At 35.5% G+C, this 105,300-nt stretch overlaps 6 protein-coding genes, 3 long non-coding RNA genes and 4 pseudogenes across 10 annotated transcripts; 7 read left to right on the top strand and 6 right to left on the bottom strand.

Annotated features, from left to right (window-relative positions):
* Window positions 1–2,420: 2,420 nt before the first annotated feature.
* On the bottom strand, window positions 2,421–5,506 carry LOC125191849 (uncharacterized). The gene is made up of 6 exons (XM_048089270.2): window positions 5,346–5,506; window positions 4,323–4,428; window positions 3,810–3,986; window positions 3,551–3,649; window positions 3,216–3,461; window positions 2,421–2,935 (listed from the first exon to the last, which is right to left on the bottom strand). The coding sequence occupies exons 2-6, from the start codon at window positions 4,386–4,388 to the stop codon at window positions 2,645–2,647; spliced, it is 879 nt and encodes a 292-aa protein (XP_047945227.1). The 5' UTR covers window positions 4,389–4,428; window positions 5,346–5,506; the 3' UTR covers window positions 2,421–2,644.
* A 6,177-nt stretch (window positions 5,507–11,683) lies between these two features.
* Window positions 11,684–15,897, bottom strand: LOC125193849 (uncharacterized). Of its 2 annotated transcripts, none has more exons than XR_007171645.2 (4): window positions 15,626–15,897; window positions 13,847–15,495; window positions 12,874–13,760; window positions 11,684–12,164 (listed from the first exon to the last, which is right to left on the bottom strand). It is a non-coding gene; the product is annotated as an uncharacterized LOC125193849 (long non-coding RNA). The 2 variants fall into 2 exon arrangements; XR_016128862.1 differs by lacking the exon at window positions 11,684–12,164 and having other exon boundaries at window positions 13,587–13,760; window positions 13,847–14,157; window positions 14,839–15,495; window positions 15,626–15,896.
* A 3,007-nt stretch (window positions 15,898–18,904) lies between these two features.
* Window positions 18,905–19,786, top strand: LOC125194815 (uncharacterized). The gene is made up of 2 exons (XM_048093034.2): window positions 18,905–19,165; window positions 19,220–19,786. Exons 1-2 carry the CDS (start codon window positions 18,905–18,907, stop codon window positions 19,784–19,786), a joined length of 828 nt encoding a protein of 275 aa, XP_047948991.2.
* A 14,361-nt stretch (window positions 19,787–34,147) lies between these two features.
* Window positions 34,148–35,426, top strand: LOC148927439 (protein FAR1-RELATED SEQUENCE 5-like; annotated as a pseudogene).
* A 2,714-nt stretch (window positions 35,427–38,140) lies between these two features.
* LOC125192931 (pentatricopeptide repeat-containing protein At1g79540-like) lies at window positions 38,141–40,731 on the top strand (annotated as a pseudogene).
* Window positions 40,732–44,957: 4,226 nt separating this feature from the next.
* Window positions 44,958–47,123, bottom strand: LOC148927440 (uncharacterized). Its single transcript, XR_016128631.1, has 2 exons — window positions 47,010–47,123; window positions 44,958–45,159 (listed from the first exon to the last, which is right to left on the bottom strand). It is a non-coding gene; the product is annotated as an uncharacterized LOC148927440 (long non-coding RNA).
* On the top strand, window positions 46,134–47,025 carry LOC125193570 (uncharacterized). Its single transcript, XR_007171596.2, has 2 exons — window positions 46,134–46,602; window positions 46,679–47,025. It is a non-coding gene; the product is annotated as an uncharacterized LOC125193570 (long non-coding RNA).
* A 4,742-nt stretch (window positions 47,124–51,865) lies between the features above and the next one.
* LOC125194817 (protein FAR1-RELATED SEQUENCE 5-like) lies at window positions 51,866–54,472 on the bottom strand. Its single transcript, XM_089056592.1, has 6 exons — window positions 54,324–54,472; window positions 53,582–54,014; window positions 53,093–53,470; window positions 52,875–53,008; window positions 52,621–52,711; window positions 51,866–51,955 (listed from the first exon to the last, which is right to left on the bottom strand). Exons 1-6 carry the CDS (start codon window positions 54,470–54,472, stop codon window positions 51,866–51,868), a joined length of 1,275 nt encoding a protein of 424 aa, XP_088912718.1.
* Window positions 54,473–60,724: 6,252 nt separating this feature from the next.
* On the top strand, window positions 60,725–61,577 carry LOC125192321 (protein P21 pseudogene; annotated as a pseudogene).
* A 3,928-nt stretch (window positions 61,578–65,505) lies between these two features.
* Window positions 65,506–68,423, top strand: LOC125193772 (putative late blight resistance protein homolog R1A-10). The gene has a single exon (XM_089070263.1). It carries the CDS (start codon window positions 65,611–65,613, stop codon window positions 68,176–68,178), a length of 2,568 nt encoding a protein of 855 aa, XP_088926389.1. The 5' UTR covers window positions 65,506–65,610; the 3' UTR covers window positions 68,179–68,423.
* Window positions 68,424–73,173: 4,750 nt separating this feature from the next.
* RRA3 (Nucleotide-diphospho-sugar transferase family protein) lies at window positions 73,174–75,240 on the top strand. The gene is made up of 2 exons (XM_048094596.2): window positions 73,174–73,537; window positions 73,878–75,240. The coding sequence occupies exons 1-2, from the start codon at window positions 73,361–73,363 to the stop codon at window positions 74,988–74,990; spliced, it is 1,290 nt and encodes a 429-aa protein (XP_047950553.1). The 5' UTR covers window positions 73,174–73,360; the 3' UTR covers window positions 74,991–75,240.
* Window positions 75,241–75,341: 101 nt separating this feature from the next.
* On the bottom strand, window positions 75,342–75,920 carry LOC148927441 (uncharacterized; annotated as a pseudogene).
* A 12,552-nt stretch (window positions 75,921–88,472) lies between these two features.
* LOC148927442 (protein FAR1-RELATED SEQUENCE 5-like) lies at window positions 88,473–91,936 on the bottom strand. The gene is made up of 4 exons (XM_089056593.1): window positions 91,762–91,936; window positions 90,110–90,842; window positions 89,219–89,651; window positions 88,473–89,129 (listed from the first exon to the last, which is right to left on the bottom strand). Exons 1-4 carry the CDS (start codon window positions 91,934–91,936, stop codon window positions 88,473–88,475), a joined length of 1,998 nt encoding a protein of 665 aa, XP_088912719.1.
* Window positions 91,937–105,300: the final 13,364 nt, after the last annotated feature.

The raw sequence follows: 105,300 nt of genomic DNA on the forward strand, positions 1-105,300 counted from the left end.
GCGACGGGCGAGTGGGAAGGGCACCGGTGGAGACACCCTAATAATTCAAAATACTGAACTTGCACGTCAATAACCTTAAAGCAAAAAATAAATAAATCATTTTTGTGGCAGCTCTGCTAACTGTAAGGTAAAAATGACCTGCAGTCTAAATGTTTAGCAGTTCTTGTTTCCTAAACCTTTTCTCTTCAACAAACATTCTATGCATGTCATACTCTTACAAGACATTATTCCACTAATTTTTATTCATTTGCAACATACCATGAAGAAAAGGAATGGCAGTCAATAGAGAGGGAGATATTGAATGCGAAGGAACATTTTGATTATGTTATCATAAAATATGTAATTCATTTTCTAAAAAAGAAAACTTCGTATGAAGAGTTTAAAATTACAATAATATAAATTATTGTTTTCTGAACAAAAATATAGAAGAAAATATAATTTATTCCTAAAAAATTATATAAATATATAATTCATTCCTAGAAAAAAAATTAAAGTAAATATGAGTCGTATAGTAACTACTTATGAAGAGTTTTCAAAAAATATAATATAGAAAATATTAAGAAAATATAATTAATTTTTTATTTTATGTTCATTTTTGTTAATAGTAATTTTTTTCATTAGAGTAATTAACTTAATAATGATGTCAGTTCTGCTTTGTTTGTAATTTTACCAATTTGTCAAAAATATGACTGTTTTTTATCAATTCATATTGTTTGAGACCAAACATAATTTGTAGAATCAAAATGTTCTTTTGGGCAACCGTTTAGACACAAAAATGAATTTTCTGTCTAATACTATTATACACTCATAAATGCGTACAAGAGCCCGTTCGTATATACTATTAGATGAATTCTCACCTAACTAATTAGCTATTTTTAATTTAAGATACATATTTCATCTACATTTTATTAACTAAATCTCTAAACTCTTTGGAAAAGAAAAAGGTTATTTATAAGTATTTCAAATATCTATAGTATGTACAATATAAACTGTTGCAAGTACCAAATCAGATGTAGTAATTATTTTTAGTTTAATATTGGAGTACTACTATTATTAAAATAAAAAAAATGAGTAAAAGCCAAATATGGTCCCTAACATATGGTTGTTTTATCAATTTGGTCCTTAACATTATCTTTTTTATTATTTTGTCCCTCACAAATAAACTCGGACCCGAATCGGTCCTCACTTAACAGAATCGTCAAAAAATAGACGATGACCGCAATTTGACTATATTAAATTACTAATGGTAATTAATTATACCTAATTATAATTCTTTTCATATTAGCAAAATTGGAAAAAAGATAGTATTAGTTGCAAAATGAAATGAATAATTTGTAATTTAATAGGAATTAAGAATTATAATTAGGTATAATTAATTATCATTAGTAATTTAATATAGTCAAATTGCAATCACAGTCTATTTTTTGACGGTTCTGTTAAGTGGGGACTGATTCAGGTCCGAGTTTATTTGTGAGGGACCAAATAATCAAAATGATAATATTAAGGACCAAATTGATATAACGGTCATATGTTATGGACTATTTTTGGCCTTTACTCTAAAAACATATGTCTACAATTCTCAATTCTTTTGTTCACTTTTGAAAGTACGTATCTAGTATCGTTAAAAGTTTAGACAAATTATGGGGCAATGAGGATCACCAATCAGAGGGGTGGATTTTTTTTTTTTTTTTTATTCTGCAAAGAATATAGTGCAATCAAAAATTTATCTAAATATATTTTAATAAACAAATAAAGCGAGGCCACTTGATGTCGGCAAGTTCGTGATCTCATGTCATTTTCAGTTTTGCCTTCGATTTTTCTATCTTTCTTTGTCTAACGAAAAAATCATGCAAGGGCCAAGGGGTACATTGAATCAACTAGGCTTCTGGCTTTGTAGGGTGTAACAGGATAGGTTAGAAGCAGCCCTTCACAAGATCGAAATCAACATTTCATATTAATGATGGCTGATCCGGGTGGGGTCGGGAGGGTTGTCAATTAACTCACAGCTGGTTCTTCGTGAGGATCGAAAAACTCCACTAAGTTTAATTTTTGGAGTTATCATTGACACTACGATATAGCAACTCCGTCCCAACGTCGGAATTCACTTTTGTTCTTCAAGCACCATTCATTTACCAGCAACAACTTCCGCTCCACCTTTGTCTTGCAACAGCGCCATTAACTCCATTACTGAATCTATCATTGCACATGAACACTCCTACCTAACTATATAAACCAATTTTCTCGTTGACATCACTAAAATCTTACATTTCGTCTCAATTATCAATATCATGAAAACGAAAAGCATGGTAGGAAAGGATGACCTATATTGAAATTGATGATGACACAGGCCAAAACCTTTGTGTCATGCTGTGGAACTTTACCCAATAATATGCTCTAATGTATATCATAACAAGATAAAATTCAGAAACAAGATCAGTGAAACCTCTCTAATAGACTGTATTCTCAGGGAAATGCCTGAATGGATTAGATTGTATAGTACACAAAATGAAACCCTGAGATAGTATTAAACTTAGCATCCATATTTTGCAAGTACCGAATTGTGCATTTCTTTTAGAGCTTATATACTAGATTTAGCATTATTCTAATAATCATAATTTAGTTTGTCATCGCCATTAGATACGACTTAGCTCGCTGGTGGAGCAAGGGACTCTGGCTCTGGAGCCACCTCTGCTCCCATCAAACCATTAGGCTGGTGCTTCTCCAAACCCCACAGCTTGGCAGATTTCATGTCGTCCTCTTCCATTTGCCTTGAAAACTCCTCGTGGTCGTACTGCAGCGTTGCATTGCCTCCAAACTCAGTCGGGAGATTCTCCACATCAAAATACGATCTCATAATTTCTACACTGTCCTTGTTCTTTGGGTACACAAATCTCACCTTCTGGAACGTTTTTGGATCCAAGAAGTATTTAACAATCTGCAATAACACATCACTTCCTTAAACAATTGACAAACCATAAGTTATGATGCAAAACGCCAAAATGCAAAATAGCACCATAGATAATGTTGATAAAGTCAAGCATTCAGTAAGAATGCATATAGCAGCCAACTCAAAAAGATGCAGCGAATCACAAGCAATCGAGAAATGGAATCATTTGGATAGAATTCATTTTTTTTGTGGTTGGAAAATGCAAACACCATACATACACAATCTATAAACATTAAAAAATGTAGTATCAAAGAGTAATAAAACAAACCTTCCAAAATGCTTCAAAAATGCGAGGGGGGCTGTACAGAAACGCCACGCCTAATCTCTCTGGGTAATGATTTTGTAGTATGTTGATGGTATCTCTTGCAGACTTAACAGGGACGTTGTTGCTTATAGACCAACCTGTGAAGTCAATCAACCACGCCATCTGCTCCTGACCTTCTGGAAGATTTGCTATGGCATTCTCAATGAGATAAACCAGATGTTTCATCTGATTATCCAGTGATGTCGTATTCTGAAATGCAAAACAGCACAACATCAAATGACTCCTATTCAAAGGCAAAAAATGTGATGTTAAATTAGCCTATAGAATCTCTCGGATACCTGTAATCCCGGTCTCAGTATAAGAACAGTCCTACCCTGTCGATCATGAAAGTTTGCTCTGAATACTTTCCCAGTCTCACCTTCAATTGCAACTTCACTCTAGATATGAATAATGATCAATGTATATGCTCAGATTGATGTGTGTTGATAAACAAAATGGTTATAAAAGTAAACTGACTGGGGATGATGATAAGAAACATAGCATGTAATTCTAGTAACAAAAAGTAGTTGCTACACAAGAATTACTTGTCTCTCTTACCCAACGGATTTCTTCCGGTTTAAAACTTGATCTCCATCTCAGTGACTCTTCCAACATCTTCTTTGATTTTTCTACATTCCAGCTCCGAGCTTCCAGATATCTCTTCAAACATGCATCAGAGCAATACTGCTGACTGCGACCCGTCAATGGTCCCAAAGAAGACTTAAGCTCTTGGAACTTCAGATAAATGAAAATTCAATCAGATCATCTTCAAAGATTTCATTAGTGCATATGCAGGAGAGCATTATATTGTTTATACATATATTTTTCTTGCTTAATCACACGTACTTATGAAGATTATGGTGTTTAATGTCGATGTACTGCATATTCACTACTACCATGTTCTCAAATTACAAATAACAAATAAATGAAAAACTGAAAAGACTTAAAGCTAGCAGGAGACTTCAAACTGCAACAATAACCAGAGAAAAATCAGTAGCTACCTTACCTTACTTCAACAGAAACATTATATTCACAAGCATTATTTGAAAAGATCAATTCTATCATTATTACCTTGCGCTCGTGCTGCTGCTCAACACTCTCACTATCATGGGAGGAATTTCTCTTGCGGAAAAACATGATATGTCTAGAGCTACTCTTATGTAGCAAAGGAGCTTATCTGTAACAGGAAAAAAATCATTAAGCTATTTCTGTTATGACTCACAGACTCCAAAGAACTGGAAAGCAGGGGTATACAGAGAGAAACATGCAACAGCAGTTCAAGATCAACAAACAACTAGAAAATTTATGTCATATAAAACCAAGTCAAGGGTGCCCTTCTCTTTATATCCAAAGATGTAACTCTATGCTTAACACATTTGACAAGCAGAAGAATCCATTGATGTTCTAACAAGCACATACAATTGGTTTCTTACTGGTAATTTCAGGATAAGCAACTCCCCTTTACCCAATTTCATGTAGTTCATCTTGATAACATTCACTACTATTTACATAAATCAAAATCAGCTACAAAAAAAAAAGGTGCTTTATTTTCAATAAGTGAAACCTTAATCTTACAGCCATTTATGTATACACATTAAACAGAAACAAGCATAGAATCATATAAACTTCACCAAAACAAATCTCTTCTTATTTGATTTTTTCAAATGGGGCTTTCTTCTTAATGTAATATTAAAATGCCCAAAAAAAACGATGGATTATTTTTATGCAGTTCCACCATTTACACGGCTCAATCTACAATTGAAAGAATTTCAATACGAATTACAAACATTGATTAAAAAACAGCGCTTTCCTGATCAAAACCCCCCAGAGATCAGAAACTCGACTTTTCTCAAAAGCAAATTAACAAAAGGAATCGATTAGTACATCTCTAGTCAAATTCCAGCGCAGCGGCAATCAGCCACAAAACGAGAAACGATTTAGATTCATTCAAGATCCAAAAACTCCCAATAGATCCAAGGAAAAAAAAATAAAAACAAAAATATTAAAATAAAAGCACAGGAGCGAGGGACTAAACACATGACTGGAAACAGAAACACCGAAAAAGCATGGATCAAAAATTGGTTTGTCACTCACCCAGCAATGGAGATTGTAGAGAGAGAAAGGGAGAGAGATTTCCTCTTTATCAACCTCAGGATTTTCTCATGCAAAAGCTCCTCCCACTAGTTGTCCTCTCTCACTCCCTCACACACAAACACACGCACTTTGTGTGAAAAGAGCTCACAAATCACTATAATGCGTGAAAACTTTATTATATATTCACACACGTGTGTGTGCATTAATATTCTTCGACTGTGTGTTATGTGTGAAATAATTAACTCAATCAGATATACTAAATGAGCAATGCCTTAAAAAATCTACTACAACTAATATTTATTTATTTTTTTGAGAGAGAAAGAAAAGAAAATGGGGACTGAACTATTGATTTTATTTTTCAAAAAGGTAAATGCGAATATATTTTCTGATCAAGAAATATAATACTCCCTCGTCCCATAAAAGATATCACACTTGTGGGACGGCACGAGATTTTAGGAGGTTTTGTTTTGTGTGTTAAATGAAGTGATAAAATATACTCCCTCCGTCCCCCATTAGGAGTAGTACTTTGACCGGACAAGGATTTTAAGAAATGTAAAGAAAAGTTGGTTGAAAAAGTTAGTGGAATGTGGGACCCATTTTTTTATATTGGTTTTATAATAAAATGTGAGTAAAATGAATTAGTGGAATATGGGACCTACTTACCATTTATAGTAAAAATGAAGTGCGACTCTTAATTGGGGACGGACCAAAATGATAATTAGTAACTCTTATTCGGGGACGGAGGGAGTAATTTTTATATTCGTGTGAGAGAGAATTTTTTTCAAAAGGGAAAATGTGACATCTTTTATGAGACAAATTAAAAAAAGTATGACATCTTTTGTGGGACAGATAGGAGTACAAATTACTCCAAAAAATAGAATAACTTGAGATTAGATGCTAAATAGTGTAAGTTAGTATGACCTGTCAATGATTTGGTGGTGATTTTAAAAAAATTTTGATAATTCGATCTTGTTTGAATTATCATATTTCATTTTTTTTAGAAAGAGATTGTGTTAGTAATGGAGTTGGCAAATCAAATCAATGTTATTTTTAAATCTGAACAAAGTTAGGTGTTGTACAAGTACTGAGCGTGCAAAATTGCAAGCAAATTATTTTTTAAGTTTTTAAAAAATCCCATAATTGTAAAAAAAAATAGCCATGTCAAAAATTTATGTTCACAAAAAGCCTTTGTCCTTTTTTTAGTACTTTAATTTTCTTTCTAGCACTAAGTGATTGTGATATTTACTGAAAAAGGAAATACATTTGAAGTGGCCTCCTGGTTTGGTTAAATTTTCACTAAAAAACTTTATGAATCTGCTTTACTTACTTTTGTATTCATAAGAAATAAATCTTTATTGTACTATTGTTTATTACTAGTATTAAAGAGTTAAATGAAATTATATGATGGAAAATTTGTATCCCACAGGACTTAATTGTGCAGAAAGCATCTTTCTAGAAGCAGAAAAGTCCAACAATGCAACTCGATTTTCTTCCCCAACTTTTGCGACCACTACTATGATATTTTAATTGCATTCTGTTGGCTTCTTCTTTCCCTTCTATCGTCAATTCAAATTAAAATATTTGTGGAGATTAATAATAATAAATATATTAGATAAACTATGAAAACAAATCTCTGAACCTTGTGTTTGCATATGTTTTTATACTTTATAAAAATAAATATCAATTTCGTAATTAAGTCTCTAAACAAGACATTGCCTCATTACGGAATTTGTTGTCCTCTTTTTTCTAAATTAAGGACATTTTAGTTTTCTAGCTTAATTTTACTCTCGATTATACTTATAATTTGCACATACTCTTACTAATTTACAAACATATTATAAAATGATACCACTACTTTATGGAGTAGTATTTTATTAATGCTTTTACATTTATAGGGGTCATATTTTTCTCTGTCTTAAATGACATTTAGAGTATTGAATTGAATGTGATTTGCTGAAAAGGTTTCTTAGACTATTACAGAGCGAAAAATAGTTTGTTTTTAATAGTAGTAGATTTTATTGATGGATATTTCTTCTCTAACTAATACTAGTACAATGTTGGAAGACTAAAATCAGAATATGTAGATTGTGGTGCGGGGCGGGTGAGTTGTAAAAATAATTGATGGAAGAAAACAAACATAAGATTACCGAATTTCTATCTATTATTGGATGCAAGTGTTTGGAAATAGACTCGGTATTAGGTCAATATTTTTAGGACCCAATTCCACGTTCCACAAAACTAATTAACCATTTATTTTATTACATTATAAATTTAAAATCATTATATGTCGACTATTAGTCTATTACCAAGTAACTTCCTCCAAGTCAACTAGTCTCATTGAAAATTTGAAATGATTCTAAAGTGGGTGGATCCTCAATTACTCATGAATGAATCAGACTTGACCATGTGTTTTGTGACGAAAATTTTGTGGGTCTCATTTTCAACTAGTTATTTTCTTTTTCTTTTTCTTTTAAATAGTCTTTTTAATTTTAGTTGTTATCTTGTGAAATCATTTGCCATGGCTTTGTTGATTTATTTCTATCCAATATATTCTTTTCACTTTCTCTTTGCCTCAATTTTCTTATGCAAATGGAGTACTTAGGTCATTCATACCAGGATCCTTAAATCGTGTATTCCTTCACTATTTAAAGCATTATACTTCCTTCGTGCCATAAAATTAAGGATATTTTCAATTTTGGGATATCCTATAAAATATTCTCTTCTATTTTTGGTAGCTTCCTTCTCTCTAATGAGATGGACTTTATTCTCTACTAACAATGCTATAATTATTTTTTTTTATTTGTCTTTCTCTCTTACTTTACCAATTGTATATTAATTCTTGTGCCGTCTCAAATATCCATATATTATTATGGGTAAGAGGGAGTAGTTTTTTTATCTATCATATTTCCTTGTATTAAGAAACAATGCACACCACTTATCATTATTTTCCTTAACTAGTCATGAATTCCACATTATTTCTTTTTATATACTCTAATTTATTTATCACAATTTTATTAAAACACAAAGTTCATTAAAATTCTAAAATTATATTTTATTCAATGTAAAAAAAATACATAATTGAAATCCTAAATTATATTTTATTGGAAACAAGTGCATAATCTGGTTGTAAGCACTCATTGCAACCGAACTTTATCCAATGTGTTCTACCAGACCTTACTGAAGTACGTCGTGGGTGGTGAAATCGTGAAACGACTCTCGATGTCATAGGCATTCGCGAAATGGTGGCGGCGCACCTTGGTGCATGGGATTGGTTGCAAGGGCGGACCATGACAAGTTGAGGGTTTCTTCGTCAAACCAATTAATCGTGTTTGGTCTTTCGCCTTCAATAATCATGTTGTGCATTATTATACACGCACACATGATGTCGGGAAACACTTTTCAGAAACACATTCACCCCCACCTTTGACGATGGTGAAACGTGCTTGTAGAACTCTGAAAGCTCTTTTGACATCTTTGTGAGAAAAGAATTTGTTTCAGATCGATTAGGAAAGAAAATGACTTCACAAAAGCCGGCCACCTTGGATAAATATCATCAACAAGATAGTAACCCATGTGACAGCGCCGATTGTTGGCCGCGAATTGTCTCACTGGAAGTTCTGCCATTTAAAATGTCGTTGAAGATGTTTAAGTGCTTGAGCAGGTTTATATCATTGTTTGATCCAATGACACAATGCACGCCAGATCCAAAAACGATAGTAGACGACCACTTCTAACTTTATGGAACATTCCATTAATTCCATAGTAGTGAAGACATTTCTTTTCGGCACGAAGATTAAGAAAAAGGTGAGTAATGTATCAAAGTAGTACTCCGTCAGTCCCATTGAAGATGACTCACATTCCTTTTTGGTTTGTCCCAACTAATATGACCCATTACTAAAATTTTAAACACTCTCTTACTTTACTATATTCACTTAACACACAAAATAAAAATGCATAAAATCTCATGTCGCCCAAAGAAGGTGTCATATTCCTTGGGATGGAGGGAGTAATAAAGTAGGGGAGAGAAAATTGTATACATAATAAAGTAAGAGAGAGAGAAAAGTAAGAGTGAGACAATGTGTTACTTTTTACTAAAAAAGAAAATGACTATATTACTATGACGCTCAAAATAGAAAGTGACCCACTACTATAGAACGGAGGGAGTACTTGTTTACATAGGGTGATAGGGAAATGAACAACTCGGGCGGGAATTGAAAAGACAAATATTCATAATAAATTTGTATACCACACAAAGAATTTAGCAATACTTAAAAACATTTCTATACGTAAATAGAATTTTGGTCTAAACAAGAATGCATTTAAATCGAGAAATGCAACCCAAAAGCATGACCCTTAGATTGGGCGATTTGATGGTCAATAATTAACAAGAAATACGGAAGGTCATTATTAAACAATATTAGGTCATTTTATAATATCTTGGTTTTATGTCATTGTTAGATCATTTAATTAAAATGACCTAAAAATAAAATAACAGTGACCTAAAAATGGTTTTTTTAGTATGTTTTATTCTGCAATTTTATATTTAGATCTAGTTTTGCACGGATCAAAACCCTACATGTATAATGATAGGTCTCACTATCCATTAACAATATTTTAACTACAATTCGCTTCATCTCTCTTACTTTACCATATCATTCTCATACTCTCTCTTTACTATTTTTGTCTTAATTCATGTGACATCCTCATTGCCTATATTTTTATGCGATGGAGGGAGTATTAAAATTTATAAAATAATTTTTTTATTTAAAATAAAAATTGATCAAACTAAAAGGAATTAATTTTAAATGAAAATTACTTTATTATTATCTAATTAACCTAATTAACTTAATTAATTATTATATAAACTAAAATATAAAACTTCCTTTTACTTTAATGAAAATAACATTTACGGGACTTTAATAAAAATAAAAATAACAAGTATGGGGCCATACTTCTTTTCGACCTATCCCCAAAAATCAACCAATATTCCATGTTATTTTGGATGAAGTCCCGTAAATGCTAATTTTATTATATATTTTAATTTAGAATAATAATTATTTTTTTATTAGATTAATTAAATTAAAATTAGGTTAATTTTTTTAATTTAAGTAAATTTCTTTTTAATTTAATCCATTATTATTTTAATTAAAAAAATATTTCATAAATTTTAACATTAAATTAATTAATTTAATTAGATCATTAGATTATAATTAAGTACTCCCTCCATCCCATCAAAAGAGAGCACTTTTTTTTATACAAGATTTAGGGAAATGGTATTTTTAGAGATAAAGTGAAGAGAGGAAAATATGAAAGAGGAAAAAAAAAGTAAAGGAGTGAAGAGAATAAAGTAGGTGGAAAAATTAAATAAGAAAGAGAACTTTTTGCTTAAAATGAAAATGGTTCACCTAAAATGGGACATCCCAAAATAAAATGACTCATTTATGGTAGGACGGAGGAAATAATTAATTTGATCAAACATGTTTGACCATAAGTTATAACAGAAAAAGTAAAGTTTGAACCAAAACATACTCCCTCCGTCCCCCATTAAGAGTCACATTTTTCCATTTCGGTCCGTCCCCAATTAAGAGTCACATTTCATTTTTACCATAAATGGTAAGTAGGTCCCGCATTCCACTAACTCACTTCACACACATTTTATTATAAAACCAATATAAAAAGGTGGGTCCCACATTCCACTAAATTTTTAACCAAGTTTTCTTTACATTTCTTAAAACCCGTGCCCGGCCAAACTGTGACTCCTAATCGGGGACGGAGGGAGTATTATTTAGGACCAAAAGATCACAAACTTAATATATAGAATAATTAAAAAAAAAAGTGATGAAGAAAAAAAATAATAAAATTATTAAGAGTTAAGGCCAAAACTGGTCCTGAACATATCTCCATTTTACGATTTTGGTCCTAAACATTATCTTTTGAAGTTTTTGGTCCTATACATTTCAAATCGGATCACAATTGGTCCTCCGTTAATAATTCCGTTAATTTTATAACGGTCAACAGGTTTAACCCAATGTTGACCAACTTAAGCTCTTAACTATGATTTTTAACTCACTAATTATATCCTTAATTATTTAAATAAATTATTATTTAATAAATAAATTAAATAATATTAAAAAAATGAGAAATTCAAAAAACAACACAGAACTATTTTTTCACCGTCCCACACTAATTTCCGTATTCTCCACAAATCAACATAGGATGAGCTGAAAATTTTGCTAAAAAATGCAGAGTTCATCACCATCAAGCTGTACCGTTACACATGAAGAGTTGAAGACCATAGACCAAAAATTAGGATTCAATGCAATTCCGCCCACAAAAAATCAAAGAAGTAGTACTGGAGTATTATACACACTTAATAACATAATCTAACAAACAACAAAACCTCGATTCCAAACGAGTAAATCGATAACGAATACTTAAACACAGTACTAAAAAAATGTATTTTTGTTGCTCTCTTCACTCATCCACCGCCGCAACGTCGGCCTCCGCCTTAATCTCCTCAAGCTTCTGCAGCACTTCCACCGCCTCCAGCCTTGCCGCAGGCGATGGGTCAACACAATGAAGCGCCAACTTGAGCGTATTCAGCAGCTCATCGCCAACACTCGAAGAAGAAGCATCCCTCATCAGCTCCTACTTCACAATCGACGCCACCCACTGCGGCAGATCCAGCCCGTCTTTTGCCTCGCTCGGAGACTTCCCCGTCAGGAGCTCCAGCACGATCACCCCGAGGCCCAGATTTTACCCTTTTCCGCAAGCGGCGGCGGCGGCGCATCCTAATCAGCCGGCGGCGATGCAGATTTACTTGTAAATATGAAAGGGGGAAAAAGTAAATTAGGTCTTGTTCTTGTTTTTTATTGTTGTTTTGTGTTTTGTGTTTGGAATTAGGGGTTTTGTTTTGATTGTTTGATGGTGATGAACTCTACATCTTTGAGCAAATTTTTCAGCTCATCCTATGTTGATTTGTGGAGAACACGGAAATTAGTCTGAGAAAGTGAAAAAATAGTTATGTGATTGATGTTGTTTTTTTGAATTTCTCATTTTTTTTATATTATTTAATTTATATATTAAATGATGAGTAATTTATTAAAATAATTAAGAATATAATTAGTGAGTTAAAAATCATAATTAAGAGCTTAAGTTGGTCAACATTGGGTTAAACTTGTTGACCGTTATAAAATTAACGGAATTGTTAACGAAGGATCAATTGTGATCCGATTTGAAATGTACAGGACCAAAAAATTCAAAAGATACTGTTTAGGACCAAAATCGTAAAATGAATTTATGTTCAGGACCAGTTTTGGCCTTTACTCAATTATTATTAATGGAGGATGGATCAAACCTTATTAGAGAAAAAAGACTTTCTAAAATTAAAATTTGCATATTCTTGTGGAACAAACTAAAAAAGAAAAAAATGCATATTCTTATAGGACGAGAAAATAGTTAGTGAGTAAAAAGAAAAAAAATGCATATTCTTTTAGTATGGAGAGAGTAGTATATCTTTTCAATTTACCTTGAGTGAGACATAACCAATTGGGGGATCCAGGCGGACTTGAACCGCCGACCTCTCAATGCATAGAAGCAATTGAGCGCTCTACCATTCGAGCTTATGGATCCATTATACCACATTTTTTTAAAAATTACCTATTTAAAATTTATTTCTAAATGTATCATTTTTCGATCTCCAATGACTTCCAATATTCTCCAACTAGGTAATGCACAAGGGTGGTAATTTAATTCCTCACCGTAGGTTAATAAATATCAGCCTTAGTTGGGCATAGGCGTAACTATCTTTCATCAAGATTTACCCCAATGATTTGCACCTCAAAATATCAACCTTATCCAACAAAAGGCACTGGCGTAATGATCTTTCGTAAAGATTTACCCCAAAGATTTAAACCTCAAAAGTAGTTAATATGATGGCGAAAATAAATCAACTGACCAAATCGTATACCCTACAAAATACAAACCGAAAATATTCACACTCTAATTTAAATCAAATTAAAATTTATCACATAAACGTCACTAACTTGTCATGATCACCTCCACCATAATTAAAAATTTTAGGCTTTCATAGAGAATAAAAATTTCGAGATCCTTTCCATAATATTTTGTATCGCTGCCATGTTATTCCCAGCTAGTTTCCACAAGTTTTTAAAAAATCCACACCCATTACTAATTTACTACTAATGGGAAATGGCAAAAGTTACAATTTTCACCAAGATATACTATCAAACTTTGAGCTACTATATATCATCATAATAAATAAAGTAAAAACAATAAAAAGCATAATGCACAAGCAATCACACCACATGGGATACAAACACCACAGAAGCAATCATATAGGAAAAGCAACAAAAACTAAAAGAACACCGCCGGCCTCAAGTAGAATCCAACCACCTGAAAATAAGAGTATTCCCGAGATTACCATAAATTTTATCGAACTTGCAACATAAAGAGAACAACTCAAGTTCCTTGCAGCTTACTTGACAATTATATTCGACTACACTTGGAGAGACAGCAGCTTACTTGACAATTATATTCGACTACACTTGGAGAGACAGCCGAAGCATATGCACATTGATAGATAAGCACCAACAATCATGCGAACAATCACCAAAAGCTCCAGAGCAATAGCTGGAGCAGCAGCAGAAACCACAGAAGTACAGCAACACAGCAGCAGCAGCGAATCCGACACACATACCAAGTATCCAATCAACAGATACAGCCACAATAATAATAGCAACTCCTCATGAAAACTGGACTGGCTCAATTAGAAACCACCATACACCAAGGACTGCTCCAAATTCAGTAAGCAACAAACCATACACTGAATAGCTGATCTATTACAACCAAGCTACAGCTTACACTACACTACAGTCCCTTCAACCATTCAGATGCAGATGAATTTAAACCGTAATACATTAATAACCTTATATAATAAGCTAGAGCCCTCAACAGAAAAGCATGTTCGCATGTTCTTTGCAAGTAAAAATAAAGAACAAGTGCAAAAGTACTATACACATTGTACAATGAGATTTTGATAGCTTGTGAACTGGTTAAAAAGTAATGATGTACAGGAGTGGAGAGTTGTTATCGATTAAAATTGTGTGTATATTATATCGATTAACCATGTTATGATTCAATTCATATGAGAGGGGAAGATGCACGTTAGACAAGGAAAGTTGGGAATTAAAAATGGGGATTGAAAAGAAATCGCCAAAGCAGGAATAGGTTATGGCATCAGATTATACCCAACAGAGTGAATCAAAGGGATTTTAAAATCCATCTAGCTCTAATTTTATAGGTTTTTTTCCAGAACTTTATTTGTAGCTATTAAAAGATAGTAAGAAATAACAGACCTAAAAAAAACCCAATTTTAGCAACAACACAAGATAATTTGAGCCAGTAAGCGTGAAAACTAAGTTAAGTATTAGGAATGTGTAAAAGTAGATGCTGAGAAAGTGCAAATTGGTACCTCTGTAGTAGTGGATGCTGATAAGCATATTGCAGCCTCAAATTGATTGATCCCAATATTTTGCTTTTCCAAGTAATGGAGATTGTTTGGTCTTGAATCAATGCGTTATATTTTGCATTACACGGTTCACATCCCAATTCAAGACCAAATTGCTGGATTTTGAAATTAGCAAGCGTGCATAATAAAGATTGAAGACGCAAAATAAATATGAGTAGATGGAGAGAGACGAGGACACCACACAGGGGGGAGAGCCGGGCAAATCCCCGTACCATCTCCCCTCGAAACCAAAAAATAGAAATTTTCATTATCGGGCGACCTGCCATGCGAGCGCACCCATCATGGCAAAGGTCATGCAGACAACCACACCTCACCTCACTTTTCACATAGCTCACTCATTTTTCAATTTTTTACAGTCTGATACCTCAACAATTCGTCGAGTCTACACAGACAGAATAACACATGAAACAACACAGCATAAAACAATTAACTTCCCTTAAATCACTCGGCCGGTCCACCTGAGCCTCGGATTGATAGACAAAACCACGACGAAGCCATGACCGAGAGCGCCCTCCATCAAACAATCGTTTCTTCTCAAGATGTCTCCGTGTTTCCAGATCCAGACACCGATGTTTCCAATCCAATCCCGCAAAACCGGATCTGCAATAAGCCCATAATAAGCAATAAAACACAATAAATCAATAGCAATTCGAGCGTTAAAAATTCAAATCTACAGTAATAAGAAAAGCCACCCAAACAAATCGAATAAGAACACAGATCTACGAGATACCTTTGACGATCCGTCCAACACATCTGCAGATCTAGCCAAATCTCGGCGTTTCACAGCCCCAGACAGCATAAGAACCAGGGGACCAATCTATCAAGCGAAGAAAAATCAACAACATCACGAAACTCGGAAATTTCATAACCAAATCGTAGATCGCCTCGCGATCTGAATGAATCTGACGGAAAAAATAAGAAGACACCAATCCGGCGTGAAGAAAGAGTTCAGGAGCTAGCTGACCGAGGCGGCTAGGAAATGAATGTAAGCAACATGAAATGAAATGACAAAGGAAAAGGTGTATTTATTGTAGGGATTAATGATCCAACGGCTGAAAATGAGTGGGTGGGATATATTCTCCAACGGGGTCGTAATGTTGACTGGCGAATTGTAATAGGTACAGTTGGTGGAATAATCGGACGGCTGTGATGGCTTGTTGAAAAGTAAAAGGTTCTAGATGCCTATAAGGTTGTCTCCGGCGGCGCCCCTCCCATTCGCTCCTCCCACGCGCCCTTCCCATGCAACGTCAGCACTAGCCCCTCCCATTTCACTGCCACATCACTAGCCCTTCCCACTCGCCCCTCCCACTCGCCCTTCCCACAATTAAATTAATTCACAATTAAAATTTAAATTTACGAAAATAAAATGTAAATTCACGGAAATAAAATTCGACACAAATACGAACGGGAAATACGAAAATTACATTAAATTACATAATTTAAAAAAATTACATAATTTAAAAAAAAAACATAGTAAATAAAATTACATAATCCCCTCGGCTTTCACTCCTCCTCCTCGTCCTCGTCCCCGTCGCCCGTGCCGCTGCCACCTCCGACGTCCCCGCCCCCGATCTCGACGCCATCATCATCAATGGGCGGCATCCCTAAATCGCGCCGACATCGGTCGACCATCTCCTTGCACAGCCTTCTCAAGACTAGATCGTGCGTGTTATACCACTTCAAAGTGATCTACATCAGGGTCTTCGTTTGCTGCGCGCGGGCGAGGCTGTCGTCATCTTCTCCGGCGGGGACCTCCGATTCGACCTCGTAGGACCCGCTGCCGCTGCCGCTTCCCCTCGCCATCCGCTGCGCAGCCTGATGCCCCATCGGGCGACGACGACGGCGAGTGTCTGTTCGTGGTAGCGGGGCCACTTCATCGGCTTCGCACCGGAAGAGTTGATCTTCGTCCGCTTCCAGCCTGATTCGACGCCAACCGCAAACTTTTGCGAGTCCTTGATCGCGAGAAATGCCTCCCACTGGTCAAACTCTTTGATCCCCAAGTCTTTGCTGGGGTACTGGGCTAAGGATTGTCTCCGCACATCATCCTCAGACATGCCGCTGCTTACCATGCGCATGTTGTTTTGGTAGATTGAGGCAAAACGACTGAGCTTAGGCCTCAACCGGAGCCACTGTTTCCGGCATATCTCGGGGATGCGAGGCTTCGCCCCAGACGGTTTGTTGGCGCAGTAGGCGGCACTGATGCGATGCCACATTCGGTCAACATACTGGCTCGCTCCGGTGTAGGGATCCTCTACAACACCGACCCATGCCTTCGCAAGCGCGGCATTTTCCCACACGGTCCAGATCGTCCTCCGCTCAGTCTCATCCACACCCTCCTCCCCTCCCATCCCCGTGTGTGAGGAAGAGCTCGGGACTTTGCCCTTGCCCCTACCCGCGCTCCTGGCCGTGGCCTTGCTTTTTCTCCGGCCCCTTACAGGCCCCGCCTCCTCCTGGGGAGTCTCACGGATCGGCGATAGTCCCAGATCCTCAAAAGAGAAAGTCTCGATGCCGGCGTACTGAGTCTCCGGAACAGAAGAAGGGGAGTCATCGGCCAACAAATCTATATATGGCCGATAGATAGATTCCCCAGGCGTCCTCGGGCTCCTGTGCTGCATCGACCCACTCACCGACATATTTGGCGGCGTACCGCTCATCCCCACTGCCCCGGGCACCATCCCTCCCACCCCCGCCATATTTGGCGGCATACCGCCCATCCCCGCTGCCCCTGGCATAGTCACACCCATCCCCGCCATATTTGGCGGCATACCGCCCATCCCCGCAGTCCCACCCATCCCCGACATATTTGCCGGCATACCCGCTGCCCCCGGCATCATCTGACCCATTTGACTCATCCAAGTGTACATATTGTAGAACATTTGGGGAGTCATCGTCGGCATACCGCCCATCCCCGCCATCTGGGGATTCATCCCCGTTTGGGGATTCATCCCCGCAACATTTCCCTCCGCGCCGATGGGAATCGAAGGTGTGTTCCCTCCGCTCGTGGTGGGGGAGTTTCTGTTGTACTCCATTGTAGTAGAAATGAAATGTGTAGAGAGAGAGAAACTTGTTAACACAAGTGGGGTGAATGAAATGAATTTGGGGGAGCCCTATTTATAGAGTTTATTATTTATTAATTAAAAAAAAAAAAAAAAACAAAACAAAAATGTCGGACGTCCGAGTTGGGACGGGCGACCTTCGCCACAGTGGCGCCCGTCCCACTCGCCCGTCGACGGGAGGGGCGAGCTCATCGCAGGGGCAGTCGGGACGGGCGTGGGCGCCCTTCCCGCACACTATGGCGCCCGTCGGGTCGCCCGTCCCCGACGGGCGAACGGGAAGGGCGCCGTAGGAGACAACCTAAGGTTTGTTTTTGATTGATGGATTTCAAATATCAGTTGCCCACGTTGAGAATATCAGCGTTTGTTATTCGGTCCTCAAGTGTCCACGGTGGGAGGGCCGCGGCCCTTGGCCACCGATATAATTTATTTATTTTTTTCAAAATTTTTTATATATTCATCCTTTTTTCTCCATATTTTTACCCCAAACCAAACTCCACTCTTTCCAATTGATTTCAATTTAGTTTCAAAACATGGATTCCGACGATGAAAATTTTCAACGAGCGATCGATGAGTAGTTCGAAGAACTCGTTGCAGCGGTGCAAGCTGAAGCCGAAGAGGAGGAGGCGGCTTTGGCGGCGGCGGTGGCCATCCCTCGGCCGAGATTCCGTCGCCAGTATATCAACCGTGACCATGCCGGAGCCGACCAGCGGTTGATGGAAGACTACTTCGGCGATAACCCCCGTTATCCGCAGGAGATTTTTCGTCGGCGATTCAGAATGTCGCGACGACTCTTCATCCACATTGCGGATTGTTTGTCTTAGCGATACAGGTGCTTCACCTTGCGGAGTAATGCCACCGGTCGACCCGGATTGTCGACATATCAGAAGCGCATGATGGCAATTAGGCAGCTTGCCTATGCCGGGCCTGCTGACATGTTCGACGAATATCTACAGATGGCCGAAACGACTGCCCTTAAGACGCTGAGACAGTTTTGCAAGGGTATCAAAGAAATCTTCAAAGGGGAGTACCTACGGAAACCAACGGCCGATGAATGCCAGAGACTGTTAAATATGCACGGGACTGTGCATCATTTTCCGGGCATGATGGGCAACATCGATTGCATGCACTGGGAGTGGAGGAACTGCCCGGTGGCTTGGAAGGGGCAATTCACTTCTGGTTTCAAAGGGCAACATCCCACGATGATCCTTAAAGCCGTTGCTGACTACCGCTTGCGAATCTGACATGCGTATTTTGGTGTCGCTGGGTAGAACAACGACATCAACGTTCTACAATCATCGCATCTCTTCAATGATGAGTCCCGGGGTGAGGGTCCGCAAATTAGCTTCGTGGCCAATGGCACGCAGTACAACAGGACATACTATTTGGCCGATGGAATATACCCTCGCTGGCCCGTGTTTGTCAAGACGATCCGACAACCAGTTAGGCCGAAGCAGACCTATTTTGCAAAAAAACAAGAGGGTGTTAGGAAGGATTTTGAGCGGGCTTTTGGAGTCCTCCAATCGCGATGGGCCATTATACGGTGTCCGGCTCGACTATGGCATGAAAATGATGTCACGGACATCATGACTGCGTGTATCATATTGCACAATATGACAATAGAGGATGAAGGCTTTGCTGCAGAGCGCTGGGCACCGGAAGATGGTGCTAGCACAAGTCACGGTATTGCAACCCCTCCTCTGCAGATGGGTGTACCACGCAGTAATGAATACTTGATTCAGCGCTTCACCAATATGCGGAGTGAAATATCACATTCAACACTGCAGGCTGATTTGGTTGAAGAGGTCTGGAACCGTAGAGGAGGGAGCGCAGCGTGATAGGGGTTCTCTTTGTTGTTCGCGTTGTATCGAAAATTTTCGTTGTATAATTTTCCCTTTTATAATAATACAACGAAAATTTTGTTATAATTTTGTTTATTTTAATTATTGCCATGCGTTTTAATTATTATATGCAAATAATATTTATGATAGCTAAAATTAAAATATAACAAAAAAATGTTAAAAATAATTTTAATTGGTGGCCCGGAGGCCACCATTGTGGTGGCCAAGTTTTCATGGGCATGCCCAAGTTTGTTGGGCATGCCCAAGTAATGGTGGCTTGGGCATTCCCAAGAGGACCACCATTGTGGATACCCTTAGGGCATCAACATTGGTGGCCCTAGAATAAAAATTATTTGCCTATAATAATTAAAAACACAAAGAAAATTAATTAAAATAAAAAAATTATAACAAAATTTTTGAACTCCTGATCAATCGCTTGTTGAAACCTTTCATCGTCGGAATCCATATTTTGAAAGTAAATTGAGATGGATTGTAAAGAGTGGAGTTTGGATTGGGGTAAAAAAAATGAAGGAAAAATGAAGAATTTATAAAAAAAAAACTAGAAAAAAAAAATTAAAAACCGGAATCCAAAGGGCCGCGGCTCTCGGCCCCCTGCAGTGGAGGGTCGCGCCTCGTGCCCAAGGCCCTCGGCCAGGCCGAGAGCTCGCCTCTCTCTCGTCCACCCCCTTGGGCCGACTCCCTCTCTCGCCTCAGTAGTGGGGGGCCGCCCCTGGGCCAACTCCGGGCCAAGAGCCGCGGCCCTCCCACTGTGGATGCTCTTAAGGGTGTCCACCGTGGTCCTTAATTTATTATAAACTTGGCCCGGCCCATGAAAACTTGGCCACCACAATGGTGGCCCCCAATTAAAATTATTTTCTTATATTTTTGGTTATATTTTAATTTAGTTAGAATAAAAATTATTGGACTATAATAATTAAAAAAAATCTAAATTAATTTTAAAAAACTTGACAATTATAAGTAAATATATTTATCGAAAATTCAAATTTTAATTATTTTCGTAATTAGGGTGTGAATTGAAATCACAATCCTTAATTTAAAAGTTGACAAATTTAATAGGGATTTAGTGATTGAGATTGATTTGTTTCCTAAATTAATGCTAAATATTTTGAAAATTATCGTTTAATTTTCCGTCACATACTCTCTCTCTCTCTCTCTCTTTCTCTCCATTTCATCTTCTCCAAAATGCTAAAATTAACACAAAAACTGAAAAAAAAGGAAACCATGGCCCGGGCCGCGGCTCTCGGCCCGTGCAGTGGCGAGCTGCGCCAAGAGCATCGGCCAGGCCGAGAGCTCGCCTCTCTCTCGTCCACCCCCGGGCCGCACCCCTTCCTCGCCTCAGTAGTGGGGGGGCGCGCCTGGGCCGACTCCGGGCCAAGGGCCGCGACCCTCCCACTGTGGACTCTAAGGGTGTCACACTCTAACCCTATCCGACGTAACTACTTATAGTAAATAAATTCAAAATTTAAAATAAATAATCCACTCGTCATGTAAATAAAACAAACATATTATATCATTTCAAAAACAAACATTTATCAAGTACATATTTTAAAACATTCTAAACCTAGTGGGACCCTCTCACCACTCTATATACTATACATTTATGTAGATGCAAATGAGGAGGAGAAAGTTGCCAAAATGTGTCAGCCGCCGACCCTTATAACAACTGTAACTCACATCAACCCACACATCATTGATATCTTATTCCTGAAAAATGTTAGTGGTTTATATGAACCATAACTCAGTGTATATAAATATTACCTTTAATTCCACATCCCAGATATCAATATATTCTTTAACCAATATATAAAACAATAATAAGCAAATATTAAAATTAATTTCATATACGTATGCATATGCCACTCTGTTCATTTTATTATTCTGTGACAAATCAAGCCTGGTATCTGCCCGGGATTTCTCTATGACCCGAAGGTCCCTCTGTAATTGGACTCATAGGTCCCTCTGTAATTGGACTCATAGGTCCCTGTGTATTTGACTCGAAGGTCCCTCTGTAATTGGACTCATAGGTCCCTCTATGACCCGAAGGTCTCTCAATGTTTTTTTTTCAGATCCAGGGCAAGACCGTCACAGATCCTCTTTAATCACATGATTCATGTACTTTCAAAACCACATCATGTTCCACCATCAATATCAAATAACATATAACCATTTCAGGCTCACATCATATAACTAAAATATTTACTCCAATTTAACACATGACAATCAACCACATAAAATATGTAAAATTAAAAGTGTGATTTATACACACCTGGTTAAGATAGATAAACTTAATGAGTTCCTGATTCCAACTCTTGATTTAAAGCTCTGCCCCCTCTCTTCTAGTTTTATTTTCCTTCCCTTATAATTTTCTTCCGTGTTTTTATATTTTTGACTCCCCTTATTACTATAGAGTATATATAATAGCATGAAAAAGTCTCGGTTTATTTTGCCTGACTTAGTAATTGAGAAATCTAAATAAATAAAACTTATCTATTTTACACTATCTAATTAGGTGACACTTGTTGTGTGATGAATTTTAAGGTGACAACTATGGCAACTATATGTGAATACGTGTACAAGCTAATTCTCCTCTATCAAAATATAAGTTATCTATAATGTACAACTCTAAATACATATAAAAATAATAAAATCAATGTGTACTAAAAATACTTTCCATGCATCCATAATTTTAATGAAATGTAAATATATGTACTAGACGCACCCATGCACACATATTTACATGACTATTGTGCATATATAAATACTAATTTATATTATAAAATATGTATATATATACACATACATTTTAACAATTCCCATAAATCAAAACTATCTATATATATTCGACTATATTGAGTCATCATAACAATAAATATATTCTTTATGACATACTTAATATCTCTATAATAAAAATGACAATATAATATGTAATGACAATAAAATATGCTAATATGCATGTATCGGGCTAGGGATGTCACAAAGGGTATCCACAATGGTGGCCCTCTTGGGCATGCCTAATCCACCATTTCTTGGGCATGCCCAACAAATTTGGCCCTGCTCATGAAAACTTGGTCACCACAATGGTGGCCCTTTGGGCCACCAATTAAAATTATTTTCTTAACATTTTTATTATATTTTAATTTTAGCTAGAATAAAATTTATTTGCAAGTTAATAATTAAAACAAAAAGTGCAAAACTAAAATAAAAAAAAATTATAACAAAATTGAAAGTAAATTGAAATCCATGTGTTTGAAAGTAAATTGAAATCAATTGGAAAGAGTGAAGTTCGGTTTGGGGTAAAAACATGGAGGAAAAATGATGAAATATAAAAAAATTGAAATTTTTTTTTTGGAGGCCCAAGGGCCGCGGCTCTCGGCCCGTGTAGTGGCGAGCCGCGCCTGGGCCGACTCCGGGCCTAGGGCCGCGGCCCTCCCACTGTGGATACTCTAAGCTTTAGTGAAATTGTGGTATGGGCTGTATGGCCACGTCAAGATTTAGAGCATACATAATGGATGCTCTAGTGGGCGCCTAGTGGTTGCCACATCATCAATTCATGTTTTAGGATGCCACTTCTTTATGCAATGGTTGCACTTTAGTGTGTGAGCCTTATCAATTAAATTCAGTTTGCATTTAATTTTTAATATTATTATTTTTTTATTTTTAATTATCAAAATACCAAAATATATTATATTAAATACTACAAATTTGAAAAAACAACTACATTATTTAATTAAAAAAAACTACATCATACTTAGCTAAAAAAAATAATATTAAACTAAATTACTTTAAAAAACTTAAAAAAAAACTATATTACTAAATTATTAAAAACCTAACTGGTCATCTAAGTTTAACCTTTGGCTCATATTCTTGATCATCCTCTCAGTCCTCCGTCAGAACTCTGGATCGGATTACGTATCAAGGTTGTTTTGTGCGTCAAGTATAAACCTATACTCGCACACCTCGCGAAAACCACCAAACTCCTAGATCACTGAGGCCATGAGATGAGTAAACGGAAGAGACGCAGCTTACAGGGGAGCCGATCCAGACGCGACTGCCTTCGCCTTCCTTTTGGCTTGGGCTTTGGCAACCTTGGTGACAATGGGACGTCTAAAACTAGACGTAGGCGTGCCGCAGATCCACAGGAGATGGGCCGTTACTCGTGTAACCACCAGTGACGGTGTTCTTCGTCTTGTCCTTCAAGATCAATCAAACGTTGTACAACTTGAACTGCCCGTACTCCGACTTGTACTCGTCAATTGACTTCTGGATGACATCCTCCATGCTCTCACCGTTGCCCCTTCCATCCTTATTCTTCGTGTAGATATAGACGAAGTTGTTGACGTGGATCTTGATCTGATACCAACACTTGCGCTGCTGAACCTTGGTCCGCTTGTACGCCCAACTCGTTTTCACCGAGTTGTATCTGGCCTCAATGCGATCCCACATCCTGGGCGAAGTCTGGTTGTCTGAGCTTATCGAATCCTCCGATATATCGACCCAACACTAAGCCACCTTTATGTACTCCTCCAACTCGTAGTCAATACGCCCCGTTGCGTACTCTTCGTTGTGCTCGTTGGATGAGAGTGGGACTGGGACGGATGATGCATTTTCCTTCCGTGTCATCTTCTTCTTCCTCCTCGACGGCTTAGAGGCAAGAGGTTGCCCACAACTGGGCTCCATGTCCTCAACCCGATAAGCATCGGTGTTGAAGAATGGATCGAACTCAGAGTCAGAAAAGAAAGTGGACCCTACAGATCCAGGAGTCTCGACGCGGTAGTCTTCGTGGTCGGGCCAACGAGCGCCGCTGCTGCCAAACATGCATATCGTCGTCTACACAATGGAGGTTTGGGAGTTGACTCAGATTCATTTTTGAAAGTGTGAAAATGAGAAAAGAGAAGAGAAACATAGTAGAGTAGAGTAGAAAGTGTTGGTGTGTGAAAAGTGAATGAGGTTTAGGGTATTTATAGTAGTTTAATAAAGAGTAAAAAAATAAAAAAAAATTGCAAAAATCGTCGCGATCGGGCTTGGGCTCAGCATTGCAATGGGCGCCATCGAGCGCCCGAGTGGGACAACCGATCTTTCGGTAGTCTCTCTCGGGCGCCTGATCCATCGGGTGCCTGCAATAGATGCCCAAGGACGACCGAGCCCGATCTCACGCGATCGGGCACCAGATCGGGCATCCATTGCGGATGCTCTTATGCTTGAAATTTTTTTAGGCTCTATAAAGTTGTTAAATGGGCTGTGTTGGGCTGAATTAAGATTTTCTCTACAAATTCAAAATAATTTTTTTTTTACTTTTTTTCTTTTCTATTTTATTCTCTGTTTACTTAACTTTCAAATATTAGTTTTCTGAATTTTGTGTAAGAATAAATACATTTGCTAACTTAGAACTAAGAAAATATTATAAATAGTTAAAATAAGCTTTTAATCTCTCATTTTTAATTTTTATATTCTGCATCTTTTATGCATTTGAGCCATGACCCTGCAAGAACATCAAGCTTTCTTAAAATCAATAGCAAAATATCACATTAGTCATGACCTAAAGTGTTTTCATATATCAAAATCAAATCTTTCAAAGCTCTATAACGAGTGCCACAAAAATTAAGAAAAAGATAGTAACACCTCAAAAGAAAAAAAAGTAATAAATAAACTTGATGTGCCTTAAAAGAGCAACATAGTGAGTTGGCCAAGCGGTAATGAGGTTAATGCTTGAGGCCAAAGGTCTCAAGTTCGAGTCCTCCATGGCGCGGCCTTTAAATTTACAATTATTTATCTAAAAAAAAGAGTTTATGAACTCCTTGAAGTTGGTATGATAGGACGTCCAAGATATTGAATATCAAATTTACAAGATTCACTAAACAAAAGCTAAGGAAACAACATAAAAATCATTCAATTGACATACATCCCTAATAAGCTACTCCTTCCGTTTCTTCATAGTTCAGGCAGAACTTTTCGGCACGGAGTTTTAGAAATGAATGTTGGGTGTGTTAAATAAATAGATAAAAAAGTAAGAGAGAGGAAAAGATATAGAGAATAAAGTAAAAGAGAGTAAAGTAAGAAAGAGAAAAATGTTACCATATATAGAAATGACTCAACTATGAAGAAACTTCCCGAAATGGAAAAATGACTCAATTATGAAGAAACGGAGGGAGTAATATTGTTGCACCCCATCAACAAAATCTAAATGAATTGTTAAGAGCACATGACATCCTAAACCAGTTAGGGCTCGTTTTATAGCGTGGATGGGATATAATATGATTGTTAAGTTGGGATAAAATTTTCGGGCCAAAAGTATGATAAGGTATGGATACTATTTTCATAGTGTTGTTTTATAGACTCGATAATTTTTCGGATTAATATTTATGTCAAGTGGAAAATGACTGAATTATACTTGAAAATCTACATCAATTTGAATTGAATGGTCCTATTTTTTGATTTATCGACTGAAACTAGTTGCTGATGAGTTAAGTCCAAAATCCAAAGTCCAGAATCATCAACTCAACCTAAACTTCAATGCACCCCAGAATATCAATCATCATCGGCGAGGACTCCATAAAAATCCAAAGAGAAATGAACCCAAAATTCGAAATACATGAACCCAGAATTTCAAATACCATAATTTGAACCCAAAATTTCAAGCTAATACCATCTTCATCATGAATTTCAAACCAGAATTTCGACCCAATAAAATCGACACAGAATCCATCAAAAAGATCGATCTAGGACCAAAATTTTCGAGCAAGAATCATAACAAAATCGACAAAATTTTTGTTTCAAAGGAGGTTCAGATCTATAAATTCATCTTCATAGCTAAACAATTTCCTGAATCCATCTGCGTGAGAGAGTTTGGAGAAATGGAGGGGTATGACGGACATCCATTTGTGAGAGAGAAGACTCAGATTTCATTTTAGGAAATTATAATTGCCGATTTCTCATACTCGACGACCGCCGCCACTACCGCCAAGTCACGAACGACGATGGCCATGGATCTGGCGACGGTGGGGAGAGATGTGAATGCGAGTAGAGAGGGGTGCTTGAGAGAGAGAATGGACAGTGAGGGTGTGGCCACTATCGCCGGCTCGTGGATAGCAGCGGCGGTCATGGCCTAATGAGTGGTCGTCGATGCAGATGATAAGGCTTTCAGTTCGGAAATTGTACGCTCAATTCAGCTGAGACCTGAGAGAGGGAGTGTGGAAAATCCACCTCAAACAGTAAATAAACCCAACATTTTTTGGTGGATAAGTTCACCTAGCCAAATAGTGAAAATGTGCACTGTTCACGCGGGCCTGGACAGGCCGTCGCCTTTTTTTCGGGCCGCAGCTTTATTTTATTCAGTCTATAAAACAATGGAATAGCCTTGATAATAAAACATTTCCATGTTATCCGGTCTATAAAACGCGTCCTTAGTGAAGGGACTTAGATACAACTTGGATTGAAGTCGGCAAGCAAAACCAAAGTGAAGTAAATACATACGAATTAAATAATTATGGTGTACAATAACACAAGAACCAAATTCAAACGCGTAGTAATCACACAATCGCGATGTGTATTTGATTTGGGCGCTAACCATTCTCACCCTTGCTGGAATTGACGGTCATTGACGACATTCAGTGCCACGTGGGTGGAGCGGCATTCTAGCCGAATATCGTTATGTAACCAAGGACGACAGAGAAAGAGTGATTCCAGTGGGGCGGTGTTCCTCGAATAGAGTATCCGACCAGACTTGCATTAATAACCTTAAAATGGATAAGAATTGTTTTGGTCGTCTATGTGTCCTATCACGTAAGCAAGGTGGATTGGTTGATGGTAGTCTTGTAACGGTTGAAGAATAGGTTGCAATTTTCTTGTGTGTTCTTGCCCACCACAAAAAAATTCGGGTGGTTGGATTTGAATTTTGGCGATCCGGCCAAACAGTTTCCCACTATATTCATGTCGTCCTCAAAGCTGTGATAATGTTGCATGAACTGTTTCTTGCTAAACCACTTCCAGTTGACGATCAATGCCAGAATTGGAGATGGAAATGGTTTCCGGTATGGACTGACTATTTGTGCATCTCTAAATTTCATTCTTGTGAAATGTTGTTGCTCATACTACTACTACTAATAATTATTATTATTTCTTGTTCATAGGGTTGCTTAGTCGCATTAGATGGCACATATATCAATGTGTTGGTCGCAAGCGAGGATTAACCACGGTATCGCACAACGAAGGGTCAAGTGGCTACAAATACACTGGTTGTGTGTACTAGGAGGGATCTGTAGGTGATGCGTGGGTTCTTCGTGACGTCGTGACACGGCCAAGGGGTATCAAAGTGCCTAAAGGTTTAGTCGTTCTCCTTTTTACCTTAACTTCCTCCATTAGAAACCAAATCAACAATTTAACTAAGACATTATTTGAAACTAGGTCAATATTACCTATGTGATAATGGCTACGCATACAGTGATGGATTCCTAACCCCATACAAGGGCTGTCGTTATCATCTTAAGAAGTGGGGACCCACAGTTGTGGTGCCGCAAAACTCTCGAGAAATGTTCATTATGCGAAACACGAAGGCGAGGAATGTGATAGAGAGAGAGTGTTTGTTGTCGTCAAATTGAGATGGGGTATCTTACGTAGTGCATCGTATTATCCAATAAGAACACATATTAGGTTAATCCTTTGTTATATCTTGTTGCATAACTTCATTCGTGAAGAAATGAGTGTTGATCCAATTGAACAAGAACTAGATGGAACGAGGCATCGAATATAGAAACTGAGATTGATGAACCAGTATACATTGATACAATTGAGCCCATGCCTGCTTGGACTAATAAGATAAACGAGCTTGCTGAGACAATGTGGATGAATGTAAGTAATCTTTTGGAATACATAGCTTCATTTGAACTTTTCATTCGCTCTATTATTTTTTCTACATACAAAGGGGAACGTGTATCCACCCTAGGATATAAGGGATTCACTCATGGTTGAAGCGTTCGCCAAACACTTTGTGTGATTTAGATTGATGTAGTTCGCAAGCTGATTGTAATATAACTGATTAGCCCGCTAGGCTAGACCGGAACCGTATATTTTTTGCATGGTAAAATCTCACCCGATTAGCCCGCACCCTAATAGGGTTGGCCCGATTGACATCCCTATTAACTACTGACGGATACACATCAAATCTATAAAGGATTTTATCACACAAATGGACAAAAAAAATCTAAGATTTTATCACACCAGTATATTCATCAAATCTAAGGACTTTATCACACAATGCTACCCTCATCAAATCTAAGGACTTTTTAGCCATACACTGCAACCTTCATCATGTTGATGTGATCCCATTGTACTAGGATTGAGTTGATCACTCAATTGGTCACGTAAAGAAGTAAACAAAGTTCTAATATTGGGGCTTTCAATCAATGATAATAGGCAGATTGCTTTAATTGTGAAATAGAATTGCTTTCTACAAATTGGTGTGGCATAGCAAAGCACATTAGAAAAGAAAAATATGGCACTAAATATTCCACCACAAAACACCTATTTCTACAAATTCAATTGGGCTACCAACGTTGACCAATGTCTACTAGATTCAATCATTCGTCTCAACCATGAAAATGATTTACAAGGCACTGTGATCCCCAAGCCGTTCTTCATCATTGCTGCGTTTGATATCGAGTACGACCTTGCATCCAATTGCAATGGGATGCTCTATACGAACGATGGCAGTCCTTTAAGGAGAGATATTTGTCTTTTACAACTTTAGTGAAAGAGGAAGGCACGCAGTGGATCATGGAGGACAACGTGGTGCGCACGAGTGCTTACTACTACGGAGGTGAAGCAGAACACAAATGCTTATCGGTTATGTTTGGTCCAAAGGAGATTAAACAAGAAAAAAATGGATGATGTGATTGTCTTATCTGATAATATGATTCCTGCTACTTCAACTAAGGTGATCACTCCAAAGGGCATTGTGAATGAGACCAAAGGGACAAAGTCTCGTCGAAAGCTATTCGATGAAGCTACTCGAGCTAGGGATTGCGAGTTGACTAACACGAAGATCCTATACCACTACTATATTATGGGCCCTAACGAGGAGTTAGAGCGTAAGATGTTTAGCACGAAACCACTCAAGAATGATGGGCGCCCGTCAATATCTAATGCCTCTCCGGGTGGTAGCTCATGTGCCTCTTCGGCGAGACCCATCGGATGGTCGGGGAAATATACGATGTAATTGTCTGATGTCCTCTTGATGTAACCTCTTTCATTAGGCCATCTATCGTTATAATCCGTGCTATGTGTATGGAGATATACTCCTTGCAATGTCTTTCAGTAGTTTGTTGTGTAGGAACCTTAAGAAATGTTTTGATTTGGGTTTGTGCTCATGAAAATCCTCATGAGGACAAGTAGGTTGCTGTTCATTTTCAGTAGTATTGCATGTAATCGAGAGGACAGTTAAATGCGTGCTTTTGTTATGCTTTATTTATTTTCCTGATTGAATGAATCTGCCAAGAAGTGGGTGAAAAAGCATACCTTATTGGTATATCTCACAAATGCTTCAATTCAATAAATTTATCAACCAACATGTGAAAGTTATCATTTTACATCCCACCTTGAGTTCCATTTCTTCCAGTTAGTTTATTTCTCTTTTGTCCAAGTATTACCTACGTTCAATCAAATAGCACAAGGAAACGCCGGTGCTGGAAACAGGGGTTGCTGCTGCTGCTCCTTTGCCTAATTTCACTCGTCTATTTTTTTCCCCCAAGATAGCTCACATACTCTTGTAAGAACTTATGAATTTGGGATGTTATTTTCTTCTAGTATGTTTGACCATTTATTCATTATATTTTGTTTGCAATGTGCAGCAAATCCCTGAACGCTTTATCGTTGAACTTGATAGACCTTTTCCAAGGATTTGTTCGATCGAAAACAACCATGGAGCTGTATGGTCTGCCTTTTTTTACTTTTTGAAACAACAGATGGCAAGCACTATTTCACACAAGGATGGTTTCGTTTTGCAAGAGATAATGCACTCCGACGAGGTGACTTGCTCATATTCACTTACGAGAGACATGGGTACTTTTCGCATAAACAATATTGGGCTTGGAACTCGTTTTCCTCCCTTCGATATAGCTGGTAAATTCTGCACATAACAACAATATAAATTTGGTTATGAAACTCTAAACTCTTTAATTATATGGATTTATGCATGTTCAATATTCTTTCTTGTTTGTGCAGAAGCTTTGTGTATGGAATATGATCAAATTGATACTAGTGATGATGTTGGTGATGTTTTAGACAGTCAAGACGTGAATGAGGTCGCCAATGCCGGAGCCCTCTAGGTATCGTTGCTTTTATTTTGTGGAACTAATGAACATGTCTTCAGCATGTGTATTATCTTTGATTATGCAAGGAATCTTTATGTCAATGATCTTTAATTATGCAAGTAATGAGACTACGCTTGTGTTATGTATATGTGAATAAGTTTGATAAGAATGCAAAAAAAATAAGAAAAGTAAGCTACAAGTTTAATAATTCATTGCAGTATAATTCATAGAGTTAATGCAGTGAATCATAGATTACAAAATAAACCTAAGTTAGATGACCGCATTGGTCCATATCCATGTCTGGGCAAATAACAAAAAAGAAACCAAATCCACCTATGCTAGTAGAAAATATGAAGTTCATTAAATAGCAAAAAATCACCTAATTACTACTACCTTGGAAAGTAATGCATCATTCGAAGTTAAGCTTCAGATATAGACAAGATCTCAAAAGGTAGCCCAGAGACATATTGGAAGCATCAAACCACACCGTGCTTTTCAAGAGCACGCATCACGTAACTGAGCCGACCGTGCTCAGGCAGACACATAAACAGATCAATGTTCTCCACTTTCTCAAGGATAATCTCAACAACGTCGATCAAATGTAACAAATCATAATCACATTATCTGTGCTCCAAGAAAAAATTAAAATAACAATAAAGGTGAGGAAACAACCTTCACAATCTGTTCTCATTGATCATTATCAATGTCAATTTTGTAGTCTCTCATGTTCATTAAACCCGTCTCCACTGCGTTCTAGAATTTTGGAAAGGGAATAATAGTTCATCTTCCACTGTGTTAGCTTGGAATTGACATGAGGGGTGGCCTTCAAGTCAGAATTCAGGAACTCTCGTTTGATGCCCTCCTCAACTTGCGAAGTATATCTTGAAAACAATTATCAAATTTCCATCCACGTACAACAAGGTCTTTCATAGTGCAAATAAGTATTTCTTCCTCACGCACGGACCAACTACACCTTGTGCGATCAGCCCTGCCTACAGAGCCCCGCCCGACAGCACCACTCTCTGCCGGATAAAGTGTGTACATGTCTGGAGAATTACATATGAAGCAAAATCACATACTAAATATAACACCAATTCAATTATAGTTAACTAACCTTGTGTTCCGGTTCCGGGGCTTAATGCAAAAGAGTTTTGTGAAAAATACCTCTCATTCATGATTTTTGGATTTCTACAAAACAAATGATAAGAGAACCAAAATCAGTATAAGAACTACTGATGCATAGATCTAAAACAACAACCAGGTCAATGTGGTGTGCGCAAAAAAATACAAGATTAATATCCCACACTAGAAGTCGGCCAATAAACAGCTAGTCATGACCAGTTATACTGAACTATGATGTAGGAGATGTATCCCGAAATTGAAACAGTCAAATTTAGAAAATAGAAAATCAATTCGACAATAAAAAAAATTGCAGATTTAACACCCAATAAATAGCTATTACCCTCGGTCAGTAACAAGTACTATACATTATGCAATGTGTTAAAAATTCAGAAACCTATGATTCGCAGAGACGTATCAACAGGGATTTCGCGAAAATTACCCGTCTCTCCGACCTCAACCACGTTCTGCAAGATCTTCCAAGGAGCAAGCTTAAGAGGGCGAGAACGAGAGAAAAAAAAACGGCGGTTAAAATGAAGACAAGAACCCAATCATATATTTTAGGTTAAGATGAGGGAAAATAAGGTAGGAGAAATTTAAATTGGGGGTAAATATGTAAAGTAACAAGTGAATAGTACAACTTCCTGTCATAGATGGCGCTCTATCAAACACACACGAATAAAACCAGGGAAATGCTATTTCTTGGTCAAAGTCTGAAGGAGCATGTTTCTATTCTTAAATATTTTCTTGAGAATAGATACTAGTACATGGTAAAAGTATCAAACACCCCCTGATGGTATGGAAGCGGATCCTCTGCTATGACTAAAACACAACAGAGGCTGTTGTATTTGAAACGGTGTCGTTTTGCCTTCCTTCACACGACGTTGTTTGGTCAATATCCCATTCCGCCAAATCTAGGAATATAAAATACGCTGATATGTATCTGTGACTGAAATGGTGGAGTTTTGGTGAATCCCTCAAATCTGTAATTGAAAAAAAAAACGCGGATACGATTCTTTAATTAAATCTCCTTTCTTTTCCCAAATATTTCTTTCCCTCATTTTTCTCTTCACTTCACGTCCAAATGGAAACAGAACAATCTCTCCATCTTCTTTCTTTTCAGCTGGACACTTTTTAATTTTCTTTCTTCTCTACAGACACTTTTTAAGATTTACTCACACGCTCGCTTGTTGATAACTTTCAGGTATGAACTTTTTTTTTCTTAGGAATGTGATTCTTTTGATTCATCTAAATAATTTTTATTTCTAAAGCTTTGTTGGGATTTATGGAAAACCTTTATGAATATAATGTCAGTTTTGCTTGTTATTGAGCTTGCCAAATATATATGGAATGAACCTTGATACTTTTCCATAAAATTCCAAGAGAAAAAGTGAGATAAGCTAGAAAAGTTAGAATTTTATGCTGAAATTGAAGTACTAAAAGTGACCCTCACATTGTATAATCGTTGATGTTAATCTGCATAAACGTTTCACCTTGCATTTCATATGATATTTGTCTATTTTATTGGCTTCAAAAGATTCGCACTATAATTATGTCGCCAATGAATTTGAGCTCAGATACTGATTTCAAGCCTAGAATTGGTATGAAATTTGATAGCTTAGATGATGGTTGAATGTTTTGGGTTCAATATGGAGGGAAGGTTGGATTCGGAGTTCGGAAACATTATTTCAACAAAAGCAAAAAAATTGGTCAAATAACATCATACAAATATGTTTGTTGTAAGGAAGGTGTGCGTAAAGAAGACAAAAGAGATTCTTTGACGGCCAATCCTCGACTTGAGCCTCGAGCAAATTGTAAAGTAAGATTGGGGGTGACTTATGTGAATAGTATATACAAAGTAAAGGAGTTTAAAGAAGAGCATAATCATCCCCTCCATCTTCCTGAGACAATGCATATGTTATCTTCTCTGCGGCGCATTATGGAAGTTCAAGCACATGAGATTGACAGATGATGTTGGGCTCAATCAGAAATCATCTTTTGATTTGATGACCAGACAAGCCTGGGGAAGAGATGGAATTGGTTACACTATCTTTGACGCTAAGAATTATCTTCGATCTAAGAGACAAAGAAGCATGGTATATGGTGAAGCCGGTTGTCTAATAAGGTACTTTCAAGATCAATAATCTAAAAATCCATCATTTTACCATGCAAACCAAATGGATGTGGAAGAGCAGATAACTAATGTTTTTTGGGCAGATGCAAGAATGCTAATAGATTATGAGTACTTTGGCGATGTTGTGTCATTGGATACCACATATTGTACAAATCGTGATAATAGACCACTTGCCGCATTCTCCGGTTTCAATCATCATAGAAGAGTTGTCATGTTTGGTGCATCACTTTTGTATGATGAAAAAACAACATCATTTAACTGGTTGTTTGATACTTTTTTGGAGGCACACAAACACAAAAGGCCTCTCACTGTCTTCACCGACCAAGATCAAGCTATGGCAAAAGTCTTGCATGAGGTAATGCCGGAGACATTTGACGGGTTATGCACTTGGCATTTAATGCAAAATGGAATCAAGCATCTAGGAAACCTCATGAAGGAATGATCGTGTTTCTTGACAGAGTTTAATAGGTGTATGTATGGCTTTGAGAATGAAATCAAGTTCGAAGAGGCATGAAGCAACTTATTTACACAGTATAATATTCAAGACAAGACATGGTTGAAGCACATATATATTGTGAAGGCAAAATGGGCATGATGCTATATAAAAGCCTTCACGCTTGGTATGCGAAGCACACAACTTAGTGAGAGTGTCAATTCTAGTTTTTTTTTCAATTCTAGTTTAAGAATTGTACGGTGCCTAATTTAAACATTGCTCAATTTTTTAAGAATTTTGAGCGGGTTGTGGAGGATAAACGGTATAGTGAACTAAAGTGTGACTTTGAGGCATGCCAAAAGTTACCCTGATTGAGGTTAGAGAGCTTTCTAAGATCTATACTCCATCAGTGTTTGACCTATTCCAAAATGAGTTTGTCTTATTTGCAACTGTATATTTAAAGCATAAAGATGAAACAAGGTCATTATTTGAATATGTTATTGGGCTAATTGATCATGATAGGGAATGGAGGGTGACCTGTGAAAGTGTTTTACGTGTTAGACATGAAGTTGCTTCCAGAGACTTATATTCTTAAGAGGTGGACTAAAGAAGCTAGAAGTGTTATAGTACGTGACTATATAGGCAATGTAGTTGAAGAAGATTATAAATTACAAATTACTGAGCGGTATTGGGGACTATGTCAAATGCTTATAAGGTTGGCTAATGAAGCGTCTGTATAAAAAGGTGATGGAAATGTGTTCAAGAGATGAGGATCAAGAAAACATTAACAGTGTGAATATCTGTTCAAAGATCTCGTCTACAGTAGCTTCAAAAGGATTCAAGAAGAAACTTGGTGCAAAAGGTTCGAGATGATTGAAGAGTTGGGTAGAAATTCAGCCAAAACGAAGAAAAATATACCATAAAGTACAGGTATGTATACAAATTATACCTTTATGTATTTGGAAAATAAGTTAATTAAATATACATTTTAATATAACTATAGGGTGTTGGAGCACGAGGTACGTTGTGCTTCTTGTCCAGCAATTCCAGCACCTCATGCGTGCCCCGAAAGGACTACAGTTCCAGCACCTCACGCATGCCCTGAAAGGACTACAAATCATTTGAGTTTCACTGAATTGTTACTGGTATAATTATTTATAGTATAAAATTTTTGGTGCAATTAGTTGTGATCTATCTTTTACAAAAAAATTTTTGTATGCACCATTAGATCAAACTTTATATTCTGGTAATGGAACATATTTCAGTGGAACAACATGATCAACTCCGAAATGGTACGAGTTTTAGTTCTATATTCATTGTTTTGTCCCTCTTTGAAATATAAGCATGCACCATATTTGTTGATCAGCTTTAAACACTAGTAATTCAAGATTTAATAATTTGTGTGTATATTTGATTTACATGTTTTGCAGCACTATATAGAACTCTGAAGGCACATCTAGTGTTAATCATCATTATTGAGATTGAGATGATTGAGATTATATCTCACTGCCCTATACAATGTTTTGGATGCTATCTCATGCATGCTTTGAAGGCCTTACACCAGTGTACTAAGCTTTGGAGGCACACCTTGAATATAGTTTTTGATATTAGTAACAACTAATGTCTTTTTGAGCTAGTATTTTTGAATTAGTCTTTGATTCAAAGCAAGCATATTTGGATTGTTTATATTTAATTATTTTTGCTAATGTTGCATTTTAGTCTTTGTTTCAAAGCAAGTATATTTGGATTGTTTATATCTAATTATTTTTGCTAATATTGCGTTGAACTACTGTTTTTTATCTAGCCAAATATATTAGCGGCCTACATGATCTAAAATAGATAAAATTTAATTTGGAATACGTCACCAAATTTTTGACTATCCAACTCAATTCTAAATAAATAATTTCTCTCTTGGTCTTTTCATCAAACAATTGATAGGCGTGTTTTAGCAGAAAGTTTGGAAGAGGTTTCTTTGACTAATTCGATCACCCTTCATTGACACAAAGACCAGGAATGCAAAATTATATTATTTCAAGAAGTGTGTGTACATTATTTATTTGGTTGAAGATCGTTGTTTCGTTTTCATTTGGCCGTGAAGAGAAAAGAGGAGGGAATGAAATATTTGGAAAAAGATAGGAGATTTAATTTAAGAATCGTTTTTTTCGATTACTGAATTGAGGATTCACCAAAACGCCACTGTTTCAGTCACAGATGCATATTAGCGTATTTTTTCCCCAAATTTGGTCGAATGGGACATTGACCAAACAAAGTAGTGTGAAGGAAGACAAAACGACACTGTTTCGAACACAGCCTCTGCTGTGTTTTAATCGAGAGATTTCAGAAAAAAGGGTCTCAATTCGCAGGACTTTCGAAATTTGGGATTAAATTTGCTGACCTTTCGGAATATGGGATCGTGACATGCGAATTTTTTGTAATAAGGGATTTTCGAATTTTTATCTATTTTCTCTTCTTTTTTCTTATTACTTCTCTAACAATATTTATGAATTGACCAATTACCCCCTAATTTTTTTACCACAGTTTTGATATATTTTTACTCCAATTTCATACTCACCCAATTCTAATAAATCTATGCCGCCTCCACCCTCGTCCTCTTTCCCCAGTGCTGCCTCCACCCTTCTCCTACTCTCCTGCGCTACCTCCACGTATTGGAAAGCTCCAATTTTTTAGGAGAAATTCATTTAGTCTAGAGTTGAAAGTATGCCACACTTGGGATTAATATATAGGCGATTTCATGAAACTTGTTTGTTGTTTGCGTTTGTGTCGGTGCCAACAGATATATAAAGGTCATATTATTGTTTTAAGTGCTTGAATGTAATGATAGTTTTTTATTGATGAAGACAAGTTATCAAGGATGATTTTAATGTATAAGACTGGAACCAAGAAAGGAATAATAGGAGAGTGATGAAACATAATACTACATTATATAATTTTCGTGAAGGAACATGAGCCAAAGCAAACTATTTTTGAGGTGACGAAGGAGCATAAACCATAGCAGGGGAGGGGAGGAGGAGGTGGGTGGAGGCGGCGATGGGGAGGAGGATGAGGGTAGAGGCGGCGTAGATTTGCAGAATTGGGTGAATAAAGAATTGGAGTAAAAATATCAAAATAGTGGTAAAAAGTATTAGGGGTAATTAATTAATTCATAAATATTGTTAGAGAAGTAATAAGAAAAAGAAGAGAAAATAGATAAAAATTCGAAAATTCCTTATTCAAAAAAATTCGCATGTCACGATCCGATATTTCGAAAGGTCAGCTATTTAAATCTCCAATTTCAAAAGGATAGCGAATTAAGACCTTTTTCCGAAATCTCTAGTTTTAATCGGAGCAAAGGATCCCGTCCCCTAAATGATAGTATTGCATTCTCTATCTCAATTTCTGACATGTTTTAACTGCTAAAACGATATTCTTGGATCATGATTTTCCGTTTCATCGATTCTCCTTTTATTCTTTTAACTCTTCTCACCTAATTATTCCGACTGTCTTTATTTGACCAGGATGCGAAAACAATCTCGAATTCATTGATTTTAATTACTGAGACAAGTAGTGAACGCAAGGTGATGCACACATTTCTCCATTCCCAAATCTTCCGTGCAATTCGCGCCCAACATTTAACTGCCAAATCCAGCTTCTCTCCGATTCCCAACAATGCTCTTGACGATTCCATCTCGAACAAAGTGCTCGCCCTCATCAACTCTGAACGCCCCATGGAGCCCGCTCTCGCCGAGCTATCTCCGTCGCTCAGTCGCGACGTCGTCGTTTCAGTCCTCCAATCGAACAAGGAACCGATTATCGGCTTCCTATTCTTCGTGTGGGCTTCCGATACGGCGCATTTGCGAAGTAGCTTCTCGAATAAACTGATGGTTGACATGCTTTTGAGCGGCGGGAATGGGAATTCGTTGGATTTGTGTTGGGGCGTTCTTGATGAGTTGAGGAATGAGAAGATGGGCATTTCAGCAGATGCGTTTGCGGTCTTGATTTTGGGTTACTGGAGGCTGAAAAACGCGGAGAAAGCGGTGGATGCATTCGGTAGGATGAAGGATTATGATTGTAAGCCGAATTTATTTACTGTCAATGTGATTCTTCATGTTTTGGTTAAGGAAAATGTGATATTATTGGCACTGGCAGTTTATAACATGATGATTAAGTTGAATATTCATATGAGATGCGATACGTTCAACCTTTTGATTGATGGGCTGTGCAAGAATGGGATGACTGAGGCTGCCCTCAATCTGTTTGAAGAAATGAGTAGCAGAGGGATTCTGCCAAATAAGATCACATATACAGTGGTAATTTCAGGGCTGTGCAAAATAAAGAAGACTAGTGATGCATATAATCTGTTTAATGAGATGGTGAGTAGTGGATGCAAACCTGATTCTGCTACATACAACACTTTGATTGATGGTTTCTGCAAGCAAGGCCTGATCGATGAGGCCTGTGTGCTCTTGAAATCATTTCAAGAGGACAAGTATGATGTTGGGATAAAGGGGTTTAGCTGTCTGATTGATGGGTTGGTGAAAGCCAACAGATTTAGTGAGGCAGAGGTGTTATTTCAGAAAGTTCTCGAGGTAGGTTTAGAACCCGACATTATCTTGTACACTATCATGATGGATTGAGTGATGCTGGGAGGATGAATGATGCAATGAATATGTTAAGGGATATGCTAGGGAGAGGTATAGTTCCCGACACTCAATGTTTTAATGTGTTGATCAAGGGGTTTAGCGACTTAGGTTTGTTAGATGATGCTGAATCTCTCAAGGTAGAGATCTCTCGGAACAATCAGTTCCCTGACATGTGCACTTACACGATTCTTATCCATGCTTTCTGCAGAAATGGTCTGCTGGTAGAGGCTCAACAAATTTTTAACAACATGGAGAAGCTAGGATGTTCGCCTTCTGTTGTGACGTTCAATGCCCTGATTGATGGGCTGTGCAAGGCAGGGAAGCTCGAGGAAGCGCAACTTATGCTGTATAAAATGGAAGTTGGGAGGTGCCCGTCATTGTTTCTTCGCCTCCTTGATACTGCGAGCTTACAAAAGAAGGTTGAAGATATGATGGAGTTTCGCTCGGTTTTGAAAGCTTGCTGCCAGTGGGGTTGTCCCAAATGTGCAGACGTACAACTCTTTGATCTACGGCATGTGCAGCGCCAAGCACATCAATATTGCTCTTAAGCTCTTGGAGGAGCTCCAGCTCAAGGGCTTGTCCCCGGATTCTGTAACTTATGCAACGCTCATATATGCGCTCCAAAAGGTTGACAGAGATGGTGATGCGTATAAGCTCTTTGAACAGATGAATGCAAATGGATGCAAACCTAGCTCGTCCGTGTACAAAACATTCCTGAGTTGGTCTAGCAAGAAGAGGCAGACGTCTGTCACAATTAGTTTCTGGTTGAAGTACTTGAAGAACAGAGCTGGTGTGAAGGACGAAGTGTTACAATCAGTTGAAGAATGTTTTGAGAAGGGTGAATTTGAGCAAGCCGTGAGACACTTACTTGAGATAGACATCAAGTTGCCAGATTTTGATTCAACAATATATGACATTTGGCTGACTGGACTTTGCCTGACTAAACAAGCAGAGGAGGCTCAGAAGGCGTTCTACGTTCTGGAGGAGTTCAATGTGCCTGTTTCTCCCCCTTCGTGTGTGCTGGTGATTCGCACTCTCTGCTTCAAATGAGAACTCAATAAAGCAGTTGATGTATTTCTCTACACCCTGCAGAGAGGCTACAAACTGAGACCACAAGTCTGTAACAGTCTAGTCGGAGCGCTTCTCAAATCTAAGGATAAAGTGATAGTTGCTTTGGAGCTTCTTGACAAAATGAAATCTGCTGGTTATGCTCTCATCTTTATCCAAGAGCAAAATCTCTTTTGCCCCACATTTATAGTTTGCAGAAAGTGGACAATGCATCAGGTACATAGTTTTATTGTACAGTGTGAATGATTCTGATAGATTTGGTGCCGTTTCTTCTATTAGCTTTGCAATTTTTGGGTAATGGAGGCAGACATATAGTTTTAAATGCTGAGAAAACGAGAGGATTGCAAAACCCCACCTGTGATTATGTGATTATGTGATTTGAGTTTCTACTCTATTTCTTGCAGGCCAGAGTATCCTCAACTTGGTACACGGGGCAGTTGGGGTTGCAAAACCCCACCTGTGAAAGGAAATACTGGAGGTCCATTGAACCGACAGAAATCTATCGGTGGAAGGCCTGTTGAGAATTCACTTTCTTCAGCTGCCTCCTCCACTCAGTCCTCTCTGATCAAAAATTCAGGTACACAATTTTGTTATTGACTTGAGTTTATTTATTTCTTAAAGAAGGAAAGGTAATACTGATGAAATCATCTCTCTATACTGTCACAGATGCCATGGACTTCAAGGAATGGTGTGAGAGTGAGTGCACCAGACTTGTAGGATCAAGAGGTATCTATTGTGATTTCTGCTCTCTATGCCTTTTTCTGGTTTTGCTTGAGAAAGATAGATAGACTTGAAATAAATTACAATCACTTCTCCCCTCCCCCTTTCCAGTCGATATATGTTGATTTCGTGTTTTGTATCCCCTCCATTATTTTTAGATACAAGTTTCCTGGAATTTTTTTTGAAACAATCAAGAGGGGAGGCGGAAATACTTCTGATAGAGAATCTCGGTTCATTTCATCCCGACCACGAGTTCATCGACAAGTTTCTTACAAAGACCTTTTGCTTGCGGATGTTCTTGAAGTTGCCTTGAAAAGACGACAAGGCCTATGGCTTGGCAATGAGAGACACGGCTAGGAGCTTTGTTGATAGATCGGGTCAGAGACAGGTGGTGTGGCAGGAACTGATGGGGGCACAAAAGGAGGAGGAAAGAAGAAGGGGAAGAGAGGAAAGAAAGTTAGTCCATCATCTGTTTTAGGATTTACTGTGGTTTGCAACAGAATCATGATGGGAGAGATAGAGTCAGTTGAGGATTAAAAGCCCATAGCTAGGAAATTGCAAATATATTTGTGTAGAAACAGACTGTAAATGCTTTATTTATTTATTTATTTATTTATTAAATGCTTTATTTATTTATTTATTTATTTATTTTTTCTTTAGTGAGGAGTTTTAATCCCTCAGCACTTATCTGCTCAAGCAATTTTGTTAAACTACTAATGTACGGATTGTAAGAGTTGAAACGAATTTGCAGTAGTTTTAAATTTAAATTACCCAAGCTTCTTTTTCTAGCATTCGTAAGCTTGTATCAAAAGTTCATATCAAATACTCCATGTAACTAAGAGCATCCACAATGGGGCGCCCTATAGTCCGTCTTATCTTCTGCCACATTAGCATTTTATCCTCCTACCCTTCCACCTGTAGTGGGATGCCCTATAGTCCACCCTATACTTTTCACTTCTATTTTGTATTTATTTTTATGTTTGCAATGTCAAGCAAAATAAATAAAAACGCACCACAATTTAAAGGCAAATCCTAGATTTAATTAATTAAAAAAAAGTTAACAAAAGTGGAAATAAAAAAAACAAGTGCACTACAGATAAAAGGGGAGGTCTAAAGCATTCCCAACTGCTGTCGATCATCTTCTTGAGGTATTGGGCCTCATTCGGGTCGTCGGTCTGCCTGAGGGCGTTGTGCGTGTCCAACAACGTCCTCTGGTTGGCGGCCCTCTCCAATTCCCCGTAGGCATGTGCCGCAGCCGAAGTCGGGGCCGGGTCGAGGCAGCAGTCGGGGCCAGGTTCTGTGAGGTCGTCGCCTTTGCCTTGCCCTTGTTCTTGGCAGCCTTGTTGCCAATGGGACGTCGGGAGGACATCGGTGTGCCCGAACTCTCATCCTCTTACATCGGCTGGTTGAGGTCCATCGGAGGTGCGCCGCTATCACTGCTCGTATAATCACCGGTAGCGGTGTTCTTCGTCCTCTTCCTCGCAGACGATATGGGCATAATCCCTCCTTGGAACTTCTGCTTCTCCTTCACAATGAGCCAGGAGGAGTAGTGCTTGAACTTGCCGTAGAGTGAAATGTACGACTCAAGCGCTTTATCACGCACATCAGTCAAGCTCTCGCCGCTGCCCTGCCCCCTCAAGCACTTCGTATACTCCGCCGAGAACAAATTGAGCTGCTTCTTGATTTGATCCCAATGCTTGCGCAGCTGCTCCCTGTGCCGCTTGTACGAGGCCGCCGGCTTGGCTTCGTTGTAGCGATCAGCGATGCGTTCCCAGTACGCAATTTTCTTTTGGTTGTTGGCGAACACCGGATCCTCTAAAATATCCACCCAACACTTCGTCAAAAGAATGCTTTCTTGGAGGTTGTAGTTCGTCCTCCCTGGGGCGAATTCTTCGTTCACATCCGGAGGCGGAATCTTGTAGGCTCTGTGCCTGTTCCTCTTCTTCCTCTCCTTTGGGCGGAGGCCGAGGCGACGGCGGCAGCGGCGCGTTCGCGGGCGGGTGGGCGACGGCTCCATGTCGGAGAGCCCGTATGAATCCTTGTTGAAATTCGGATCGTACTGGGTGTTGGAGTCGAAGGGGCGATAATCGTCGGGGTCTGTACCCGGCCACCGTGCACCACCGCCGAACATCATCGTTCCGTCGGGACTATTCGGATTTGGGAACTCACTCGGATTCATAATTGAAAATAGAGGAAGAGAAAGAGTGAAAATAGAGTAAAATAGTGGAGAGTGAAAATGGAAGTGTTGAATTGTAGTATATATATAGATTTTGGAAGAAATAAAAAAAAATAGAAAACGCGTTCTATCCTCGGCGGTATCGTCCGCGTGACCCGCAATACAGACGATACCGCGGACGATGCATGTCGAGAGGCGCATCGTCCGCAAAGCTACAGTGACGAACGATAGCATGCCCGATGCATCGGGCAGACAACTAGATGCTCTAAGTAAAAAAAGACTTTATAGTATAAATTAGAGGGAGAAACTATTTCATTCTCAAATTATGTAGTAGTACCACATGCATGCAGTGGACTGCTTTAATTAAGAGTATAAATAACCAATATTATGAGTAAGAGTAATTGCACTAAAATTTACTCCATCTGTCCTATAATAGATGACACATTTGAGTAATTATACGAGATTTTAGGAAACTTTGTTTTGTGTATTAAGTGGAGAGAAAATAATATATTTACATTAATATGAGATAGAACTTCTTTTAAAAAAAATGCGATATCTTTTATAGGACAAACTAGAAATGAAAGTGTGATATCTATTAAGGGATGGATGAAGTGCGAATTTTCACACAAATATACATTCCAACCTCATGTATACAAATTTCGATCTTAAGCATTTAGCGTTAGTTAAAGTTAAACGCTCTGTCTGTCCAGAGCCTTTGTCCTAATGGCAAGGAGCTTAGACATCAATGTATGAGGTGCCGAGTTCGAGCCCACTTGACATCAATTGTAATTTCCTCCTTCGTATAGAAGTTAATTTAAAAAAAAAGTTAAAACGCTCTGCCTAAACCTATGACATTTCATTACCCACTTCCTTCCCATAATTTGTGACACTGAAAAGGGAAGAAGATAAACACATTAAATGAGAGAGAAGAAAGAAAGGACTAAAACGAAGTATTCAATTGGTTGATCAGTATTTAAGGCATCGTAGATGGTTTGTTTCTTGAGGGGCTTGAGGCTCAAACCAATTGGTTGATCAGTATTTAAGGCATCGTAGATGGTTCGTTTCTTGAGGGGCTTGAGGCTCAAACCTTTATTGCATGTTGGAATAAAAGAAAAAAAAAGTTTAATTTATCATTTAATTGCTACCTACAACTAATTAAAGACTCTAATATTTTAGAAAACTTATGGTCTACAATTTGTCACATATAATTTTTATTTTTATTAATTAAATCGAAAAAGAAAAAAAAAACTACCAAATTAGGGTTTTGGATGAAACTGTCAATATAGTGTTTCGAAAATATCAACATAATGCTTTGAGAATGTTAGCAAATTGCTTATATTGACATTCTACATTTATTATATTGACATATTTTATATATCATGTTGACATTTGTTGTTGTACGAAAAAGTTGAAAATTTTTGATTTTTTTTTCAAATTTTGACATCGGAACATATGTCACGACCGCACTTTACTAAGGATAGCAAACGCGGTTTATCGTGACGAGGGGAGGATTAAAGAAGCGGGGATGAAAGGGGAATCTCGACAAAACTGGAATGAACGAAATTAAATTAGAATAACTAGCAAAATATATCAGAGTGCGTAATACAAAAGAGCATAAGCTTGTTATTTACATTGCAGCGGAAGAGTCAAGAGAGAATGACACCATGTATGGAGACACGATGCATCCAAGCATTTATCAAACTGAAACACATTCGCCATCTCTGCTCAACATCGCTCCTCGTCATCACCGCTTAACCTGCATATTTAGAAATATATGCAGGGCTGAGTACAAAGGTACTCAGTACTCAGTGAACACATTGCCGAAAGATACACATATACATTTGACAATATTGTCAAGCCATCATCATCACAGTGACACTCAGGGGTTTTATTGAAAAGACCTGAGCTTACTAAAAATATTCACATTGGGCTGCAGCCCCTTTTTTTAGTACTTAGCCATATCTGATCATCTTGTGCCGCTGAGATGGTATTCTCATACGGTCACCTTCCCTGCCCAATAGGTCAGAGGTATCCTTGTGCCGCTGAGATGGTGTTCTCATACGGTCACCTTCTCTGCCCAACAGGTCAGAGGTATCCTTGTGCCTGGAAGGTGGCCACCTTCCACGGTCACCTTCTCTGCCGTCCGTTCACGGTCAGAGGTATCCTGTGTACACTAGTCCGAGCGGGGACACCACCCTCACTGGGACCCGAATTCGACTTATATATCATCATTCATAATTCACTTGGCCTTAGCCAACAGATAGGCATCATACAAAACATTTATGGCAAGACAACATTATTAAAAGTCATGAACATGTGTTCGAGTTTTCACAAAATATAATTTGTATTTTTAGTATAAGAAAGCTCACCTCGTTCGTTTAATTTCCTTAACTTGAAATTCTTGCTCCGACATTAACTTGCAAAGATAATCTTTTGGAACATCAAAAAATATAATACAATATACTAATTAGACTTTAAGAAATTCTTAAACTTTAATAGGAATGCATGCCTCCTAGTTAATGCCTTTTATTTTTCGCTTATCTTTAAAATTTTCCAAAAAGCATATATTATTATTTAGTACTCCTTCTTTCACTATTCTCGGATTTCGACTAAAGTGATACTTCATACATTGCTATAGATTTTACGCAAAACTTATAATAATTCTGATCGCAACTAATTATCTTAGCTACTTAACCAATTTATTCTTAGGCTCAAAAGATAAGTAAATTTCAGAATCGGGCCTCCATTCATTTATTTACTCCAGCGTCAATTTATTAAAATCGGACTTAGATTCAGCTTTCTTTTCTTAGGCCCAGACATTTAAATTCGTTAGCTAGCCCAAAAGAAAATAACCCCTTTCAGCCCAACAAGAAGAAATTGACCCAAATATAATTAACCAACCATCTTCCTCACTTATTAATCCCTAATTCTAAATCGAGCAGCTCCTCCTTCCTCTCTGACCCACCGTCTCTCTCTCGGATCGCGCCGCCGCCGCCACGGCCATGCACCGCCTCAACCGCCGCCCATCTTTCTCCAGATCCACCCCCGTCCTCACTCTCTCTTCTCTCTTTCTAGAATCTGTCGCCGTCACTGTGCATGCACCGGCGGCGGCTTTCCGGCCTTCCCCACGCCTTGCACTGCCTGAGTAGTTTCCCGACGCCACCACGGCCCGCTGCGTCCTCGCCCCGACTCCCAAAAGGTAGATGTTGTATTCTTTGTTTTCTTCTCTTTTATTTCATTTTCTACACATTAAAACCTTAAATCTGAAAGTTTAGGTACTAAACTTCTAGACTTGTGAAGACGTTAAGCTTAAAGGGGGTTATGAGTGTGCGAGGTTACCCTCGTTGTCGTCGGAGTCACTGCCGGATTTCGGGCAGAATCATGCCCACGAGATGAGACCTCCATTTTTATCAATGACATCTAACTAGTATCCCTTATCTCTTTACTTTAGTGAGTTGGAACATACTTTAGCAATATTTTTGAATGCTTGCATTATTTGGTGTATTTTTTTATTTATTTATTTTGGTGGAATCTTGATACTTCAAGCTAAAATCAAGGTATTAAAATATGCATGTATTTCAAAAAACCAAAATTTAGAATGCATACCGTAATTGGTGATCGAGATTCGTTGGAGTTAGAAGCTTGATTGTACTTGCAATATTTCTCTTTTAGTTGATGGCTGAAAATACTTGAAAGCTTATGTTTTGGTGGAATATAGAGGAATGTTGTGCTTTTTGAAAACAAAGTTATCTATATATATATATATATATTATATATATACAGAGTCTTGTTAGGATGAGATTTTTAAGCATAATTGAGAAATGAGATGCAATTTTAGCCACTAATTCACAAGATTAACTTAATGTCAACAACTATCACATTATGGCAACAGAGGGGTATAATTGTCTTTCTATTAAATTGTATTTGAAATTATTTTCTAAAATCCTCTCCAAAACTCTAGCTGCAAAATCTTCAACATTCAAATCTTCAAATCTCTTCAACATTCAGATCTTCAAACATTCAAATATTCAAATATTCAACATTCAAATCTTCAAATCTTTAACATTCAATAAAATAACACTTTATTAAAATGTCAACAACTAACAAATAACACTTATAATTCACATATCAATACCGAGAATATTGAATGTCAACAACTCGTATTAAAATGTTAACAACTAACAAATAACACTTACAATTCACATATCAATACCGAGAATATCGAATGTCATCAACTCGTATTCAAATGTCAACAACTAAAAAATAACACTACAATTCACATATCAATATTGAGAATATCGAATGTCAACAACTCGTATTAAAATGTCAACAACTAACAAATAACACTTACAATTCACATATCAATACTGAGAATATCGAATGTCAACAACTCGTATTAAAATGTCAACAACTAACAAATAACACTTACTATTCACATATCAATATCGAGAATATCTAATGTCAGCAACTCGTATTAAAATGTCAACAACTAACAAATAATACTTATAATTCACATATCAATATCGAGAATATCGAATGTCAACAACTCGTATTAAAATGTCAACAACTAACAAATAACACTTATAATTCACTTATCATACCGAGAATATCGAATGTCATCAACTCGTATTAAAATGTCAACGACTAACAAATAACACTTAAAATTCACATATCAATAGCCATGTAGTTGACATGGATTGTACACATAATTGACATTATATGTGTATAGTTGACATAAATTGTATATTTAGTTGACATTATATGTGTGTAGTTGACATGAATTGTAAATGTAGTTGACATAGGTTATATATGTAGTTGACATTATATATGAGTAGTTGACATTAAAAGAGGGAGATAGCTAAATCTTGAATCTAATTCTTAGCAACTAATTCCCAACTGAGGAATCTTACCAAACACCTAGAGTGCATTATTATTCCCAAACACCTAGAGTGCATTATAATTTCCCAATCCAGCTCACATCCAACAACACAATTGATAATCCAATTCCTCCGACTACCATCACCAAATCACGGATCAAAAGCAACCGATCATAAAGAGAATTCAAAATTACTGAAATGGTCGAATTTTGGGGAAAATAACACAAACCAGAGTATGAGTTCCAAAACTAATTAATGTGATAATCCAACAAAACCAGAATATGATTTCCAAATTAAGGATCGGATCATATATGCGCAATTAATTACCAAATTTTCATCAAAGAAAAAAACATTTTCCATTATCCAATCAAATCTAAATGCATTTAGCTACATCTTCATTAAAATTACAGCAACACAATCGATCAAAATCCAAATGCAGCAGCAGAAAAGCATCAAATTAGCAATTGTTGAGAGAGAAACTGAAAATACACCTACGCTAAATTGTGAATACAAAGTTAGGAAATCGATCTGGAGAGATCTGATCGAGTCGAACAGCTCCCCGCCCTCGCAGAGCTCCATGACGAGGTGCACGGCCTCGGCGAGTCACTTGGCGATTTCGCCGCCGCGAGTAAGGGTGGGTCGATACGATATATCGTATCGAAAACGTTGTATCGTGTATCGTATCGAAAATATCGATATGAAAGAATTTCATATCGTTATCGTATCGAAAGTTTCGATATATCGAAATTTCGATATAAAAAAATTTCATATCGTTATTGTATCGATATTTCGATATATCGTACCGAAATTCGATATATCGTTAAATATCGATATATATCGAAAATTTCGATATATATCGATATATATCGAAAAGAAAATATCGATATATATCGAAAATATCGATATATCGAAAACTTTCGATATATATCGTATTTTCGATATAAAACGATATATCGCGATATAAGGAAATTCATATCGTTATCGTATCGAAAACTTACGATACGATATCGTATCGTATCGAAAATTACGATATATCGAAAATTCGATAATTTTTCGATATTTTTCAATACGATACGAGCGATATATCATTTTTTCGGTATTTTTCCCCAGCCCTAGTCGCGAGACTCCTTGAGGACAGTGCAGAGCTCGATTAGGATCTTCTCCTATGCCGCCGGATTGAGCGTGAGCAGCCAGAAGAACCAGCTGAGCGGCGAATCCGGAGGGGTTAGAGGAAGGAATCGTCTAATTGGCGTCGGATTTCGGCGAATCGCGGCCGGATCTAGGCTATCTGCTCGAGGCGTCGGACGACGAGCTAAGGATTTCACCTCCGGCGGCGACTCCGGTGAGGAAGGAGCCGGTGACGGTCAAGTCGGACTCGTCTGAGTTAGGAGGCGAGTTTTGGGAGGATGAGTGGCTGAAGAATGAGTGGTTGAAGGCACAAGCTGAAGAACCCTAACTAAAACACGAAATGACCATTATACCCTTTCATATTAAATTAATCTAAAATTATTTATTGTGTGGCAAAATCTGGACCACTCATTTAATAAAAATGAGTGGCTGATATTGCATCTCATTTCTCAATTAACTTAAATAATCTCAATTGATCACAATCCAGGGTCTTGTTAGGATGAGATTTTTGGGCATAATTGAGAAATGAGATGCAATCTCAGCCACTAATTCACAAGATTAACTTAATGTCAACAACTATCACATTATGTCAATACAGGGGTATAATTGTCTTTTCATTAAATTGTATTTGAAATCATTTTCTAAAATCCGCTCCAAAACTCTAGCTGCAAAATCTTCAAATCTTCAAATCTTCAACATTCAAATTTTCAAATCTCTTCAACATTCAAATCTTCAAATCTTCAAACATTCAAATCTTTAAATCTTAAAATATTCAACATTCAAATCTTCAAATTTTCAAACCTTCATCATTCAAATCTTCAATTTGATGCTTTGCTTTTCTTTTTACTTGGCATAATCTCCTCCGTCCATTGCATTTAACAAATCTTGTGATGATATTTGCATTTAATGCAAAGTCTGACATGTTGGTGTAAGAAGGAATTTGAGAAAGATTATACTCCCTCCGTCCCATTAAATTTGTAATATTTGCTTTTCGGCACATAATTTATGTAGTGTTGTTTTGTGAGTTAATGAAGAGAGAGTAAAGTAAGAGAGAGGAAAAAGTAGAGAGAGTATTGTTTCTATTTTTAGAAACGTTTCATTTTTAATGGGACAGACCAAAAAGGAAAACGTTTCATTTTTAATGGGACAGACCAAAAAGGAAAACGTTTCATTTTTAATGGGACAGAGGGAGTATGAATTAAATGCTTACTACCCACTTGCAAGCTCCTCATATTTTATTTGATACGATGTGTGAATATTCCTAAATGAAGTCCTCTCATATTACTCTATATTTTGGTCTTGGTATTAACTATAATTTCTACTAACTTTCTATTTTATGCAGGAACATCATCTGAGGGATATTGGTGACGTGTTGGACTTTGTTGGGATGCGAGCATTGTTGTCAAACGGGCTGTTCGAGACTTGCACATCTCTCTCTAATTGTAATAGATTAGGAACTTGATAAATTTGTATAATACTACTTTAGCGGACTTCGAAAATGTGCTGGACATTATAAACATTTATTTGGTGTTACTCTTTTAGTTGTACTTGAAATGTTCGTTTGAGAACGAAGCAACAATTATTTATAATCCCAAGATCGATTATTCTAATCATAAAGTGCAGGTTTCGAATACTACAACGATCACTTATTATTTATTTTTAAGCTAATAATAATAATAGTAATAATAATAAGGTACGAAAGTTCGGGTTGTTACAACATATGCTAGTGAGATTTTGTTAGAATCCTTGTGAAATTTTCTTTAATTTGATATATGTTGTGTGGAAAAATAATTTAAATCGAGAAAGTTACATGCGTTTTAAAGTTATGGGATTTCAAAAGTTAGTTACAACTAATTTGTTGTAAATTGACCTTAATACTCTTATTGACTTTTTATTGATCGTGTTGACATTCCGGAGCTAATGATCTAGGCCCTTAATTTGAATATCTAATGACCATTATTTAGTTGTAGTTAGCAATTGAGTATTGAGTTAGCAATATAACACTCTCCTAGAATTCTCTAGATAAATATATCATGTAATAAAATATTTCGACTTTTATGTAAAAAAAATTATTTTATAGAATATAAAAGAATAGAGTAGAAAATTTTAGAATACATGAATAATGCCGGTCTATATATATATAGAGAGAGAGTTATATCATTCACAAATTCAGTCTCGAAGACCGAGCTAGAGAGCAAATTAGGGCCCTTAGATTTAGTTTTTAATGGATGAGATTAGACCATGCTATATTAATTTCGCTCCTTCATTAGGTAGACAATTTACTTCAATGCAGGGATAATTAGGTCAAAATCCATAAAGGAAATACCAAATTTCAAATGGAGGACATCTGATAATGTTAAAGATTTTGGAGTATTTCTAATGCACCATATGGAAACATATAAGGGTAAGCAAAAGGTTACTGGAATTGTGGGCTGAAAAATCAAGTTCGGGTGTGCTTCAGAGCTTGAGGGCCAAATATTGTTCATCGTTGATGTTAGCAGATAACAACCTTGAAAGCTTCAACAACAAAATCGTTACAACAGCATACTACGAGGAGGAAAGCAAACACAATGTAATAGATGTTGAGAAAATGATTGCAACATATTTAAAGAAGAAATGATGATTTTAGGAGATCGAGTTTTAGAATAGATATATATCTGTTTTGAGCAATTGAAAATAAAGTACCACACTTTTTAATGTTGTTCATTATTAGCCTTAAATACTGCATTGAGTAACAGATTTGATTCATTTCAGAGATCTATTGACTATTGATGGATGATTGACAAATGAAAAATATATCAAAGTAAGATTAACACTTAATGAAACAAACAACATTTTACTTTATGTCAATTAATAAACTAAACTATAGAACTATAAAATATTTTCAGCCTCAACATAAGAAAAACATCATAATAAAGAACAAAATAAGCCATTATAAAAACACTTCAGTCTATTCTCTTTAAGCTTGCAAAAAGTTTAAACAAATTCAAATTTAAAGTGTAAATGAAATAAGAAACTACATGATTGAAGTACAAAACTGAAGGAATGAAGAACATAACATATCGTAATGAAATAATAAATGATGGAACAAAACGACTGGAACAGAACATAATAACCAGCCTCAACATTGGTTTTTCCTTTTTTTTTTTTTTCTTCTTCTTCTTCTTCTCCCCCTGTATCTTGTCACAATTCCTTGAATCATGCCGACCAACCTCGCCACATTTGCCACATTTCCGACCAGGCTTGGACATCTCTCTTATTTCTTTCTCAAGGTGTGAAAGACGTCGACCAGAACCTTTGGTGCTGAAGACATCAGGTGGATAAACTTCTATTTCATTAGGGACTTCTGAGCCAAAAAAATTCTCAATCATCTATCTCTTTTCACTTATGAACAATACATTTTCCTCACCAAGTACTTCTTTTCTCCCTTCAGCCATAATATGTTTAAATGCACGAATTTTATCACCATCTCCATAAGAAGTCGCGCGATATCATAAAAATCTCCATGCATATCCCTGTTTCCTGCTTCGTCTCATCCACAACAATAATTGTTTCAATATCATCATCAAAACCACAATGCACAGCCTTTAAAATTCTAAACTTCAACCAACATCCTCCATGTAACTCATCATGGATTAATTTCATTTTTTTGTTTTTCAAGACCCAAAAAATGTGACTGCATACGAGCCCAAGCCTCTCAAACATCTTACAACCACATGCATATGAATCAAAAGAAGTGGAGTATGACATAGTCCAGTTCTTCGAGAACTTGTCGTTGACCACATAAATCTCGTTCTCACCAAAGATTGACACTGTCACCATGGTGACATTATCGACTGCTTCCTCAATCTTACTCTGAGTTAGTTTGAAACCACTGTAACTATAGATTGTTGACGCATGCTTCACAAGAGCTGAATTTGTTTTCAAAGTTGGAATCATATTAAAATCCAAGTATTCAAGCCTGTTGTTGTTGCTCTTTTGGACATCCAATGCATTGTTGTAATTCATAAGAAATTCAACAAGATTAGAGTGAGACTTGGAGTACCTCTTGAAGAATATGTTCTGAGATGCAGATATAGATGATAAATTTTCAGGGATGGAGGAGTATGTTTCAGCATAATGACAAAAATACTTCATCATATAGAAAATATGCTTCCAAAGAAGGATACGTACCCAAAATTTTCGTGAGGCAAATATCGAGGAAAACCATTCATTGTCCTTAAGCCCATATTTTTCCATTACTTTATTCCAGGCTTCATCAAATTCTTCAGGCTCTATCAACTCAGACCACACACAATTCTTTAACTCCTTTTTCAAGTCTTCATTGCCAAGTTGATTCTTTCGTAACTTTTCCACAACCTTAAACATGATGTGCCACATGCACCATCGATGTCTTGTATCAACAAGGACTCTTTCCACAACAACCTTCATCCCCAAATCCTGATCAGTAATGCTCAATTTTGGTGCAAAACCCATGTATTTGACAAAACGTTCAAACAACCATGAGAAAGAATCGGCATTTTCCTTAGATAATAAGCCTGCACCAAATGATACAGGTCTCACATGGTTGTCTTTTCCTGTGAACGGTGCAAATATCATGCAGTACCTGCATTACATCCATTCATCAAAAAGGCAATGAAGGTCAGTAATTCAGTTATAATTAGTTCATTCTCTAAGCTATTTACTTCATTAAATTAGAGTTTTACTAGATTCCACTAAGACTTTTAAATACTTTTGCACTCACATCATTCCAGTGGACTATTAATTCATTATTTACAGTTACTAGTACATTCTGTTGAGTTATTGCATTACTCCAGTAAATATTTCATGCATATGCAAGTCGATTACATCAATAATCATTTCACTATAAACAACATGTTGTTCGTGCCTATTAGTCGAAATAGTTTTGTCAAACGATACTATATCACCGTAGAGATGGAAATTCTTCTTAGCAATGGGATCACACCAGAAAAGACGAATGAGCCTATCCTTAGAGTTCACCTCAAAATCATAGGTGAATGCTGGATAATTCTCCATCTTCCGGCTCATCTGATTAAGTATCATTTGTGCATCTGCCCCACTAGTAACTAGTCACGCCTATAGTTTCGAACTTCTACGACCGTGCAACCAACACATTCCAGTCTACCAAGCACCTCATTCAGCAACTTAAAAGTCAAATGTAGGGCATATGCTTGCACTTGCACAATCTAATATAAATTTTTGATGCAATAGGTCAATGTTGTGATTCGGCCTCATGAATCGCTTATGGCGTAACTCCACTATATCATGATTATGTTTTTCATCAAATATTTTGACGACATAACCAATTACTTTACAAAACTTAAAAGCAATTTTAGCCTTGCAAAATCACTTCCTAGAAGAATGTCTACGTTTTGACTCATGCCCATGCATTTTCATTTTCTTCTTACCTTCTCTACTGCACACAACATATAACCATGTGACATGATCCCCCTCCTTTTTTGATCCATGTTTATGAGTGTCAAACCCAAAATGTTGTGCATACTTATTATAGAACTCAGTAGCATCATTAAGTTTAAGAAAAATTTGTCCAATATAGGGCTTCTGTTAGAGTTTGTATACTAGAAATCACGTTTCGAGTGATTGAATACTGTAAAACTCTTATTTTATTTTCCAAGTAATAAAACAAATTATTTTTGTCATAATGTTGTTATGTTTTACATTTAATGGATGTTAATTGCATGTTTAAAATGTATAAGTTAACTTAACAAAGTCTAAGTCTTTGTTTTAGTAGACCAGTTGTGGGCGGCGTCCACTTTAAGGTAATACGGTCAGTCCTAAACAAAGAAAAAGAAGAATTTCACAACCTAGATGGAATTAGACTATCCATCGTGAAAGGTTGCAATGCCAGTCCGCATATTTCTAAGTCTTACTGAAATAAGATGACATTGGTGTGGTATAGCACTGAACGGATCTAACAGCAAGACTTGTCCTTGGGCTATCTACTGAAAGGCGAGGTCTTGATAAATATTTGTTTCTTAATCAATGTAGGTTAGCATTGAGCATACGGTATTGGTTATGCATTACTTTGACTTATCAAATGGTGCGGGTTTTTCGTAACCCAATAATCCTGATATATTGGGTAGTGGTGATTAATATCTAGCGGTGCTAGGATTGCTATTATGTTGAATCGTGCGCGAGGTGAGTCTCGTTTGATAATGTCCTCAAGAGGAGCGCGAAACAAGGTTTCATTATTCGGAACCTAGCTAGTTGGAGTTTGATCACTCTATGAATAATAAATAAGCGTTTCATGCTGAGTCCACTCTTGGAATTAATAAGAAATTAATTAATTAAGTCCATAACAGACATTAATTAATTAATGGACATTTTTATCTTAAGCACGAGAAATGAAAGTTAAAACGGAAACCCGGATTACTTATAATTTCGTATTTGGATGAGGAGAGTTCAATATTACTTCTGTAGTGGCTGCTCGTAATATTCCAATTAAAGCTTATATTAAATTGTGGGTTCAATTTAATTAGTAAAAGGTAAATTGGATGAGCTCATATCCAAAACCTTCCATAGATCCATGTCTGGGCCCAAAAGGAACTTAATATAAATAGGAGAATAAATGAGACAGAAATCATAATTTTTACACACAAAATTTTCGTCCCCCCCCCCTCTATAGAGTAGGGTTCGAATTTTTCATCTCCTCTTAGGAGTAGAATTTCTGTCTTCTTTATTTAAGTCCTAGTATTCCGGTGAGATCAGTTCACACTGATATCGGAGTACAGTTCGGGAACCAGAGAGAAGATCTGTGGTCTAATATTCAAAGCGTCACGTGGAGAAGCTGCTAGCCATCTTCCATTCTTTGGAGAATTAATTAGGTATTATTCCTGCTCCGTAGAAAAGCATGTTTTAGGTTTCAATATTCTTAAAGCATGATTAATTCAAGTTATGAGCATGATACATGTGAGAATTACGCGAATAGATTTTGTCTAAATAATCTGCTCGATCAATAATTGTTAAATTATGATAATCAAAATGCGACTACGCTTCCGCTGTCAGTTCCTTCAGCTTCAGCTGAGATGAACAATTAGGTAAGTATATATGACACTGATATAAAGTGAAAAATCAAAACAAACAAAACATATTCATTCAACAAGGGTATAAGTTCATTCAATTGTATTATTACTTCATTAAAACCACAATTTAGTTCATTATGAGTACAACTGATCGCATAGCATATCATATTACCCAGTATTACGATAATAATACTTCATTTAATGTGTTTGTTACCGCATTAATTCGACCTTTTACTTCATTATGAACAGTGGCGGACACAGAAATATTTTTTGGGAGGGGTTGTACAGTAAATTTTTTTAGTTAACATACATTTCTTTCGTCTTTTAAAAATAGAGATTTCTGCAGCAACCCGAATTTTAAAGTAAAATTGATATATAATGAAACATGAATTGATAAACGAAATAGTGTTAGTCGTAGTGGATGGAACCCCATCATTAATAATAATAATATGTGATAGTAAATTTTAAAATGACTAAAGAATCAAAAGATAAACCTTTGATGAACTTACTGTATTTAATTGTATTTAATATTTTTAAATTATAATGAAACAATTAAATATTTTTAAAACACTAATAAAAGTAGAACGCGTACACGTGATATAGGTATAGCCTATAGGCAGGGGACTGACATTTGCAAATTCTACTATTATTATTATTTTAATTAGCCTTATTTATCTCATCTTCTTCTTCAAATAGCAACGACATCCATTTTTTTGAAACCTCCTACTGCAATTTCAAGTGTCAGCCCCATCTTCTTATTCAATCTTTTACATTTTAGACTTAGATACTGTAGTTTGGTGAGGGCCTAAGACATTTTTTCATACATTTTGAATTTTTTGGAAGTACAAAATATAAAATAAAATTATTTGGGGAGGGCTTAAGCCCTTCCTCCCTTGGCTGTGTCTGCCACTGATTATGAATCTGTTTACACTATAGCATGAAAAAATTGAAAATTACAAATTGATCACAAATCTTCAACTGCATTATTTTCTCCTTCTAGCTCTGAATCTGAATTTGAATCTGTATCAAAAAGAGTGCCTCATTGATTTTGTAGATCATCCATAATTGATCCAATACTACCTTCTTCATTATTGGTCGATGAAGATTCATCTTCAACCGCAGAATTTGTCGGTGTCGTTCCTACTCTATTGAGATGCTGATGAATTTCACGTGTGAAATTCTCCATGGACGAAACTAAGGATGTCAATTTAAGTACATACGTAAAAAATCAAAATTAATAAATTTAATCACAATAATATTATAATACTCCCTCCGTCCCAAGGAAGATGACCACTTTCTTGGGCGGCATGGGATTTTATGCAAATATATTTTATGTGTTGAGATGAGAGAGTAAAGTAAGAGAGAGGGAATAAAGTAGAGATAAAGGTGTTTCCATTTTAAATAATGTGTCATCTTAGTTGGGACAAACTAAAAAGAAAAGTGGGTCATCTTCAATGGGACGCAGGGAGTACTATAAAATTAGAAAAATATTTTATAGACAACTACTAGAAAGAATTTAAAAATATCAACTTACAAAAGTACTCCCTCCGTCTGCGAACAGGAGTCTCATTTTTCCATTATAGTCCGTCCGCAAATAGGAGTCCTGGTTCACTTTTACCAAAAATGGTAATAGGGTCCCACCTTCCACTAACTCATTACACTCACATTTCATTTAAAACTAATACATACAAGTGAGACCTCTATTCCACTAACTTTTTTTCCACCCACTTTTCTTAACATTTCTTAAAACCAGTGCCGTCCATAAATGAGACTCCTAATGGCGGACGGAGGGAGTACTAATTTTATCGTACAAATGATTACATCTATAGATGTGCATAACAACAATTTAAGAATACCACAATAAATTTGATTTACTAAAAAATAACAATAAAATGATAAATTTTGAGTACCTTATAAATTATAAGTACTTACTATAATTATTTTTTTTCACATACTAATTTTTTTTAATAAAGGAAATACCGTAATAAAGTATGAGAGAGAAAGAGAGAATTAAGTGATGCACTTTTTATTAGCAATAAATAAACCTGCAAGTATACAGAGTATATATAGTATAACTAAAGGTTAGTACCGAATATCGAACACGGGGAATAAAGTCACATACTGACTACCTTCTACTAAGCTTCGTTCACTATTTGGAAAATCGAAAGTTTTGGAGATTTTTGAAAACAAGAACAACTTGAAAACAATAAAGCAACTAATCGCAAGTAATTAAAGAGGTAAAAGTATGAGAGATAAGAGAATTCCAAAGATGTGCGTTCACAATTATGGTTATACAATTTCCAACTACAACACCCTAGCACAGTTTATACATCGATAGAACGAGTCACATAAGTTTTGCCCATGCGGCACAAGCGTAGATTACTAACACTAGGGTTGTCAATCCTAGATCCGTAACTCCTAAAAGCTTTAAGACCTTTATAAAGTCCTCACTCTCAATTAACATTGTCATTTTAAGGGAAGCTAATTGTAGTGTCTACTAAGTGGATCTAACTCGTCAACCTCATCTAATGATTATGTAGCAAGTTATATAAAATCATCACCGAATGTGTCACTCAAACGTGAAGTATTATGGAACAACTTAAGGAAGAAACGAAGTAAAAACAAAATGGATTTTATATAACAAAACATAATGGTATAACCAAAGTCGGTACTAACACATCCCTAGAATCCTATGAATTTAGTTACACATAATTGAATAAGCTAAAAACATAGAAAGAAGGGAAAACAAAATGAACATAAGAACTAAAGTAATAAAACCCAAAGGTTGAATCCTTGTAGCCTTGATCTTCTCTTAATTCCTTCTTCAACCTCTTGCATAATGAAGAACTCTCTCAATTTTATGTTCTAGAATTATTTCGCGAAAAGAAGATCTAAATGAAGAGGTTTGAGGGGGTATTTATGGAGGAAAAATCGAGCAACATCAAATAAGGTAAAAGGTGGCTAAGTTTGGTAAATCTTACGGACAACCGCTGCGGATGCTCTAACAAGGAACGGAAGGAGTGTCATTTTCCCAAAATAAGTGCAAAAAAGAAATTACTCAAGTAATGTATGATAGATAGAATATCCTTCTTTGGGATGTTCAATCTATATTGACTCATTTTCATTGTTAAACAACATATTTGTTTTTTCCTACTTTATTATTTCTTCACCTTTCTATTTCACTCTTTTTTAGTACTTTATTTTATCTCTACTTAATTTACTGCCAAAATCTATTTTTCTTAAATTCTATATCTAAAAGAAATGCATCTTTTTAATGGAATTGAGGGAATAATAGATTGCAATATTCATAAGATTGGGTGATGTATGATATCATAATACTTGAGAATGAAAGAATATGCAGTAGAAGAAAACGTTTTGGGGAAAAAGAAATATACCAAACATGAGATATTTTAGGTTGTTATGTTACCGACCTGATTTATAAATTGTAGAACACTGATTAATGGACGTCACAATCATAAAAAGATGCTTACAACTAAAACGACAGTCGTATATACAGATGACAAATATACGAGCCACAAATAATGCAATCATGTCTTGTTATTAAAATGGTTTCAAACATTTAATATACAAACGTTTCAGTGGGAACACAATTTCTCAACAAATATAACCAGGAACGTAAAAAATGGATATTCCACGCTTTCTGTAGAAAAAAAAAAAAGAGTAGAATTGTTGTAAAACTACATTGATTATGTAAAAAAGTAATTATATTCTGTGGACCCGGCTGCTTTACAACTAGGGCGGCTAATTGCATAAAATTCAATACGTCAACCTTTGTTAGTTTGCGAATTCAACCAACCAGTCAACTTTTTGGACTTCATTATGTCAATATCTAGATATTATATCCCAATATATTACACGAAGATAAAATATAACTACTGTATTTTAATTCAATTTTACTTAATACTTCAATAAATAAAAATTCTCGATGCCTAACTTAAGTGTTAAACTCAATAAAATTATATAGAATATCGGTATATATCTCGATCTAATAATGTCGTCAAAGGCATCACTGGCCTTTTTCAGATTTATATTACTACTGGCATTTAGCATGAAATGAACTAAAATTGGTTAGGTAGATAATTAAAGTAGGAAACATTATAGATAATGGAAGCGTCCCCAATTCTTGACTAAATTAACATCTTTTTGAAACAACCAACATATCATTTGTTTATTTTTTTTTTAATTGCACATGGAAAAAGAATCAAACAACAACACTTGTATAAGTATAACAACCCACAGCTAGCCCAATTGAAGTGACCATACCAAAATCAAGATGAGTTTCAAAATCAGTCTCTCTCTTGTTTTTCTCTTCTTCCTCCAAAGCCATGCAATCATCTTCACCATCCAGAACAAGTGCCCCTACACCATCTGGCCCGCGTCCATCCCGGGCGGGGGCCGGCGCCTCGACTCGGGGCAGACATGGACCCTGGGCCTCCCCCAAGGCCCCCACCTCGCCAAAATCTGGGCCCGCACCAACTGCACCTTCGACGCCAGCGGCCGCGGCACCTGCCTGACCGGCGACTGCAACGGGCAGCTCGACTGCAAGACCCACGGCGCACCGCCGCACACCCAAGCCGAGTACGGCCTTAACACCTTCAACCACAAGGACTACTACGACATCTCCGTGTTGGAGGGCTTCAACGTGCCCATGGAGTTCCGGCCCACCAACAACGGATGCACCCGGCCCATTCGCTGCGCAGCTGCCGACATCGTGGCCCAGTGCCCGGCCGCCCTCAAGGTGCCCGGGGGATGCCACAACCCTTGCACCGTCTTCAAAACGACGCAGTATTGCTGCCACTCCGGGGCGTGCAGGCCGACTGATCTGTCGAGGTTTTTCAAGATCCGGTGCCGCGACGCTTTCACGTACCCGGAGGATGACCCCACCAGCACCTTCGAGTGCCCGCCCTCCACAAGCTATAGCGTCGTCTTTTGCCCTTGATTGATTGATTTCCATATTTTTGTTTCTACGTATCTTGATGTAATATAATAAGATTTGGCATATCGCTTGATGTGAACTACTCTGATTGTAAGGGATCGTTTGGTATAAACAAAAATAATCAAGATTGTGTGCTACATTTAAAATATTTACTTGCGTGCGTAGTTCTTCTTTCTTGGTTTGATTAGATCTTTAGGTGAATCAACTACTTTTAGGTATGTACATACACATCAATCCATTGCGTGATTGATTGTCAAATTACTTTTAAATGTTTATCTCTAAAATAATTTAAATGAAACAAATCTATAATCTATTGTTTCTACGATAATCCCTTCTAAGGAAGATGATCCATGTAAAGTAAGAGAGAACAAATAAAGTAGAGATAAAATTTATTTCCATTTTTAGTAATCGGTCATTTTGATTGAGATAAACCAAAAGTGAAAGTGGATCATCTTCGGTGCTAACGGAGGGAGTAGTATTTTTGTTTGCAACCAAGTGTCTCATCCTCATCCAGTTTAGCTACACCAACTTCTGATGAATATTATTCAGTGATATTCATAGCAAAGAGACGTGAATTAATAGTTAACTCCACGTAAGGTTTTTTATAGGTATTATTGCAGTAATATTTAAGAAGTCGTTGAATTAGCTCTAAAGTAGTCTCCTGAAAATAAAACTTGGCCGTCGCACGTTTGATTTATTTTAAAATAAAAGAAATGATAAGGTTCGGTTGCTGATCTGGATATCCAAAGTTCAATTGATCGATAGTCCATTTTAAGTTTAATAGTAAGCCCATCATCTAAGATTGTTTGGGATATACGGAGTACAACTCAAGGTCGGCCCATGTAGGGGTGATTTCATAACAGTAGTGATTATATACACCGTCCGTTGTTCGGTTTTCTAGATAAAATAATACCAAGATACAATTTAGGATTGAGTTGTGAGATTATTTTAGTCATAAGGGATTAGCTATGACTAATTATCTCATGATTATCATTCTATGATTGAATTGTGGAATTAAATCTCATTAATTAAACACACTACAAATTTAATCCGGAATACAATCTTGCAAACTGACACCGGCCCTGCGAGTACTATTGTTGAAACTAGTAGATTCTTAGCTAACTATTGATTTTGAATAATCCATTTTCATTAATGTTTGGAATTCTGTCTCTAACTTTCATATATGGGCGTGTTTGATTTCTCTGAAATGCCTACATAAAGGTCTTTCATCTACTTTTAATGGTGTATAAACATATGTTTAATTAGTTAGCGAGAAAAGCTGAATGAACGATTCATGTTTTGGCAAAGAACGATCTCTGCGGCCCCAAAAAAACCCCTTTTATCTCCTCATGCATCACACAAATTTTGTGCGACTTTTCCTGCGACAGTGACACAATTTTGGCAAAATATTACTACCTCCGTCCTACTAAAATAGGCTCCCTTTCTTTTTTAGTTTGTCCCAAAAAAATATGTAATTTCTAATTTTGGAAACTCTTCTCTCTAATGAGCGTGACTTATTTTCCACTAACAATACTTTAATTACTTTTTTTCTCTACCTACTTATACTTTGCTAATTTTGCATTAAAACCCGTGCCGAACCCAAAGTACATATTCTTTGAGGACGGAGAGAGTATTTTTTACCCTACAAGACCACTCTCTACCGTTATGTTGTCTGATTTTTTATTCTTCTCTGACGATCTTTGTCCAGTGACGGATCAAAGAATTTAAACAAGCCGAAGCTGAAATTTAAAAGTATAGTACAATACTATTAAAATGCCCACCCCGTCCGCAAAATTTGTCACATTTTACCTCACGGATTTTAAGAATAGAGAGTGAGTTAAAAAAATTATAGAAAATGTGAAATTGGTAGACACACGCTGCTCTTAGGAAGCAATGCTAGAGCATCTTGGTTCCAGAGTAGCGGCATGACATTTCATCTCCTAAAGAAATAAAATAGATCCTATAATGAATAATAATGAATTCAATTTCCGATTTTGATTTTATAATTAAAGAACTTTTTTATGGTAAATAACTCTAACTTTTATATACTGACATTAGGAGTCTCATTTGAGTTCGGTGTAAGTTTTAAGAAATACTATAAAGGAAAGTGTGTGGAAAATGATAGTGGAATGTGAGACCAATTTTATATAATAGTTTTATAATAAAATATGAATGGAATGTGGGGTCTACCTACCATTTATAGTAAAACTGAACCTAGACTCTAATCGTGGACAATAATGATAAACCAGGACTCCTAATGGCGAACTGAGAAAATATTTGTTTTATAATGAAATGTAACTGTGAATGAGTTAGTGGAATGTGGAGGTCCACTGCCAAAAATAGTAAAAATGAAATATGACAAACTTTGTGGGACGGACGAAAAAAGAAATATGTGACAAACTTAAACTATCTAGGACGGATGGAGTATTTAATTTTACGTGTAATGTTTGTACAATTTTTACGACACATTAGATGATGACTGTTTTCACCGAATTGCCATATCTCGAAGTCATCAAAAAAATAGTTTCATTTCAATTTTTTGAAAATTTCTCACTCGACAGCTAAACTAGCTAAATAATCACTTTAAGGGTTAGTTTGGTTTGCCATATAGTGTTACTCATGAAAAGGGATGGACCCATTAAAAAATTTGCTTTATTGAATCCATTTTGGCTATCGGAGGTGTAGAAGCAGAAATGTAAAATGTGCATTTCAGCATTTTTTGAGTGGGCCTTCATCAATTAGCCGGGTCAGACAGTTTTGATATATTGCAAACCAAACGCCAGTTATTCACATTTAAAATCAGCTAAATGCCATTATATGGCAAACCAAACGGACTCTAAATGATCATCTTAAAATTTGAAGTAAAATATATTTCAAAATAGTGTTTTTATTTCAAAATAAAAAAGAGCAACTAATCATAGAGGTAGATTCTACGTTTCAATTTGTTGTTAGACTAAAATTATAAGTGTAGTTTTACAGTAATAATGCAACTAAGGGAAATAGAATAGTAGTACTCCCTTCGTCCCATTTTTAGGAGTCTCAATCACTTTTTTGCACTCGTTTTATAAAAATGATAGTAATAAATAGTTAAAGTGGAGAAATGGTAAAGTAAGACAGAAAATAATGTTGAGAAGAGTCTTTTTAATATTATTTTCTCTTACTTTACATTTCTCCACTTTAACTATTTATTATCATTTTTATAAAATGAATACGTAAAAGAAATTGGGACTCCTATAGTGGGACGGGGGAGTAGTATATAAAAGAAATTTCTACTCCCTCCGTTTCTTCATAGTTGAGGCGGAACTTTTCGGCACGGAGTTTTAGAAATGAATGTTGGGTGCGTTAAATAAATAGATAAAAAGTAAGAGAGAGGAAAAGGTAGAGAGAATAAAATATAAAGTGAATAAAGTAGAGAGAATAAAGTAAGAGGGGGTAAAGTAAGAGAGAGAAAAAAGTTACCATATAAGGAAACGACTCAACTATGAAGAAACTTCTCGAAATGGTAAAATGACTCAACTATGAAGAAACGGAGGGAGTATAATAGTTGCACAGGAAAACTAATTTAAGTTATAAAATATATTTTAAATTATAAAATATAATAACATTGTAGAGGAGGTATAATATGCTACATACCTTATGTGGCTCCTTATGTGAGCATCACTCTCGTTCGACGCACGTTTAGCATTGTTTATTTTGAATTATATATATTGAATTTTATTCTAATACATATAAAATTTTATTCAAATTTTTAATTTCATGAAACTCATAAAAATTAAAGCTTGTTTTGTTATGATTAATTTATTTGAAATTATAGAGAAAATGAGTAAGTCGAGCTTGATTTTTATGTTTTGTGAAATTAAAAATTTCAATGACACTTTTTAATGCATTAGAATTAAACTAACGTATAATATTAAACATACGTCAAACAAGAATGATACCCATATAAGTAGTCCACGTAATGTATGTAGCATATCATTTCTCCATTGTCGAGTATAGATAACAGTTGAATATATGGATAAATAATATCGCAGTATTTCAACTTGGTAATAAAACGAAAATAGTATCATTCCAATTCTCACATACTGAACCACATCAAGTTCTTAGTAAAGCTCCTGCCTCCCTTCTTTCTCAAACTTAAGCCTCATAAAAAGAAAAAAGAAGGATAATTATAGTTTAAAGAGATGGCGGCGACGGCTTATGCATCTCTAGTGTCGTTGTTGAATACTATGGATCAGATCCAGACTCATCCTACCCTTTCCATTTGTTTCGACAACAACCAGTTTCAATCTCTTCGGGATATTGTTGATTTCCTTGTCGATTTTGTGGAGAATTATTCAGAAGCTGAAGAAGATCTGATGAAGCCAATCGGGGATGCAGCTCATGAGGCTGAAGACGTGACCGAAGTCGAAGCTGCTGATCAAATTTGTGGTAGAGAAAGTTCTACGATGTTTCTCCGTGTTGACAAAATTATACAGGAGATGATCTCCATCAAGGAAAAGGTTATCAAGTTTAAAGAGGAAACCCCATCCATAACTTCGATGCGTCCACCACCACCACCATCGTCGCCATCATCATCAGCTTCTTATGCAACTAAGAAGACTACCATGCTGGGATTTGATGGCTACGTGGCGCAGCTTCTGGAAGAGCTCACCAGAAATGTTCCTCACCGGCTTATACTCCCAATTGTCGGAATGGGAGGCATTGGTAAGACCACTCTTGCCAAAAATGTTTATGAAAGTTCACTTACGGTGTTTCATTTTGATGTTCGTGTTTGGGTTATTGTGTCTCAAGTATATAAAGCAACACATATGCTTTCACAAGCACTTTCTTGCCTCGGCGGATCCAGGAATAAAATTGATGATGAATTAGGTGTAGAGTTATATAAATCTTTATTTGGTCATAGATATCTGATCGTATTGGATGATATATGGAGTGTGGAGGCGTGGGAAAAGATACAAAAATTCTTCCCAGAAAATGGTAATGGAAGCCGAATTGTTGTAACAACTAGACAACAAGAAGTGGCTAATTACTTTGGTTCCACTTCACTTGATGTGGGTTTTCTTGATTATGAAAATAGATGGAACCTTTTCTGTGAAGTAACATTTGCACAACAAGATTGCCCTCCTCAATTAGAAAGAATTGCGAAAAATATTGTCAAAAAATGCAGAGGGCTTCCACTTGCAATCCGTGTGATTGGGGGTCTTCTTGGAAAAGCACCTAGGATACAAGAGTATTGGAAGAAAATCGCGAAAGACAAGAGCTTGGTTATGGAATATTCAGGTGATGGCAACAAACCAATCAACATATTATATCTGAGTTACAAGTATTTGCCTGTTTGGTTGAGATCCTGTTTTCTTTACATGGGATTATTCCCAGACGACCATCTAATAGATGTGTCCCGTCTTATAAAGTTATGGATTGCAGAGGGATTTATAAAACCAACTAAAAGCCGAAGTTTGGAACAAGTTGCAGAGAGTTACATAAAGGAGCTTGTTGATAGGAATCTGGTTTTAGTTGGTGAGTTGACGGAATACAAGAAAGTTTTAAGGTATTATCTTCATGATCTTGTAAGGGAGTTGTGCATAAAGACAGCAGAGAAAGAAAACTTTTATTGTGTCCAAAGAGAGATAGGCGGGAGGCGTCAATTCATATTCGATGAGAGATCAGCAAGTTTTTACCCTCAACCTCAAGTATCCCTCACTTTCAAAAAGCCATCAGTGATCACTCCTCTAATATTGAGTGGGCAAAGAGAGGCGCCGTTTAAGTCTAGATTGTTGAGAGTGCTTGTTGGTGATCATGATAGTAGCCTAAACAACTCCTTTCGACAAGTCAATTTGCGCTACTTATCCCATCATTCTCTTCTGTCTACACCGGCAATTCCTGGGTCGATATCACTATGTTGGAGTCTGCAAACATTGATTGTGCTAGGATTAGATAGAGTTTTTGTACCATGTGAGATTTGGAAGATGCCGCAACTTAGGCATATCAATATTCCTGTCATGAATGTTCCTCATCCTCCTCCCGGTGATGTCTTTGCTTTACACAACTTACAGACACTCAAGACGGTAGAGAATCTCATTTTCAGCGAGGAGGTGTGTGCCAGGATACCAAACATTCGAGAATTAGATATTGAATATAGGATGTTGGAAGAGAACGTTGAGGGGAGTTTGTGTTTCCATTTTCATAATGTTGGCCGCTTAAGCAAGCTCGAATCACTAAGCATCCGTTGTTGGGGAAAGCGATATTCAGATGATCCGTTAGAGAACCTTAAACTGCCCAATTCCCTCACAAAGCTCATTTTAGGCAACTGCTCCATTGGGTGGGGTTGTATGACAATGATTGCTTCCTTGCCTCATCTTCAACTTCTTGATTTGCGAGGGAAAGCAGTGGTGGGAACAGAATGGGAGTTTGTTAACGAGGAATTTCGTAACTTGAAACATCTGATCATTTATGATTGTCCAAATCTGAGAAATTGTATTGCGGACAGGACTACTTTTCCAGTGTTGGAGACGCTTCATCTTGAGAATTTGTATGTTCTGAGTGATATTCCTTTTGATATCGGAGAGATACCAACGCTTGAAAAATTATCTGTTATTAAATGTTCAAAATCAGCGAGGATGGCGGCAATAAAGATACTAGAGGAACAAGAGAGTTTTGGAAATCAAGCCCTTCATGTTCATATTCGTTCATGGAGAGATGAAGCTCATGTCCGAGGATTGTATGAATCCCCAAATCTCCACTTTATCTGATCCGGGTATAATATGGACTAAATTTTGTCATTTTATTTTTCAAGTTGTTTTCATGTACTATTATTTTTAAATGTGTAGTTTTTAAATTCTCTATGAGTGTAAACATTCAAGGATGGAGCATAATTTTGGGGCATGTGTAGATGCCAGATGGTGAGATTCAAGCACATGTCATACTCCTTCCATCCCCTAATATTTCTTTTTGAGACTCTGAAGCATTGGTATCCCATCAAACATGTTACTAATAATGATTTCCAAGGTGCGTTCTGATGTTTTACATGTAAATCTTATGTGCTTGTTTGGTAGCCTAGATAAGACCAAGATATATGAGTTTTATGGATTATTTGGTTGTTTGGTAGATAAAATAAGGTCAATGTTAGTGAGTATGATAAGACCGAGATATGGCCATTGATACCCCTATTATTTGGCATGTTTAGATGGTGAGATTCAAGCACATGTCATACTTGATCCATCCCACCACAAGGGACTCATTATTTTTTTCTTTTGGGACGTCTCATCTGAAGCATTGGTATCCCGTCAAACATGTTAGTGAGTTCTGTTGCTTTACATGTTAATCTTATATCATAGGGGTATTGTTAGATTTAATAGTTATTTCGACTTGGTGAAACATTTTCTCGTTTGCCAAAGGATGTCTGATTTGCCAGAGGGAATTATGTGCCTAAAAAATTGTAGTAGGGATGGAGGGAGTAGTAATAAAGTACTTTATATGATTCTAAAATCATCTAACAAATATATATATGACGTACAATTAAAAATATAAAATCTTATAAATAGTTTAGTAGTACTACTTCAAAATGCAACTACTTTCAGTTTAAATATGAATTTTTTTTAAAAACGTTAAATAAATAATTTTATATGTACGCAAGTCTAGTATAGCTATCCGGATTTATTTATAAAAATGTAAGTCAGCTGTTAACCTAATCCAACTCACTTCAGTCGTAGGCCTGGGCCAAGCCAGACCCCCAAGAGCTTCCCGTCCGAGGTGGGCTTAGGTTGAGCTGAGTCGAGCCAACTTATTTAACAACTCAAATTCAAAAAAAAAATGTTGAAACACTAGTTTCATTTGATTCAATATTTTGAGTTGATCAAGTTAAGTTTAGTGGGGGAGTTTCGGCTTGGTTGTTGGCCCGAATATCTAACATAATGGTTAAAATCCAAGTTTTGTTTCTTAGAAGGGCACGAAATTGAGCTAACATGGCTACATACTTTCTAGACAGAGGTAAGGAGAGCTTAAGAGCAGATTTGGAAATGAGATGTGATGATAGGGATATGCTATAGATTTTAGGCTCGAAGATGCCAACTTAATTTGGCTCTAGTGGTCATTTGGTGAGTGGAGACTGAAACATGTAGAGAATCAGATGGAGCAGATTGAGAAGTGGATGCATCAGTATTCATCACTATTAGGAGAAGGAATAGGATCAAGGACTATGCGGGTACCCACGGTTCCTCACCCGATTTTGTGGGTATCCTCACCCAAAAAACTGGATTTTATATACACCCGACCCGTTAGACAAAACGGGTATCCCACACACGCTAAGTACTTGACCTTGTTATGGAGCAACTGCTAATACTTGTGGTTAAGAATTCATAATCCGTCAGCCATGTTGGACTCTAGTTTCACTTTACACTCGAGCACTTCAAGTTATATTAAATAACACAACTTATATTGCAATATCAAAAACTAGTAGCATGATTTGTAGGCTTGTTTGATAGTTCACTTAACAATATTTGGAAGAGTAATCTGAAGTCAAACTTTTATTTAGATTAAACTTATTTAGATTTAAATTAGGAGGAGTAGTTATTGACTTTAAAACGATCCTAATTTACATTAGAATGCTTTAAAATTCAAATTTGCTACGTAGTCTTAATAAAACTTTTATTGAACACGATTATCCTTATTAAGAGTTTTGTCGAATACTATTATCATCTATTCGTTTGCAAGCAATCATTTATAATTGCATAATAGGAAACAAGCAATGACAGAAGAAAAAAATATTAAACAAACCAAAGTTAAAGGGTTTCTCTCATTTATTTATGTATTTCTTTTGTTCAAGAACTGAAATGTATGATTATACTTCTCAGCTACATATTTATATAAATATATTTATAAAATATCTAAGTTTGTGGTTTTCCTACCTCGATAGTAAATGGATGGTGGTTTAAGTTTGTATATTAGATAAATTTAGTCTGTGGATATTGAGCGTGATATTGTTAATGAAAGTATGTTCTACGAGTATAATTGGGTAATTACATTATAATCGAGTTTACCCAATAATCAATTTTTTCTTGTTTTCAATATCCAACACCGACCCTGACCCCGACCCTGATTTTAGTGGATAACAACTACCAATATCTGACGAGTATCGGGTGGGGTTTCCTGTTTTCAATATATGACACCGACACCGATACCGCTTTTAGCGGGTAACGGCTATCCAATACCCGACGAGTATCGGGTAGGGTATGGAATTACCGGATAATCCGCTATCCATTTTGATAGGCCTAGATAGAAGTAGATGCAGAGAATGTATCAAACTTATATTTATTAGGCAAAAATTCTTAAATCAATATAGATAATTGTCTTAAATAATGTAATTTTGTTTAGTTAATTGACAACCATTCATAAAGGCAGAGGATACGATTATCCTTCGTGAGTACGCGAACTTCTGAGACCAAGTGGGCTAAGATCGCATAGCATGCCACCACTCTGAAAATGAGATAAAAAAAATTGTTGGAGCCTTGTCCTTGTGATATGTAAGAGGACTAATATAGGTTGGAGTAAACTTAATTATTTAAGTTCTCAACTTATTAATTTGTACAAATGATCACAACACACTCATATATATTGGTGTTGTTATCTATTCTAGATTTTTCTACTTTAATATTTTTTATATAAAAATTTAGATATTTTTTATGAAATCTAAATATTTAGACTATAAATATTTAGATAATTTTATAATTTTATTCTAAATCATTCTAGTATAGTAATATTATTATATTTCTATCACATAATATCTTACTTCAAAAATCAAATTTATCTTTTCTTATTTCTACATTTACCGACATATCATTGATTGGATCATCTTTGCTTACACCATCGAACATGCCCGTGAAATTTTATTATAAGGAGTCTGTTGTTTAATGAATACGTATGCTATAATATTGTTATTGCTAGGGTTTTAGTTTGAAAATGTGACCATTTTAAATAGGATACTAAAACATATTCTACTGTCCAAACTTTACTGAGAACAAATAAAGAGAGTGATGTTCTATTTTAAAAATATATTATTTAGAAAGAAATATAAAAAAAAAGTCATTTAGAGTAGAACGAATGAATAAACTTCACTGAGAAGAAATAAAGAGAGCAATGTTCTATTTTAAAAATATATTATTTAGAATGAAATATAAAAAAAAATGACTTAGAGTAGAACGGATTAATAGAATCACTTGTTATCTTTACAAATCATTTGTCATCTTGTGTGTTTTTAATATTTGTGAGCACATGTGATAAGTCAAACTTCAGTAGTTGATGAAGAAGACCTAAATCAATTAGCACTAAATTCAAAAAAAAAAAATTATATTGCACTTCAAAAAAAAAATTTATATTGCACTTCAAAAAGTAATTTTACTCTGACCATTCACACAAAATTTAAAATTTATATCATTTTTTTAGTATTTATATATAATAAAATTTTGCAATATATATAATAAGGCGAGTACCCTACTCGCCGTTGTGCTCTTGCCGACGGCACGGCCCTGCTCGATAGCAAGAGCACTGCCATGCCGAAGAGCAAGCACGCCTACGCGGCGCCTCCTGATTGGGCTCATTTTTATTCAATTATTTTTTTTTTAAATTCATAAAAAATCAAAAATAATCCGGAAAAAAGAAAAAAAATATTTTCAGATTCAGAAAAAATATAGTCTTTTTTTTACCATTTTTTTCAAATTTTTTTTTTTTTTTTTTTTAAAAATTATCCAAAAAACATCTATAAATACCTACATTCATCATCCATTTTTTACATCAAATTATCTCTCATTCTTACTTCAATTTTTTTATCATGAATTTAATTATGTAATCCCTCCATCTGCCATCAGGAGTCTCATTTCTTAGCAGCACGAGTTTTAAGAAATGATAAGAAAAGTGGGTGGAAAAAAGTTAGTGGAATAGGTGTCATACTTTTATATAGTATTAGTTTTAAATTAAATGTGTGTAGAATGAGTTAGTGGAAGGTGGGACCCTATTACTCCCATTTATAGTAAAAGTGAACCGGGACTCCTATTTGCGATGGAGAGAGTAATTTTTAATTTTTAGGATTTTAATTATGTACTTTTTTATTTTTTTTAGTAATTTATAATAATATTTTGGGTATTTTTAATGCATTTTGATATTGTTGAAATGTTTTTAATAATTGAAGTATTTAAATTGAATAATAGAATGGTGGGATCCTTCAGCATGCTCATGCGGAAGAGTATGGATGTGGGTGTTGTGCTCTTGCGAAAGAACATTGAGTATAAAATGAATAAAAATGGGTCCAGGTCCATATCTATGCTCTTGCCGAAGAGCATGGATGTGGATGCTCTTTAAGTGTTCTAAAAAAAATACAATGTTAAATTTTTATTATTATTATTATGAATTTAATTACATAATTTTAAATTTTTAGGATTTTAATTATGTAATTTTGAATTTTTTAGTAATTTATAATAATATTTTGAATAATTTTATTATATTTTAATATTATTGAAATGTTATTAATAATTGAAATATTTAAATTGAATAATAAAATGAAATAAAAATAGGTCCAATCACGTCCCTGTAAGAGCATGAATGCAGATACTTTTATGTTCTACCCAAAAAAATTACGATGCCAACCAATAAGATTATGCCAGCACAGAATCCCACCATTGAACGGATGCAATGCGTTACAGACAACTACTATCTCTACAAATCTCTAAAACCACTGTGCAAAGCTAAAAGAAAAAAAGAAAAAAAAATGCAACGAGTAAAGTTAATGCTTACGCCAAATCCCAAATCTAGATCTTCAGTAATTACGACAGTGTGAAGAAAAATCATGTTGGGGTGACATCATTAATTCTGTATTTTGCTTAAAGGTTCAGTCGAATTCCGTGAAGCTGCTTTGAAATCTCTTGGAAATCGAGAGAGTTCGAAATGGCGTTGTTGCGGCGAGACAAGAATTTGCAGTCATCAATGCGTGGATCACGGATTATGGCAGCGATTGGAATTGGAATAGCCGTCGGATGCGTGTTCGCGTTTTTGTTTCCCCATGGATTCTTCTCCACAAATCAGCCCATTCAAGTCCGCCGTGTTTCCGATTCTAATTCGGAGGTGCACAACCTTTTTTTTCGCTTTTATTTTATTTCAATTCGTTTTTAAACAAGTTTTTCTGTTCGTGACTTCTAGAAATGCATGTTTGGATGCGGTCATGAGCTCGATTTTGGTTTTGTTGACTACTTATTCATCATGTTTTTACGACTGGGAGAAGTTTAATAGATCAAATTGAGGTTTCGTTATTTAATTTCTTTGTATGCTAGCATCTCTGTTGTAGAATTGGACCAAATTTATAAACAAGCCAAATATTAGAAGGTTGTAGTGAATGATAGATTGATCTTCCTATGTCTTATACGAATTTATCAAAATTCTGTTTATGGTGTGGATTGGTGCATAGGTTGATGCGGCATCTTGTGAACCGTCTGAAAAAATAGATCTTCTCAAGTCTGATATTAGGAGGTTATCCGATAAGAATGCCGAGTTGAAGAGGCAAGTGAGGGAGCTGAATGAAAAGATTCGGTTGGCTGAGCAGGGGAATCAACAAGCGCACGAACAAGTTGTGGGCCTTAGTAAACCACATAAGGCTGGACCCTTTGGTACTGTTAAGAGTCTAAGGGCAAATCCGACTGTTGTTCCTGATGAAACTGTCAACTCTAGACTTGCAAAGATCTTAGCTGATATTGCTGTTAGGAAAGAGATTATAGTTGCTCTTGCCAATTCAAATGTCAAAGCAATGCTTGAACTTTGGTTTACAAACATTAAGAAAGCCGGGATTCCTAATTACCTAGTGGTAGCGTTAGATGATGAGATTCTAGAATTCTGCAAGGCAAATGACGTCCCTGTGTATCAGAGGGATCGAGATGAATCTGTGGATGCTATTGGAAAGGGTGGTGGTAATCATGCTGTATCAGGTCTGAAATTTCGAATACTGAGGGAATTTCTGCAGCTGGGCTATAGTGTTCTTCTTTCAGATGTAGATATAATATTTATGCAGAATCCGTTTGATCATTTGCATAGAGATTCTGATGTGGAGTCTATGTCAGATGGTCACAATAATGTGACTGCTTATGGGTTCGATGATGTTTTTGATGAGCCTGCTATGGGTTGGGCTCGATATGCTCACACAATGAGGATATGGGTCTATAATTCTGGTTTCTTCTATATAAGGCCCACTGTTCCTTCTATTGAGCTGCTAGATCGCGTGGCTGGAAGGCTTGCTCGGGAAAATGCTTGGGATCAAGCTGTTTTCAATGAAGAGCTCTTCTTCCCTTCTCATCCTGGTTATATTGGGCTTCATGCTTCCAAGAGAACTATGGATTTCTATCTTTTTATGAACAGCAAGGTCCTTTTCAAAACCGTGAGGAAAGATGCAGCTCTGAAAAAAATCAAGCCTGTTATCGTTCACGTTAATTACCATCCTGATAAATATCCAAGAATGCAAGCTGTTATAGATTTCTACTTGAATGGCAAACAAGATGCTCTGGACCCATTTCCTGATGGATCTCAGTGAAGAGTTGAAGTCATGATAAGCCGCCCCCTGGTGCTTATTTATTTTAGTGTGCACAGATCGTCTCGGCAGAGTATGTCTCTTGGAGCAGTGTGTTTTGCGAAATGTCATTTGGAACATCTCATTTTCCTTCCAAACTCTGTTTTCTTATGGTACATTAGTTTAACCTTCTCCATTTTCGTCTCTTAGTTTCATGTAATGTAGTTTTTTGAATATATGAATTTCTATATATCAGTAGTAGTTTTCTTGTTTAGTGTTCACTCTCTTGATGTTTCGCATTATTCTTTACTTAGAGTTAGATTATTATAAGAACAGCAAACGCATACCTCTAAAGTGGTAGATTTTGTGGGAGCTACTATTAAGCTTTGAACATTTCACGAAGCTGTGAAAAACGTGTGATAGAGTCCCCTCCTCGTTATTAAGATTATGCTATTATTTCTAAAATTGAACATTCATTCTTCTGGATGAACTGAGGCCGAAGGCTCATTTGCCTCATTTGAAGCATTCTCATGGTGTGGAGCTTCGTCTTCATTGACCTCATCTGTATTATCCCCATACGTAAGTCCACTGGACTGTGAAGGTTCACCAGAGGCAGACGAGTCCTTTGGAGTCGAAGGAGAAGCAGCAATGTTGTCCTGGGGTCGAAAGAAGATGTAAATATGGGAGCTATCTTCAACCCTGCAATCTTTGAGGGAAGCTTCGTCTTTATCCAACGAGTGACGCTCCTCAGCATCGAGCAGCAGAATGAGGCGATCCCCACGTAGGTTTTCTTGTTTCCCAATTGCTTTCTTGAGGTCACCCGTCACCTACAGTGGCATTCTCTCCCACCTCAACATAGAAGAGATTTCCGGTAAGTATCTCTGCCACCAGCTTCGTTTTCAATGGACCAGATTTCCACTTTTCCTGTACCTGCCCCATTTTGTTGGACTCCATTGATTTAAAGTGGTTGTTGGTGCAAATGGGTTGTCTCTGCATTTGCATATTGTGGGGTGTTGTTTGTTTTGTATGCCTTTGTGCGTGTTCTCTGAGGGGTGAGGGAGATAGAGAGGTTCACAGAGACTGCATTGTCGAGAAGTAGTTTGATAGCATGCTTGGATCATTAGGGTTGTTGAATTTGTGTGCTTTGAGTGAATGATCCAGAAAAATGTTTTTAACAAGCCAGTGGATCCACAAAACAAATCCCTTTAGCATTCTATAAATATCATGCTCCTATTTATTACTATTACACCTATTTTTTAGGTAATGTGATGCAACTCATGCGGTGTTTACAATAAAATATTGAAACAAGGGATGCTCAATATTGTGCTATTTGGATATTGCAGACACATAAGGGGCTTCTTGGGCTTCTTTGTATGATGGAATGAAATAGTAGAATGGAATGTGATTCCTACTTCCATTCTATTCATTTGCTTGGTGTGATGGAATGAATAAGTGAATGGATGAAAATGCACAGGAAATTGGCATTTCATTCCAACCTCCATTCCATTCCAACCTCCATTCCATTCCACCCTCATTCCATTCCATCATACCAAGTGTATCGGACTGAACTTCAGTATTGATTTTATTGATTATATCATAAATTTTGGAATTTATCAAGTACTCATATTTTAACTTTTTGCAATCGTATCTCTATATTTTCAACTTATCAATTTTAACACTTTTTCCGCTCTTTTTGGGATATCTCAACTAAGTTTAGTTATTTCCTTTTTTTAATAAAAAATCAAAGCACCTAATCAAAGCATCGAACTTTAAAACCCGAACTAAACCAAAATACCAAAATTTTGTGCAATTTTAAAAAGCCTAAAACCTTAAAACCGAAAAATAACATAAAATATCTTAAACATAAATAATATCCATCAACCAACAAAAAATAAATATTTAGGTCAAAACATAAAAAATAGACTTTCATGATATCTAATTAATATACAACAAATAATAACAAATTAACAATGTAAATCTATACCCAAGTCTTCAATCCTTTCCATTCCATGGGATGAGCTTTGGCCATATCTTTTGGCCATAGTTTTTATCATAAGTTTTGAATCAAATTTGTAAAATTTGAAACACAAAATAATCTCGTAAGTCATTAACATGAAGCAGGGAATATATGAATGTATAACAAATGGTACTGGACAATAGAGATGTTGAGAAAATTAGAATAACAAAAAAATTTGAATCTGAGGCAGCAAATATGGATGATTAGGTGCATCTAATTTTTAAATATCATAACACTTAATTTAAGCCTATGTATTCAACTTCAATACTTGAAATAATCATTTTTAAATATCAAAGTTTATATGTCTTATCCTCTTTTATCAGCAGATGTTTGTGGATTCTTCATTTATTTATGGTTCCTAAAAGAACAGATCCAAATATTTATCATCTGAAGAACACATTAATGCCTAAACACAAGAACGAAGTATTTAATTTTGAACAGAGATAGTGAAGAAAATAGATAAGTTTGAGTTTTTGTTAGAGTTTGTATACTAGAAATCATCTTTCAGGTGATTGAATACTGTTAAAACTCTTATTTTATTTTCCAAAGGAATAAATAGATTATTTTTGTAATAATGTTGTTATGTTTTACATTTAATGGATGTTTATTACATGTTTAAATGTATAAGTAACTTAACAAAGTCTAAGTCTTTGTTTTAATAGACCGGTTGTGGGCGCCGTTCACTTAAAGGTAACACAGTCAGTTCAGAACAAAAAAAAAAAGAATTTCACAACCTAGATAGGCTTAGACTACCTATCGTGAAAGGTTGCAATGTCAGTCCGATTATTTCTAAGCCTTACTGAAATAAGATGACGTTGGTGTGGTATAGCACTGAATTGGATCTAACAACGAGACATGTGTTTATGTTATCAACTGAAAGACGAGGTCTTGTAAATTATTGTTTCTTAATCCATGTACGTTAGCATTGAGCATACGGTATTGATTATGCACTGCTTGACTTACCAAATGGTGCGGGTTTTTCGCAACCCAATAAGCCTGGTATATTTGGTAGTGGTGATTAATATCTAGCGGTGCTAGGATTGCTATTATGTTGAATCGTGCGCGAGGTGAGTCTTGTTTGATAACATCCTCAAGAGGAGCTTGAAATAAGGTTTTATTATTCGGAACCTAGCTAGTTGGAGTTTGATTACTCTATAAATAATAAATAAGAATTTCTTGTTGGGTCCACTCTTGGAATTAATAAGATATTAATTAATTAAGTCTATAGCAGACAATATTTAATTAATGGATGTTTCTATCTTAAGCGCGGGAAATAAATATCAAGCAATGGAAACCCGGAGCACTTATAATTTCGGATTTGGATGGGGAGTGCAATATTACTTCTGTAGTGGCTGCTCGTAATATTCCAATTAAAAGCTTATATAAAATTGGGGTTCAATTTAATTAGTAAAAAGCTAATTGGAGGAGTCCATATCCAAAACCTTCCATAGATCCATGTCTGGCCCAATATGTGACTTAATATAAATAGGAGAATAAAGGAGACAGAAAATAAATCATATAATCTCACCATTGTAAGGATACACCAAGTTCAACATATATATATATATAGAGTCCTATTAACCACAATTCCACTCTTAAAGACCGAACTAGAGACCGAATCTTGACCACATGATCTTGAATTTGATGGATTAGATTAGATAATCAAAGGTTAATTTTCGCACTTCATTATACACTCAATTTACTTCAATGCGGGGGTATTTTTGTAATTTCATAATTAGGGTAAAAATTCAAAAATTTACTCTTCCTCTCTCACGCGTTTTTCGCCGGCAAAACTTCTCTCAAAAGCTTCTCTCAAAAACTTCTCTCAAAACTTAGTTCATCTTCATATCTTCATCTTCCATCGATCGTCGCCGGAAGAATACCACTGAAATCGACTATAAGTTCAACATTTAATCGCTAGATTAAGTAGCAAAATGGTCGATACTCGCAAAACTTCTACGGAAATTTCTGGACGCCAGTTGAGTTCTGGCCATATTTCCGATGAAGGTAATACACTTTGAAGCTTTGAAAACTTCTTACACTTAATTTAATTCATCTAATTCCTAACCTAGATTCTTATTTTTGTCAAAATAGTATTGAAATATAGACGCAAGCAGCCGGCAAAATCAGAGGCAATCAAAAAGTCAAATCGGAAGCCGGATGAAGTTGCTGGAAAAAAAATTACAGATCTAGAAGGTAAAACCTAGAATTAAATCGGTAAAATGAAAAATAAATTATGACAATGAGGTAACACATGATCTGTTGGATGCTTGTTGATAGAGGATCTGTTCATTAGTATTCGAACATGAAGTTTCATCAGAGAATGTAGGATTAAACTTAACTGTTGTAGGTAAATCTTCCTTGAATGAGTTTAGGATTTTAGAATAAAAATTAACTGTTGCATTGTTTAATGTTTTTGAAATAAGAATGGGTTATAACTGAGATTGAGCTTGTTGTTATTTGATTTTGTTGCTTATCATTGTTCTTGATCATGAACCAGTTGGGGGTTTGGAGTGAATTGCTTGAATCTTTTGATCTATGTCAAGGTTTGCTCTGTATTTGACTTTGCCTAAAATGCTTTTGATCCTGAATCTTTGATGTTATCGTGTAAATGAAGTAATAAAACCTTATACTGAAGTAAATTCCTGAGGAAGAAGGTGTAAAAAATATTTGTTATGAACTAGTAATTTGATAAAATGAAGTTAAAGCCCTAATATAAAAACTATCTTGTTTAGAATGTGTGGCTGAGTATGTTGAGATGCATCTAGTTTTTCCAACATCCAACTGTAGCATGTACCATCTCTTGCTAAAATGATCTATTACTAAAATGAAGTAATAAAACATTATAATGAAGTAAATGACACTAAAAATGAAGTAACAAAACATTATAATGAAGTAACATCTTTAACCGATATGTTGTTTGTACATTAAAATAAACTACATATTCTTTTTTATGAAGTATTAAATTAATATAATGAAGTTAGTTGTGTTTTTAATGAAGTAATATAAATTGAAAATCACATTAAATGAAGTAACATAGTATTCTCAGTGAACTATATGTTGTAAATTTATTCTATATTCTTATGTATAGGTGAAAATTCGTCTCAAAAGAAGAAGAATGCAAGAATTTCTTTAAACATCCTCTCAATGTTCATATGCAAGTACTTCATTCATACACCTAATTACTTAATTCATGTTAATGCACACATTAATGAACATAGAGACTGTGCTATATACAGCTGACAATAAATTGAAGCCTCCAGAGCAGAGTATTATAACCACAGAGAAACTAAAAGGTTTAATTCATAAACTCACATTATATTTTAATTTAATACAACATGTCATTTAATAAATTGGAAAGATAAAGTAATAAATTGATATAATGAAGTAATCTATCTACTAAATGAAGTTATCATCTAAAAGGCTTAGAAATAATTCTGTGCCAGAAAGTAAAAAGTGAAATCTAAGTTATATAATGAAGTTAATTGTGTATTTAATGAATAACATAGTATTCTTTGTGAACTATCTGTAATTGGGAAGACATGTTAACATTGATTATGTATTCATTATATAGGAGGTAAAACTTGCTTGTAATGAAGTGATAGACATTAAATATGAATTATCTATTTACTGTGTTGAATGGGTTTAGGGTATTAGGATTAAACTCAGCTACTTTGTTGTTTGCACATTTAAATGAACTATATGTTCTATTAGTTGAAGTAGTAAATTGGTAAGGTGAAGTAATAAATTGATATAATGAAGTAATCTATCTACTAAATGAAGTTATCATGTAAAAGGCTTAGAAATAATTCTGTGCCAGAAAGTAAAAAGTGAAATCTAAGCTATATAATGAAGTTAATTGTGTATTTAATGAAGTAACATAGTGTTCATTGAGAACTATCTGTAATTGTTGATGATATGTATATTTATTCTATAATCTTGTGTATAGGTGAAAGATCCTTACAAAAGAAGAAGAATGCGAGTATTTCTTTGGAAATCCTCTCAAATTACTTAGGCAATTACTTCATTCATACACTTTATTACTTCATTCATGTTCCATGTTACTTCATTCATACACTTTATTACTTCATTCATGTTCCATGTTACTTCATTCATACACTTTATTACTTCATTCATACAAACTGTGCTATATGCAGAGGATAAGAAATTGAAGGCTCTAGAAAAGAGTATTACACCAACAGAAAAACTACAAGGTTTAATTCATAAACTCACATTATATTTTGTTTTAATACAACATGTCATTTTATCCATTGACTAAAATAGTCCTCTTTTTTTTTTTTCAAGAAATGTTGAATATGAAAAATGTAGCTGTTGGTGATAATACTTCAAAACAGCTTGCTAATGAAGAATTTGAAGTCCATGATGAATTGCGTACAAAGAAAAAACATGACAAGCATACAGCAGAAGGAGATAAAAACAGAGGTATATCAAATTAATGTTGGATTTTTGTTTCATATTTAATATCTCATTTGATGTTCTATTTAAATTAACTGATAAATCTATAATAGAATTGTGTAATACCATATTGAAGTACTATAGTACTCTTTTTTTTTTCAGAAATGTTTTCTATGAAGAAATTATCTGGTGGTAATAGCTCTTCAAAGCAGCCTACTACTCAAAATCTAGATAAAACAAAACAAGCATCAGATTTGCAGCATATGTAAACAAGTTTTAATTATTCAATAAAAAATAATAATATAGGTGACTAACATAGATAAACTGACATGTTTTAATGAAGTTATGGATGAATTGACACAAAGAAAAGACATGACAAGCAGCCTGTAGAAGAACCTCAAAACAGAGGTACTATACAAGTGTTTTCAAATATGATGTTATAAACTATGATCTACTACCCTTGTGTGTGTTTCACTTCCTTGTATCTGGAATTTCTTTACTCGACATTGATTATATTGTAGTGCAGAAAGAGCATTTAAAAATGTGCATTATTGGCGTCTCTTTTGACATCATTATTGGATAGTAATGAACTATATTCACTAAATATGAACTAAATTAAGTATGTTATGAAGAATTTTTGACATGTTATTGAAATAGCTTAATGATACAACAAATTTTAGTGTTAAACCTTAAGCGGTAGTAATGAACTATATTTAATAAATAATGAACCAAATGACAGTCAGTAATGAAGTAAATATCACATTTTATTGAAATATAATGTTAACTTACTTCATTAAGTCAGGCGATTGCTTCATTACATTAGTTTATTACTTCATTTAGTCATGCTATTACTTCATTCAGTCATGCAATTTAGTGTCAAATATGATGTTAACGTTTATACATTTTATATCATTATCATTATTAATTATAAACATATGTTAGGTATGAAGAGGATAAGGGGAACTGAGCCAGAACATACTTCACCTACTGGGGAAGATGTAAACAGAAAGATGGTAAAGAATGCTAAGAAAGCGTCAAAGAATGTTGATAAAGTTGCTACAAATAAGGGCACAGGAGTTTCTGACAGAGTTCTGTGTCTTAAAAGAGGTCCGACAAAGTTTGTTGAAGCAATAAAATCTCTGAATGAGGAACAACAAAAGGCAGTAAAAGATATGGGTTTTGGGAGTCTTCTTCATTTCAATTTGACATTTATTCCAGCAAAGCTTGCATATGAGATACTAGATAATTTTGATATAGATACATGCGGAGTAAAGTTCAAACGAGGAATACTACATATCAGCGATGATGATGTCCATGCCACACTTGGTTTACCAAATGGTCATTTGAAATTTGAAAGGAATGGACATCAAAAGTTGGACAAATTAATCAACGAGATTGCTGAATCTTGTAACCGAGCTAGAAAAAATATGGATCCTGATATGTTTATGGAAAAAATGTTAAGTGATGTTGAAGGTGGGGAAATGTTCAGGAAGATTTTCTTGATTTTATTCGACACAATCTTGATTAACCCCTCTGGAGACGGATACTTGACAACACAGATTGAAGTGGTAATCGATGACATTGATAATGTCAAAGATTATAATTGGTGCGGTTATGTGATTGATTCTCTCCTTCATGCCCACAAGGTTTGGGCTAAAGACAAGAGCAAACCATTCACTGGGCCAGTTTCATTTCTGGTGGTAAGTAACTAAAATATATATCCTTGAATTAATCTGTTTTAAATATGAAGTATTATTTAGAAGTGATGAACTAATGCTAAGTTTCATTTTGTAGCCATGTTATGTTGATAGGATTGTTCTTCAATCACGGCTCGTCACAAGAACATTCCCAACAATCAAGGGCTGGACAAGCAAACTGCTATACAAAAGACAGAAAATGGAGCTTGAGCCTGGGCCATTTGGAAGAGGCATTAAGGAGGGTATTTTCAATCCCCAAAGAAGCAATCTGTTTGAATTGGGTGGAAAGCATGACATTGCCAGCTCATCTTGCATAAAAGGAAGTGATATCTCTGCTGCTGCAAAACATAGAAAGCACTTTTTCAAAGTTATGGGAATTGCAGCTGATGCACTAAGTGAACTTATGAAGAATATAGAAGAAGAGGCAGAAGAGGTCAAGAAAGATGGCTGCTCTAAAGTTGCAGCTAAATGCTCATTGAAAATGATGGGCGTGCAAGAGATGGGACAAGAAGAAGATGGCATTGAAATCCAAAACATGTCTCAAGCAATGCAAGATGACGACGTTGATGATCCAGAATTTATCGCTGCAGTTGAGAAAGTAATGAAGGTGGCAGAGCTAAGAAAAAGATGGGAAACTGAAGGTCCTTCGTTTGATTTAGGATTTGAGGTTAGAGGAAGGAACGTAAGTGGATGAATGGCTTCTTGGTTGAAAACTTGGATGTTGTAGTATGAGAACTTTGTTTTGTTGTGTTGTAATTCATATAAACAATGGGATGTAACTAACTGACTTATTTTGTTTTGTATTTGGGGATGAACTAAACTTATTTTGTTGTAAAATATGAAATGGTTTTTGTAACTAACATGTTCTATTTAGGCAATGGAGAACAGTTGTTCATTGGGTTTTGTTTGTATTGTTGTTTATAATTGACAGGTTGATAATACACCGTCAAGGGACATATATCCCGAGAACTATATCTTCGAGGCTGTACAATTCATGCCCGTAGATGATGTGAATAAGGTAAAATTTTACCTTGCTTTTTATTAAGTCTGTTTGAAGTAATATTTCAGTATAATGAAGTAATTATCGTACTGAATGAACTATTTTTTACCTTGCCCTTTATTAACTCTGTTTGAAGTAATATTTCGGTATGATGAAGTAACTGTCATACTGAATGAACTATTTTTTATATAATACTACTGGCAGGGTCTTAATGTACAAATGACAGATGTTACATCGCCATCAAACTTCAGTGTTGACGCATGCCTTATGGATAACTTAAAAGCTTATATAATGGAGAAGGTAAAATCTGAATTTTCAAAAGTATACATCTCAAACAATGAAATAGTTTGTCTTTGAAATAAATAATTTTCTAAATCAATACCAGGATTTGAATACATTATGTGTTGTTCAACATGGATCAAATGTGAGATTGCATATAGATGATGAGCCAAAGGATGATGGTACCAAGGTATAAATCTAAATTACATGATTAAAAATCTTTATCACCCTACTACACACAACATACAACCATGTGACATGATCCCTTTACTTGTTTGATCCATGTTTACAAATGTCAAACCTTGTTAGCACTGAATACTTTTTACTTCATTATATTAATAATTTGGTTCATTACGTAGAAGATCCAGTTCATTATGAATTAACTATCTTATTTAATGAAGTATTTTGTTATGTTATTCTACTTCCAGAATCTTAGTATACAAATGGTAGATATTGCACAGCCATCAAAGTTCAGTGTTACCTTGCCTTTTATTATCTCTATTTGAAGTAATATTTCAGTATTATGAAGTAATTGTCGTACTGAATGAACTATTTTTTACCTTACCTTTTATTAACTCTGTTTGAAGTAATATTTCTCAATATAATGAAGTAACTGTCGTACTGAATGAACTATTTTTTACCTTGCATTTTATTAACTCTGTTTGAAGTAATATTTCAGTATGATGAAGTAACTATCATACTGTATGAACTGTTTTTTATATAAATCTAAATTACATGATTAAAAATCTTTATCACCCTACTATACACAACAAATGTCAAATCTAACAAGCACTGAATACTTTTTACTTCATTATATTTATAATTTGGTTCATTATGTAGAAGATACAGTTCATTATGAATTAACTATCTTATTTAATGAAGTATTTTGTTATGTAATTCTACTTCCAGGATCTTAGTATACAAATGGTAGATGTTACACAGCCATCAAAGTTCAGTGTTGATGCTGGACTTATGGAAAACTTAAGAGTTAATCTAACGGAGAAGGTAAAATAACAATTTGAGAAGTATACATCTTAAATAATGAAGTATCTTGTCCCTGAAATGGATCATTTTCTGAACCACTACCAGAATTTGAATACATCGTGTGTTTATTAGCATAGATCCAATGTGAGATTTCATAAAGATGATGGAACCAAGGTACAAATCTAATTTATGAATGTCATACTCAAACAGCAGTGCATACTTTGTACTTCATTTTATTTACAATTTAGTTCATTATGTAGAATATTAATGTGGATGCGGAAATTCAGTCAGTGTTGAATGCTTATAAGGATATAGACATGGATGATGATTTCATGGAAAATTGTTTGGTTGGTAAGCCAGTGTCAACTGAGCTCATTGTTTACAACGCCAACAAGGTAAGCTTGTGCAAAGTCATAGATAATTTGAAGTTTGTTCTTAATATGATGAAGCTATAATAATTGATTTATTTATTGCAAACAATAGATCAAAACTTTGAAGGAACGGATGGATGTACGTACTAGAAATGAGAAAATTGTGTCTCATGCATTGAGATCTCCATTCAATGAACGACCAGTTAAAATTACAAACAAGCTCAGTAAAGATGAAAAAGAATCATATTACTGGATTCTTACAACACATAAAACGGAAAAGTATGATTTCTAAATTGTTTTCTAATAGTGTATCGCATTATTTTTACTAGTATGTGAAATTCTAACATATATTAAAAAATATGCAGACTTGAACTTGTTTATGACGATGACGTTGTAAAAGTTACAAAGATGGAAATGTGTTCCTTGATACCTAGGAAATTAATTGTGGTTGGCGTTATAGATGCATGGGCTTCCTACCTCAACAATATGGAAGAATTTCGATCACTGAACTCATCAAGGCGACTATTTTTCACCACTTATCCATGTGTAAGTACATATTATTTAAATTAAATAATATTAATTGTTGTGAAAATCCTAACTATGTTAATATACAGTTGTATACGATTGTTACAAAGCCTCAAAACGTGGATGTCAGCAAAATCATTGCAAACTTCTACAGCAACTTGGACAGAGAGGTGAAGGAAATACTGAATTTCAAATGGGAACATGTGGACACGGTACAAGCATCATTCTGAAGTATCTTAATTTTTTATGAAGTAGTAATTTGAAAAAATGAAGTTAAAGCTATACTGTATAAACCTATGAAGTAGTTAATTGCCAAAATGAAGTAATAAAACTTAATAGTGAAGTAATAGACTCTAAATATGAACTATCTATTTACTGTTTTGTATGGGTTTAGGGTTTTAGGAATAAACTCAGCTGCTGTGTTGTTTCATATTCTTCAGATATTTAACAATACTTCATTCTCCCAGTTTTTTACTTCATTCGTGTGATCTTTTACTTCATTACATAGGTCTTTTTCCCCATATGTGCGAATGAGCATTATTATGGTATTTGCTTTTGCTTCAAAAGAAATGGAATTGTTGTACTAGATAACTCTGAAAATGGCGACGACAATGATCTCACAACCAATTATAGTGACATTCCAAAGACGCTGGTTTGTATTCTTCACATGTGATTTAATTTTATTACACTTACATAATACACAACTAAAAATAACATATATTTTATTATCCATGCAGAGATCATATTTTTTTCACTTCCTCACCAACATTGGTCTTCACAAACAGTGCAAGACAATATCCAATGCTGAAATACAGAGATTCAAAATGCCATGGAGAACTTCTGAAAATGTTGAAGACTGTGGAGTATTTTTAATGCGCCACATGGAAACATACAAGGGTAAGCGCGAAGGTTGTTGGAACCGTGGTTTAAAAAATTCAAGTTCAGGTGTTCTCCAGAGCTTGAGGGCCAAGTATTGCTCAGCATTGATGTTAACAAATAACAGCCATACAAGCTTCAACAACAAACAAGTTACCGCAGCATACTATTAAGAGGAAAGCAATAGCCATGTAATAGATGTTGAGAAAATGATTGCAGCATATTTAAAGAAAAAATGAAGATTTTAGCAGATTAAGTTTTGATATATACATTGATCTGTTTTGAGCAATTCAAAATAAAGTACTTCGCTTATTAATTTTGTTCTATATTAGATTTAAATGTCGCATTGGATAATAGATATAGTTCATTGGGTAGTTAATTTGTAGAATGAAGTAATAAATTATAATAATGAAGTGGAAATCTATAATAATGAAGTATCAGACTTTTATTATGAAATATCTATTTACTGCGTTGTATGGGTTTATGGTTTAAATTTAACTGATGTGTTATTTGCTCATACAAATGAAGATTTTTGCAAATTAAGTTTTGAAATATACATAAATCTGTTTTGAGCAATTCAAACTAAAGTACTTCGCTTATTAATTTTGTTCTATATTAGATTTAAATGTCACATTGGATAATAGATTTAATTCATTGGGTAGTTAATTTGTAGAATGAAGTAAAAAATTATAATAATGAAGTGGAAATCTATAATAATAAAGTATCAGACTTTTATTATGAAGTATCTATTTAACTGTTGTGTTATTTGCACATATAAATGAACTAAATATTCTATTTAATGATATAATAAACTCATATCAATTAATAAGCTAATAATCTGTTTTCATAAAAAGTTTAAACTAATTCAAATTCAAATTATAAATGAAATAAGAAACTACGGGTCTGAAGTACTGAACTTAAAAAATGAAGAACAAAACATATTCCACTGAAGTAATAAACAACAAAACAGAACTACTGTTAGAGAACAGAACAACAAGCATCAACATTGTTGTTTCCTCTTTTTCTTCTTCTTCAACTCATGTATCTTGTCACAATTCCTTGAATCATGCTAACCAATCTCGCCACATTTTCCACAATTCCTTCCAGGCTTCGACAACTCTCTTATTTCTTTCTCAAGTCGTGAAAGACGTCGACCAGAACCCTTGGTGCTGACAACATCAGGTGGATGAACTTCTATTTCACTAGGGACTTCTGAGCCATAAAAATTCTAAATCATCTGTCTCTTTTCACTTATAGACAATACATTTCCCTCACCAAGTACTTCTTTTTTCCCTTCAGCCATAATATGTCTAAATGCACGAATTTTATCACCATCTCCCTCTATAAGTCGTGCGATATCATAAAAATTTGCATGCATATCCCTGTATTCCTGCTTCGTCTCATCCACAGAATAAATGACTCAATATTATCATCAAACCCAAAATGCATAGGCTTGACAAATTTAGACTTCAACCAGCGTCCTCCATGTAACTCATCAGGGACTAGCTTCAATTTTTTGTTTCTCAAGATCCAAAATATGTGACTGCAAACGAGCCCAAGCCTCTCAAACATCTTACAACCACATGCATATGAATCACAAGAAATTGATAATGAAACTGTCCAGTTCTTTGAGAACTTATCATTCAACACATAAATCTCATTCTCACCAACGGTTGACACTGTCACCATGGTGACATTATCGACTGCTTCCTCAATCTCACTCTGAATTAGTTTGAAACCACTGTCACTGTAAATCGTTGATGCATGCTTCTCAAGAGCCGAATTTGTTTTCAAAGTTGGAATTGTGTTAAAATCCAAGTATTCAAGCCTATTATTGTTGCTCCTTTGACCATCCAATGCATTGTTGTAATACATAAGAAATTCAACAAGATTAGATCGAGACTTGGAGTACCTCTTGAAGAATATGTTCTGAGATTCAGATATAGATGTGGTCTTTATCAGTGAACTCATTGGAAAATCCCTAAAATATGCAGGAACCTGTAGTTCATCAAGTAATAAAAATACTTCATTTATTGGCTAATATACTTCAGCAGACAGAAAATATGTTTCCAAATGAGGATACGTACCCAATATTTTCGTGATTCAAACATAGAGGTAAACCACTCATTGTCCTTAAGCCCACATTTTTCCATTACATTATTCCAGGATTCTTCAAATTCTTCAGGCTCTATCAACTCAGACCAAACACAACTATTTAACTCCTTTTTCAAATCTTCATTGCCAAGTTGACTCTTTAGTAACTTTTCCACAACTTTAAACATGATGTGCCACATGCACCATCGATGTCTTGTATCAACAAGGACTCTTTCCACAGCAACCTTCATTCCCAAATCCTGATCAGTAATGATCAATTTTGGTGCAGAACCCATGCATTTGACAAAACGTTCAAACAACCATGAGAAAGAATCGGCATTTTCCTTAGATAATAAGTCTGCACCAAATGTTACAGGTCTTCCATGGTTGTCTTTTCCTGTGAACGGTGCAAATATCATGCAGTACCTGCATTAAATCAATTCATCAAAAAGATTCAGTAAATGTTATGCAGTACATGAATTATAAGTTAGTTCATTCTATTTAGGAAATACTTCATCTTGTCGGAGTTTTACTACATTAAACTAAGAATTCTAAATAATTATGCACTCACTGTAGACTGTTAATTCATTATTGACAGTTACTAGTACCTAAAGTCAATGTTTCATGCATATTCAAGTTAATCACATCAATAATCATTTTACTATAAACAACATTATAAGTTAGTTCATTCTGTTTGGTAAATACTTCATCTTGTCAGAGTTTTACTACATTCAACTAAGAATTCTAAATAATTATGCACTCACTTCATTCCAGTAGACTATTAATTCATTATTGACAGTTACTAGTACCTAAAGTAAATGTTTCATGCATATGCAAGTTGATCACATCAATAATCATTTTACTATAAACAACATACTTCATACCTGTTAGTTGAATAGGTTGTGTCAAACGATACTATATCACCGTAGAGATGGAAATTCTTCTTAGCAATGGGATCACACCAGAAAAGACGAGTGAGCCTATCTTTGGAGTTCACCTCAAAATCATAAGTGAATGCCGGACAATTCTCCTTCTTTCGGCTCATTTCATTAAGTATCATTTGTGCATCTGCCCCACGAGTAAATGCTCTCAAGTCGCGCCTATAGTTTCGAATTTCTACAACCGTACACCCAACATAATCCAGCCCACCAAGAACCTCATTCAGCAACTTAAAAGTCAACGTAGGACCTATGTTTGCACTTGCACAATCTAATATAAATTTCTGATGCATTAGATCAATGTTGCGATTCAGCCTCATGAATCGCCTATGGCGTCCCTCAACCATATCATGATTATGTTTTTCTTCAAATTGTTTGACAACATAACCAATTCCCTTACAAAACTTAATCCCAATTTTAGACTTGCAAAAACACTTCCTAGAAGAACGTCTGCGTTTTGACTCATGCCCTTGCATTTTATTTTTCTTCTCACCTTCTCTACTGCACACAACATATAACCATGTGACAAGATCCCCCTTCTTCTTTGATCCATGTTTACGAGTGTCAAACCCAACATGCCGTGCATACTTATTATAGAACTCAGTAGCATCATCAAGTTTAGGAAAAATCTGTCCTACATAGGGCTTTAGTTGGGATGGACAGTCAGGTAGGTGTGACACTGATATAAGACATGCAAACTACTGTCAGTGGAAAATTAAAACAAACAATTTATGCCTACAAATTTAGTTCATTATAACAACAGTTTAGTTCATTTAGTTGTTTTATTACTTCATTATAACAACAATTTAGTCGAATTAATGGCATACTTTAATGTGCAAACAACACATCAGTTAAAGATGTTACTTCATTATAATATTTTATTAATTTATTTTAACAGTGATTTACTTCATTATTAATATCAGAATTTAATATTCAATAAGAATAGAAGTTCAGTTTTAATGGTTATTACTTCAGGATAACTTAATTTTACTTCATTAAGAGTACAAATCGCATATACACTACAATAATATCATAATTTAATATTCAATAAGAATAGAAGTTCAGTTTTAATGGTTATTACTTCAGGATAACTTAACTTTACTTCATTAAGAGTACAAATCGCATATACACTACAATAATATCAGAATTTAATACTCCCTCTGTCCCATTAAAAATGCAACGTTTTCCTTTTTTGGTTGTCCCATTAAAAATGAAACGTTTCCTTAAATGGAAACAACTCTATCTCTACTTTTTCATCTCTCTTACTTTACTCTCTCTTCATTAACTCATAAAATAATACTACATAAAATCCCGTGCCGATTCTCAAATGTTGCATTTTAAGTGGGACGGGGGGAGTATTCAATAAGAACAGAAGTTCAGTTTTACTTGTTATTACTTCAGGATAACAAAACTTTACTTTATTATGAGTACAAATCACATATACACTACAATAATATAAGCATTTAATATTCAACAAGAACAGAAGTTCAGTTTTTAGCTCATATTTCCGACCATTTACTTCATTATTAATATGTCTACACTACAGACATGAAAAACATCGAAAATAATACATTGCTCGATTGGAAAAAGTCACGAACCTTCAACTGTGGTATTATCTAATTCTGGCTCTAAATCTGAATCTGAATCCGTATCAAAAAGAGATCCTCCTGGATTAGTAAGATCATCCATAATCGATCCAGTTGAAGTAGATCCTAATCCGTCTTCAACCTCGGAATTTGTTGATGTAGATCCTAATCCGTCGATATTCTCCATGAGAGTCAGAATATTGCCAAATTGAAGCAAAACGCGATGGTGAATCAAAGGCAGATCGTAATTTAAAGTAGAACGCGATCGTTCGTGGAAGGCAGATTGAAGAAGATTGTAGAAAAACTTGATTGAAGAATTGAACGCGATCGACGAATTGAAGAACTTGATTGAAGATCGTGGACCGCAGATCGTGAATTGAACGAGAATTGAAAGAGAATTGAAAGAGAATTGAAGGAGAACGACGAATTGCGATTGAACGAGAATTGAAGGAGAACGACGAATTGAAGATCGTCGACGGCCAGATTGTGAAGGAGAACGTGATCAGCAAGTTTTGCATGTTTTGATCGTTATTTTTAATTTCCTAAAATACCCCTCAGCAAGTTTTAATTGAATAAAATTAAAAATAAATTGTAAATTAATCCTAGCCACAAGATTAAGAAAATGGAAGGCCCTAATTTAGTCTCTAGTTCGGCCCTTAAGAATGGTTCGACATTGATCACAACTCTATATATATATATATATAGGGGTACATTACCCTCCTTATCATCCCCTGGTATAAAACATAGGACTAATATAATCCCTTGGATCTATTAATCTAATGGCTTTGATTAAATGTCAATCGGTACATTATGATACTAGTTTCGTACATCAAAGGGAAAAATTGGATAAACAATTATATAATCCAGTTTTAAAACTGTAGCTCCATGATTTCAGCGTAAATTATGATTCTGATTCTTAATATCAATTGACATCATTCTCTCTCCGCCATTTCATCTCTCACGTCTCCCTCAATTCTACTCTCCACCAAAACCCTAGCCGCCCTAAATTCACGAAGAAAAATAGTTTTCTCCTCCATTTGTTGGCGTCAAGACGAAGTGAAATACACAGTAGGTCGCAGTCTCTGATATCTCGTCGGTTTATGATTTTTTTTTGTAACGACGAGCGAACAATCGTCCAGAATTTTCTGCAGAGAACGAAAGTAGGTAATTTTCACTCTAATCACTCTCTCAATTTCTCGATTTTCAGTCTGCTGCTTGTTCCGTGAATCTTGATTTCGCTACTCATGATTGGGCTGCTGGTAATTAGTGTTTTTCTGCAATTTTCGTTTTGATTTCGTAGATTTTTGCCATTTTTTGTTCTTTTGTTCAACATTGATTCGAAAATTGTTCATTATCACTTCATTCTGATGTTGTACATTATTTTCGGGTTGTATACATTATTCCCACAAATTGGTACATTATTTCACTTTGATGTTACATCATTTAGTTACATCTGTACATCATGTTCCATTACATTATTTAGCCATAAATGTACATGAATTGATATTGTTGTATGTGTTTCTGACTAGGTTCAACGAGTGCAAGAATCGATTACGAGGACGTCATAGCCAACGACATGCCCATTGCATTAGTGCAACGACTGACATTAAAGATTTTCAAAGATGTGCTACATTATTATTGTGTTGTAGCATGTCATGTACAAAAATTGTATTTTAATGTATATGTCACCTACTGAGTAATGTAGATTAAAATTTGTTTGATGATGGGCAGAAGTTATATCCATTCCCCAAGGGTGTAGTACCAACCTGTAGCACAACGTTCACTAAGGGCAAGGAGTTAGAGTCGTTCTCATAGGGTTCAATTATTTATTGTTTGGTGTAGTAGTAATCGTATATTAATGTGTAGGGTTCATACATTACAAGACGACATTAAACTACTTCTTACGTACATTATTATAACGTTTTCTTACATTATTATTCCGTTTACGTACATCAAAAACAAACAATAAAAACATAAATTATATACAAGCGTTGGTAATATGTCCTAGCCCGATGGGTTACTAAATCCTTGTGGAAATGATTTATTTCCCTACTCTTGGTGAATGTTTCCTTAGTGAGTCGGTACTACAACCTAGCCTAATGGATTGCTAAACCCCAATGGTATGGATTGAACATGCTGCAAGACATTAAACTACTTCTTACGTACATTATTATAACGTTTTCGTACATTATGACATCGTTTACGTACATAAAAACAAACAATAAAAACAGAAATTATAGACAAGCGTTGGTTATATGCCCTAGCCCGATGGATTAATAAACCCTAGGGGAAATGATTTATTTCTCTACCCTTGGTGAAAGTTTCGTTAGTGAATCGGTAATACAACCTAGCCCAATGGATTGCTAAACCCCAATGGTATGGATTCAACGTGCTGCAAGACATTAAACTAGTTCTTACGTGCATTATTATACCGCTTTCATACATTATTGAACCGGTTACGTACATCAGAAACAACAATAAAAACAGAAATTATAAACAAGCGTTGGTAATATGCCCTAGCCCAATGAATTACTAAACCCAACGTGAAAGGATTTGTCTCCCTACCCTTGGTGAAGGTTTTTTTTAGTGAGCCGGTACTACAACCTAGCCCAATGGATTGCTAAACCTAAATGGTATTGATTCAGCGTGCTGCAAAACATTGAACTACTTCTTACGTACATTATTATATCATTTTCGTACATTATTATACAGTTACGTACATTATTATATGATATTTGACACAATCAAGCTAATGACGAAAATATGCTTAATTTAAACAATATTTGTGGATAAAGATGCTGCAAAATCAATAAGATAGTCAACTAAAATATTTAAAATTGAGAAAGGAAAACAAATCAATGCAAAATAACTACTAAATCACGATAGGCGTGAATTATGGAATGAGAATAACTACTCAAAATGTTAACTTACTTTACTACCCTTTTCGATTTTTTTAATGTTTAAATTAATTCCATGTGGCACAAATATAGACCATTAGATGTCAAGAATCAATATATTGTTGGTTCTATCACTGAGGAAAGTGATATTGCGATTGTCCTCTTATAACTAAGTTCTAGCCTTCTTCTTAGGCACTTGATAATTTCAAGCATAGCTTGAAGTCTCATACTTCAACATATATTCGATCATTACTTAAATGCTATTCAAGCTTCATAGGGCTTCTACGTTCGCAACAAAGTTCACAAATTTCACATTTCACTCTCATAGTGATTTTATACGATACCTTGTATTTCATTGGTCATAGATTATCACCACATGAAACTTCATTCATTCACAGAACAATCAAGCATGTTTATCCCCATAAGTCATATGACGTTCCATAGCATAACATCCATCGTATATTAATATATGTAAAGATTAACACTTAGTCAATGCATCATCCACACAATCGCATTTCCAACTTCATGCGGTTCATGTCCATCTATTTCACAATCACATAATTGCAACTATACATGCGTCACACTTCACCTTCACATTTTCAAAATCATATAATTTCAACCAAATATGCATTAAAATTTTCGCCTTCCAAATAATCAACATGTACGTCCTTCAAGTTAAATTTGCAGTTTGAACATGTAATAACAAATCTCAACATCAAGCAACACGTATTCACAATCATACTTCAATATGTGATACATCATGCCTCATTATTAAACAAAAGCAATTACACATTTGCATAGTGTCTCCCGTTTCATAACTTCACCACATTTTCCAAAAGCCATAGTATTTACTTCATATTTCCCCTAGGAGTTGCTTCGTAGCAGTCAAGTAATCACAATCATATAGGATTTCATTCATCCAAGCGCATAAAGTCTAACACATATTTGTCGATTTTCTTTATCGAGTAAAATACAAGTTCACTTGCACAACATCATTCATCATTCTTGGCATAGTCGCATTTAGCAATTTCATATCCATGCATATTCGTCATTTCATACTCCAAGAAAATCTCCAAATGTCACAACAATTTCCATTCATTTCAATTTCCAACATTTCATCATTCAAATCAATATTCAAAGATACGGGTTACCTCATTCTTCGTGGTTGAGCGGAGACGAGTCATGGTGTTGAGCTTTCGATGATTATCACTTAATCAATTTACACAATTTCAGATTTTAATACAACAAGACTCTTGGGTCCAACGCGGAAAGAACTGAGGCTCTGATACCAACGGTAACAGCCCGACATTTTAGGGTATAATAAATACGGTGACTGCTACTAAGGCGAACTTACAAGCAATAAAGACTTAGGCTAGGGTTTCATTCAATGAGATTTGACCAAGGTATTTAACGAACTATTAAAACAATAAGTCAACGGTTTAATCAAGAAAAATCTAAAGATGAATAGATATCATAACTATGCTCAAAGGTCAAGGGTTTAATGTAAATCCAACAAAACGCATTATGTCTCGATATTCTAAGCAATAATGAAATAGTTCAAAAGCGATGATACTAAGTTTTATGTTTAGCGGAAGCAACCAAGAGAAAAGTGAAGAACATGTATGAAGACACAACTCCACTTGATGTTTCAAACGATCATATCATTATTCAATTTATTAGCTCAACACCGCCACCCGCTCGTCACTGCTCAACCTGCACATAGGGAAAACACATGCAGGGTTGAATATTTTAAACATACTCAGTGGACTCATGCCAAAACGTTTTAATAGTTATGCCACCCTTACCATAGTGAACTCGAGGTTTAGCATTTATTTAAGAATAGCATCGAGTATCACAAAAATATTTCATCGACTGGCCAGTCAAACAATACCTCCCATTTTCTCATCAATCAACAATATCATGGTGCGACGAAGTGTGGCCACACTTTCGCCCACGAGACCGGCCGACTAGCAAGGACGGCTCCCGATCTCTCGTGTACACTAGCCTGATAGGGTTTGCGGCCCAACTCAGACCCGAATTTGTTTATATAGCCCTATAGCCTAATGGAGCGCACTCGCAAACTAGGCATCAGGCACACACAATATCCAAAATAATCATAGGCATGGTATAACAGTTTAATCCACCCTTATTACTCCACTTTCATAAACTTGCAACATAAGAGAGAGTTTAAGAATAAAGCCCACCTCGATTCCTAGATCACAAGTATGTTCTTCTTCTTGCTATCACTCCGTGAGCGCGAGTTATCACCTTTAATTTATGTATTACAAGTAAGTCTCAATCATCGATCAAAATCATGCATGTTCCCACGTTTCCCTTTTTTTCCAACAATTAGTTTTAATATCACCATTCAAAATCAAAGTACGATTATCATATCGCTTCTATTCGCACAACACTCCAGATTTATCATCAAATCGTGTCACGCATGAGTGTTTCAAAACACACCCACACACGCACACGATCACACGCACCAACACACACACACACGGTTTCACACACGCACACACACACATGTGCACCCATTCATCAATTAATTTCCCCTTCACTCATTCTAAATGCATGTGGACCCAAGAACACCGATTAATCGGTAGATGAAGAAAAGATCAAAATAGAAATACCTTTTTCGATAGAATGAACGGTAGAAACAAAGTAGTAGCCTTGATTCTTCAACAAATTCTTGAATTTCGACTTCAATTCTTCACACAAGATGAAGAAATAATGGAGAAAGTAGAAGAAAATTTTGAGAGAATGGGGAGAGGGAGTGATCGAAATTTTGGGAGTGGGGGGGGCGATTTCTTTGTGATGCTAGGGTTTTGATTCTCCTCCTATATTTATAGAGTGCAAGATATAATCCAATAATTAAATAAATAAAGATTTGGAGGAGATTTGGTGGTTGTAGTTGGCGTTAAAATGGGTGAGATATTAGGGGAATTCGAATTTTCATGCTATTTAATTAGCATATGATTTAATTCGAATATTTCACGGAGTAGGATAAAATATCACGGAGCAGAATAAAATAATAAATCCTCCCTAAAAATATGGAAGTAGGCGTGAATTTCAATTCCTTACAAGGAATTTAATTAAAATCCTAATTTAAATAGGATATGGCAAGATCTTCTTAGATTTGGCAAGATATGCTAGGATATTTGAATTTATTTATGGAAGAGAATGAGTAAGAGATCAAATAATAAAATAAAAATCCCTTCTCCCATAAAATAAGGGGATTTTCGAAAATCCCCCTAGAAACAACATAAGGGCCGAAAATTTCATCAAATATATAAGGGATGATCGGACTTTGGATTTAAATTGGATAATTATCCCAAGAAATAATTAAATCTAAGAAAAAAATAGAATTTCTTTCCAATAAGTAGGAGGGGTCGAAAATTCCACTTAATCAAATAATGCTCCTATTAAATTCTCACTCCTCCATTAGGAAAATAATTCACCACAATTATTTCACCCCGCATAAAAATATTCACATATTCGCATCACCAAATCCACCATTCTAATTTCACCGTCACGTCACATTTTCAACGACTTTGACCATTCCACGGCCACGTCATATTTTCCACAATATTGACTATTCCATAGCCACGTCATATATTCAACAAGTTTGACTATTCAACTCAAACTCAACTCCATATCGCAATTAGGTCACAAAGAATATTGCAATAAATCACTCATCATTTAATCCACATATATCATAGCATTGAAAGCATTTAATGCAAAAAATTTCACGTCTCAAAAATTAGGGTTCGAAAAAGTGGGATGTTACAGATTTAGCATTTAGGGTTAGAGATTTAGAGTGGAAACTGAAATAATATTTTAATATATTTATATGAAAAAACCTCGTGGTTATGGGATGAGGATAATCTGAGAGATATGGGTTTGGGAACAAAATTTGATAGCAAATTGTAGTTGGAAATTGTTGTAACATTGTGGCGTGTGGACCAGGTCAAATATATATCGATGTGGAAAGCATAGCAAAAGGATGGCATGCAGTCTATAAGAATCCATATTGATAGGATGATATTGGTCGGAGCTACGACCAACTGAGCCCATGTAATTGGCAGGTTAAAGCATCACTAAAGACGCGCGACGATAGATGGTCAATCAACTCATAGGTTGATTGTCATTGTTGTATGGGAGATCACAATTCAAGAGAACATGTTAATCTTACATCTTCCAATTCGAAATCAAATAGAAAACGATGTTGAATTCAAGTCTCTACATATATGAAGGATAAATTTTACGTGAAATGCAGCTACAAGAAAGCATGGAATGCTCGCAGAAAAACTATTGAGCTTATATATGGTGGACGCGAGGGGTCATTTAGACAACTCTCCAGCTACCTAGACATATCCACTTCAGTGTGTGGTGTAGTAGGTAAGATCGTACATTCACTCTTGCCGCATTTGACAAGGCAGTCAAAAACAAGCCTCCTAATATCTTGTAGTACTTTGGGGGCATTTTCCTGGTCAACATCTTCTTTCGTCATGTGATACACACGAGCCACTGTCTCTAACTGTGACAAAGAACGTGAATAGTTAATGACATAAATAAATGCAATGATAAAACAATTATATAAAACGATACTTATAGATGATGCACCAATATTCATCCTCATTATATAACAATTAAATAGAATCCCTAATTAAGAAAACACTTTCATATTATTAGACAAAAGAAATAATCCTTTATGTCCTAATTAAGCTATCTTCTGAATCTAAAGTGCTTATGCTCTCCTGCAATCAACAGCAAATCATTGAAAAAAAATGCATGTCCTAATTCGGAAGGAATTTGTTGACATAAGATCAGTAAATAGTTATTTCAAAGTAAAAACAAAGATAATTTGACTCAAGTCTCTATGACTCTACCATGTCACAAATGCTTAACATCCATTAATGCATATGTAATTGAAATACTACAGCATGGACATATAACATGATTCAAGAAGTCATAATCAACACGGCCTCAGCCATATCACTCCCAAAATCTGTTTACAAATATGATACAGAGAAAGGACTTAAAAACGGTGATGTTGCTTAGAATTAACTGCATAAGAGAAAATTCAAAATTGGAATGAGAAATTAAATTTCTCTGTCCTCATTCTGTTGAAAATGCAAGCCAGGCAGCAACCCCCTCCCATCCCCAAAACACATACATAAGAACAATATCAATAAAGGCATAAAGCTGAAGTCAGTGGAAATTTCTGAAGATTTTGAAATTTAAAAAGGGACAGTGAATTCAGAATTAAAGATGAACCAAGGAGAAATATGAGAAACAATTTCGGTAAAAATTTCAGAAATCTTTACAATATATAAAAAAGGAGTTTTGGGAGGTTTTGAATAATTATTTATGATAAGGGATGTAAATGTAATTAATATAAAATTCAGAAATTAATTCTAATAAATATATAATCCTAGATTAGTTTCCCATATTTTCGTATATCCGCGAGTGAGGGGTGGTTAGCAAAGATAATTTGATTCTAAATCTTTTGTGCAATCCATTTTTCACTTCGGATTAACTAAATCTTGGCTCCTCAAAACCCCACTGATCTTCCTCACAACTCAAATTGAGATTTCCTAAATTTTGTTTTGATTGAATAAAATGATCGCTATATTCAAATTCAGCAACATGAAGCCATGTTGTAGAATCCTGTTGCCCTCCAAACACACACGTTTTCTCTCCAAATCCTCTAATTTCTTGCCCAATCCCAATTATTGCTCCGTTTTCCAATTGCATACCTCTGCGCCCACTTCTTTCGGCTTGAAAGCCACTCTAGGTCGGACGAACTCGACATGGGGCCAATCGAGAATCTTCTCCAGCTCCTGCCATTTCAATTTCAGCAACCAATTCCTGGTTGCCAGAGCTGCGCTGGATTTGAGGAATTTCTCAGCGTCGGTGGAGAGCCGCACCAACGACAAGAATTTCGATAGAATTTACGCATCAATGTGAAGCCGCTGCAAGAGGATAAAATCGGTGCGGAAGAGAGGGTTGAGGGTGGGGTAAATGTGCGGAAGAGTGAATGCTCGAGGGAGGTGGGGAAGGAGGAGTCTGAGATGGAGAAGGAGGCGTGGAAGCTACTGAGGAACGCCGTCGTCACGTATTGCGGGAGCCCTGTGGGCACTGTGGCGGCGAATGATCCCAATGATAAAAGGCCGCTTAACTACGATCAGGTGTTTATAAGGGATTTTGTCCCTCCGCCTTCACCTCTCTGCTCAAGGGTGAGTGAGAGATTGTCAGGAACTTCTTGCTTCACACCCTGCAGCTCCAGTAGTCTGCTTTCTCTGTTCATTTGCCACCTATATTTATATTTGATTTTTGTGTTTGAATTTTGGATTTGTTTTTTATCGACGCCTCTTTTGGTTTTTCACCCAATAGACATATTCACCTCTCTCTCACTAGATAAATAAATACTTTTATTCTTTGTTTATCATTTTGATTGATGTTAATTTGTAGTCACAATAGCTTTATCTTCTTTATTTGGATGGCTAGGGAAGCCTGAACAAAATTATGTGTTGTGAATTGTTCGATTTTGTGTACTTTCATGGATCTCATACATCTTATACATCTTATGCTTTGCTCTACGTATGATCGTTTTAACACATATTGATTACTGACTTTGTGCATTGCAAATTGATTTTTTTCTTTATTTTATAAAGTTTTAGGTGAGGCAGACGACTGTACCTACGAGTTATGTTGAAGAGTGACGAATTGTGAATAATTGAAGATTTAGTTTATAATGATATTGATTTTAATTTTATAAGCTAATGTAGTGTATAAAGAAGTTTTAAAAATGATGAGTAATCATCCATTGTTTAATTCTTCATTGTGATAGATTTTTATTTTCATACTCTATGATTTATTGTTTAAACATTATATTACGTGATTTGTTTCAAATTTATTATGCTTCAATGTTGATTTGTATAAATTTTTTATTCTCATATAACTAAAATTGTTACTCATATTGTTCATTGTGAATATTGATTCTAATTTGTTTAGTTAATAAAAAATTACTAACATTTTAAAAAGGGAAATGCTATGCGGCCACATTATGGCCGGCCATAAAATGGCATTTTAGTAAATTTGGATGCCATAGATATTAATACTTCAAATATCTTATTTAATGCCCTAATAATTTTACACTATTGTCCTTTTTATTTAAACAATGTTTTTTTAATTTCTCTTCTCAAATCCGATTTTAACATTTCTTTTTAATTTATTTTAATAAATATTCACCTAATTTTACGATCAATTGAAGTTTAGATGTATCAACTGGAAAATGATTATAAAAAAAATAGAAATTTGATTTAATTACAAATTAATTGATCAATTAAATACTCAAGTGAATTTTGAGATTAACTGAAATCTATAATTCTTAAACTGAATCAAAGATGAATTGAAATCTTCAAAGTCTTCAACTGAATTTAAAATCAATTGAACCAGTAGTTGAATTTGAGATAAATTGAATTACTCAATCATCCAATTAAATTTAATACATAAATTTTCAATTATTCAACTAAATCGAAGATATATTGTAGGTGTAGCTAATAACGACGAAATCCCAAATTATTTAATTAAATAAACACAACATCAGATTTAAATTTTCATTTGAACTTAAGATAAATTTCAGTCCACGATCACTCAAATATAAAAAATGGATTAAAAAGCATTAGTTTATCATTATTAGATTTTAACATATTCTTATTTTTAATCATTAGTAATAAATTATGTTGCGATGCAATAATACTATTTACTGAAAATGGAATTAAACTATAAAATGGTTATTAAATAAATTAATAATATTAACTGATGTATTTATGAACTATAATAATTGAAAATATTTAAAGAATGAAACTACATAAGTGCATTATATATAAATAAAGATATCTCCACAAGTTAAAGGGTACAATTGTCCTAATATGTTTGTAGTTTTTGAGGTGAATTAATTTTGTTGAATTTGCATTAATTACACTAATTTTTCTTTAATTATTTAAGTGTGTGGCTAGCCACGTTACGATCATTTAGCATCATTCTTTTAAGAATATATTAATTTAGTTTCTTTACATACTTTGACCGATATTTTCCTCATGAGAGTATCAAACACGTCCTAAACATAAAACCCCAAACTGCAGTTATGAATGTTGCATTGCTAAACGAAGAGAAATTTCTATTTAATTTACAATTATGGCTAAATTCAAAGGTTTCTTCTCACACAATGTAAATCTGCTGCCCTAAACCCTAAATCTATATCCAACAAAAATATAGCAATAATAATTGAAACTAAGGGTGAAAAGTTACTTATTAACACTTAGATTCGGAATGAGAGCAGCCGGAAGTCGGATTCACGTGGAGTTTCGCCGGCTGGAGATGGTGGAAGTGAGAGCAGCAGCGCGCAGGGGAAGGGGAAGGGGAAGGGGTGTTGTGTATTTGAAAAAGACAGGCGAGAGCTTTATAGTGACGCAATGTTTCAGCATTCCAGAAGTACTAAAGAAGCCAATGCAATTTCGGAGACAGGAATTAGTTTGCTCGAAATTAAACAAAGAGATCTCTTCCCTGCCTTGCATACTAGGCACTCCAGGTTTGCTGGAAATCAGTGTTTCCTCGAGTTGTCATTGTGGTCCGACGACAGTCAATTAACAAGAACTCGGCTGCATTACTAAATAGTGCTCCATGATAGAATAGGTATCCTGTTTGTAGGATAGCAGGCATGTATAGAGGATCATAATTCATTATATAATTTTTTAAGGATTAGACACCACAGTTGTTTATGTCATTTTCTTCTTCTGAATAACATGTAACATCATCTCCTACCAACCATACACAAAATTTCAGTGCAATCATTGAGGGATTGATATCTAAACATTGCCAAAAGACTACCTTTCATTTATGACGTGAAGATAATAAATAATGATGCTTTTAGGCAGCATAATCAGATTTCACCAACTTAAATGTTCTAGTTACAGGAGAGTCTCTAGTTTGTCTAACTAGTCTGTTGTCTTTTAACAGAAGGCACAATCACAAATGGTGACAAAGTTTTTATTTTTGGCAAAGGCTCCAGTAGTTCCTGTTATATTGTGCTCTGTTGGAATTCATTGTTTAGTTCTCAATGAGATTTTTTTGTTCTGAACTTCTGTTAATGAATGAGGAATTCCTCTTAGTTGTGTGCAATATTAATTTGCTAACAAAGTACTATTTATCTTTCGCAGGTGCGCCATGTGATTCTTCTTCTATGCCAGTTTGTGAATTACATTGAAGTGAAGAAATTACCAGTTTCACCCTTCGGAACAAGAAAAGGAAGATCCAAGCTTTACGCAGAAAATGTGAGACGGCTGATGGCTAATGAGGCACTACATACTCTCTGAATGTCTCTTTTAGCTATAAATATTAATGTCAAAATTAGTATCAATAGTTTCTTATGTGTTTCTAGAGTTCACTCTTGTCTTGCATTGATGATTCGGACTTCCACTATTCCTGGACCAAATAACAGGATGTTTAGTTACTTTAGTAATCTATGAATTACTTACATCATATATCATACAAAATTCTATTACGTAACAAGCAGAAGCTTTATACTGTGGGTGTCGTTCATTTATCTGAAAACAATTTTGTGTTGCTCTTATGTTGCAGGACAATCTTATTCTTTCCGATGTTGGATTAGCAGAGAAACGAGTTTGTCATGCTGTTCTTAATGGTAATGTGAGTATGCCTCCTGTTTTGCATCAGAAAGACGATTGATAAATTCATCTGCTTGCTGTGAATGTTTAACTAGCCCTTTGATTTGCTTATAAACAAAATTTAGGCTGCTGGAGCCAGAATTTGTTAGGAGATTATGTTAAGATCTGTAACTATTTTGCACACAGAATGATGGTCTGAGTGAGATGTTACAATGCTTCTTAATCACCATGTTTCTGTCTTCGCTTCAGTTATTCTACATTTTTATTTGTTAAAAATGTGGCTAATCTGAATGGATCTTTTATAGGTATTTATCTGTGATTCATTTTCTCCTGCAGCAATGCATCGCATCAAGATTCAGAAGATTGAAATTTGCTTTTTAATGATATGTACATTTAAGTGTACAGTACTATTTTATAATTGCAAAATGTTTTATGATGGACATGGTTGTGTACTGGGGTTTATTTCAATAAATGATAATCACTAAAAATGGTGAGATACAATGTACTATGATGGAGCAAATTTAGCATCCGAGCTGGAAAATAAAACCAGGTAGGTATACCCATCACAATTACACTTTTTTGTCTTTTTCTTCTTGTTCTTATTAGTACCAACCTCCTTTGATTGGTTTTATACACAAATAATAACTGATAATAAGAGAAATAACTTTATAAACATATGGAAGAAGGATAAGAATACTGTACGAGAGTAATGGCCCAGCGCTGCAGGGAATTATTTCTGGGATCAGTGGTCCAGTCCCAACTTCAAATTTCATCTCTTTTTTGCAACCAATAAGTATAAGGTAAAAAAAACCACTACAAGCGTCTAAATTAGCAGAATATCATTTAAGGTTCAAAAATTGAAATTGTTATTCTATTTAACCTTGTATGTGTAACATAGGATTTTTTCTCCTCTTAAAAAGCAAAAAATACATCATGAGTCATGCCTCAAGTAACAT

Source organism: Salvia hispanica, chromosome 4 (assembly GCF_029641045.1).
Source record: "Salvia hispanica isolate PSC_SH4W2 chromosome 4, Shi_PSC_v1, whole genome shotgun sequence".
NCBI lineage: Eukaryota > Viridiplantae > Streptophyta > Magnoliopsida > Lamiales > Lamiaceae > Salvia > Salvia hispanica.

Coding starts and splice junctions, on each gene's coding strand:
- LOC125191849 (XM_048089270.2), bottom strand. CDS start 4,388: ATGTTTTTCCGCAAGAGAAATTCCTCCCATGATAGTGAGAGTGTTGAG. Junction 3,987..4,322: donor AGCAGCAGCACGAGCGCAAG/GTAATAATGATA, acceptor ATTTATCTGAAG/TTCCAAGAGCTTAAGTCTTC. Junction 3,462..3,550: donor TACTGAGACCGGGATTACAG/GTATCCGAGAGA, acceptor TTTGCATTTCAG/AATACGACATCACTGGATAA.
- LOC125194815 (XM_048093034.2), top strand. CDS start 18,905: ATGGCCGAAACGACTGCCCTTAAGACGCTGAGACAGTTTTGCAAGGGT. Junction 19,166..19,219: donor CCACGATGATCCTTAAAGCC/GTTGCTGACTAC, acceptor GTCGCTGGGTAG/AACAACGACATCAACGTTCT.
- LOC125194817 (XM_089056592.1), bottom strand. CDS start 54,472: ATGATACTTAATCAGATGAGCCGGAAGATGGAGAATTATCCAGCATTC. Junction 52,712..52,874: donor CGCGACTTCTTATGGAGATG/GTGATAAAATTC, acceptor TGATGTCTTCAG/CACCAAAGGTTCTGGTCGAC. Junction 51,956..52,620: donor AATGTGGCAAATGTGGCGAG/GTTGGTCGGCAT, acceptor TCCTCCTCGTAG/TATGCTGTTGTAACGATTTT.
- LOC125193772 (XM_089070263.1), top strand. CDS start 65,611: ATGGCGGCGACGGCTTATGCATCTCTAGTGTCGTTGTTGAATACTATG.
- RRA3 (XM_048094596.2), top strand. CDS start 73,361: ATGGCGTTGTTGCGGCGAGACAAGAATTTGCAGTCATCAATGCGTGGA. Junction 73,538..73,877: donor TTTCCGATTCTAATTCGGAG/GTGCACAACCTT, acceptor ATTGGTGCATAG/GTTGATGCGGCATCTTGTGA.
- LOC148927442 (XM_089056593.1), bottom strand. CDS start 91,936: ATGGAGAATATCGACGGATTAGGATCTACATCAACAAATTCCGAGGTT. Junction 90,843..91,761: donor AGATAATACCACAGTTGAAG/GTTCGTGACTTT, acceptor GTCTTATATCAG/TGTCACACCTACCTGACTGT. Junction 89,130..89,218: donor TTGAATCACGAAAATATTGG/GTACGTATCCTC, acceptor GATGAACTACAG/GTTCCTGCATATTTTAGGGA.